Below are 109,737 nucleotides of genomic sequence, written 5' to 3'. Positions count from 1 at the left end.
TATAGTCCTTTCCAGTAGTGTTTTTACCCAACTATCTGATTATATTCTTACCACAACTCTGTGAGGTAGATAGTGAAGATATTATTTCCATTTTATAGTTGAAGAACCTCAGGCTTGAGAGACTAAGGGGTTTGCCCCCAAAGTCACCCAACTAAGAAACTGTGGAGTCAAGTGTCCAGGTTCCTTGACTCCAAATCCAGTGCTCTTCCCCCATAAAGGCTATAATTGTCAGGCAATTGAATGAATTGCCCATGATCATATACCTGCTAAGTGTTGGTGATGGGTGTAGGAGTCAGTCTCCAAATCTGTCCTATGGTGCCTTTCCACCATGCCAACTAGTAGAGCCAGTGAGCTCTGAATGGCTACCATGGAAGATGTCAGAGAAAAGTCTAGTCTCCTTCAACCTCCCCAAGTCAACAATGCATCACAAAACTGAGGTAGTCTCTGGTAAGCATACCGTCCCCACCAGAGAACTGCCTAGAGACAGGTCACAAATTTAAACCTTGGAACTTCTCCTCTATCCACCTACGGAATGCTCATTCAATCACTGCTGTTCCGGGAAGATGGGAAAGAGAGAAGCTGAGCTGGGCTGAGCTTACTTCTGCCTTAGAGTACAATAGCACCCCCCACCCCTGGCCTCTATGCTTTATGAACCCCCTCCCCCCAAAAAAATCCAGTCTGCTGTAAAGCTGGGAGCAAGAAAATAATGATTGCATCCTTGAGGCTCTGGTACATTACTCTTTCCAGCTTGCTAGTAGGAAGCCTGAAATTAATTTTTTCCTCTTCCCAGTGAGACTGAGTCTGAAGCTTCCAAGAATCCTCATACATTTCCTTTGCATGCATGCCAATCATTTAACTTTGAGGATGACTTAGTATACATAAGGACGACTTCACAAATGTGTGTGTCATCCTTGCTATGCTAATCTTGATACTGTTCCAATTTTAGCATCTATGCTGCCAAAGTGAGTGAGCACGTGGGAAGGATATTTGAAATAAAGAGCTACTATGGTAAACTGCTGCTATATTTCCCTCTCAGTTCTCTGCTCATTAATGGAAGAAGGGAAGAAGTTTCAGAATCACTTAAAACCCAACTCTAGTAATCATTCCACCGAGTCCAGGAGACATATCACAGAACCCGGCATCCCTATTTTACTCCTATCTCTGCCCATTTTTGCATATATATATATTATATAATATATCAGCAAAAGATGTATCTACTTTACAGAAAGTCTCCCTACTCTCTATCCCCGCCCAAGCCCAGAAACACATATCAAATTGTGTTAATCTATTCACAAAGGAAGGGACGACCTGCCAACTCTATTGTCCCTTTCTGAAGGCCTATCTTATATTTAAAGCCGCTGCTGCTGAAGGCCAATTTCAAATGTGATGACTGACATGTTCTCATGGCAGCTCTTCAAAGCACATGGGTTTCCCTGATGCTGGAGCCCTGCCAGGGGTCACAGTTCAATCTAGAAGAGACACAGCTGTTCTCTCAGTCTGGGGTACCAACTTCCCACAGGGAAATTGATTTGAGGAGTATAGGCATTGGAATGATTTTTTTCTGAGTCTTTAAATGTAGATGGTGGTTACTGTACAATGGAGCATGTGCTCTAAGATGGATGGATGCAGGTGCATCTCAACATCGTGCTGGTCTGAGGGCCCAGCAGTGCTGAGAGGGGTAAAGGAAGAGGATCTGGGAGACAGCATCTCCCTTCAATCAGTGGTCCAGATGTAGCCAAATACTTCCTTATAGTGTTTGGCAACTGTTATGTACAAAATATTTATGTACAATATATCTTACATAGATGGAAGTGTGGGAGGCTTGATGATGTCAATGGAGATGAAAGAGCGTCCACTTCTACACTTCAGGCATCTAGAGGGATCTGATGCTAAAACAATTGAAATGAGTTCCAGGTTTTGAGTATTTATTCCCTAAGAACCATCTCCTACACAGACTGTGACATTTGGAGGTTGGGGACCTATTCTGCAAATCTTTGGGAGTGCTTTCTCTTTAACCAAAGCCTGCAGCAACTCTTAAGAAAGACAAGGGAAATGGAGTTGGGGAGAAAGCATCTCCCTTCAATCAGTGATTCAGATGTAGCAAAACACACACACACACACACACACACACACACACACACACACAGTATTTCTTTACATTATACCCTAACAAGATGAAGGAGGTGGGGATTCAATCATGTGGTGAGGATAAAGCAACTTCCTTTATTTAATTCAGGCAGAGGGGAAGTTGTGATGCTGAACTAATCACATGATCTCTGGGCTTGCAAAATCTCCTAAAAGCCATTTTCCACACATGCCATGGTAGGTGGTAGGAATACGAGGCTGCAAGTCCTGGTGAAAGATTTTTACACTGAATGGGGGTGGAGTGTGGGTGTGTGCAAATCTGAAAGGGGAAAAGACTGGTGGTCTGGGGAGAGAACTTCTCCCTTCAGTCAGGTGTCCAGATGTTACCAAATATCTAGATGATATTTGGCAGAATGCATATGTATAAAAATGTTATATACACTATGTCCTACCATGATAGATGGTATGGGGTAGGCTGTACTTGTGACCAAGAAAAAACTTCTACATACATACTTTGGGCAAATGGGGGAGACAAAGTCCTAGGCTAGTTAAATGCTTTACAGACTCTCAAAAATGTATCTTTATTTCTTAATGGCTATTTTAAAAACGTGAGTAATGTAACTTTATTTCTCAATGGTTATTTTAAAAATGAGAATACTCATAGAAACGTCTTCTCTCAAGCTACTTTTAACATATATGTAATGGTAAAATACAGCCATTCATAATAAATTACTGATGAGACTCTTTACTATGTGTGCCCTAGTTTTTTACAAGAGAAAAAAAGCAGTGCTATGTTTTTATGTGATCTCACTATTTTGTCTTAATACTGTCAACAACTATAGCATAGTTATTATCAAATTCTGATTCCCCCCCCCCCCCCGGTATTCTGACATAGTATGTCAGGAACTGCTTTAGCCTCCAGTCCCCAACACCTTGAGTCAGCATGGAACACTCTGTGGGGTCCAAGATTTCTTTGGGGTGAAGTTAAGAGAAGGAATGGAAAATACAAGAAGAAAACCTTCCTTGGAGGGACCTGTCAAGGACTCAGTATTTGATATACATTATCTTTAATAGGGTGGGGGAGAAAGCATAATGGTTATGCAAAAAGTTCTCTTGCCTGAGGCTCCCAGGTCTCAGGTTTAAACCCCCCATATCATAATAAGTCTGAGATGAGCAGTGCTCTGGTAAAACAAGATAAAACACAACAGACAACACACAACACACACATACATACACACACACACACACACACACACACACACACACCTGTATCTGCAAGACATCTAAAGGGACGACATAAACACATCTAAGAGAAATTATTTTCCCTTTGACAACATGATAACCAAAACAGATGAACACAAGGAAAGACCTGTATTCATTTAACCCAGTGGTATGGTAAGGAATGTTTGCTTATCAGCAGCCTAGCGAGGGAAAGCCCTTCTCCATAGCACTTGCCAATTGCCATGGCATTAAGTACTTTTGCCATGGCCGATTTCAAACTACTAAGAAAGAGTGCTAAATTCTGAGTTGAGATGAGATGGACAATAAATAGCATACTGTATTTCTTCCCTACAAACACAAGTGATGGAAATAATCTTAGGAGAGCAGAAAAAAAAGTAAAATCTATTTTTGTACTTTTGCTTTTTAATATAACTTATTTAATTGTAAATGCCTGCCACTTAGTTAATAGTGCTGTGTTCAATAACCAGTTTGCAAATTTAATACTTTAGCCCAAGAGTTGGCTCAACCTATCACACCTGAGAGAAGAAAATGCAATTGATTTAGTAAAAAAAAAAAAAAAAAAAAGCTAATTAAATGGTTCTTAAAAAAATGGCAACATGTTCATTGTTCTCTCAAAAATGTAAAATATTCACAAGAAAATTAGATGTTTCAAACAATTTTAGTGATACAGGCTACCTATTGATACAGGTAGCTTGTCCACTTCTATAAAAGCTAGCCTAAATGGTCTCCATGTGCTTGAGAAACTAACTAGAACAGATGTAAGATTTAATTTTCTATCAGCTTGTTTAACTGCTAGCAGGAAACTCAGGTACAATCAATCACTAAGCAAATTCTAGATTGGGCACACCTTCTGCTTGAATTAGCAACTTCTGTAATTCCAGGTGTCACCAATGGAGATGTCACCTTTACCAGCGCTCAGAGTGACTGAGGAAAGAAAAAAGGGTGAGTTGGAAAGGGGAGGGAAGATGGAGGGAGAGCCGCCTAAGGCAATGTCAGAGTGCCACCAGTTATACTGTCTGGCACTGACCGTTATCAAAGACCTGTGCTTAGACTGAAGGTTACAGTCACAGGCTTAGTTGACAGCTAGATGAGAACATCAGTGCTTACTAGCAGGAAACCATCTCAGTGGCACATCTCACAGGCTTTCTCCTTGAGCTGAGAAACATCTGAAGTACTAATTTGCATTTTTCTGATGTTTGCAAATATATGAGTGAGTAATACTATGTAGACAAAATTTATATAGTAGAGTTAAATCTTCACACTTCACCCTGTGATTTTTTTTTTTATATTTTATTTATTCCCTTTTGTTGCCCTTGTTGTTTTATTGTTGTAGTCGTCATTGTTGAATAGGACAGAAAGAAATGGAGAGAGGAGGGGGAAGACAGGGGGAAAGATAGACACCTGCGGACCTGCTTCACCACTTGTGAAGCAACTCCCCTGCAGGTGGAGAGCCAGGGGCTCGAACCGGGATCCTTCCGCCGGTCCTTGCGATTTGCGCCACCTGCGCTTAACCTGCTGCCCTACAGCCCGACTCCCGATCTTCTTCTTTTTAAAATAATTTATTATTATTCTTGCTACCTTTATTTAGTGGATAGAGAGGATCAGAAATCAAGAGGGAAGGGGAGACAGAGAGGGAGAATGACAGAGAGACATTTGCAGACCTGCTTCACCACTCATGAAACTTTCCCTCTGCAGGTGGGGACTGGGGGCTTGAACCCGGGTCCTTGTGTACTGTAACATGTGTACTCAATCAGATGTACTGCCACCCAGCCCTTCACCCTTTAATCTTGATGATAAAACTTCAAAAATTTGTTAAAATAATGCCTTGTACCACACAACCTTGTTTTTAGGTACAATTATCCTTGCTTTATTTAGAAATGTGCTGTTTCAAAAGCCCCCCTCCCTCTAACTACAGTTAAAAAATTTCCCATCATGTTTGGAAATCTTAACAACACTGTAAAATTTTATCCTTATGGTGATGTTAAGGATTGAATTTATGTTAGATAATTAGGAAAGATCTGTACGTTAATTTGCTTTGCTACCTGTCAGTCTGGCTTGAAGCTATATTCATGGGATGAACCTCTTAGGTTTAGTGCTGTGTTAAAACATCACAAGGCTGTCTTGCTTTTAAGATGTTCAGACCACTGCTTCTCAATCAGTGGGGTGCGTGCATTTAGTGATATTTCTGGAATGCAGGAAGCCCCAGTGCTAAGTTGGTTAGGTTTTACCACCCAGCAGTTGGCAATACTAATTTCTTATGTGGTCAGTAGACACTTCTGGAATGCTGAGCCTAACTCAAAGCAGAGCATGTAAACAGAGATAGGTCTCTACTGTGATCACAACCCAAAACACACTTAGATATGAAATTCCTTTCAGTGGAAAAAAAAAAAAGCAAAACATGTTAGAAAGCAAGAGAACCCGCCATGAAAAGTGACTACATCATTTCCCATCACTGTTGCCCACTGAGCTCTGCACAAGCCCACCTGTGCAAATTGCTAGAGAAGCCCACAGTCAAATAAAATCATTCTATATATTTAAAAAAATCTCAAGTAAATAAGTAGTGCTAAAAAAAATAATAACGATTAAATGATTAGTTGTGTGGTTAACGGAAATCAGCAACCTTTGATAAAGTAGGTCCCAACCAGGCAGGAGAGTCTTTGTTTTGGAATGTCCTCCGCAGTGAGCTCTCTTCTTGTGAACATTTACCTTCTGTCTCCTTCAACTCGCTTTTTACGAACTAGGTGAGAAAGAAAGAGCAGTTTAAAAAGATAGATTGGAGGAGGGTTCCTTAACATGCAGGCAAACCACAGAAGAGCAGCCCCTGGCTTTGAGGATTTAGCTATTTTAAATTTCACTACTCCATGACCTGCAGCAATAAATGGAAATGATACAACAGCCTCATGTCTTGTGGGATTTCCATTTCCATGGAGCTGTGTGTCTGAGAGTTGGGAACTTGAATGCTGGAATTGTCTCATTTGTGTGGCTTCAACTCTACTGGTGACAAAGTGACCAATTATTAATCTGACTCTGGCTCAAAGACCAGGAGGAGTTGCAAACAAAAATTAAAGTTTCTAAACCTGTTTAAATAAAAACTTCCCTGTTGGGGCGGGGCAGTGGCACACCCAATTAAGTCCATATAGTACTAAGCACAAGGCCTGCACGAGGATCCAGGTTCGAGTCCCCACTCCCCACCTGCAGGGGGGAAGCTTCACAAGTGGCAAAGCAGGTCTGCAGCTTTCTATCTTTTATCTCCTCTATCTTCTCCTCCTCTCTCAATTTCTCTCTGTCCTACCCAATAAAATGGGGAAAAAATGGATTCATGCCAGCACCAAGCCCCAGTGATAATCCTGGAGGCAGAAAACAAAACAAAACAAGCAAACAACTTTTCTGTGTCAACTTCCAGAGAAGGCTGATTCAGATGGTGTGAATAAACTTAGGGACTGAGGTTCCCTTAAACAGGCACTTAAATATCAAAGAAATTGGCCAGATTGCCAGTTCCTATGTCTACAGCCTTCTTTTCAACACTTTACCTCCCCACCCAGACTCTTTGCTTGCTAGGGAGGGGCTACTCTAACTTTCTTGGGGTGGGGGGTAGGGGGGTACACTGGCTGTGGTCCTGCCTGTCTCAGTTCTTCATTTAAATCATTTAAATTCCAGCTTGGGGCCAGATGGTGGCTCACTTGTTAGAGCACGTGTTACCATGTACAAGGGGCTCAGGTACAAGTGCCCAGTTCTGACTTGCAGGGGGAAAGCTTCATGAGCCATGAATTAGTGCTGCAGGCGTCTCCCCGCCCCTGCCCTGTCTACTTCTGTAGACCCTTTATCAAAAAGAAGGAAAAAGATGCAAGGAGCTGGGTTCAAGGGGGGAAGCTCTGCAAGTAGTAAAGCAGTGCTGCAGGTCTCTCTCTTTCTCTCTCCCCATCTCCCCCTCAATTTCTCTGTCTCTATTTAATAAACAAGCAAACAAACAAACATTCATAAAAGAAACAGGAGAAAATGGCAGCTGAGGACAATAGAGATTTGTAGATACTGAGCCCCAGCAGTAACCGTCGCGGCAAAATAAATAAATAAATATGCCAGCTTGTTCCCATGGGTCACAGAAATTTTGATAAAAAGCTGTTGCCACAGCACTTGCTCTTGGGTTAACAGTCATCTCTCGTTTTGCCTCCTTTTCTCTGGCCTTCATATTCAGCTGCTCCCTTCCAGTTCTAAATTCTTCGTTTCCTTATTCTTCCTGAGTCTTCTGCAGAGGCAGCACCGTATACGGTGGAACACCTTGCCCAGCTCTGTCTAAGGTCTGACTTTCTGTCCCTGAACCTCAAACTGGAAGGTGAAGCCTGCTACTGGCCGACTGCTTGCTAGTGGACTGCGTACTTCTTCTTTTTTTTTTGTTAATATTTATTTTATTTATTTATTCCCTTTTGTTGCCCTTGTTGTTTTATTGTTGTAGTTATTATTATAGTTGTTGTCGTTGTTGGATAGGACAGATGGAGAGAGGAGGGGAAGACAGAGAGGAGGAGAGAAAGACAGACACCTGCAGACCTGCTTCACCGCCTGTGAAGCGACTCCCCTGCAGGTGGGGAGCCAGGGTTCGAACCGGGATCCTTATGCCGGTCCTTGTGCTTTGCCCCACCTGCGCTTAACCCGCTGCGCTACAGCCCGACTCCCGGACTGCATACTTCTAAAGTCCTTTTACCATGCTGATCCAGGTGGTTGGGCTGCCACCAGGCCAAGTTTGTTCCGTTTTTCCTGTGCTATAGTTGAACAGAACATACTCCAATTCATTTTCACAGAAGAAATGCTGTAGATCTGCAGAAGTGACTGGGGGGAGTTGGGGCGTAGCGCAGCGGGTTAAATGCACGTGGCGCAAAGTGCAAGGACCGGTTAGGATCCCAGTTCAAGCCCCTGGCTCCCCACCTCCAGGGGAGTCGCTTCACAGGTGGTATCTCTCTGTCTCTCTATCTCCCCCTTCTCTCTCAATTTCTCTCTGTCTCTATCGAATAACAAATAAATAAAAAAATAAAAAAATAAATAAAAAAGAGTGGGTAGTGGGAACAATTAAAGAGAAATTAATTGGACATATATATATATATATATATGTATGTATCTGCGTTCAATCACCCAACCGAAACTCCATTTGTTTACTTCCCATGTAAATCACCAAAGTCATCAGACTCACATATATGAGACCTAAGCACAAACACAGTCAGGCGTTAAACAGAAGCGATGTAGGCACTTCCTCAGCCTCTGATGCAGAGTGATGAGAAGTAAAAGAGATGCAAATAAACAAAGAAATCAGGCCAAAAACAAGCAAACAAACAACCTCACAAAGGCTGTCTACGAAACATGATTCTTCTTGAGAGAACACAATGAAACCTAAACACAGAAAAGGCAAGGGTTCCTATGACCAAGTGTTATGCTTTGTTTGTTTGTTTGCTTGTTTACCAGAGCACCACTCAGCTCTGGCTTGTTGTTGTACTGGGGATTGAACCTGGGACCCTGGAGCCTCAGGTATAAGAGTCTCTTTGCATAACCGTTAGGTTATCTACCCTCTTCCCTTCAGATGTTCTTTTAATGGAAGGCTGACAACAAGGCCCGTGGAATGAGGAATGTGAGCTGGCACATCTGGGGGAGGAATGGACAGTGAGCACACACGTGTGGAACTGCTAACAACAACAGGTTCTGGTGGCGTTACCCAGGTCATTGTTCTTTGTGATAGCTGCTGCCACCCTGGTCCGTGGTCCTTGCTTGGTAAACTGGTATCCAAACTTGAGGATCCTAGAATTTTCCTCGAGCATCTGGGCTATTTCCATCTCTACAGCTGTCCCCAACTGCTGCCTCTGGTGACAGATGTCCCCAGACACACCGGAAGACAAGAAAGGAAGAGGGAGGGGTTACTTGTATGGTAAAGATGTATGGTGACTTCTAGGACAAAAGGCAAAGAGGCCAGTCTCACACTGAAAAGAACAAAGCCACTTGATTTTATATATAATTTTTTTTTCATGTAGTTCTTTGAGAGCTGTTCTTTGTCCTGAATCAAAGCCCAACAGACAGGTGGCTGAATCTGTTGGCATGCCACACTGAAGACTAAAAGCAATTTTCCTGATTCATTCCATTTGTTTTATATCATGTGTTTTAATATTTAAATCTTCAATTTACCTATAATTTATATATATAACAAAATTTATATATATAATATATATATAACACACACAAAATATATATATATATAACAAAATTCTGGTGACTTGCCCCACTATCTCTTCTTTTATTCTTCCTTCACTGACTTCAAGAACCTCTCAGCTGTGATATCCTCAAGCACTCTTGACTGCCTTTCTGGGCTTGAGGGCTCCGCCAGTCTATTTCTGCACTAGTAGCATACAGCTCAGGTTGCTTTTCAATATATAAATTTAAGACCATATCTTTTCAGTTCAGAAAAACATATGTCTGGTTAGATAAAGGAGGAAAGTTGTGGAGAAACTTGTGTCCTAGGCAAGTTCCAAGACTGCTTCACTCTTTCCTTTTCTTTGTTTTCACCCAGCAACCTGTTAAACAAGTCTCTCCCCCAAGAAATCAGCAAAATGTGATCTTTCCAGTTCGACAATAACAATTCTGGTGGTGAGATTAGTGTTCAAAGCAATGTGGGCCCATGGGAGGGAAAAGGAGAGGGGGAAAAAATAAGGAGGCAAAGAAATACTAACCACCAAATGGTATGAGTAACTTTAGGACGTACTGGGGAACAGTGGACTGTATTAAGAATTGAGATTGAGCTCAGGTGGGGCTGCCATTGTTGTGGTGTATGTTCCCACTGTGGGTCACAGGTGCCGTCCAAGGGCAAGAGGAGCTCATGGTGGGTGTGGCTGGCTGAAGGAATGACATAAAAGTTCCCATGCCTCTCAGATGTCTCCAGCGTTCGAATCCAGTCCTGCACTGCGTAAGGGCTGTGTAAATGATCTGAGAGCTTGGGAGCCAGGTGGTGGTGCACCTGGTTAAGCACATACATTACAGTGTGTAAGGACCCAGGTTCAAGCCTCTGGTTTCCACCTGGGGGGGTGGGGGGGAAGCTTCACAAGTGGTTAAGCAGGTTTGCAGGTATCTATCTCTTTTCCTCTCTACCTCCTCCTCCCCCTCTTAATTTCTCTTTGCTATATCTAATAAATAACTAAGAACATCATAAAAAAGTTAAAGATAAAAAAGCATATAAAAGCTAAAGAAAGGATTTTGGGAGGAGGGCATGGGAAGGCAAGGGGAAGTAGTATCAAACAGATCATGAATTTAATTCTCTGCCCGAGTCTTTTGTGTTGTGTAAATCCAGGACACCATCAACTGGTGACTGACTAAAGAAATTATGGGATATATATTAGTTCATTCCATGTAATAGCTACTCTGCAATCAAAAAAGAAGATCTTGTGTCTCTTGGAACAAAATGAGTGGAACTGAGGGTGATTATGCTTATCAAAATAAGAGATGAAAGACAACTCCCAGATGGTTTCACTCATATGTGTGCATCTCAAGAACTGATACAAATGAATTTGCAAAACAAAACCAAAAAGCAGGAGCAAAGACTTTTCAAGCCTCTGTGAGGACTATGATGGTTATCTTTGGGAGATGGTAGGATGGGGACACAGAACTTTGATGGTGTGTACAGTGTGGAACTATACCCTGCAATCTTACAATCTTGGAACCCACTATTAATCACACACACACACACACACACACACACACACACACACACACACACACACACACACACACACAGTCCAAGGCTTCAAATAAGCACCAATCCTTCTCACAATTTGGATGTATTTCTCTTCGCTTTTTAAAGTTTTTAAAAATTATTTTCATTTATTTACTGAAGACAGCCAGAAATTGAGAGGGAAGGGGAAGAAGGAAAGTGAGAGAGACAGAGATACACACAGCATTGCTTCACCACTTACAAAACACATCCCCTGCAGGTGGGGACTGGGGGGCTGGGGGTTTGAAAATGGGTCCTTGCACATTGTAACATGTATTCTTGACCAGGTGTGCCACTACCCACCCCCTGTGTTTCTCTTTCCTATGTTGTCACTAAATTGAAAAATAAAACAACCAATTTTACACATTTGTTTCTTTAGATCATCTGCTTTTTTTTTCCTTTTGTAAAAAAAAGTTTTCTCTGTTTTCTCTTAGTGAATTTAGCAGTCACCCTGTTCCACTGACCGCTCTTCTCACAGGGGCACCAGATTAAACCAATACTGTGTGCCTGACGCCTGGCCACAAGGGCCTCTGCCCTTCTGCGGCTTCCCGCTGCAGTGCTGCTAACTCAGTCTCAGCTGCTGGTCCTTCCTGAGGACTCTCAGGATTTGTTTTTTCCTTTGGGTCACTAGAAGTTCACTGGGGCTTTATGCCTTCAAGATCCCACTGATCCTGGTGGACTTTTTTTTTTTTTTTCCTTTTCAGATACAGAAGGAGACGGAGACAGAAACAGAGGAGAAGAGCCACCACAACACTGCTACCCTGCTTCACTGCTCATGAACATGTGTGCTCAAGCAGGTACATCACCTGGGGTTCGAGTCCCTGCTCAGCACTTGCAGCGGGGATGCTTCACAAGATGTAAAGCAGGTCTGCAGGTGTCTCTTTTTCTCTCTCCCTCTCTATCTCTCCTGGGGTGGCCAGGGTCTTGAACCCAGAGCCTTGCGTGTGGTAAAGTGTGCACTCTACTGCGTGAACCATCTCCCGGCACCTCACAGAGATTTTTTTTTTTTTGCCTCCAGGGTTATTGCTGGGGCTCAGTGCCTGCACTACGGATCCACTGCTCCTGGAGGCAGCTATTTTTTTTCTCTTTTGTTGCCCTTGTTATCATTGTTATTATTATTGCTGTCATTGTTGTTGGATAGGGCAGAGAGAAATGGAGAGAGGAGGGGAAGACAGAGAGGAGGAGAGAAAGATAGACACCTGCAGACCTGCTTCACCACTTTTAAGGCGACCCCCCTGCATGTGGAGAGCTGAGGCCTTGAACTGGGATTTTTATGCCAGTCCTTGCGCTTTGCGCCATGTACACTTAATTCCTGTGCCACTGCCTGGCCCCTGAGTTTTTTTTTTTTTTTTTAAGATGAAGACGGAAGGGCAGGGAGAGGAAAGGGAGGGAAGGGTAGGGTGAAGGGAGGAGAAGGGGAGAGGGAGAGGGAGGAAAAGAGGGTAAAGGGAGGGAGAGGGACGGAGGGGAGAGATACCAGCACTGAAACAGCACTGAAGCTTCCTTAAATATGGTGGGGGCCAAGCCGAGCCTGGATCGTGCACATGGCAAAGCAGCACACTCTCCAAGTGAGCTGTTTTGATGGCCTGAGATTCTTTTTAATTCAAACTTTTTATTACACAGGTAAGGAGACTTAGGTCTACTTGTAGCAGTCTATCAAAATTTGGACAGGACATAAGTTTTGACTCTGCATTTCCTCATCCTAGGAATACGGCAAAGAAGTTTTCCAGCTGCTTTAGAAAATCTTTTTAGTGATCTTATTTTATTTGTTTACTTACTTGCCTCCAGGGTTATTGCTGGGGCTCGGTGCCTGCACTACTAATCCACTGCTCCTGGAGGCAGCTATTTTTCTTTTTGTTGCCCATCCTTACTGTTTATCGGTGTTGCTGTTACTATTATTGTTGTCATTGTTGTTGGACAGGACAGAGAGAAATGGAGAGAGGAGAGGAAGCTAGAGGGGGGAGAGCAAGATAGACACCTGCAGACCTGCTTCACCTCCTGTGAAGCGACTCCCCTGCAGGTGGGGAGAGGGGGGCTCAAACAGGGATCCTTATGCCGGTCCTTGTGCTTTGCACCACATGTGCTTAACCCCCTGCGCTACCGCCCAGCCCCATGATTTTACTTTTTTTTTTTTTTTCCTCTTCCAGGGTTATTGCTGGGCTCGGTGCCTGCACCATGAATCCACCGCTCCTGGAGGCCATTTTTTCCCCCCTTTTGTTGCCCTTGTTGTAGCTTCGTTGTGGTTATTATTATTGCCCTTGTTGACGCAATTCGTTGTTGGATAGGACAGAGAGAAATGGAGAGAGGAGGGGAAGACAGAGAAGGGGAGAGAAAGACAGACACCTGCAGACCTGCTTCACCGCCTGTGAAGCGACTCCCCTGCAGGTGGGGAGCCAGGGGTTTGAACCGGGATCCTTACGCCGGTCCCTGCGCTTTGCGCCACATGCGCTTAACCCACTGCGCCACCGCCTGACCCCCATGACTTTACTTTTTAATACACAGCTGGGAATTGAACTCACGGTCTTGTACAAATGTGATATCGCTGAGTCAGTCACCTCCCCAGTTCAACTTTTCATTTTATAGTTTGAGACAGACAACAAAGTACCACTGTACTATCTGTGGCGCCCCGCCCATTTTAGTCTATGGTAGGGGATTGGACCTCCTGCATGGAGGTCAGATGCTTTAACACGAAGCTACTTGTGGGGCCCCTTAGAAAGTCTTTATCATCTTTCTTGTCACAAGTAAATAGAAGTCACTTCAGAAGCACATGGGGAGACTAATGTTACATTATACAAATCCATTCTAAATGATTAAAGAGGGTTTTGAGAGTTCAGACTTTTATTTCAAACATTTCTTCACATGAATTTTAAACAATTTCTCTATTCTAAAAATTTCAGAGGCGAGGGGTTGGGCGGTGGCACAGCGGGTTAAGCACACATGGTGCGAAGTGCAGGGACCAACATAGGGATTCCAGTTCGAGCCCCTGGCTCCCTACCTGCAGTGGGGGTTGCTTCACAAGCGGTGAAGCAGGTCTACAAGTGTCTGTCTTTCTCTCCCCCTCTCTGTCTTCCCCTCCTCTCTCATCTTCTCTCTGTCCTATTAAAAAAAAAAAAAAGCCACGGGAGCAGTGGATCTGTAGTGCAGGCATGGAGCCCAGCAATAACTCTGGAGGCAAAAAAAAAAAAAAAAAAAATTCAGGGATCTAGTTCATTCGTTAGCTATAGAGTTGTCTGATCTAGCAAATAACACACTAGATAGTCAGTAATATAAATTTCAGTAAATGACCATTTTTAATATTAAGTATGTTCTAAATATTTCATAGGACATACTCATACTAAAAATCATCCATTGTTTATCTGAAACTCAAATTTAACTGTATTTGATCCAGTGACTGTAACTAGGTGAGAACATACAAAAAAAAAAACACAAAAAAACTAGGAATAGGAAATGGAATTTTACCATGGCTTAAACCAGCACACAAAGTTAAATCTGCTTTGGAATAAGGTACCTACTTCTGCTTTGGAATAAGGTACCTACTTCTGCTTTATATACCCTGGAGACAGATTTTCCTGAGCTGTCACTTCTTTTCATTCTCAGTCCTTTCTAGCTCATCTCCCTACTCTCCCACTCCCTGGTGTCTCTTAATTTACTCATAGCTGGGATACACAGCACTGAGTTTTCCTGGTTTCAGGGCACTCCCTGCTCCCCTGGGGTGGCCCTTCATATCTCTGCCTTTCAGAAACCTGTTTTGGCGATGTATCCTCTCTGGGAATGTGGGAAGAAGGAGTATCAAATCTTCTGTGGGGATTCCCTGACCTTCTGGCAATGAAGTTTGGGAGGAGTCCCAGGGCAGAAGGCCTGCATTAAAACAGTTGCCTGGATAGTTAAAAGTGGAGCTGGAGGTAGTTTATTCCACCTGTCTGGAATCTCCAGCCTGAGGCAAAAGTTCTGCAGTAGGACCCTGGAGTTTCATCAGAGGCTCTAGACCAGGGAATTCTGGAGGAATTCATGCAGGAGGTCCTGTTAACAGGCACTTTCCTTAATTTTTCTTCCATCCACAGCATAAGTCTCCATGCTCTCTCATCTTTCTGGTCCACCCCAGGGCCCACTTCCTTCCCATCCAAAACACTCAGATTCACCTCAAGCCATTGAATACATTCCCCTGTTGCCTCAGGAGAAGGGCACAGCACTGTGGGAGAAGGAGACTTGCTATCTGTGGCCAGGAAGGGGTGGGATGGGGTGGGAAGTTGGCTGGGGGGGGGGGGGGAGGGAGTCAGCAGAGCTCCTCTGAAGGCCGGGCAGGCTGACACTGGGGGAAACAGGCCTGGAACTCAGGAAGTGGTGGCTCCAGGGAGCTGTGGCTTTGTCTATTGATGGGCACACCATGCTGTGACAGAGCTGAGATTGTGATCACGTTTGCTTAGAGCAAAAGAATCTTTTGGAGCATCTTTGTGACATGCGTACTCAACCAGGTGTGTCACACCCAGCCCCCTGGAGCATCTTTGGATATTTGCTCTATGAAAAGTATCTTTTAGAACCCAGATTCTTTTTTTTAAAGTGATTTAATAGTGGTTTACCATATTCTAAGATTAGAGGATATAGTTCCATAGTTGCACATCCCCCATCACCAAAGTTCTGTGCCCCCACCCTCCACACAATAACCACCATATATAATTAACTGATTACTTTTTTACCCAAACATTGTTCAGCTCTGGCTTAACAGTGGTGCCAGGGATGCAACCTGGGACCTTCCAGTCTTTTTGCATAGCCATTATGCTATCTCCCTTGCCCAGAACTTTGCATAGATTCTGTGGACAGTGCCAAACTGCAGGAGCTGGTTCAGCTCTTAGGGCTCTAGTGGTCTTCTGACCAAAGCCAAGGAGTTTGTCTCTGAGGCCATCACCCTGCTCTCTCCTTGTAGGCTAGTACCTACGAGTGGCAATGAATAGCAAAGCAGGGATAGGACTGCTTCAAGAGGCAACAATGATGACAGCAAAACAAAGCAGCTATCAACACCATTGTTCCCACCTCTTCTGTCTGTCTGTCTCTCATTCTGGTGTCTCTGACTAGTCCAGGGCTGGGGACGGTGGCTCTATGTCTCCAGTAGTGTTTCACTACTCAGTGCTCTCTTACTTTCCTTTAATAGAAACTGTTAGAATTTATGGGGCAGGGGCCTAGGCAGTGGCGCACTGGTTGAGCACACACATTACCATGCTCAGGGACCCGGGTTCAAGCCCTTGGTCCCCACCAACAGAGGGGAAGCTTTGTGAGTAGTGAAGCAGTGCTTCAGATATATCTCTTTCTCTCCTTCTCTATCTCCCCCTTCCCTCAGGACTTTGTCCTTCACCTCCCTCTGTGTGGCATTCCCTTCCACAGGGGACCCTATGAAGTGGCCTCACCTGGTTGTCGATTTTGATCTCTGTCAAGGTATCATTTTCTCGGAGTGCCTCCACCAGGGCAAGGATCCCAGTGCCAGTGATAAAGTTGGATTCTATGTTTAGACTTTTCAAGGTTTTGTTTACTTTCAGCATATCTGCGAAAGCCTTTTTTAAGGAAAAAAAAAATTAGCATTTCCAAAGATGTACTTACTGAATTCTCTACTCTCACATTGAATAAACAAAATTTACAGCACGTAAGTAAAATCTTAGTTAAAGTATGTCTTCATATCACCAAAGATAGTAATTTAAAGATAAAATACAAATCATTTAGTTCAGCACCCGAGCCTAGTTATAAAATTCAGTACCTGCAAAACAGACATAGGATTACCAATTTCATTTCCATTAAGGATGTTTAAAAAAAAATTTAATACAGCAGTCAGGAAAACAGCTTGATTTGGAGACCTTTGAACTTGCATGCCTGAGGTTCCTGTTTTGATCTATAGTACTGCATGTGCTGAGATGACAGAGGTAATGCCCAATAGGTGCTGTCACTGAAGAGCTGTGTGAGAACAACAGATGCCCCAATGGGAGCAGACGGAGAGGTTACCCGCCCCTTCCCTCAGCAGCTTGGGGGTGGGGGGAAGAGCAGCTGCTGGGAAACTGGGAGAAATCTTCCAGGAAAGCCATGAGAGTCCCAAGAGAGAAGTTGCAGAAATAGTCACCACCAGACCTTCCACAGACACGCGTGGGAGGGAGTGGGGGAGACACTGCCAAAGCCAGGAACAAAATGCACTGAAATGCTCTCTGGGAGTGAGGGAACTCCTAGGTTGCCATAACAAACCCCCCCCCCCCCCCCCACACACACACATATACTTTGGAGCTGGCTGCCAATCATCCATCTGCTGCTCACAAAAGCGTTCATTCATTCATTCATTCACTCACTCATTGACAAAAAAGGACATTTATAAGATTTTTAAAAAATTTTATTTATTTATTTTCCCTTTTGTTGCCCTTGTCTTTTTATTGTTGTTGTAGTTATTATTGTTGTTGTTATTGATGTGGTTGTTATTGGATAGGACAGAGAGAAATGGAGAAAGGAGGGGAAGACAGAGAGGGAACAGAAAGATAGACACCTGCAGACCTGCTTCACCGCCTGTGAAGCGACTCCCCTTCAGGTGGGGAGCCGGGGGCTGCCGGTCCCTGCGCTTTGCGCCACTTGCGCTTAACCCACTGCGCTACCGCCCGACTCCCCATTTATAAGATTTCTACTATGTATTTGTAGTAAAAAAAAGTCCCCGTCATAGGGAGCTTGTATTTCAGAGAGCAGAATGAATAATAAATAACATATAATATGAACTTGAAAAAAGAAAAAATAGTCAACCCAAATCTCTGACTTTGGGAGAACTATGGTGCTTACTGTTAGAAGCACAAGGACCGGCCTAAGGATCCCAGTTCGAGTCCCCAGCTCCCCACCTGCAGGGGAGTAGCTTCACAAGCAGTGAAGCATCTCTGACTTCCCCTCCTTTCTCCATTTCTCTCTGTCCTATCTAACAATGACAACATCAATAACAATAACCATAATAACTACAACAATAAAACAACAAGGGCAACAAAAGTGAATAAATAAATTTTTTTTTTAAAAGAAATAGGTACATAACAGGTGAAACTTCAGAATTCCAAGGGGAAAAGAAAAGGAGTCCTAAAAGTCTTTAGGAATGTAAGAAATAAGTTATTTGCAAGGCAACAAGAGCCAGACCAGCTCCATTCACTAGATTTTAACATCCATGAGAACAGAGAGTTCTATATACTTATATATCCAGATGGTTGTAAATGTCGGCAATAAGTTTTAATAACTACAATCTAGAGGCAGAAGGAGAGACGGAAAGAAGAGTGAGTACAGAAACAGAAATGATCTTTTTTTTTTTTTTTTTTTTTAAACCAGAGCATTGATCAGCTCCAGCTTATAGTAGTGCTGGGAACTGAACCTGGATCTTCGGAGCCTCAGGCACAAGGGTCTCTTTGCATAACCATTATGCTATCTACCCTTGCCCCCTTGTCTTTTCTAGTGATTAAAAAATGCCTAAGAGGAATAGAAAATAAAAGTATATGTAAAGCAATGATTTTCTGCTACTGTCACCAGGTTGTCACTGGTCTGAGCTGACTTTTCATACAAGAAGAAAGAGACACAGTGAAAAGAGGGGCTGGGCAGTGGCACACCTAGCTGAGTAAAGAAGTTACCATACATAAGGATCTAGGTTCAGGCTCCTGGCCCCTTCTTGGAGGCAGGAAGTTTCAAGATCAGTGAAGCAGTGCTGTAGATATCTCTCTCACCCTTCCTCCCTATCCCCTCTTCCCCTCACAATTTCTGTCTTATCAAATTAAAAAATATATATATTTTTAAAGGAGAGAGAGACAGATTGAGACTGTAGTACTGAAGTTTCCCCTAGTGCAACAGCACTCCAAGTGGCGCGCCTGGGTCACATGCTTGGCAAAGAAGGCGCCCTCCCAGGCGAGCTGCTTTGCCATCCCCACCCCCACCCTCTGTAGTGTACCTTAGAATGACCTGGAAGCCTCAAAAAATATTAAACACTTGAACCCATGTCCAGATGAAATTTCTGGCTGTCATCTAGGCAGATGCGTTTTTAAAGTTCTCCAGGTGTTTCATGTCCTGTCGGGACTGGAAACCACCTTGATTAAAGACAACAGGAAAATTGAAAACAAAACAAAATTGAAAACAAGCTGCTCGTAGGGATTATTCTGCAGAATAGAACAAGGAACTTTTAAAATGTTTAAAGTGGTTTTAGGAAAGAAAAAAAATCAGGAAGAAGGAAAAGGAGAAAGCAAACAACTTGAGAATGGAATAGAATTTCTCAACTTTGGAATGATTGGCATTTGAGGCAGGAGATGTCTTTGCTGTGGGAGGGTATCCTGTGAGCTGTAGGCTATTCAGCACCATCTCTTTCTTTGGAGACTCACTAACTGCCAAAAGAACCCCTCCTAGTCATGCCAAATCCAGTTCCTGCCAAATACCTCCTGGAGGGAAAAATAATCCTTGCTTAAAAGCCTGAATTGGACTAGAAGAGTAATCTTGTGTTTGAGTTGGTTCTTTGAACTACAAAGAAAGTTTGAGGTTTTGGACTGGCATGAATGAGAGTCTATCATGGAAATTAAAGTGCACTTTCTCCATGACATTACGAGAATTAAATGTACACATTTTGACTAGAATACCAGAAAGGCAACCACCAGTTCTTTTACCTACAGAAGCTCCAAGCCTTGGGATTTACTTTCATTATGAGAACCACAAAATGTCAGCAATCAGTCTTTTTATTAAATTATTGTTGTTGTAGTTATTATTGTTATTGATGTCGTCGTTATTTCCAAGTGCTGAAGCAGTGTTGCAGGTGTCCCTCTGTCTCTCTCCCTATCACTCCCTTCCTTCTCAATTTCTGGCTGTCTTTCTCCAATAAATAAATAAAGATAATAAAAAAAAAATTTAAATTCCAGGGCCCTCTGGCAAGTAGCCAGAATCCTGCCAATTTTTTTTCCCCTCACATTTTTGTTGCCCTTGTTGTTTTATTGTTGTAGTTATTATTGTTGTTGTCGTTGTTGGATAGGACAGAGAGAAATCGAGAGAGGAGGGGAAAGACAGAGAGGGGGAGAGAAAGACACCTGTAGACCTGCTTCACTGCCTGTGAAGTGACGCCCCCTGCAGGTGGGGAGCCAGGGCTCGAACCGGGATCCTTATGCCGGTCCTTGCACTTTGCGTCATGTGTGCTTAACCCGCTGCACTTCTGCCCAACCCCCCCACACCCCAATTTCTTTTAAACTCCAGAAAACACTCTTCTCTTTTTAATTTTTTTGTATTTATTTATCTATTCCCTTTTGTTGCCCTTGTTTTATTGTTGTAGTTATTATTGTTGTTGTTACTGATGTTGTTGTTGTTGGATAGGACAGAGAGAAATGGAGAGAGGAGGGGAAGACAGAGAAGGGGAGAGAAAGATAGATACCGGCAGACCTACTTCACCGCCGGTGAATTGACTCCCCTGAAGGTGGGGAGCCTGGGACTCGAACTGGGATTATTCCGCCGGTTGTTGCACTTTGCGCCACATGCGCTTAACCCGCTGCACTACTGCCAGACTCCCAACACTCTTCTTATACTGAACAAATCAGGAAAGGCCCAGCCAAACAACCCTGGGCTGTAGGACCAAGTTTTTTTTTTTTTTTTAAATTCAGCAAATATTTGATCACCTATTACATGTGCTTGGGATAACATTGATAAAATGAAGATTAGATTGCCGAACGGTTCTATAAATACAATAGAAGTTCATTTTTAAAGAAGGCTTTGCTTTCTGCACTTTACAGAATTGTATGGGAATGAAGTTTCCTACGCAGCCCAAAGATACTTAGTTCAGCCATGAGACACCCGTGATTATTAACCCCTTGAAAAATCGTGCTTCTGAAGTGAGACTTGCTGCCAATGTGAAACACACACTGATGTCAAATATGCCATATGGAAAAAAAAAAAAAAGAAAAGATGTAATATGGGAAAACACTGTGGGATTCCTTGGTTAGGTTTTATTTCTTTCCTTTTTCTCTTTTCTTTCTTTCTTTTTTGCCTCTGTGAAGCTCAGATTGCTCATTTGTTAGAGTGGGAGCTCATACAGTACATACCTCAGAGCATTATAATGTGGATTATCCTGCTAATACTGCTCTTACTAACTGCTCCAGAAATGTTAGTGATGAATAAGCGAAACAAAACTGGTGGTGTCAGCAGTCACCTTATTTGGTTCAAAGGGCTTCCTTACCAAAAAACCAGGGCTTGGAACTGGGTTGTTATTTGTTTTTGCTTACTGGTGTTGAGTATAAAAATCCAACCGAGCTAATTTTATTTACTTATTTAATTTATTCCTTCCCATTTTATGGGGGGTAAATGGTTTATAGTATCGTTGCTGACACATGGGAGTTTAATTTACTTTTGCCTCTAGAGTTACTGCTGGGACTGAGAGCACAGATAACAACTCAGTCTCTCCTGGTGGCTTTTTTTTTTTTTTTGATAGCGGGTGATACACAAACACGGGGGGGGGGGGGGTTGGAGGGGGGAGAGAGGGAGGGAGGGAGGGAAAGAGAGAGAGAGAGCGAGCAAGCCTGAAAGGAGAAACACCTACAACACTGCTCCAAACACTCACAAAGCTTCCTCCCTGCAGGTGGGGACTGGGGACTTGAACCCAGACCCTCATACACAGTAATGTGGGCACTCTACCAGGTGAATCAGTACTTAGTCCCAATTTATTTATTTGTTATTAATTAAATCATATGAGAGTTTCATATGAGGGAATGAGAGAGAAGTCAGAGAACCACGCTAGCATATGTGACCCAGGGCCTTGGACATGCAAGTCCAGCTTCTATCAGCTGAGCTACTCCCCCCACACACACACACCCCAGCCATCTCAGGGTTATTTTGAAAGATCTCATAGCCTTAACTGATTCATAAATCCAGCAGCAACCCGTTTGGCAAGCAGAAGACAGCTGCCCCCCAACTGCACAAAGTGAAAGATTTTATAGGCAGAATGAGGGCGAGTGAGATAAAGGAAGAAGGGATTGTTTCAGGTTTAGGTAATGTACCTGTGGGAAGCTAATCTGCATCAGATTAGCTCACCATCCGCTGAGAAACGGAAAATGTTCTTTCACTAATTCTGACCAGAGAACTCCATACTGACCAGCTTGGACAGCATTTCTGGAGACAGCTGTGACCTCTGTTAGTGTAGGTGCTGAGTCTCAGCGGGCAGCACAAGTATCTCCACTTGGGGACCACCATTCTTTTCTTTCTTTGTGTCCTACCCCCCTCCCCCTCACTCCGCTTCTCTAATTTTTGCCAACAGGGCTTCTTTGGGGCTCCATACCCGCACAATTCCATACTCTCAGTAGAATTCTACCATCCTCCTTTTTCCCCCAGATAGAGGGTGAGAGATAGAGAGAGACAAAGAGACAAAGAAAGACACCACAGCATCATTCCACCACTCATGAAGTGTCCCCTTTTCCTATTGCTCCCCTGTGGTGGTCAGAGGCTTGAACCTGGGTTCTGGCGCATGGCAAAGTGTTCACTCTACTGGGTGAGCTATCTTTAACTCTCATTTTCTTTTTTCTTTCTTTCTTTCTTTCTCTTTTTCCTTCTTTTTCTTTTTTCTTTTTTTTACCATAACACTGTTCAGTTCTGGCTTATGGTGGTACAGGGGATTGAACCTGGGACGTTGGAGTCTCAGGCATGAAAGTCTGTTTGCTATAACCATTATGCTATCTACTTTCCGCCCCCATGTTCTTTTGACATTGGTTAATAGTATCAATTTTTTTTTCAAAATTTGGTTGTTATAATATTTTGAAACATATTAAGCTATTTCAGAGATTAAAGAGTGCTGAAGAAATAGCTCCACAGAAAGATTATTGGACTTGTGTGCCTAAGGTTCCTGGTTTGATCCCTGGCACTCCATGAATTGAAGTGGTATTCTCTGCCTCTGGTGAAATTCTATCTAACATCTTTTTTCTTCTTCTTCTTTTTTTTTTTTTTGATTCTAGGGTTATCGCTGGGGCTTGGTGCCTGCACTATGAATCCACTGCTCCTGTGACCATTTTTTCAACTTTTTTGTATAGGACAGAGAGAAATTGAGAGGGGAGAGGAGATAAAGAAGGAGAGAGAAAGATGGAAATCAGCAGACCTGCTTCACTACTTGTCAAGTGACCCCCCCCCCCGCAGGTGGGGATCTGGGGGCTCAAACCAGGATCCTTGCACGGGTCCTTGCACTTGTACACTGTGTGCTTAACCCGCTGAGCCATTGCCTTGCTCCTCTACCTAATATCTTTTAAAAAAAGATAACATGATGTGAAATAGACTTTATTACATATTTAAATTTTTTCAAATTATACTTACTTATTGGTTAGAGTCAGCCATAAATCGAGAGAGAGATGGGTGATAGAGAGGGAGAAAGACAGAGAAACACCTGTAACACTGCTTCACCACATGCAAAGCTTTTCCCCTGCAGGTGGGACTAGGGGCTCGAACATGGTCTTTGTACATTGTAATGTGCATTCAACCAGGTGCACCACTACGGGCCCCAATTTTAATATTTTTATGTGCTAAGTTCATGGTTGGATTTGGAGACTGTGACAGAATGTTTCAGTAGATGCAGCTGTTCTCTAAAATTTACACATAAGCACAGAACAAAAATTAATTTTTTTTATTGCTACCAGTTTTTGTTGGGGCTCAGTTCCTGCACAGTGAATCCACTGCTCCTTTTCCCTTTGTTATTTCTTTCTTGTCTTTCTTCCTTCCTTCTTTCCTCCCTCCCTACCTCCCCCCCTTCTTTCTTTTTTATTGCCACCAGGGTTATTGTTGGGGCTTGGTGCCTTACTACAAATCCACTGTTCCTGGTGGTCATCCCCCACACCTTTTTTTCTTTCTATTTTACTTGATAGAACAGAGATAAAATGAGAGAGGAGGGGAGGGGGAAAGAAAGACACCTGCAGATCTGCTTTACTTCTCGTGAAGCTTCTCCCCTGCAGGTGGGGGCTGGAGCTCGAACCTGAGCCTGAACCTGTACATGGTAATATGTATGCTTAACTGAGCATGCTCCCTCCCTTTCTTTTATTTTCTAGGACAGATAGAAAGCAAAAGGAAAGGGAGTCGGGTGGTAGCACAGAGGGTTAAGCGCACGTGGCACAAAGCGTAACCGCCGGTGTAAAGATCCTGGTTCAAGCCCTCAGCTCCCCACCTCCGGGGTGATTGCTTCACAGGCAGTGAAGCAAGTCTGCAAGTATCTATCTTTCTCTCCTCCTCTCTGTCTTCCCTTCCTCTCTATTTCTCTCTGTCCTATGCAACAATGGCGACATCAATAACAACAACAATAATAACTACAACAACAATGAAAAGCAACAAGGGCAACAAAGGGGGAAAATAAATAAGTAAAAGAAAGAAAGGAAGAAAGAAAGAAAGAAAGAAAGAAAGAAAGAAAGAAAGAAAGAAAGAAAGAAAGAAAGAAAGGAAAGAGGAAAAGGCTGAGGTAGAGAGGTGGGTGGAGAGAGGGAAAAGTTTTCTCCCTGTAGGTGGGGACTAAAGTCTAAACATTTTTTGAAAAAACTGTCTCATATATATTCTTCCTTTTTTCTTCTAAACAAGTAATGCTAACAAAATTAGTTAACACAAAATGTCAGACAGTTTGGTGCCATTTTGTTGTCTTTCTCCTGGTTTTATTAACTGTGGAGAAAATGAATTTGCCAGTGCCACAAATTGTGGATGGACAAAGCAAAAAGTTTCAAAATTCTAATGACTTCAATATGTATGCCATCTCTCTTTTTATCATTTTATTTGGAGGGGGGAGTTAGTGCTTTACAGTGCTGTCACTGACACATGAGTATACTTTTTTATCTCCCTGTGAAAGTTCTCTGCAGAACACTCACACTCATAACCTTTACATCACCAGGCACCAGGACTCCAAGATTTTCTTTGGCCCCTCCCTCCTCCTTCCCCAGAGTCATTTGCTTTGATGCAATACACCATCCCGTTATATTGTTAAGACTCTTACTCACAATCGCCACAGGGTCACTGCTGCGGGTGGCAGCCAGGCTGAACTTCTTGACATGAGTGTTGGTCTCCAGGGCCTTTGCAAATTCCTTCAGGGTTGGAATTGGAATGTTCTGAGATGGGAGAGACAGATAGGCCATGAGTCATACTGCAGCACCTCTACCCCAAGCTAATGCCCATGGATTTTATTTAAAGATTAAAAAAAACAAAACAATTTATTTATTTAGGGGGCAGCACAATTTGTAATAGCCAAAACCTGGAAGCAACCCAGGTGTCCAACAACAGATGAGTGGCTGAGCAAGTTGTGGTCTATATACACAAAGGAATACTACTCAGCTGTAAAAAATGGTGACTTCACCGTTTTCAGCCGATCTTGGATGGACCTTGAAAAAATCATGTTGAGTGAAATAAGTCAGAAACTGAAGGATGAATATGGGATGATCTCACTCTCAGGCCAAAGTTGAAAAACAAGATTAGAAAAGAAAACACAAGTCGAACCTGAAATGGAATTGGAGTATTACACCAAAGTAAAAGACTCTGGGGTGGGTGGGTGGGTGGGGAGAATACAGGTCCATGAAAGATGATGAATGACATAGTGGGGGTTGTATTGTTAAATGGGAATCTGGGGAATGTTATGCATGTACAAACTATTGTATTTACTATTGAATGTAAAGCATTAATTCCCCAATAAAGAAATAAATTATTTAAAAAAAAAAAGAAAAAATCATGTTGAGTGAAATAAGTCAGAAACAGAAGGATGAATATGGGATGATCTCACTCTCAGGCAGAAGTTGAAAAACAAGATCAGAAAAGAAAACACAAGTAGAACCTGAAATGGAATTGGCATATTGCACCAAAGTAAAAGACTCTGGGGTGGGTGGGTGGGGAGAATACAGGTCCATGAAGGATGATAAACGACATAGTGGGGGTTGTATTGTTAAATGGGAAACTGGGGAATGTTATGCATGTACAAACTATTGTATTTACTGTTGAATGCGAAACATTAAAAAAATAATAATAAAAAAATAAAAAAATAATTTGACTCAGATTGGAGTATTTCACCAAAGTAAAAAACTCTGGATGGGGGGAGAGGGTAGATTTTTAGCTTCACTATAGGGGGGTAGGGGTGGGGACACAGACCTTTGGTGGTGGGAATGGTGTTAATATACATTCCTACTAAATTATAATCTTTTTTAAAAATTAAATTTTTTCCCCTTTTGTTGCCCTTGCTGTTTATTGTTGTTGTTGTTGTTGTTATTTTGCTGTCATCATTGTTGGATAGGAAAGAAAGAAATGGAGAGAAGAGGGGAAGACAGATAGGGGGAGAGAAAGATAGACACCTGCAGACCTGCTTCACCACCTGTGAAGCGACTCCCCTGCAGGTGGGGAGCCGGGGGCTCGAACTGGGATCTTTATGCCAGTCTGTGCGCTTTCCACTATGTGCACTTAACCCACTGCACCACTGCCCGGCTCCCTAAATTATAATCTTATAAATCCCTATTCAATCAATATATGAGGGGACTGAAAAATACTAAAAAAAAAACATAATAAAAATCTGTTATTAGATGCCAGGAAGTGGTGCAACAAGAACTGGTAGTGTTGGGCCCAGTGGTGGCACACCTGGTTGAGCTCACATTACAGTGTTCATTGGATCGACCTTCCCGTGGTGCATCCCGTGAGTACCCATTCATTGGGGAAACTGACTGAATCCACATGGATCCCAGTCACTTTCAAAGCCGTTAACTGGCTATGGAAGAAGGGCAAACGCTAGAAGAAGACAGTGTTCAAGGACCCGGGTCCAAGCCCTCAGCTCCCACCTGCAGGGGGAAAGCTTCACGATTGATGCAGCAGGTCTGCAGGTGTCTCTCTGTCTCTCTTCTTCTATCTCCCTCTTCCCTCTAGATATCTGGCTGTCTCTAGCAAATAAATAAAGATAATAAAAATTTTAAAAGAATAAGTGGTGCTGGCAATGTTGTCTTTTCCTTGATTCCTTTTCTTCCTTCTTCTTGTGAGAGTGCATGCACGTGCCCTCTCTCTCTCTCTCTCTCTCTCTTTTTAAATTCATTTTACCAGAGCACTGCTCAGCTCTGCCTTTTTTTGGATAGGACAGAGGGAAATTGAGAAGGGACGGGAAGGTAGAGAGGAAGGAAGATAGACACTTGCAGACCTGCTTCACTGCTTGTCAAGTGACTCCCCATCCCCTGCCGCAGGTGGGGAGCCAGGGGCTCTAACCAGGATCCCTGCACTTTTTAATTTTATTTTCCCTTTTGTTGCTTTAAAAAAATTATTGTTGTAGTTAATATTGTTGTTATTGATGTCGTCATTGTTGGATTGGACAGAGAGAAATGGAGAGGAGGGGAAGACAGAGGGGGAGAGAGAAAGATAGACACCTACAGACCTGCTTCACTGCCTGTGAAGGGACTCCCCTATAGGTGGGGAGCCAGGGGCTCGAACCGGGATCCTTCCTCCAGTCCTTGCGCTTTGTGTCAAATGTGCTTAACCCGCTGCGCTACCGCCAAACTCCTGATCCCTGGCTTTGTACTGTGTGTACTTAACCTGGTGCGCCATCACCAGGCCCCCTCTCCACAAGTTTTCCATCTTGTAATAAATCAAGCAGTGGACAGCAACCATAACGAAATACCTTAATGTTGTTCAGGTTGACTTCCTGCAAGCTGGAATCATTGGCTCTCATCTGCTGCAGGCTGACTTCCACGTTTGTAGGGTTGGGAGGCTCCTCAAAGATTGGCTTGACTTTTTCACCTTTGACTACATCTAAGCAACAGATTTAATTTTAGAAAGACAAGATCCCCTGTCAATATTAGAGCTGATTTGCCCCCAAATAATCTTTATTTATTTATTTAGCCTCCAGGGTTATTTCTGGGGCTCAGAACCTGCTCTACAAATCGACTGCTCCTGGTGGCTATCTTTTTTTTTTTTCTTTGTTGCTTTAGGTATTGTTGTTGTTGGGTAGGACAGAAAAAATTGAGAAGGGAGGGGAAGACGGAAAGACAGACACCTGCAGACCTGCTTCACCATTTGTGAAGCAAACCTCCCCCCCCCCCCCCCCCCCCCCGCAGATGTGGAGCCCGGGATTCAAACCGGGATTCAAACCGGGATCCTTGAGCCAATCCCTGTGCTTTGCACTATGTGCACTTAACCTGGTGCATTACTGCCCGGCCCTCTCAAATAACCTTTCTTTCATAAGCCCTGGTTCTATTACCTCTCTAATGTCAATGAGAGCAGGCTTATTCTAAACACGTAAGCACAGAAATGGTAGGCCAAACCACAGTTCCAATGGCTGCATCTTCTCTATTGCAGTGAGAAGTCTTAGTGGCTGATACATGGAGCCTCCCCCACCCTTCTCCCCTTTCAGCAGCAGTTACTGTACGGACTTCTTTCAGACTAAACTAACCACGCCACAGATTCTGAGATGCAAACAAGAAATCCCGAATTTCTTCATTTCCCAAACCTCAACACTTCTCTGGCCTCATGACCATGTCCCACCCGCCTCTGATTTCCACTTTGGAGCTTTAGTTTCTAAGAAGGAATGGGGAAATAAAAAGGGGGCGGGGGGGAATTTTCAATAGAAGTCAACAGAAAATTGCAGTGCACATAATATACGAAGGGTTAATAGTCCAATGTAAACAGAGATCCTAAAAACAATGTTCATGCAATTAAAAATGAACAGATAATGTGACCAGAAGAATCTGCAGCTCAGCTGGGAGTATGGATTGACCTGTTAACGCCCTTGTTTAGCAGGGAAGCAATTACAAAAGCCAGACCTTCCACCTTCTGCATCCCATAATGACCCTGGGTCTATACTCCCAGAGGGATAGAGAATGGGAAAGCTATCAGGGGAGGGGATGGGATACGGAGTTCTGGTGGTGGGAACTGTGTGGTGTTGTACCCCACTTATCCTATGGTTTTGTCAATGTTTCTTTTTTTATAAATAAATAAATAAATAAATAAATAAATAAATAAATAAATAGAATCTGCAGCTCAACCAAAATATTAACAAAAATTCTGGGGGCCAGGTGGTAGCACATCTAGTTGAGCGCACATGTTACAATGCACAAAGACCCAGGTTTGAGCCCCTGGTCCCCATCTGCAGAGGGAAAGCTTTGTGAATGGTAAAGCAGTGCTGCAGGTATCTCTCTTTCTCTCTATCTCCCCTTTCCTTCTTGATTTCTGACTGTCTCTATCCAATAAATAAAGATTCAAAAATTCTGAAATAAAAGATGAGGTGTTATTTTGTCAGCAAGAGAAAAAGGTAAACAAATAACATTAAGAGTTTGCAACAATGTAGAGAAAGATGTCCTCATCTACTGCAGGTAGACATGTAAGTTAGTACAGACTTTTTAGGAAATATTCTTTGTACAGTCATTTGGCATTATCTATCAAAATATAAAATGTGGAACTCTATGACCAGAAATTCTAATTTAGTATTTAAATTTATTTTTATTTTATTTTATTGTTTACCAGAGCACTGCTCAGCTCTGGCTTATGGTTGTGTAGGATACTGAACCTGGGACTTTGGAGCCTCAGGCATGAGACACTCTTTGCATAACCATTATGCCATCGACCCCTGCCCACCAGCAATTCTTTATCTAGAAGTTTTTAAAAAAATTGCAATGAATACATACAAATTTTCATGGACACACTACAAAATGTCCATCAATGTGACAATGGTTAAATAAGTTGTAGCATAATCATATACTATGATGCTTTGTACCAAAGCCCAGACCATTCCTAACATAGTAGGCATTTAGTAGATGACCAATGAATGGGTGAGAGACTACTAATGAATTCTACATTCCTCTAGGAGATGCTGACATAGAAGACAGGTTGGAATGTTTTGTGCCAGCAAGTCCACAGCATGTATGTTTGTCTTGCTCTCTGGGGGAGGTGGGTGCTGACAATCAAGGGAGAAGCATTAGTTACTGAGACAGATGGACATTTCAACAGAGGGGCCAAGGAAGTGGTTCAGAGAGGACAGCATGTGCTTTCTATGTGGGAGGCCCTAGGTTCTTTTCTTGACAACACAAAACAAAAACAAAGCAAATACCCTTCCTCCCCCCAACCAAACACAGGAACACAAAATTCATTTGATACTACATGATGACTATGCAACCTTTTTATTTTTACTTTTTTATATTTATCCTTTAAAATATTTATTTATTTATTCATTCATTCACTGGATACAGACAGCTAGAAATTGAGAGGGAAGGGGTGATAGAAAAGGAAAGAGACGGGAGCTGGGTGGTAGCACAGCGGGTTAAGTGCACGTGGTGCAAAGTGCATAAGGATCCTGGTTTGAGCCCCTGGCTCCCCACCTGCAGAGGAGTCACTTCACAGGGGGTGAAGCAGGTCTGCAGGTGTCTATCTTTCTCTCCCTCTCTCTGTCTTCCTCTCCTCTCTCCATTTCTCTCTGTCCTATCCAACAATGATGACATCAATAACAACAATAACTACAACAATAAAACAAGGGAAACAAAAGGGAATAAACAAATAAATAAAAGGAAAGGGAAGGAAAGAGACAGACACCTGGAATACTGCTTCATCACTCATAAAGCTTTCCTCCTGCAGGGGACTGGGGACTCAAGCCCAGGTCCTTGTATGCTGGCCCCTTTAAAAAAATTTTTTTTATGTTTATTGTCACCAGGGTTATTACTGGGGCTTTGTGCCTGCACGGTGACTCCACTACTCCCGGAAGCCATTTTTACTTTTTTTTTTAAATATATATACACATATTCCCATGTTTATTGTAGCATGACTTACAATAGCCAAGAACTAGAAACACTTTTTCCTTTCTTATTAGATAGGACAGAAACAAATTGAGAGGGGAGGGAGGGGGGTGAGAGAGAGAAAGGAGAGAGAGACCTGCAGCCTTGTTTCATTCACTGCTTATGAAGCTTCCCTCTGCGGGTGAGGACCAGGGACTTGAGCTCAGGTCTTTGCACATTGTCCCTATGCTTAGCGATAGGTGTGCTTAACCCGTAGTGCCACTGCCTGGCCCACCCAGCATGGTGATGTGTGTGCTCAGCTGGGTGCACCACCACCCAGCCCCTGGAATTACTGTTTTACTAGTCCTTTCCTTTATCAGCTACTCTATTCTGGTGTAACTACTCTTAAGTCCACAGCTCCTTGGTGAAATGACAAAATCCACATCTCAAGCCTTCAGGACAGAACCTGAAGTTGCCAGGAATCCCAGTCAGCAGGTCTCATTCCTACCAGTAACACCTAGTGGCTCCAGAGTTTCATACAACCACAGATTCCACATCAACTTACTTCTTACAGTCCCTTTGCCACCTTTTGTGCTGGGTGTTTCTTCATCAAACTTTGGATTGTTGAGCAAGTTGTGTACTCCAAGGACAGCTAAATACAGAGATAACCAAAGGGTCAATATTAAAGCTTGTGAAGAAAGCATGTTAGTTTGTCCACATTGCTAGTTTCTTTTTCTAACTAAGATTTATTTATTTATGACAGAGAGGAGAGTATCACTCTGTCACATGCAATGCCCGGGATTGAACTCAGGATCTCATGCTTATAAGTCCACTACACTGGCGCCTGCCTGCTAATTTGTTTTTCAAAGAACAATTCTTCATATCATAAAGGCAAATATCTAGAGCTCCCCTTTCCTTGCATATTGCATGCTATACGTATCATGCTCAATAAACTTGTGTGCTTTTTAAAAAATCCTCCTTCCAAGACCATTGTCTATATTCATGTTTTTCTTCTTATTCATTTATTGTTATTGTTTTTTCTTACCAGAGCACTACTCAGCTCTGGTTTAAGGTGGTGCCAGTGATTGAGCCTGGGCCTTAAGAATCTCAGTTATCTAAAACCCCACTTCTTCAGAGTCCTACCCCATTAAGGAAAGACAGAAACAGGGTGGGGGTATGGATTGACCTGCCAATATCCATATTCAGCAAGAGAAGCAATTACAGAAGCCAGACCTTTCACCTTCTGTACCATCTTCCCAGAGGGATAAAGAATAGGGAAACTTCCAATGGAGGGGGGACACAGAGCTCTGGTGGTGGGAACTGTGTGGAGTTGTACCTGCTATCTTACAATTTTGTTAATCATTGCTAAATCACTAATAATAAATGATTAGAAAAAATGAATGTCAGGGGGCTGGGTGGTGGCACACCTGGCTCAGCACACGCATTGCAGTGTGCAAGGACCCAGGTTCAAGCCCCTGGTCCCCACCTGCAGGAGGAAAGCTTCATGAGTGGTGAAGCAGGGCTGTAGTTGTCTCTCTCTCTCTCGCCCTCTCTCCCCTTCCCCTCTTGATTTCTGGCTGTATCTATCCAATACATAAAGATAGCAAATTAAAAAAAAAAGAGAGAGAAGAAAAGAGAGTCGGGCTGTAGCGCAGCAGGTTCAGCGCAGGTGGCGTAAAGCTCAAGGACCGGCATAAGGCTCCCGGTTCAAGCCCCCAGTTCCCCACCTGCAGGGAAGTCGCTTCACAGGTGGTGAAGCAGGTCTGCAGGTGTCTTTCTCTCCCTATCTCTGTCTTCCCCTCCTCTCTCCATTTCTCTCTGTCCTATCCAACCACAACAATATCAATAATAACTACAACAATAAAAAACAAGGGCAACAAAAGGGAAAATAAATAAATAAATATTAAAAAAAAAGAAAAAAAGAATTTCAGGTATGAACATCTCTTGCATAACCACTATGTTACTTCTCTGCCCTATTCTTGTCTTCTTTCTACATTTATACAAGTGGACACATTTAGAATGAAAGGAATAAGGGTCTCATCATGTCCCGAGATTTTGAAAAGCTGTTTAGACTTCCTAGTTAAGTCACTGAATCCTTCATATGTAAAATGGGAGGGTGGAGCAGTCTAAGGACATTTATGGCATGCGTTTTTCCAGAGGCAGACAACCAGATTGTGGGTCTCTTTCAGTGACTATCTCCTCGCCTCTCCCTTCTCTTAGGACCAGATGAAGTCGTCTTCACCCACCTAGAGCATTCCAGGCTGGGAAATAACAGGAGAGTTGTCAGCCACAAAAGGCCAGTGATTTTTTTTTAAATTGATTTAATAATGATCGACAAAACTGTAGGCTAAGAGGGGTACAATTCCACACAACTCCCACTACCAGAGTTACGTATCTCATCCTCTCCACTGGAAGCTTTCCTATTCTTTTTTTTTTTTTTTTTGTCTCCAGGGTTATTGGTGGGGCTTGGTGCCTGCACTATGAATCCACTGCTCCTGGAGGCCATTTTTTTTCCTTTTTGTTGCTCTTGTTTATCATTGTTGTTATTATTATTGTTGTTGGATACGACAGAGAGAAATGGAGAGGAGGGGAAGACAGAGAGAAGGAGAGAGAGAGACACCTGCAGACCTGCTTCACCACCTGTGAAGCAACTCCCCTGTAGGTGGGGAGCCAGGGGCTCGAACAGGGATCCTCATGCCAGTCCTTGCACTTTTCGCCATGTGCGCTTAACCCGCTACGCTACCGCCAGACTCCCAGTTTTCTTATTTTTAATCCCTCAAAAGGCCAGTGATCTTGACTTGAGGTTTTGAGTTTCCTGCAATACATGGAACCTGCACCAGGAGGCAGCACAGTACGCCAGCAGCATGGCAGCATAGAAGAGGTGGCGACCTACAGGCTCTCCCTTCACTGATGCAAGGATGGGTCCCAGGAGCAGCCCAGGTAGATAATCTGTCAACCTGAACTCATCAGCTGTAATCTACAGAGGAAGAGGAGGCAGGCGGACAGACAGCACAGGAAAGGCAAAGGCTCAGAGCCAGCAAGTCTGCGTCTTGAGTGGCACTGGAGCAACCAGCCAGGGCTTGAAGCCTGACCCTGGCACAGATTACCTGTGCCACCTGGCAAGTTACTAAACAACACTGAGCCTCAAGTTTCCTCATCTATAAAACAGAAACCACGGTTACATTTTACTCATTACAATGCTGAAGTAACAGCTGTCATGGCGAGGCACTCTTAATTGCCTTACAAGTTCTTGTTCAGTAAATAAGAATCTGTGACTGTGTAGCCAGCACTGCCCACACAGAGGATGTCTGAATTGATAAACACTGGCCACAGAGACCACCCAACATAGGTGGCTTTAGTCACACACACACACTAAGCAACTCTTCATGAGAACTTGGTTCTCCCACCTTCATCGGGGAAGCAATTACAGAAGCCAGACCTTCCACCTTCTGCACCCCATAATGACCCTGGGTCCATGCTCCCAGAGGGATAAAGAATAGGAAAGCTATCAGGAGAGGGGATAGGATATGAAGTTCTGGTGGTGGGAATTATACCCCTCTTATCCTATGGTCTTGTCAGTGTTTCCATTTTATAAATTAATAAAAAAAAGAAAGAACTTAGTTTTGGGGGGCCGACCGGGCAGTGGTGCACCCACTTGAGAGCTCAAGGACCCAAGTTTGAGGCCCCTGTCTCCATCTGCAGAGGGGATGCCTTCATAAGTGGTGTAGCAGGTATGCAAGTGTCTCTCTTTCTCTCTCCCTTTCCATCTCCCCCTCTCCTCCCAATTTTTCTCTGTGTGAGTTCCTGTTAAAATATACAAACTTTAGGAAGTTGGGCAGTAGTGCAGCGGGTTAAGTGCATGTAGCACGAAGCGCAAAGACCAGAGTAAGGATCCCGATTTGAGCCCCCGGCTCCCCACCTGCAGGGGAGTCTCTTCACAAGTGGTGAAGCAGCTCTGCAGGTATCTTTCTCTCCCTCTCTGTCTTCCCCTCCTTCTCTCTGTCCTATCTAACAATGACAAAACCAATAACAACAACAATAACTACAACAATAAAAAACAAGGGCAACAAAAGGGAAAATAAATAAATATATAAAAAAAATTAAAAAATATATATACAAACTTTTGTTTGATTTTATTATGCCACATCTTTGCAGGGGCTTTGTGCCTACATGATTCTACCACTCCCAACAGATGTTTTTTTTTCCCCCCCTTAGATAGAGGAAGAGAGAAACAGAGAAAGGGGGCAGGGTGGTGATACAGCTGGTTGAGCAAAGATGTTACAGTGCACAAGGACTAGTGTTCAAGCCTCTAGTCCCCACCTACAGGGGGAAAGCTTTGCAAGTGGTGAAGCAGTGTTACAGGTGTCTCTCTGTCTCTGTATCTCTTTTTTGTTAACTGTTTATTTATTTATTTATTTGAAAGATAGGAGAAGAGAGAGAGGGAGAAAGAACCAGACATCACTCTGATACATGTGCTGCCAGGGATCGAACTCAGGACCTCATGCTTGAGAGTCCAATGCTTTATCCACTGCACCACCTCCCAGACCCCTCTCTCTCTGTTACCCCCTTCCCTCCCAATTTCTGGCTGTCTCTATCTAATAAATAAATAAAGATTAAAAGAGAGAGAGAGAGAGACAAAGAGGAAGGAGAGATAGCACAGCAAGGACTGCTTCACTACTTGTAGAGCTTCCCCTTTGAGCAGTGCTGTCAGTGATGGTCAGGGGCTTGAACCTGGGTCCTTGTGCCTGGTTAAGGTGTGCCCCTATAGGGTGAGCTATCTTCTGGGCCCCTACAGAGGTGGTTTTTTTTTTAGCTGATGCTAACTTGTGGTGACCAGATGACTGTAACAAACAAGTTTTCATCCCATTTGGAAAGACAGTTCCTCCTGTTTGTACACAAATGGACTGGTGTGTGCAAGGCAAATTCCCAGGATATACCTGGGACTATAAAATGGGAGAAGGTTTAGGGAAGGAGGGCAAGAGACTTCTTTTTCATTGCACACTCCTTGTACTCTGTGGGCTTTCTCTACATGCATATACAACCAGTTCAAATAATAACAACAAGGGGCTGGGTGGTAGTGTACCGGGTTAAGCACATATACTGCAAATAATAACAGTAATAAGTCTTTCTTTCTTTCTTTTTTTTTTTTTTTTTTTTTTTTTTTTGCTTCCAAGGCTATTTCTGGGGCTTGGTGCCTGCACTAATGATCCACTGTTCCCGGAGGCCATTTTTTCTCATCTTGTTGCCCTTGCTGTTGTTATTGGATAAGACAAAGAGAAATGAAGAGAGGAGGGGAAGACAGAGAGGGGGAGAGAAAGATAGACACCTGCAGACCTGCTTCACCACTTGTGAAACAACCTCCCTGCAGGTGGGGAGCCGGAGATTAGAACCGGGATCCTTAATGCTGGTCCTTGCGCTTCATGCCATATGCACTTAACCCCCTGCGCTACCACCTGGCCCCCAGCAATAATTCTTTTGTTTCTATTGCTAAGAAAACTAGGGGAAATGAGCAGACTGGACTGAATAAGGTTTTGCCTGATTAGGAGAATGTAAGTTAGTCCTGCCTAGTCGGTGGGCTGGTGGATCTGTTGGTGGAAAAGTACATGGAACAGCTAGAGGGTGCAGAAACTCAGTAATTTATGATGGTAAAATGACAAGTGTAAAAGGTACTCAGGAAGCATAAGAGGTTATATTTTATTACTTAAATTTTCAACATTCTGTTACATTTACTCTGAGTCTGACACAATTTCTGCATTTCACAGGATGAGTATTGATCAGGTATTAAAGTAATTTATTTGTGTGTATATGAGAGAGAGAGAGAGAGAGAGAGACCACAGCACCACTGCATCACATGGGGTTTCATGCATGCAAGTAATGTGCTGTATCCACTGGGTCCCTCCCAGGTCACTGGGTGGCTATGTTATGAGTGAGTTTTGTACTTTATAGCTGGGATACAGCAAAATAAAGCCTGCTCGGGGCTGGGTGGTAGTGTACCTGGTTAAGTGCATGTGCAAAGACCCAGGTTCAAGGCTGAGGTCCCCACCGGCTAAGAGAAAGCTTCACAAACTGTAAAGCAGTGCTGCAGGTATCTCTCTCTTCTCTCTCTCTCTCTGTCCATTTCGATTCCCCTTTCCTCTCAATTTCTCTCTGTCCTATCAAATAAGATAAAGTTTAAAAAAAAAAAAGTCTACTCAGGGAGGTTAAGTCCCCTGAATTAGCTCTCATGGCTATAAAGTGGCCCAAGTCACCAGGTACCATGATGATGAATCGTCAAAGGCTGCTGCCATGGGTGCCAGCTTGTGCCTGGAGGTTTGGGGGAAGGTTTCCACCGCGAGGACTAACCTGCGAGATCATAGAGCTCAGTGTCGGAGGCGCTGGCCAGCGCCTCTTCCAGTTCTGGGTCAAGGGTCACCTTTTCTTCCACGGGCTTTCTTTCTATGGGTTTCTCTTTGGGGATGAAGGCTCTCCCTTGAAATCAGAAAGATAAAAACATTATGGGTTGCTGCCTTATTGTGGGTGAAGCAGGCTGACCACAGAACGCAGCAGCTCTCAACATTGGCAGCTGCATCATTAAGTCATTGCATCTTTAGCTGGAATTCTTTTTTTTTTTTTTCCTTTTTTTTCTTCTTCTTCTTTTTTTTTAAACCAGAACTCTGCTCAGCTCTGGTTTATGGTGGTGCGGGAGGAACTGAACCTGGGACTTTGGAGTCTCAGGCATGAGAGTCTCTTTGCATACCATTATGCTATCTACCCCCACCCTTGGCTGGAATTCTTAATCACTGGGATGAAGCTACGATCTCAATAATCCATGTGTGGAGGGGAGGAAGGTCTGTAGGCCCTCATTGTGCACTATGAGAAGCTGAGAAGATAAAGTCCCTGAAAAGAGAGGGAAACTGATTTCTACACCTTTATAATGAGTAGTGGTTCCCTCAAAGGTTTCCTCAAAGGTTTCCTGTTTCCTTGCTGTGGTCTGTTCTCCCTCCCTGGCTCGCAGAGCCCTCCTGGGTGAAGCACAATGCTTTTCTCACCAGTCACACGCTGCTTGGGGTTGGGGGCTTATTCAGAGTGAGCCCAGAACCCGGTCCATAGCTCTGCAGAGAGAGGAGATGCAGGCTCACCTACACTAGCCTTCATGCTAGCAGCAGCTAAGGTTAGGACTCAGGGCCAGAGTCCCTTCACTAACATCCTGCAACAGAGTGGGCTGTCCATTAAAACTGACAATGTTCCATTAACACCACCGCTGCCCATAGACCAGAAGTGCCATGAGGGTTCACTCTTGTGGTGTGCTTTCTTTCTATGGGTCCGTACAAAAAGTGATACCCATTCACCAGATTGGGTTTCATTCCCAATCCAGTTCATGGGATCCCCCCCCCCCCCCAATCCAGGCCAGTACCCTGGCTTGGCTCTCTGAACACTCAGCAGTAGTAGTTGTGTCTGTGTGGTCCTTACCTTTCTTTTCTCCGGTGAAAGGCACAAAGTCTTCCCTGTCTTTCTGCTCCAAAGCTTCCTTCTCCAGGTACATGAGGAGGTGCTCGCGATCAAATGGGCCCGTGGCAGCTTTCTGGGTCTGGTCTTTTTGTCGTAATCCAGCCGGTAGTAGTGCACTCTGGCAAGACAGGAGTGTAAGCAGGAAGGGAGGTGTCTGCCTCCAAGTCTCCCTACCCCCACAACTCCCTTCTCCCTGGCTGTATGGGGGAGACAGAGAGCAAGGAGCAGGGTGTCTGTACTGAGATGTGTGTGTGTGTGTGTGTGGGGGGGGCTACTGGCTCTACTGTCCATGCAAAGGGAGTGTTCCCATGAGAGAAAGCAGAACACACAAGGCTGGACAAACCTGAGTCTGCCCCCACAGCCATCTTCTAGAACATGGTGGCAAAAGCCCAGCCATCCTCCCCGGCCTCCTTTCTCACTGATCACACTTAGGATTAGCCAGACCTGTGCCGAGGGTCTCTCAGGCCAACTTGTGGAGACTCCAACAAGCAGTCACTAGGATTATAGGCTCTTTTTTAAAAAAATATTTATTTATTTACCCTTCTGTTGCCTTTGTTTTTTAATTGTTGTTGTAGTTATTATTGTTCTTATTGATGTTGTCATTGTTAGGACAGAGAGAAATGGAGAGAGGAGGGGAAGACAACAGGCTCTTATTTTTAAACCTTCTCCTTGGAAGCATACAAGCAGTTAAGTGAATATATGGCAAATGTTAGAAGTTTCTTCCTAACATTAAGAAAATAAAAAGGTGGAGTCGGGCGGTAGTGCAGTGGATTAAGCGCAGTGGCGCAAAGCGCAAGGACTGCAAGGACCGGCGTAAGGATCCCGGTTCCAGCCCCCGGCTCCCCACCTGCAGGGGAGTCGCTTCATGGGCAGTGAAGCAGGTCTGCAGGTGTCTCTCTTTCTATCCCCCTCTCTGTCTTCCCCTCCTCTCTCCATTTCTCTCTGTCCTATCCAACAACGACGGCAACAATAATAACTACAACAATAAAACAACAAGGGCAGCAAAAGGGAATAAGTAAATAAGTAAATAAAAAAAAGAAAAGAAAAAGGGTACTTGTGTTTTTACAGGTAAGTACAGTATCCAAAAATATTTGGAATAACATAATTAATTCCTAGTGTCATTTTAATTTCCAGTCAAATAACTGTTTGGGTTATCTTTGAGTCTAAATTGACATTAAAAGCAGCAGGCCTGAAGAAACACTATAGTATGCCACATAGCTTTAAAAAATAGTTATTTATTTATGTATTATTTATTTATTTTAATAAGTCAGAGAGAAATTGAGAAGGTGACGTTTTCCCCCCTGCAGGTGAGTACTGGAGGCTTGAACCTGGGTCCTTGCACATGGTAATATGTGCATGCGACTGGTTGTTACATCATCGCCCATTCTAAACTGCATAGCTTTTTTTTTTTTTAATTATTAGTGACTCAATGATGATTAACAAGATAGTAAGATAACAAGGTCCACTCAATTCCCACCACCAGAGCTCTGTGTCCCCTCCCCTCCATTGAAAGTTTCCCTATTCTTTATCTCTCTGGGAGAATGGACTAAATAGATTTTTAAGAGCTTATAAATATCATCTCTCCCCCTCTCTGTCTTCCCCTCCTCTCTCCGTTTCTCTCTGTCCTATCCAACAACGATGACAACAACAATAATAACTACAACAATAAAACAACAAGGGCAACAAAAGGGAATAAATAAATAAAATAAAATATTAAATAAAAAAAAAAGAGCTTATAAATATCAGAAACTAGGGGTCTGGCAGTGGCGCACCCCGTTAAGCACACATAGTACTATGAGCCAGGACCTGCATAAGGACCTGGGTTTGGGGGGCCAGGTAGTGACGCACCTGGTTGAGTGCCCATGTTATAGTGCGCAAGGACCTGGGTTCGAGCCTCAGGTCCCCATCTACAAGGGGAAAGCTTCACAAGTGGTGAAGCAGTGTTGCAGTTGTGTCTCTGTCTCCTTTCTCTATCTCCCCCTTCCTCTCAATTTCTGGCTGTCTCTATCAAATAAATATTTTTAAAAAATTAAAAAATTAAAAAAAAAGGACCAGGGTTTGAGTCCCTGCTCCCCACCTGCAGGGTGGAAGCTTCACAAGTTGTGAAGCTGGGCTGCAGGTTTCTCTCTTTTTTCTCTCTTCCCCTCTATCCCCTCTACCTCCCCTCCTTTCTCAATTTCTCTCTGTTCTATCCAATAAAATGAAAAAAAAATGCTGCCAGGAGCCATGGATTTGTAGTGCCAGCACAGAGCCTCAGAGATAACCCTGGAGGCAAATAAATAAATAAATGAATAAATATCAGACACTCTAAGGTCAGATGGTGACTCACACAGCAGAGTGCACATGTATCATTTGCAAAGACCTGGCTTCAAGTCGCCTTCTCCACCTGCAGGAGGAAAGCTTCAGGAGTGGTGGAGTAATGCTGCAGGTGTTGTTCCTTCTGTTTCTCTTATTCTTTCATCTCACCCCCATTAAAAGAAGGAAAACAAAAGAAATAAAGAAAAGGATGAAAGAAAAAGAACAAAATGGGATAGGACATGGCGCTCAGGTGGAGGGAGTTGTATGGAACTGTACCCCTGTTATCCTACAGTCTTGTCAATCATTATTAAGTCACTAAAAAATTAAAAAGAAAAAAAAGTCACTGGTTTTTGTTGGGAGGGTGAGGGCACAATTTTGTGACATGTGCCCTCAATATTATTATATAATGTTGGAAGCCAGTATTAATCACTAATAAAATATGTATTTAATTTGTTTAAAATGTATTTATTTGGGAGACTAGAGCACTGCTTAGTTTTTGTTGTTGTTGTTTTGTTTTTGCTTCCAGGGTTATCACTGGGGCTCAGTGCCTGCACTACGAATCCACTGCTCCTGGAGACTGTTTTTTCTCTTTTGTTGCCCTTGTTGTTTGTCATTGTTATTATTATTGTTATTATTGCTGTTGTCGTTGTTGGATAGGACAGAGAGAAATGGAGAGAGGAGGGGAAGACAGAGAGAGGGAGAGAAAGACAGACACCTGCAGACCTGCTTCACCACCTGTGAAGTGCCCCCCCTGCAGGTGGGGAGCCATCTATCTTCTTTCTTTCTGTCAGTATCTCTCATTAAAAAATAAAATATTGGGGGTCGGGCGGTGGCGCAGTGGGTTAAGCGCATGCAGCGCAAAGCGCAGGGACCAGCGTAAGGATCCCGGTTCGAGCCCCCGGCTCCCCACCTGCAGGGGAGTCGCTTCACGGGAGGTGAAGCAGGTCTGCAGGTGTCTATCTTTCTCTCCCCTTCTCTGTCTTCCCCTCCTCTCTCCATTTCTCTCTGTCCTATCCAACAACGAATTACGTCAACAAGGGCAATAATAATAATAACCACAACGAAGCTACAACAAGGGCAACAAAAGGGGGGGGGGGAAAGGCCTCCAGGAGCGGTGGATTCATGGTGCAGGCACCGAGCCCAGCAATAACCCTGGAGGAGGAAAAGAAGAAAAAATAATAATAATAATAAATAAAATATTTAAAAAAGAAAAAAAAAAGCAGCCTGGAGTGATGAAATTGCACTTGTATGAATTCACAACTATGAAAAACAGAAAGAGGAATTAAAAAGATCTGAAACGGGGATAAAAATATTTATCTCAAGAATTTCTTTGCTTTACTGAGTATGTGACTCATAGAAATTTTTTCTTTTTACTTTAAAAAAATTTTATACCCCATCAGCTAGGACTCTATTCAGGGAGTCCTGAGATTCCCAAACAGACATGATGGGCCTAGACCTCAAATAAATCCCTCTCTCCATTGTTACTGGTCATTTCTATCAGGAACAACACAATAGACCCCTTTGTAGGCCCCCATAGGACCTTGCCCTCAACTTGGATCAACAATGGTAGAGAATGTTCCATCCTCTGAAGGGAGGCTGGACAATATACTCTATGCTACACCTGAGGAAGATGGGTCCTGATATTGGGGCATCTTGGAATGTTCCTACTTATGACAGGATGTGAGTTCAGATCTCAGGGATGCAGAGGTCACATAGGCTCCTAAGCTGAATATGGGCCCCAGATCACATCAAATCGATGGGGTTTACAGTCAACAGTATTTATACACCTTTCCCATATTTGGGAGCTACTCTCTTCCCTGATCCAGTTTTCTGGTCCTTTCCCCAGCCATGACATCATCTCCCCAGACAATAATTAGGATCCACCTGCATATCAGATTTCAGGCTTAGGCAAAAAACAAAAACAAAAGAAACTAGTATAGCCACAGGCCCTTTGGAATATAACTAAAATATGCCTATTAGCTATCTACAAAATGGAGGACCCCCACCCCAACCCCCAACTCTTCATCTGCACTATTCCAGACTTTAGGTCCATGATTGGTCAACAATTTGTTTGGCTTTGTATGTTAACTCTCTTTTCAACCACCAGGTTCCAGATGCTAGCAGGATGCGACCAGTCTTCCCTGGACAGATAACCCCACCAATGTGCCTTGGAGCTCCACCCAGAGCCCACCCCACTAGGAAAAGAGAGAGGCAGGCTGGGAGTATGGATCAACCTGTCAACGCTCATGTTCAGCGGGGAAGCAATTACAGAAGCCAGACCTTCCACCTTCTGCATCCCACAATGACCTTGGGTCCATACTCCCAGAGGGATAAAGAATAGGAAAGCTATCGGGAGGGAATAGGATACAGAGTTCTGGTGGTGGGAATTGTGTGAAGTTGTACCCATCTTATCCTATGGTTTAGTCAACGTTTCCTTTTTATAAATAAATTTTTTTTAATTTTATTTGTTTTAATGAGAGATATGCAGAGAAAGAGAGACCAGAGCATTGTTCAGCTTTGATTTATCAAAAAATCTTGGCAAGATTATAAAATATATATATATTTTTAAACAAGAGCTAAAGAGAGAGACAGAGAGAGACTAGAGCCCTGCTCAGTTCTGGTTTATGATGATGTGGGGGATTGAACCCGGGACTTTAGAGCCTCAGGAATAAAAGTGTTTTTACATAACCATTACACTATTTTTGCCATCTTTCTCTTTCCTTCTTTCCTCACTAAATTGAATGTCTCCTTCCTCAATCAATGGGAAAAAAAAGTTTTTTCCCCTCACCTAAACTAAAGTGATTTTTTGTTAATTTTTAAAGCTTTATTTATTTTATTTGGTAGGGCAGAGAGAAATCAAGAGGGGGTGGGAGATAGAGAGGGAGAGAGACAGAGACACCTGATGCATTGCTTCATCACTTGCAAAGCTTTCCCTTGCAGGTGGGGATGAGGGCTTGAACCCAGGTCAAGCACTTAACCAGATGTGCCACCACCTGGCTCCTGACTGAAATGATTTTTGCAAAGCACATTTGTCATATCTTTTTGTAGAGGTGGTGTATTCCATGAATTTAAAAAGCAAGTGATCTCAAAGCAGTTAGGAGAAGAAAGAACACAGGATCTGCACAGGGAACTAAGGGATGACTGCTCTCGCGTTTAAGGAAGTTGCTGTTCATTCCCACGTGTCAGGTTCTATCCTTAGCCGCTCAGCTGCAGCTCTGGGTCACTCACCTCAGGATCTAGGTCATCAAGAACATTTTCCAACTGTTTCAGTTCCTCTTCTGAGAGTTTGCCAAGAAGCTCATCTTCATCAATGTTCTTGTATTTCTCCAAGTCTTTTTGAAAGGGTAGTGCCATGGCTTCTCAGATACCTTGCTCATGGGCCGTGAGCATTCAAGCTGGCTAGCTTTCTTGAGACTTCAGAAAGCTATTAAGAAAGAAATACTGGGGAGTTGGGCGGTAGTTCAGCGGATTAAGTACACGTGATGCAAATCACAAGGACCAGAGTAAGGATCCGGGCTCCCCACCTGCAGGGGTGTTGCTTCACAGGCAGTGAAGCAGGTCTACAGGTGTCTATCTTTCTCTCCCCCTCTCTGTCTTCCCCTCCTCTCTCCATTTTTCTCTGTCCTATCCAACAATGACGACAATAATAAAAAAAAAAAAAAGGGCAACAAAAAGGGAATAAACAAATATTTAAAAGAAAGAAAGAAACACTGTTAGTTCCTTTCTGTTAGCAAAGCTTATTAACAGGAGACAGGGCTGCACCGTCTGCTTGTGGAGTATCTCTACTGGAAGAAAGACTCTGCAAGTAGGCAACTGTACCTTCATTTGGGAATTATCTTGCTGCTTGCAAAGCATCGCAGGGGGTGGTGGAGGGCAGGTGATGGTATACCCAGTAAATCATGCATGTTACAGTGCACAAGGACCTGGGTTCAAGCCCCTGGCTCTCACCTGTGTGTGTGTGGTGGGGAAAGCTTCATGAGCAGTGAAGCAATGCTACAGGTCTCTCTCTCTCTCTCTCTCTCTGTCCACCTTCTGTATCTCCCTGTTCCTTCTTAATTTCTGTCTCTAAAATAATAAACTTAAAAAACACAAGGTGTTTGTGTATATACAATTGCACTTACTTAGATTTTTACAATAATCTAGCAGAGAGCATTTTCCAGATGCTAATATCCCATTTGACAGATATTTGCAAGTGAAGGCCGCTGAGTGCCCTGCTTCAGGGCCATCGCTAGGACGTGACCAGCTTCCTGATTCCCGGCATAGTGAGTGACTTTCCACCACACTACTCTGCCTCCTCCAGTTTTCCACAGAATGGACAATGCACTGATTGTAAGGAGTTGTAAGAAGCACACTTGTGTCTTTTCAGAGAGAGAAAGAGAGTGATGTGAAGAATACAAAATGGGGTTCATTCAAGAAAGGGAGTTTGGAAAGTCTATATGAGAAAGCATTGTCCAGTAACTCCCCTGCAATTAAACCAAGCTTGAGTCCAATATATCCACTTTTCTCCTTTTTGTGCTTTTCTCTTCATTTCCATCCTTTTTCTCCTGTTATTTCTCTTTTGTTTCTTTAGCCACCTACCCTAATTCTTTATATAGGCTGTCCCTTCTTCTTCTAAGCCCTTCTTGTCATATAACTTTATTCCTAAACTGCCTTGTAAAAAGAAATTTTTACTCAACCATTCCTTTCTTACAGAGGATTTAAAATTGCTTTTATTGACATCAGGATAGTTGCTGTGGCTTGGTGCCTACATGATGAGTTCACTGCTCTCAGTGGCCATTTTTTCCTTTTTTTTTTTTTTTAATTTGATAGGATAGTAAGAAATTGAGAAGAGGGGGAGAGAGAGTGAAACAAAAAAACATTCCTGAAAACCTGATCACCACTTGTGAAGCTGCCTCACCCTGCAAGTGGGGACCATGGGCTTGGGGCTGGGTCCTTGCACACTGTAATGTGTGCATTCAACCAGGTGCACCACACAGTCACCGCTTGTGAAGCTTTCACCTTGCAAGTGGGGACCAGGGGCCTGAACCCAGGTCTTTGAGCACTGTAATGTGTGTGCTTAACCAGGTGAGTGACCGCCAACCCCATCTTTTTATTTTTTTAGTTTCATTTCATAGTTTTTGAGGGAAAGACAACAAAACAGGTTTCTGTCACACCTGGAATATCCACTAGCTACCATGGGAGCCTGCACAGCCTCTGAGTCCCTGTCAGACGGAGCTCACAGTTGGTGGTTACAGCTGAGAACACTCTAGGTTGCACTCATTTCAGGACCAGTCTTCCGAGTGGCAGTGTAGGCTTCTCCTCTCGTGCCTCCAGAAGGAATGTGTGTGCTGACCCAGACTCACACCCAATACAACCCACTTTGAAATTTTTTTTTTTTTTTTTGCCTCCAGGGTTATTGTGGCTTGGTGCCTGCACTACAAAATCCACTGTTCCTGGAGGCCATTTTTTCTTTTTTCTTTTTTTGGATAGGTCAGAGAGAAATTGAGAGAAAAGGAGGAGCTAGAGAGGGAGCTAGAGAAACACCTACAGACCTGCTTCACAACTTGTGAAGTGACCCCCCCCTGCAGGTGGGCAACCAGGGGCTCGAACTGGGATTCTTGCAAGGCTCCTTGCACTTTGTACTATGTGCTTAACCTGGTGCACTACTGCCCGGCTGCCCCTGCTTTTAGCTTCTAACCCCACAAACTGTAAGGCAATAAGTTTGTGTTGTTTTAGGCCATATAGTTTCATTTTCTTAGAGCACTGTTGTTTCCCCTTCCTTGGGAAGACAATCTATTTATACCACACCAGTGGGCTCCCCTGCTTCTGTTTGGCCCACACAAGACCATGACAGGACCCTGGAAGGCAGGGGAAGAGATGGGGCAAGGGGGGCTCCACAAGGCCACTCTGTCTTCTCTATACAGCTCTTCCTCTGGCTGACTCCAGGTAGTAGGAAAAGGACCATATTGTGGTTAGTGGTAGATTTCAGCCTTGCTGAATTTCTTCATCCTCTCTCCTACTTTGTGACAATTCTCTCTCTTTCTTTGCCACCAGGGTTATCAGTGCCTGCACTATGAATCCACTGCTCCCAATGGCCACTTTTTTTCCCTTTCTACCTTATTTGACAGGACAGAGAAATTGAGAGAGGAGTCGGCACCACTGTGTAATGGTTAGCACCCTGGACTCTGAGAAATTGAGAGGATGTATAGAGAGGAGAGAGAGATACACCTGCAGACTTGCTTCACCGTTCATCAAGTGTCCTCCCTGTGGGTGGGGTGTGGGGTTTGAACCTGGATCCTTGCACATGGTGATATGTGTGCTTAACTAAGTGCATCACCACCCATCCCCTTATGACAATCTTTTTTTTTTAAACATTTCTAAAAAGAATTTATTTATTTATTCATGAGAAAGATAGGAGAGAAAGAACCAGCCATCACTCTGGTACATGTGCTGCCAGGGATCGAACTCAGGACCTCATGCTTGACAGTCTAGTGCCTTAGCCACTGTGCCACCTCCTGGCCACATGACAATCTCTTTATTAAAATTCCTTCATATGTGGTCCAGGAGGTGGTGCAGTGGATATAGCACTGGACTCCCAAGCATGAGGTCCCGAGTTCAATTCCCAGCAGCACATGTATCAGATGATGTCTGTCTAGTTCTCTCTGTGCCTATCTTCTTTGTTAATAAATGACATAAAATCTGTTTTTAAAAAATCCCTTCACACTGTTGTTATATATTTTTGCCAACAAGGTTATTGCTGGGACTTGGTGCCTACAAACAACTCCATCACTCCCAACAACCATTTTGCTTATTTTTTTCTTTCTTTTATGATACAGACAGAGTTATAGAGAAGAAAAAGGGGAGAGAGAAGGGGAGAGAAAAGGGGAGAGAGAGAGAGAGAAAGAAACCTCTGCTTCACCACTCCTAAAGCTTCCCCTCTACAAGTGGGGACCAGGGCTTGAACCTGGGGCCTTGTACGTGATAATACATGTGCTCTATTTGGTCTGCCACACCCCCTCCCCTTCATTTACAGTTTGAATCTTCCCTGTTTTTTTCTTGGACTTTAACTGATAAAATAATATACTTAGGAAGCCTTTCTCTATTCTCATAACCTTTCCATGTGCTCTGCTTTTGAGACCTGGCTTGGATCCTAGTATGTCAGAGCTGAGTGAGGTCTTCAAAGTCCTCTAGTCTTTAGGAGGCCATGTAGAGCACACAAGTTACTATGCACAAGGATTCAGGGACCCGGGTTCAAGTCCTCAGTTCCCACCTGAGGGGTGGAGGGAGCTTCACAAGTGGTAAAGCAGTGCTATAGGAGTCTCTCTTTCTTTCTCCCTCTTTACCCACACCCTTAATTTCTCTCTGTATCTATCCAAAATAAGGTCATGCAGCCCAGAAACATAGGCGGCTTTTCTCCTGCTGCTTTGACTGCTCCTTCTTGGTCTCTGTTGGCAATTCTCCTTCCACCTTACACACCTGCATGTCTCAAGGTCCTGTCTCAGTTTTCCTTTTCTCCCACTATGATACTTCCTATTCCAAAGGCCTCCAAATCCGTTCCTTTGTCCTAGACATTGCTCCCAAGGACTAGATTGACATAGTTCCAATCACCCAGAATGCATTTCTGCTTGGCTGCATCAAGTGTCAGAAGTGCTCTTATGATCTTTCCTTCCAAATGGCCTCTTTTCGAGAATTCTACAAAGTTAATCAAGAAAACCAGTGAGTGGGGCCGGGTGGTGGTGCACCTGGCTGAATGCACATGCTATGATGCTCAAGAACCTGGGTTCAAGCCCCTGGTCCCCACCTGCAGGGGGAAAGCTTTGCGAGTGGTGAAGCAGTGCTACAGGTGTCTCTCTCTGTCTCCCTTTCTTCTTTTTTTTAAGTTTTTTCTTTTTTCTTTTTTTTTTTTTCCTCCTCCAGGGTTATTGCTGGGCTTGGTGCCTGCACCATGAATCCACCGCTTCTGGAGGCCATTTTCCCCCCCTTTTGTTGCCCTTGTTGTAGCTTCGTTGTGGTTATTATTATTGCCCTTGTTGACGCAATTCGTTGTTGGATAGGACAGAGAGAAATGGCGAGAGGAGGGGAAGACAGAGAGGGGAGAGAAAGATAGACACCTGCAGACCTGCTTCACCGCCTGTGAAGCGACTCCCTTGCAGGTGGGGAGCCGGGGGCTCGAACCGGGATCCTTACGCCGGTCCCTGCGCTTTGCGCCACATGCGCTTAACCCACTGTGCCACCGCCCGACCCCCTTTTTTAAGTTTTTTCTATTGTTTATTTATTCCCTTTTGTTGCCCTTGTTGTTTTATTGTTGTACTTATTGTTGTTGTTATTGATGTCATCGTTGTTGGATAGGACAGAGAGAAATGGAGAGAGGAGGGGAAGACAGAAAGGGGGAGAGAAAGAGAGACACCTGCAGATCTGCTTCACCACCTGTGAAGCGACTCCCCTGCAGGCGGGGAGCTGGGGGCTCGAATTGGGATCCTTATGCCGGTCTTTGCACTTTGTGCCATGTGCGTTTAACCTGCTGCACTACCGCCCGATTCCCTCTCTGTTTCCCTCTCTATCATCCCCTTCCCTCTCAATTTCTGGCTGTCTCTATCCAATAAATAAATAAAGATAATACAAAATTAAAAAAAAAAAACAACCAGTGAACTATCCTTGATACATTTTCTTCCTTTTCTCTTCTCTACCTATCAATTGCCAAATTCCTTCTGCACCTGTGTTGAGAGACCATCCACGCCACTTGCCCGCACTGCCCATAGCAAACAGTAATTACCCCATGTCCACCCAATCTTCATAAAACAGTCAAACAAGCAGGGCTGGGCAATCGCAAATTAAAATACACAAGGGTCCACATTCAAACTCCTAGTCCTCACCTGCAGGGGACAAACTTCGTGAGTAGTAAAGCAGTGCTTTACGTATCTCTCTTTCTATCTCCCCCTTCCCTCTCAATTTTTCTCTGTCTCTATCCAAAAATGAACAAACAAAACCATCCAAATAACCATGTTTTAGTGCCTTCACGTTCTTCCCACTGCCTTGAGGACTAGGTTCATTTTCACAGTCTGGCCTCTGACATCCTTGTCAGCCTCTCCCCCTTACTCCCCATCTCCCTTGGCTACAGCTTCCTGGAGCCCTTCCAATGCCTGGATCATGCCTTCTGTCATTTCTTCTGCTTAGAGCACTACTCCCCCTCCTGCTGTGGCTCAGTGCCATCCTACTCATATTCTGGCCTCAGTGGAAGCTTCATTCCTCAGGGAGGCCTGGCTTGAACCCCTAGACCAGGTCTGCAACACTCTCCAAACTCAGCACATCTCTTGATCACAGATCTCCTTGACTTCATAACAACTACTTGTTTTGCCTCTGTTTTCCTGGTTAACCTCGGTGAGGGTGGGAATTGTGCCAGTTTCCGGTTGTTGTTATAATCCCAGCTCCCACCACAGGTCCTGACCTACAGTCAACATCCAACAGATATTTATTCAGTGAATGTCAACTATAGGAAATGAAATCAGAGCAGTGAAGTGACTTTTCCATTCTGTCATGGAAATCTCTTAAGGCCACCTAAGCCACAGAAGTCACCTCTCTTCCTACACTCATGCTACCTGTGAGACCAGTCCCTTGGTACACACACATCCACATAACACACACACACACACACACACACACACACACACACACACACACAAACTGTACCGCAAACTCCCAGAATTGGGACAGTATCTTATTTCTTTATATTTCTGTGCTTCTCAAACTCAGGTTAGCGTATTTATTCAACAAATAAAGGTAGGCATTGCTGGGACCATAACAGTGAACAAAACAGCCTGTGCCCCACCTGAGCTTATAGCTTAGCAGCAAAAGTCAGGGATCAAGGAGCAGCAATTCTGTGCGGACACTGTAACAGTGCCTCTTAGAACAAACTGTCATATGTTGTCAGATGCACGGAGGTATCAAAACTGGGCAAGAACCAGAAAGACATGCCCATTAACCTGAAGATTTAAGGAAAGTTAGCTATTATTTTTCAGCAGCATAGAAGATGCAGCAGTCACATAGCTTTTAAAGTCCAATGAGATTTCTGGCTTAGAGTTGCCCAGCCTCTGCCAGGGTTCACCTGCATCCTCTCTGTTCCTATTACTGAGCAAGTCTGCAAGGCGCAGCTCAGCTGGGGCCGCGCACGCGCCTCTGGCAGTGTCGCTCCACTGGTGAACATTCAATGTGCAACAGGGTTCCCCCTACCCCCCACCCCATACATGCTGAAACGGAACCAGTGCCAAACTAGGCTTCTAGGAGTCCAGGTTGGCAAGGACACCACGCTGTTTAGGGAAATGGAAAAGAGCAGTAAAGCTTGAGCTGCAGGAAGGATTAACTGGGCCCACAACAGCTCTTCCTATAGTATTATTCAAAGGGATGAGCTCTGGTTAGAAAATATTATGTATCCGGCTTTCTTTGCTTCTCTTTCCATGACCTTCATGAGTAATTGTGGCATGGAAGGGAATATCAGAAACAGCACAGTGCCCAGTCTTTAGCCCTGCCTACACACAGAGACCTAGAACCAAAGCCCAATTTGTCCAAAGGACATGAAAATACTAAGAAGAAAGGGCACATTCACCCCTATGTTCATAACTGCATTATTAGCCCAAGAGTATAATCTTCATGGTATACTACTCCACAGTTTAAAAGAGTTTATATTGTTTTCTCCAGGACAAAATGGATGGAACTGGATGCGATTATTCTTTGCAAAATAAGAAATGAGAGACAACTACCAGGCAGTTTCACTATGGAGAACTGGTATACATACACTTGAAAAATAAATAAATAAAAGCAGAGGCCGGGTGGTGGTGCACCGGGTTAAGCGCACATAGCAGGAAGCACAAGGACCTGCACAAGGATCCCCATTAGAGCCCCAGACTCCCCACCTGCCGTGGTGGTTGCTTCACAAGGGGTGAAGCAACCACCACCTTCTCAATTTCTCTCTGTCCTGTGCAAAAAAAAAAAAAAAAAAAAGCAAACAGTCTCTTAAGATATTGTGAGAACTATATACCCCATCACTCAGGGTCCTAGTCAGGGAATCTTGGGATTCCCACACAGACATGATGGGCCTAGACCTCTAACAGATCCCTGTTTCCACTGTCACTGGTCATTTCCATCAGGAACAACATGGTGTATGCTTTTGTGGGCCCCTGTAGGACCTGGCCCCCTATAAGGATCAACAATGGTAGGGGCAGCCCACTCTCCAAATGGAGCTTGGGCCAACATACTCTACCACTTGAGGAAGATGGGTCCTGAAATTAGTGCAGCATAGAATGTTCCTAGCCATGACCACAGAATGTGAGATCAGACCTACAGGGATGAGAGGCTACTTACAAAGGCTCCTGTGATAAATATGGGCCCCAGATCAAATCGATGGGATTTACAGTTAGATATGTATATGTATATGTATATGTATTTCCCATATATAGGAGCTACTCTCTTCCATGATCCAGCTTTCTAGTTTTATTCTCAACTCTGACACCATCTCCCCGAATAATACCTTTGGTCCACCTGCATGTTAACTGTTGTGCTCAGGCAAAAATTAGTAAAGTCATGAGCCCCTTGGAATATACCTAAAATAGACCTACTTTTTCCAAAATGGAGACCCCAAATCTCATCTGCTATATTCTTGCCTTTAGATTCCTGATTATTTAACAATTCGTTCTACGTTATATCTTAATGCTTTTTCAGCCACCAAGTTGCAGATGCTACCATGACGCCAACCTGATTTCCCTGAGCAGATGACCTCACCAATGTATCCTGGAATCCCACCTCTCCAGAGCCCTACCCCACTAGGGAAAGAGACAGACAGACTGGGGGTATAGATCGACCTGTCAACGCCCATGTTCAGCAGAGCAGCAACTACAGAAGCCAGATCTTCCACCTTCTGCACCCCATAATGATCCTGGGTCCATACTCCCAGAAGGATAAGAATAGGGAAGTTTTCAAGGGAGGGCATGGGATATGAAGCTCTGATGGTGGGAATTGTGTGGAATTGTACCCCTCTTATCCTATAGTCTTGTCAATATTTCCATTTTATAAATAAAAAAAGAAATGACAAAAATAAAAAAAAATTTTAAAGAATTAAAAAAGACCAAGGCCGTTTCACATATTAAGTTTAATACAAACACTAATATTTTACAACAGTAAAAAAAAATGTAAATAGATACTGTTAAAGTCCTACCAAAAAGCTTCTTATTTTTATTAGTATTATTTTTAAAGATGTACTTATTCACTGGAGAGAGAGAGACCAAACTAGTGCATCACTCTGGCATATGTAATGCTAGGGACTGAATTTGGGACTTTACATATACAAGTTCTTATGCTTTACCATAAAGTCACACTTCTGGCCACTCAAAAGCTCTTTTTAAAATGGGTAGTACAGCAACATAAATTTCTTGAAAGTATATTTATGTCTAGGAAAACTATAAAACACTGTTTCTGGAGAGGATAGATATCATAGTGGGAGAGGAGAGGGCTTTGATTAGAGAATGGGGACTTGGACTTCAGCTTTATGGGGATGATTTATTCCCAAGTGGGGTAGCTGGAGGATTATTATTCTTATCAGTCTTTCATATTTCACAACAATTTAAAACAGTTGGCATATAAGCCAGGTCTACACTTTTTAAAGTTTTTTTTTATTATCTTTATTTATTGGATAGAGGCAGTCAGAAATTGACAGGTAGGAGGAGATAGAGAGGGAGAGAGAGAGAGAGAGACACCTGCAGCGCTGCTTCACCACTTGTAAAGCTTTCCCCCTGTTCAAACCCATCTTTGAGCATTGTAACATGTGCACTCAACCAGGTGCGCCACCACCTGGCCCCGGTCTACACTTTTTTAAAAATATATTTTTTAATATTTATTTACTTATTCCCTTTTGTTGCCCTTGTTTTATTGTTGTAGTTATTATTGTTGTTATTGATGACATCGTTGTTGGATAGGACAGAGAGAAATGGAGAGAGGAGGGGGAGACAGAGAGGGGGAGAAAAATATAGACACCTGCAGACCTGCTTCAACGCCTGTGAAATGACTCCCCGCAGGTGGGGAGGAGGGCTCGAACCAGATTCCTTACGCTGGTCCTTGCGCTATGCGCCATGTGCGCTTAACCTGCTGCCCGACTGCTCGACTTCCCCGGTCAACACCTTTTTAAGAGTGAGAAATGAACTTTATTTTCAATTCTAAATTTCTTTTTCATCTTCACCATCACTTTGTTGAGGAGAGGTTGACTTATAGGATTGTTGACGTCACCGGGGTAAATTTCCCCGAGACACGTGCCGGTACAGCTCACCCTCCAACAGGCAGTTATCCTCCACCACAGGGCACCAGGTGCCTAGCACCCTCCTGCCCTCGTCCACCCCAGCACCTCAGTCTCCCTCTGACAAATCTACATTTTCTAAAGCTGGTGAAGTGCAATACCATCAACATATCAATATATCCTCCTGCAAAAGAAAAACATCCTATACATTTCATTTCTGCTTAGCCTCAGGCAAACAGATGTAGCAGTCCTATGAGATCTTTTGGATCTAGCTTTTTGAAGACAATTCACAGTCACACCTGTTTCTTGCTTTTAAACAATCTGATGGCTCTGGCCACAATCTGGAAAATGCTTGCAGGAGGTGGGAGGTGAAGGATGAGGAGAAATTTCAGGCAGAAAATATGACAAGGCAACTGGAGAGAGCAAACTGGTAGGGGGAGAAGGAACATTTTTCTTTTTTCTTTTTTAAAATTTTTTTTCACCAGAGCACTGCTCAGCTTTGGCTTATGGTGGTGCAGGGGACTGAACCTGGGATTTTGGAATTTCAGGCACAAAGGACTTTTTCTTTTTATTTATTTATTTTTTATTTTTAAAAGATTTTTATTTATTTATTTATTCCCTTTTGTTGCCCTTGTTGTTTTATTGTTGTTGTTATTGTTGTTGTCATTGTTGGACAGGACAGAGAGAAATGGAGAGAGGAGGGGAAGACAGAGAGGGGAGAGAAAGATAGACACCTGCAGACCTGCTTCACCGCCTGTGAAGCGACTCCCCTGCAGGTGGGGAGCCGGGGGCTCGAACAGGGATCCTTATGCCGGTCCCTGCGCTTTGCGCCACGTGCGCTTAACCCACTGCGCCACCGCCCGACCCCCGACATTTTCCCCTTTCTATTATTATTATCAGGATCTGTTAAACATGGACAAGTAACATTCTATAAGAGCCCCAGTCGGGACTAGAGATAGAGCTCACCAAGTAGGGTGCCTGCATTGCCGTGCATATGACCCAAGCTGGAGCCTTGGCATCAGGGCTTCCTGGCTCTTTGATTCTTGCTTTGCATTCTCTCCTGGTTTATCTATTCTTTGACCCAGCTACATGTTTTTTTCTCTGTCATCTGTTTCCCAGATGGGTAGTGACAAGTGCTTTCCTCGGTTTAGCGACTTGTGCATACTGGGCACTACCCCATCAGAATACCTGGCACCTCTAAACCCTGGGTATGGCTGTCCTGCACACACTTGTGAAGAGCAGCCCAGCTCACTAGACTTAAGACTCCTCTAGCCACTCTGACAAGGCTTTTACTTAGGGCTGATGCCCCAATTTCATCTTTTCTTCTCATGCCAAGGCTTAGCACAGCTGACCTCATGCTATTTCATGAGCTGTTACCATAGTTTGAGAGCTGGCCTTTTCTCTCACATTCCACCAGTGTCTCTAGGGGACTCCAGAAATACTGATGGTAAAGAGGAAGCTTGATGCCAAAAGAGGAGAGCAAAGCATAACAGCAGGGCTGGGGAGACAGCATAATGGTTATGCAAAAAGACTTTCATGCCTCAAGTTCTGAGGTCTAAGGTTCAATCCTGTGGATCATCGTAAACCAGAGCTGAACAGCAGCAGCAGCAGTAATAGAAGAAATATATGTATTTCAGGTACACACACACAAAAAAATAATCCTTGTAACAAATGTTTCCACATAAAAGTAAGCGCTATGGGTTGATTCTGGAAACCTGGGAGGTGGTACAGTGACTAGAATGTTTGACTCCCAAGCACGAGCTCCTGAGTTTGATCCCTGGCATTGCATATGCCAGAAGAATGCTCTAGTGATCTCTCTCTCTCTCTCTCTCTCTCATTTATCTTACTTATTGGTTCCATGGCTGCCAGTTCTTAGCAACATCGCCCCGCCAGATATTCGTCGGGATGCGGCATCATCTAAGTTCATTTCCCACATCTACGCTCGACCGGACCTGCCAATATACGCGGATATCTTCGCCCACCCTGTCCAACGCTTGACATCTCGTCATCCAATCTGGTCCCCTACGCCTACACTGAACTTCTCTGTTGCAGACTCTTGGAAACAGAGTTGGCAGTCAGCTGAGGTAAAGAACAAACACCTCATCACAGACCCCTGCAAACGTCAACCCGGCTTTGACCTAGCACGTTATGATTGGGCCCTCCTCAATCGCTATCGAACAGGCCATGGCCGGTGCGCCGCTATGTTCCATCGCTGGGGAGCCAGAGATGACCCGAACTGCCCCTGCGGCTACAGACAGACTATGATCCACATAGTCAACGACTGCCACCTCTCCAGATTCAAAGGAGGTCTCGAAACTTTACATCAGGCTCAACCTGACGCTGTTGACTGGCTACGGAAGAAGGGCAAACGCTAGAAGAAGAAGAATTGGATAAAGATGGAAAGAAATTGAGAGGGGAGGGGAAACAGAACAGAGAGGTACTTGCGGCACTGTTTTTGGCTGGAGGAGCTTCCCCCTTGTAGGAGGGAACCAGGGGCTTGAACCCAGGTCCTTGAGCACTGTAACATGTGAACCCAATGGGGCGGTTAATTCTGTTTTGTTGCTCTGGGTAACAGGAAGTCTCTTCTGCATATGCCTGCTACGAACCCCTCTGGGCCACTTAACAGTCTACAGGGAAAATATCTGCTTGTGTATGATTTACATTGCAAGGGAATGAGAAGAACCTTTGTGATTTCTGTCAACAAGTTGAATTATTTTTTTATTATTATTATTATTTACTTACTGACTAGTGACAGCTAGAAATTGAGAGGGAAAGGGGTGATAGAGAGGGAGAGAGACAGAGAGACACCTGCAGGCCTGCTTCACCACTTGCAAAAAGCTTTCCCCTTGCAGGTGGGGGCCGGGGACTTGAACCTGGGTCCTTGTGCATTGTAACATGTGCATGCTAAACCAGGTGCACCACTACCCGGCCCCGTTAAATTATTTATTTCCCCAACATTTTTCTAAACTATAATAAGAAACCCCACCTGAACTTCCTTCTACACTGACACAGATCCAGGAGCACAGAGGAAAGGGCCAGCACTTACTTTCAGGATGGCTCTGAGGGAGGGCTAGGCTTCCCAAGTTAGGGGACAGGCTGTCTTTTCTTAAGCATAAATGGTGGACATCAGTAAGATGAACCAAAAAAAGAAAAGAAAAGAAAGGAAAAGAAAAGAAAAGAAAAAGAAACTTGAGCCTTGAGCCTGTGCAGACCACTAGTAGAATTTAAATCTGGGGAAGTTGAAGCTATACACAAATGCGGCTCCCTGTCACTAAGCACACAGGCTTGGCAATATTTGCCCTTTCATTTACATAACTATCTCTCCCAATTAATTTTGCTTAAAGCACTCAGATGTATAGAAAATAGCACTATAAATACCTGTGCCATTCTCTCTCATTTACTGCCACCACTCTGCTCTATCAATACATCCCAGAGTTTAACTCCCCACCCTCATATATATCTCCTCTGAACCAGCTTTTTGCCATGACCCTTTTTTCCATTTTCTTTCTTTCCTTTTTTCCTTGATAGAGCCAGAAAAGGCAAAAGGGGGGGGGGGGGCAAGTGGTGGTGCACCAGGTTAATCGCATACAGTACTAAGTGCAAGGACCCAGGTTTAAGCCCTGCTCCCCACCTGCAGGAGGGGAAGCTTCACAAGTGGTGAAGCAGGTCTATAGGTGTCTTTCTCTTTCCTTCTCTATTTCCCTCTCCTGTCTCAATTTCTCTTTGTCTTATCCAATTAAAATGAAAAAAAAAATAGCCGCCAGGAGCAGTGCTAGCGCTGAGCCCCAGTGGCAACCCTGGAGGGGGGGAGAAAAGATGAGAGAGAGAGAGAGAGAGAAAGAAAGAGGGAGAGGGAGAGGAAGAGGGAGAGGGAGAGGGAGAGGGAGAGGGAGAGGGAGAGGGAGAGGGAGAGGGAGAGAGAGAGAGAGAGAGAGAACACAGTACCAAAGATTCCTGCAATACAGTGGGGGCTGGGGATTGGGTTCAAATCTGGGTATGGAACATGAAAAAGCAGTGTATTATCCAAATGAGCTATTATGTCAGCCCCACGATCCTTCACTTTTTTTAATATTTATTTTTTATGATATATGTATTCATTAATAAGAGAGAAAAAAACAGCATCACTCTGGCACACAGGATACCAGTGACTGAACTCTGTACCCCATGTTTGAAAATCCAACATGTCATCCACTGCATCACTTCCAAGGTCTAGTTCTTTTTTATTTTTATTTATTTTATTTTGTTGGGAGGTTAATGGTTTACAGTACAGTTGTTGGCACGTGGGTACAATTTCTATTTGGTATTTCTTACCAAAATAGATGTCTGCAAAACACTTTCACCCCCCCACCAAGGTCCATCATTTTTGTACCAGGATCTGAAAGCCCCCTTCCCCACACCTGGCCCTTCACTTCTTTTCTTTTCTTTTATTTATTTACTGGATAGTGACAGAGAGAAATTGAGAGCAGAGGGCAGGACAGAGAGGGGGACAGAGACAGAAAGACACCTGCAGCCCTGCTTCACCAGTCGTGAAGCTTTCCCCCTGCAGGTGGGGTCCGGGGGCTTGAACCGGGTCCTTGCACATGGTAATGTGTGCGCTTAACCAGGTGTGCCACCGCCTGGCCCACTTTTTACTTCTAATACTTACAGCTTAAAAGACTAAGGACAGTGCCCTACAAAGCCGAAGAATCATTACTGTATCTGAAGGAGTTAACAGTAATTCTACAATGTTGGCAGACAGACCTTATTCAAATTCCCCCAATTATCTCCAAATCATTTAAAAAAATTTTTTAAATATTTATTTATTCCCTTTTGTTGCCCTTGTTATAGTTATTGTTGTTATTGGTGGTGTTGTTGTTGGATAGGACAGAGAGAAATGGAGCGAGGAAGTGAAGACGGGGGCGGGGAGGGGGAGAAAGACAGACACCTGCAGATCTGCTTCACTGCCTGTGAAGCAACTCCCCTGCAGGTGGGGAGCCAGGGGCTCGAACCAGGATCCTTACTCTGGTCCTTGCACTTTGCATCACGTGCGCTTAACCCGCTGCACTACCACCCAACTCCCCAAATCATCTTTTTTTTAAAGCTTTCTTCTCTTACTATTTTATTTTTTAATGAAAGGGATAGAGAGAGAGGGAGAGATGCTCAGCTCTGGCTTATGGTGGTGCAGGGGACAGAACCTAGAACCTCAGAGTCTCAGGCATAAAAAGCTTTTGCATAATCATTATATAACCTGCCCACTCCCGAATCATTTCTTATAGATTTTTTTCCCCTCATCCACAATCCAGTCAAGGTACACACATCTAAGTTGGTTGTTACATCCCATAAATATTTTAAACTATAACCACCCCCCACCCCATCCTGGGTAGGAACACCTCTAAGGGTGAACCAGGGCCTTATTTTGAATCCCAATAGACTAATAGTAGGTGCAGTCACTCTTGCTGGCTAGGTTAAGGCAATCCCTTCCTCATCCCTCGACTGTAAGGACACGTTTCCCCTAAATCATCACATCTTTTTCGAGTTCCCTGAAATGTCGTCAAAGTCTTGTTCACCAATGACCTTTCATTGCAGTGCGTATTGACCTTTCATTCCAGCGCTCTGCACCAGGGGTGGTGAGCTCCTGCCTGATTTGATTTCCGGTTTTGCATTTCTAGTTTCCTCATGCCTTCTGTTCTGGGTGTGTGTGTGTGTGTGTGTGTGTGTGTGTGTGTGTGTGTGTAAAATGTATTTGATTAAATTAAAGAAAGGCAGAGCTCAACAAATTGTTTGGCTTCATATGTTAACTCTCTTTTCAATCACCAGGTTCCAGATGCCACCAGGATGCTGGCCAGGCTTCCTTGGATTGAAGACCCCACCAATGTGTCCTGGAGCTCAGCTTCCCCAGAGGCACACCTTACTAGGGAAAGAGAGAGGCAGACTGGGAGTATGGACCGACCAGTCAACGCCCATGTTCAGCGGGGAAGCAATTACAGAAGCCAGACCTTCTACCTTCTGCAACCCTCAACGACCCTGGGTCCATGCTCCCAGAGGGCTAGAGAATGGGAAAGCTATCATGGGAGGGGGTGGGTTATGGGGATTGGGTGGTGGGAATTGTGTGGAGTTGTACCCCTCCTACCTTATGTTTTTGTTCATTAATCCTTTCTTAATAAAAAATTAAAAAAAAAAAAAAAGAAAGGCAGAAAAGATAACTACTCCAGTGTCAGAGTCTGGACTGGGCTCAGCTCAACGAAAGAGAAACACTGTAGGAGGATTAGAACATTAAGTTAGAGAGAGACAGGCTGGGAGTATGGATCGACCTGCCAATGCTCATGCTCAGTGGAGAAGCAATTACAAAAGCTAGAACTTCCACCTTCTGCACCCCACAATGATCCTGGGTCCATATTCCCAGAGGGATAAAGAATAGGGAAGTTATCAAGAGAGGGGATTAGATATGGAGCTCTGGGGGGGTGGGCACTGCGTGGAAATGTACCATCTTATCTAGTCTTGTCAATATTTCCATTTTATAGATAAAATTTAAAAAAAAAAAAGAACATTTAGTTAAGGGGATAGCATACCCTGCAGGGGAAAAGGAAGGGCTGGCAGGAACCAGGTAGGTTTATTGTTCAAACAATGATCCAGCAGGACCACCCACTGTTTCTTTAGCTTAGATGTTCACTGGTTAATTCCTGCTAGGATTTCTGCCTCACTTCCACCCATGCCAGGGGAGTCATTCCCTCCGCCAGTTCCCATCACTTCACCTTCAGCACATCCAGAGCAAACAACAAAAGACTGCAACCTGCTGGTACCGGCTAATCCACAGCAACTAACAAAAATGAAAACAGTTGCAATGCACATCAATGGAAAAGAGTGGATCGAGAAAATCACCTTCAAGTTTTAGAAAATTCACATTGACTTCTAGAAAAATCTGTCATTCTCACGAGGGGACAGCCACCTCCTCCATCATAATCAGGCTTTCCGTAAAAGTGCCTACCAGCAGCAGCACCCTGGTCTCTGTAGTTCTCTGATAACACAACCTTGGACGAGCAGAGGTGTAGAAACCATTTAGCCCAGACACCCCCTTTTTATATACGGAAAGGAGCTCAGAGTGGTGAAGGTCTCCTCAACTCTGCCTAATGGTAGAGCTGAGACAAAGCTTGATTTTAAAAACACCTCCTCTGAGGTTCTTCCCAAATGTCTGAGGATTCATTAATGATATTTAACGGACAAGATGAAGCCACAGCCTTGCGACCTTCTTTTCGGCTAATTTGCATTTTGACAGCAAGGAATACTTTCGTTGAAAAAAAAATCTCACCAAGGAGTCTTTTAATATGATTAATATTTTAAAATACTTTTGAAGGGGAAAATTTTCAAGACTCGGAAGAGCACATGCTAGCATTACTTTAACCTGAAGAAAATAAAGAAATAAATGCTAAGGGCGCGGAGGACCTGCAGCAGGCCGCTTTCTCGGAGGCTGCACCGCCCTGCGGGTGACAGACAGCTCCGGGGACCTGCGGGGAAGGCGCCATCCTGCGTCCATCCTTCCCTGTGGCGCGCCCCAGCCACGCAGCGAGCGCAGCAAGGCTCAGGGAGCTTGACCAAGAACCCCCAGCCCCCGCTGGAGAGGAGAAAGTGGGGGAACAAAGCCCAGCGTGGAAAAACCCAGCCCCGCAGCTCAGGGAGGACGCGGGACCGCGCCCTGGCTGCCGGGGCCCTGCGGGCTGCAGCGCTGCGGAGCCGCAGTGCGGGGTGTGGATGCACGTCTTCCCCTCCAGCCGCGCAGCGCTCCCCGCCGCCGCCGAGCATCCTCCGCGGGCAGGGAGGGCGCGGCCGCCCCCGCTCAGGAGCCCGGGATGCAGAGAGCCCCTCGCCCGCACCGGGCCCCGCTTTCTCACCGGTGTGTGCGCCCATCCCGGAGCCGGCGGTCGCGCGATCGGTCCGTCAGCCCCGAAGGAGCGCAGCCAGGCGGGCAGGGCGGCAGGGCTGGCAGGGCGGCGGCGTGGCCCGGGCTAGCGCAGCGATCAACTGGAGGCTCAGGGCCCGCAAAGGCGCTGGGCGCGCGGCGCAGCGGAGCAGGCTGGGAAGCGTAGTTCCCGGGGCCGCCAGCGCGCAGGGAGGTCCGGGGCCTCGGCCGCCGCCCACCCCTGCAGGGATCGCCTCCCGCAAGGTGCGCCCCGACATCTGCGGGCCGGGAGGAGCTCGGGCCGCGGGAAACAGCCGCGCAGGCCCCGGGAGGGGTCCGGCGCTGCAGAAGGGGAAGACAGCATCCTTACCTGGGGGCTGTCTCGGACCCTCGTCCTCTCTGCTTTCCGGCGCGCGAGAAGGAAGGCGAGCCTCGCTAGGTGGGACTCTGCTAGCGGGGCTAAGGTTTTGGGGTGTGGGGGCTCGAGAGACCGCGCGCGTACAGTGGCAGCTGCAGGTGTGAGAGCGGACAGCGCAGCCTCCCCATCCCCAGCGGTGACACTGGCTGAAGCCTGAAAACAGGAGGTACGGGTGTGGAAGCACCGCGCCCGGCAGGCACTCGGCACATGCTCAGTACAGGGCTACTAGGACAGGGCGTTCTGGGCACACTCCCTGCCCGGAACTCCCTCCATTCCAGCACTTGGGGGAAGAGGGCGGTGGAGGGCGGTGGCGCCCCTGGTTGAGTGCACATATTACCATGCTCAAGGGTCCCGGGTTCAAACCCCCACTCCTCACCTGCAGGGGCGAAGCTCCAGGAGTGGTGAAGCATGTCTTCAGATGGCTCTGTCTCACCCTGTCTCTTCTTCCTCCTCTACAGGTTACAGTGCACAAGGACTAGGTTCGAGGCCATGGTCCCTACCTGCAGGGGGAAAGCTTTGCTAGCGGCGAAGCAGCATGGCAGGTCTCTCTCTGTCTCTTTATCTCCCCCTTCCCTCTCAATTTCTGGTTGTCTCTATCCAATAAATAAATAAATAAATAACGATGACAAACAACAACAACAACAACAAAAACTCACCAGGTTTGCTCTTGGCAGTCATGAAAGAGAAAAGCTGGATCTCGCGTGGGCTGGGCAAATATCTTTTTTTATTATTTATTTAATTTTATTATTATTTTTTTCCCGTTTTTCTTTTTCTTCTTTTTTTAAATAATTTATTTCTTTATTGGGGAATTAATGTTTTACATTCAACAGTAAATACAATAGTTTGTACATGCATAACATTCCCCAGATTCCCATTTAACAATACAACCCCCACTATGTCATTCATCATCTTTCATGGACCTGTATTCTCCCCACCGACCCACCCACCCCAGAGTCTTTTACTTTGGCGCAATACGCCAATTCCATTTCAGGTTCGACTTGTGTTTTCTTTTCTAATCTTGTTTTTCAACTTCAGCCTGAGAGTGAGATCATCCCATATTCATCCTTCAGTTTCTGACTTATTTCACTCAACATGATTTTTTCAAGGTCCATCCAAGATCGGCTGAAAACGGTGAAGTCACCATTTTTTACAGCTGAGTAGTATTCCATTGTGTATATAGACCACAACTTGCTCAACCACTCATCTGTTGTTGAACACCTGGGTTGCTTCCAGGTTTTGGCTATTACAAATTGTGCTGCCAAGAACATATGTGTACACAGATCTTTTTGGATGGATGTGTTGGGTTCCTTAGGATATATCCCCAGGAGAGGAATTGCAGGGTCATAGGGTAGGTCCATTTCTAGCCTTCTGAGAGTTCTCCAGACTGTTCTCCACAGAGGTTGGACCAATTGACATTCCCACCAGCAGTGTAGGAGGGTTCCTTTGATCCCACACCCTCTCCAGCATTTGCTGCTGTTACCTTTTCTGATGTATGACATTCTCACAGGAGTGAAGTGATATCTCATTGTTGTCTTGATTTGCATTTCTCTGACAATCAGAGACTTGGAGCATTTTTTCATGTGTTTCTCAGCCTTTTGGATCTCTTCTGTGGTGAATATTCTGTCCAAGTCCTCCCCCCATTTTTGGATGGGGTTATTTGTTGTCTTGTTGTTGAGTCTGGCAAGCTCTTTATATATGTTGGTTATTAAACTCTTATCTGATGTATGGCATGTAAAGATCTTTTCCCATTCTGTGAGGGGTCTCTTGGTTTGGGTAGTGGTTTCTTTTGCTGTGAAGAAGCTTTTTAATTTGATGTAGTCCCATAGGTTTATACTTGCCTTAGTCTTCCTTGTAATTGGATTCGTTTCATTGAAAATGTCTTTAAAATTTATGTGGAAAAAAGTTCTGCCAATATTTTCCTCTAAGTATCTGATAGTTTCTGGTCTAACATCCAAGTCCTTGATCCACTTGGAATTTACTTTTGTACTTGATGAAATACAGTGATTCAGTTTCATTCTTCTGCATGTTTCAACCCATTGTTTCCAACACCATTTGTTGAAGAGACTCTGCTTTCCCCATGTAATAGTCTGGGCCCCTTTGTCAAAGATTAGATGTCCATACGTGTGGGGCCTCATTTCTGGGCTCTCAATTCTATTCCACTGGTCAGTGTGTCTGTTCATGTTCCAGTACCAAGCAGTTTTGATGACAATGGCCCTATAATACAGTTTGAGATCTGGCAGTGTGATGCCTCCGGTTCTGTTCTTTTTTCTCAAGATTGTTTTGGCAATTCTAGGTCTTTTCTGGTTCCAGATAAACATTTGTAGCATTTTTTTCTATTCTCCTAAAAAATGTGCTTGGGATCTTGATGGGGATAGCATTAAATTTGTAGATGGCTCTGGGTAATATATTCATTTTGATGATGTTAATTCTTCCAACCCATGAACATGGAATATCTTTCCACTTCTTTGTGTCTTTTTCAATTTCTTTGAGTAGTGACTCATAATTTTCAGTATACAAGTCTTTCACTTCTTTGGTTAGGTTTACTCCTAGATATTTTATTGTTTTTGTTGCTATAGAAAAAGGAACTGATTTCTGGATTTCCATTTTTTCTAACTTAGTGTTTGCATAGAGGAATGCCACTGACTTTTGAATGTTAATTTTATAGCCTGACACATTACTGTATTGCCTGATGATTTCCAAAAGCTTCTTGCTGGATTCCTTAGGTTTTTCCATGTATACTATCATGTCATCTGCAAATAAGGAGAGTTTGACTTCTTCTCTTCCAATCTGTATGCCTTTAATTCCTTGCTCCTGCCTGATTGCTATGGCAAGAACTTCCAACACTATGTTGAATAGTAATGGTGATAGTGGGCAGCCCTGTCTAGTACCTGATCTGAGGGGAAATGCTTCCAGTTTTTCACCATTGAGTATGATGTTGGCTGTAGGTTTGCTATGTATAGACTCCACTATCTTCAGGAATTTTCCATCTATTCCCATTTTTTGTGGTGTTTTGATCATAAAGGGATGTTGTATTTTGTCAAAGGCTTTCTCTGCATCTATTGATATGACCATGTGGTTTTTGGTCTTGCTTTTGTCGATGTGGTGGATCACATTGATTGATTTACGTATATTAAACCAACCTTGCATGCCTGGGATAAACCCCACTTGGTCATGATGAACAATCTTTTTGATATACTGCTGTATCCGGTTGGCTAGAATTTTGTTCAATATTTTCGCATCTATGTTCATCAGAGATATTGGCCTGTAGTTTTCTTTTTTGGTTGTGTCCCTGTCTGCTTTTGGTATCAGGGTGATGTTGGCTTCATAGAAGCTGGCAGGGAGTATTCCAGTGTCTTCAATCTTCTGGAAGACTTTTAAAAGTAGAGGTATTAGTTCTTCTTTGAAAGTTTTGTAGAATTCATTTGTAAAACCATCTGGTCCAGGACTTTTATTTTTGGGAAGATTTTTGATAACTGTTTCAATTTCATTAGCTGTGATGGGCCTGTTCATGTTATCCACTTCCTCTTTACTTAGTTTTGGAAGTTGGTAGGTATCTAGGAAATCATTCATTTCTTCCAGGTTCTCTAGCTTGGTGGCATATAGTTGTTTATAGAAGCCTCGCATGATATGTTGAATTTCTGCAGTGTCTGTTGTGATATCTCCTCTTTCATTTACTCTCTGATTTATTTGGGTCTTCTCCCTTTTTTGTTTTGTGAGTCTGGCTAAAGGTTTGTCGACTTTGTTTACTCTTTCAAAGAACCAACATTTACTTTCATTGATCTTTTGTATGGTTTTCCTATTCTCAATGTTATTTATTTCTGCCCTAACTTTAGTGATTTCTGTCCTTCTGGTTGCTTTAGGGTTCCTTTGTTGTTCTTCTTCTAGGTCTTTAAGATGTGCAATCAGGCTGTTTATTTGTGCCTTTTCTTGTTTCCTAATGTGTGCTTGTATAGCTATGAACTTCCCTCTTAGGACTGCTTTAGCTGTGTCCCAAATATTTTGATAGCTTGTGTCTTCATTTTCATTGAACTCTCAAAACATTTTGATTTCTTCCTTGATTTCCTCTTTGACCCAGAAGTTGTTAAGAAGTGTACTGTTGAGCTTCCACATTTTGGGACTGTTACTAATCTTTTGTTGGTTGTTAAGTGTTAGTTTAATTCCACTGTGGTCTGAGAAGATGCTTGGGATGATTTCAGTGCTTGAATTGGCTGATGCTGTCTTTGTGGCCTAACATATGGTCTATCCTTGAGAATGATCCATGTGGATTTGAGTAAAATGTGTATTCCAGTTTCTTGGGATGAATGACTCTGAAAATGTCCAATAGTTCTAGTTTATCTATCTCTTCATTTAGCTCCCTTATGTCTTTACTGATTTTCTTCCTGGATGATCTGTCAAGTTGAGATAGTGGGGTATTGAAGTCCCCTACTATGATTGTGTTACTGTTAATATATTGCTGTAGCTCTTTCAGTAGAAGTTTGATGTATTTAGATGGCTTCTCATTGGGTGCATAGATATTAATAATTGTTAAGTCCTCTTGATTGACTGATCCTCTGAGCATTAAGTAGTGTCCATTCCTATCTTTTTAAATCTTATCTATTTTAAAGTCTGTCATGTCAGATATGAGAATAGCTGTTCCTGCCCTTTTTTGTGGGCCATTGGCTTGTATGATAGTTTTCCATCCTTTCACTTTAAGTCTGTGTTTGTCTTGTTGAGTTAGCTGAGTTTCCTGTAGACAACGTATTGTTGGGTTGTGTTTTCTGATCCATCTTCCTACTCTGTGTCTTTTGATAGGTAAATTCAGCCCATTGACATTTATTGATATCAAAGATTGAAGATATTTTAACGCTATTCTTGTAGAGTTTTAGAGTGTTTTGATATATGTCCTATTTGTGGTGGTCTGGTTGTTTATAGGAGACCTTTCAGAACTTCTTTCAGGGCAGGCTTGGTGATGGTTGCTTCCTTCAACTGTTGCTTGTCTGAGAAGGTTTTGATGCTTCCATCTAGTCTGAATGACAGTCTAGTAGGATATAGTATTCTTGGCTGAAAGCCTTTCTCATTGAGCACTTGATAGATATCTTGCCATTCTCTTCTGGCCTGTAGTGTTTGTATGGAGAAGTCTGCTGCTAATCTTATGGGTTTTCCTTTGTAGGTGACTCTTTGTTTTTCTCTTGCAGCCTTCAGGATCCTTTCTTTATCCTTATTCCTTTCCATTCTAAGTATGATATGTCTTGGTGTCTTTAGGTCTGGGTTAATTCTGTTTGGGACCCTCTGGGCTTCTTGAATCTTTATGTCTTTGGTGTTGTCTAGACTAGAGAAATTTTCAGCTATTATGGCCTGGAGAATGCTTTCTTCCTCTCCTTCTCTTTCTTCCTCTGGTAAGCCAATAGTGCTTATATTGTTTCTTTTGAAGTCATCCCATAGGACTCTGTTGTTGTTTTCAGCATCTCTTAATCTCTTTTTGAGATCTCTTACTTCTTTTTTAGTTGTCTCTAATTCATCCTCAATCTTGCTAATTCTGTCTTCAGCCTCATAGATTCTATTCTCTCTGCCCTCTACTGCTTTCTGGAGTTCATCTATTTTGTTGCCCTGCTCTGATACTGTTTTAGCTTGTTCAGCTAGTTGCCTTCTTAGCTCAGCGATTTCAGCTTTCAGCTCTCTAATAACCATGAGATAATTAGAATTTTCTTCCATATTCTCATTTGTTGTTCCTGCATTTCTGATTACAATTTTTTCAAATTCTTTACTCACTCCTGTTATTATTTCCTTAGCTAATGTTTGGATGTTGAACTTGTTGTTTTGTGCTTCACCCTCTGGAGGACTTTTAGCTGGACTCTTGTCCTGGTTCGAGTCTCCAATATTTTTTCTTGTTGTTTTAACCATTTTATATATTATGTTATGAGTTCCCTTTATCAGTACTTTTCAAATTATTGATTACTACTGCCTGGATTGACTTGTGTCTAAGTAATTTAATTAAAGGGTTTACTGTGGTGGAAGTTAACAGTTTTTTCAATCCCTGATTTGGAGCTCAGTGGTGTAAAAGCCTCTTTTTTTTTTCTTCCCTGTAGGCTATGGGAGCCTGAGGGCTTTTAAACTATCAATAGGCTTCTTAGCTTAATCACTGACTCCTGACCAAGAGATAAAGCAGGGTGTGGCAGAGATAATCTAGTGGTTATGCAAAGAGACTTTCACAGCCCCTCAGCTATGCCAGGGAGGTATAGGTCTTCTCCTGAGTTTCCCGGTTAGATCTCTGTACCCTGGTGTCCCTCCCTGTTGCTGCTCCAGAATCTGAGGGTAGTAGCAATGGAGACTCAGAGTTGCACTTAGTGAGTCTCTGGGGAGTCCTTTCCTCCCTTCAGCTGTCCCCTTGTTGTGGAGCAGACTGGAGGTGGTGTCTCCACTGATAAACTGTTGAACTGTTAGCAGCCACTTAATCTCTCCTTAGGCCCCTCTCTCCTCTCTGTCACCAGCCACGCGTGTTTGTACTCATGAGTGATTTACTGGATTCCTGTGGTCATTCTAGTCCTGTCTTATTTCAGTCCGGTGGTCTCCTTTGGTATTCCTAGTTGATCTGGGAGAGGAGAGGAGAGCGTTATTATTGTTGTTATTGCTGTTGGATAGGACAGAGAGAAATCGAGAGAGGAGGAGACGACAGAAAGGGGAGAGAGAGACACCTGCAGACCTTCTTCACTGCTTGTGAAGCGACCCCCCTCCATGTGGTGAGCAGGGGCTCAAACCGGGATCCTTGTGCCAGTCCCTGCTTGGAGCCATGTGCCGGTTGGGCAAATATCTTAAAACTCACCAGGTTTGCGCTTAGTAGTCATGGAGCTAGTTGTCCCACATATGTACCCAGATATTGACTTGTCTCTTAAGCATGGAAGTGGTGACATTATGGAAAAAAAGCCTCTTCTGTTTAAATGTGACCTCTCCTTTTGGAACCCTAGCTGCAGACCTCCATTGTAACTGTTGTTTCTTTCTTTCTTTCTTTTTTGTGTTTATTTTTGGGGTTTTTTAATTTTCTTTCCTTTTTTTTTGAGAGATGACACCAGAGATGACTCCAGCAGATGTGGTGCCAGCATTCAACCCCAAGGCCTCAAGTATAACTGTTGTTTCTAACTCAGCTGTCCAATTAAGATGTGCTGAACTTTGTAAGTAGCGGCCCTGCTATATTGTAAACTCTAGTGAGGCCTGCATCTTAGAGATGGAGCTGGTAGATGGGATGTGAACTAAAGAGATGGAGGCTGTGGTGCTGGTTTCAAAGACCTGAAATCAGCAAAGGGTAAGTGGAGGTGAGACAGCATCATAGTCTACCACAACTGCGCAGTAGCCCTATGAGCAAACACGCACCAAAGTGCCTCAGAGGACATTTTCTTTGAATGTAATGCTGTGGGGTTGGAGGGGGGCCCCCAATATTGAGAGCAGCTGTTGGCCCAAGGCCAATTACTCCTTGTTTCGTGTGCATATTTCCACCTGTGCCCACCCTGCGATAACTATAAAAAGATGGGACGAGAAGTGATCGAGGTCTCAGACTCTCCCTTGCTTGGAAGGGTGTCGGCAGCCAAATGTAAAGCATACGACAATTCCCCCTTTTCTTTTTAACTAAATGACTATAGTATCAAGGGTGTGGGGTGAACAGAAACATATATAACAAAAACCAGCATGTTGCCAAAGGAAGGCCTGAGGGGGCCATATCTGAAAAAAAAACATTTCTTGCCTCTGGGGGGCTACTTGCCTCGACGGGCAATTGCATGGGGGCGGGGAATGGCCAAGAGTCCCACAGGCAGCTGGCTGCAACTTACTTACTATGAAACAAAACTTGTTATTAGCATATCTACTGCACGATCCAACGTTTTTAATAGAGAAGGAATTTGAGACTTTTACATATCAACAACGTCTTTTAACCTTTTGTTACACCCATTCAAGATGGAGACACACCCTAGGTGTGGGCCGGAGAGGAAACCTCAGGCATGAGAATAATTAGCATAGCCATTGTGCGATCTACCATTTCTAATAGAGAAGGTAGTGTTTTACATATCAACAAGTCTATTTCGTATGCTTTACATTGGTTTGTTCTAGCTCTCCCCGCCAAGAGAATTGGATCAGTCCAGTTAATTTCGCGGCCCGCTTGGCCCCGCCACAAGGGACCCTGGGAGAGGGTTCCTGAGTTCGAGAGTGCCAGAGTTTTTAGAGGGTTCCCCAGTACGAGAGTTCCAGAGTTCTAGAGTTGGAGAGTTCCTGAGTTCAAGAGTAAGAGAAAGTGTTTGTGCCGCCGCAAAGAGACAGCAGAGTTTTGTTTGGTGATTAGTTTGTCTTAGTTTATGAATCGTTGTTCTTGAATAAAGAAATACAGCTTCCCTGCCCAGCTGTTGTCTCCGCGTCTCTGTTACCCGCCGTGAAGCAAGCCAGCCCGGCAAGAGCCTCCAAAATTTTAACAACACTTAAGCTTCCCAATAAACGCTCTTGCTATTGCATGTGATTTTGGTCTTCTTCTTCTTCTTCTTTTTTTTTTCCTCCAGGGTTATTGCTGGGCTCGATGCCTGCACCCTGAATCCACCGCTCCTGGAGGCCATTTTCCCGCCCTTTTGTTGCCCTTGTTGTTGTAGCCTCGTTGTGATTATTATTATTGCCATTGTTGATGTTGTTCATTGTTGGATAGGACAGAGAGAAATGGAGAGAGGAGGGGAAGACAGAGAGGGGGAGAGAAAGACAGACACCTGCAGACCTGCTTCACCGCCTGTGAAGCGACTCCCCTGCAGGTGGGGAGCTGGGGGCTCGAACCGGGATCCTTAAGCCGGTCCCTGCGCTTTGCGTCATGTGCACTTAACCCACTGGGCCACCGCCATACCCCCGTGATTTTGGTCTTCTTTGTGTGAGATCGGGACTCAAACTTCTGGGCATAACAATGCCACTGTACATTTAGAATATTTCTTGATGGGGGTAGAGATAGAGGGTAGAGAACTAGAACGTATATGATGACAGGAATCAAACTTGGGATGTCGTACTTGAGGGTTCAGTGCTTTATCTATGCTGCCACCTTTAGTCTAGTCTCTGCCACTTGCATTGGCGAAAATACTTACCTATTCATGCTCTCATTGTATTTTTGCAGCATCCCTGAGCTATGGAGAATGAGGGATTTTTGCAGTTGGAGGTGTAAGAGATGTGGAGAGGGGGATGTGGCTTATTCAAAGGCACCCAGGTGATATGACATGTTCAAGACCATCATTCAATGTCGGCAAATCTTCCTTTTCTCCTACCTTCCTGTGTGTTCCCCAGAAAGGCAGTGTGGGTCTTCACACAGGACCATGCTTTTCCCCAGCAGGTGGACTGAATCAGAAAGTAAGTTTAATTCCCCCCAAGAGTCTGGAAGTAGCAGGATGAACAGCGGCATAAGGAAGCTGCTGACAGAAACCAGGGTGCTCACTGTTATCTGTGGCAATGGGCTGCACGTGACCGATCTGGTGCTGGAGTTCCAAGAAATGGAGATGAGACCAAACCAGCTTAGATCACATTCCCAAGTTCGACTCCACCTTTGGAATTCCAGATGTCCTGTGTAATGTAGCCCAGTTCTACTGTCAATGTTCACTGGCTTATTATTGGGCTGTTGGAAAAGTCATGACGTATTTTTCTCTGTTTTCCAATGCAAAAATATGTCATGACTTTTCCAACACCCCAATATATAATTTTTAAATCTTGTTTGTTCATCAGTTTTTATATCCGGCACTAGGGAATGAACCCAAGGCCTCCCACTTGCACTATAGCCTTTTCCCTTTTCTTTCTTTTCTTTCCTTTTTCTCCCTTTCTTTCTTTCTTTCTTTCTTTCTTTCTTTCTTCTTCTTCTCCTTCTTCTCCTTCTCCTCCTTCTCCTTCTTCTTCTTCTTCTTTTTTTTTTTTGATTTATAAAAAGGAAACATTGACAAAACCATAGGATAAGAAAGGTACAACTCCACACAATTCCCACCATCAGAACTCTGTATCCCATCCCCTCCCCTGATAGCTTTCCTATTCTTTATCCTTCTGGGAGTATGGACCCAGGGTCATTATGGAATGCAGAAGTGGAAGGTCTGGCTTCTGTAATTGCTTCCCCACTGAACATGGGCGATGACAGGCCGATCCATACTCCCAGCCTGTCTCTCTCTTTACCTAGTGGGGAGGGGTTCTGGGGAATCAAAGCTCCAGGACACATTGGTGGGGTTGTCTGTCCAGGGAAGTCTGTTTGGCATCATGCTATCATCTGGAACCTGGTGGCTCAAAAGAGAGTTAACATACAAAGCCAAGCAAATTGTTGATTAATCATGAACCTAGGGAGTCCGGCGGTAGCGCAGTGGGTTAAGCACACGTGGCACAAAGCACAAGGACCTGAAATGGAATTAAAAAATACTATGAAAAGAAAGGTCTCACCTGAGTAATGAGGCTGAAGGGTTGACATTCCACGACTGACATCTCTGGACACAGTCTGAAGTGAAGCATGCTGAGGTGATACTCATTGTGTTGACTAGGTTGGGATCAGTGGATGCAATATCATTTGGTATGGATTGAGAGAAGCATGCAGAAAAGTGAGCTCCACCCTAAAGGTTCCAAGACTGGGGGAAATATAGGCTCTATAGAGGAAGCAGGAGGTTCCTGCTATCTTAGGGTTTTAGAAGGCAATAGATAGTTATTGCTATAATCACATTATTTGGTAATTGTGTTAACTTTGAAATGTCCCTGCTGTATCATACACAACATCCCCATAATTTATGTCCTTTGACATTATTTGTATACAGCTCTGCCACCAGTTGCTTCTGTTCTCCCTGGTCTAAGCTTTTAAGAGAGTCAACATAACAATGACTTAGCCTATGGTCTGTGCATTAAAAAGTTTGAGACATTCAATCAATTTTTCCCCTCTCATATTAATTAAATAGTGATGTCTATGACTACAAATTAATAGGAATGTACACCATTCCCACCACCAAAGACTGTGTCCCATCCTATCCCCCCCAACCCCGGTGAAGCCGAATATCACCCCTCACCCTCATCCTCACCCCCAGGGTTTTTACTTTGGTGCCCTACTCCAAAATTCAGTCAAATCCTGCTTTGAGTTTTCCTTTCTGTTCTTCTTTTTCAACTTCTGTTTTTAGTATATGTGCTGCCGAAGTGAGCACAGCCTTTTTTCTTTTTAGCCTTTCTTTAGTAGCCTTCCCTGCCCAATTTTGTATTTTTTTAAAGTAAGAGAGATAAGAGAGACAACACACAGAGATATCATAGCACCACTCCACAACCCATGTACCCCTTCTGGTGCTCTTCATATGGCCCTTATGTGGTGCTGGGGCTTGAACTCAGGGCCAGGGCCTCACTTACAGGAGGGCACATGCTCTGCTGGGGGGGTCATCTTCTGACCTTCACTCACTGTCTTTTATATCCTTATACTGTGCACATAGGTGGAATTATTCAGTACTTGTCCTTTTCCTTTTCACTCATTTCTCTTCCATCGTTTCCCTTGAGTTCATTCCATTTTTCCAAGAATGGCAAAAGTTCATCATTTCCTTTCTTTTCTTTCTTTTTCTTTTTTTTTCTTTCTTTTTTGCCTCCAGGGTTATTGCTGGGGCTCAGTGCCTGCACCATGAATCCACTGCTCCTAGAGGCCATTTTTTCCCCTTTTGTTTCCCTTGTTGTTGTTCATCATTTCTAAATAGCTGCTAGATTTCATTATATAATGATACCACAGCTCCTTTAACCAGTCATCTGTTAAAACCATTTAGGTTGTTTTCAGCTTTCAGTGATTATGAGCAGTGCTGCAATCAACATGCTGTGTGTGTGTGTGTGTGTGTGTGTATAGACAGATAGCTTCTTGAATTGGTGTTTTTGTATTTTGGGGGTAAATACCTAAATGGAATAACTATATCACATGGAATTTATATTTTTAACTTAGAATGTTTATTTATGAGAGAGTCCAAAAGAAGAGGGAGGGTGTGGAAAATTAGAGCACTGCTCAACTCTGGCATAAAGTGGTGCTGGGATTGAACCCGTGACTTCTGGAACCTAAGGCATGCAAGTTGGTGCTCTAAGATGTGGAGCTATCTCCCCAGCCCTTTATTTGTAACTCTTTGAAGACTTGCCAACTGCCTTTCATAATGGTGGCTCCAATTCTTACCAGTAATGTACAAGGGTTCTCTTCTCTACACCACTTGTTTTCTTTTTGAAAAGACAGATTTATTGATTTTTATGACAGAGAGAGGGAGAGAGAACAGAGTAGTGCTTAGCTCTGGCATAGGTGGTGCCAGGGTTTGAATGCCAGGCCTTAAGCATGTAAATTCTCTGCTCAAACATTGACTTCCCCAATATCTCAATATTTCTCCAGTCCTCCAACCTGTGTTTCTTGTGCTTTAGATAGTAGCTATTCTCAAAAGTGTGAGGTAATATTTCTTTGCTGTTTTTATTTGCTTTTTCCCTAATAATAAGAGGTAATGAGTATCCCTCCATGTCCCTGTGGCCATCTGTATACCTATTTAGATCCTCAACTCATTCAAAAGTCAGATTGTTTGTGTTACTGAGTGTTTTTGTTGTTTGTTTGTTTTTGCCACCAGAGTCATGGCTGGGGCTGGATGCCTGCATGATTCCTCTGCTCCTGACAGACTTTTTGTTTTTATTTTTAGATAGAGAGGGGGAGAGAAAGAGAGAGAGAGTGAGAGAGAAGGAGGGAGATAGATAGATATGACAGACATCATAGCACTGTTTCATTGCTTGTGAAGCTTCCCCCATTTAGATGTTCCTGTGTGCTGTCCAGGGACTCAAAGCAGGGTTCTCACTTATGGCAAAGTGGACATTCTACCAGGTGAGCTATATCTCTGAGTCTCCTTCTTGAAGTTTAAGAGTTATTCATATATTTTCTATATTAATCCCTTGTTAGATGCATAATGTAAAAATTTCTTCTCCCATTTAGCAGGCTTTTTGTTTTGGTAATAGAAAGTGAAGAATTCTAGGTAGCAGTTATGATAATGAATTTTTGGTATTCACAGTGGGATATATTCTAATCACTGGGAACACATAGGAGAACCATTGTTTGTCTGCTTGACATCTGTTCCATCTTCTCTCTTCATTACTGAAGCCCATCCATGCCTTTACCTCTTACTCAAGGTGACCCTGTTAACTCTCAGAAGTGCACTCCTGGACCCACTATGGGCAAGGAGATTAAGTTCCTCCTGATTAGGTAGTGAGGGAGTAGGAAAGCCACTTGACCTGCTTCTGGCCAGTAAGACCTGGAGACAGGTCTGTGAAGGCTTTCTGGGAAAAGTGACCTTGCTGAAGTGAGCACAGCCTTTTTTCTTTTTAGCCTTTCTTTAGTAGCCTTCCCTGCCCAATTATATATTTTTTTAGAGTAAGAGAGATAAGAGAGACAACACACAGAGATATCATAGCACCACTCCACAACCCATGTACCCCTTCTGGTGTTCTTCATATGGCCCTTATGTGGTGCTGGGGCTTGAACTCAGGGCCTCACTTACAGGATGGCACATGCTCTACTGGGGGAGTTATCTTCTGACCTTGACTCATTGTCTTTTCTTAAACCAAAACCCCAGGGAAGCATGCCACCACCTCTCCCGGATGCTATTGCCTCTGGCTGTGTTACCTGAAACCGGAAGAGCCATTTTAGAAGCATCAGGAGACCAACCCAGCCTTCAGATCAAGCCAACACACTGATGATGGCAAAGGAGAGAGAGAGAGAGAGAGAGAGAGAGAGAGAGAGAGCCTGGGCATGAGATGTTGTTGCAGAGCCAGTAAACCAATCAGCCTGGTGCTGTCCTATTTCTGGGCTTCTCATGGCATGAGAGAATAAATATCCTTATTGTTGCATCCATTTGAGATGGCACTTTCTGTCATTTGAGGCCAAAGCCATCCTGAGTGTGACAGATGAAATTTAAGGTCTTAGGAAGGGCTGGAGGTACTTCTTAGCATTGATGAGAACAGAGTCACCACAGCCCACAGTCACAGTATGGGAAAATTATTGTGTAGTATAAACTGTTTTTTTTTTTTTTTTTTTTTAACACCAGCTAGGCTTGGTTTGATTTAGATATTTATCAAACATGACCAACTTTCTGTAAGCAAAATCTTTTTTCTTTTCCATCTCCAAACTAGGGATAATAATACTTCCCTCAGGGGATTGTGATGGCAATTAAGCGAGCTATTGTGTATCAAATGTGCTACAAAGGATATGGTGCCAAATAAGTATGGAAGAAGTGATGATGCTGATGAATTAAGTTGCATTCGTATTCTAATAAGCAGCAATCATCTAGAAGCAAGTCACAATATACAGGCCTGAGCATGTTGAATGATGTCACAGTGATGCATTGAGCAAAATCCAAAACATGGGAAGTTCTGCAGGACGAACAATCAGTCAATAAAATTTGTCAATACAATGGCAAGAAACATGAGAGGGAGGGAAAGATTATAGATACACGGAAAAGCAAAGAGACAAGCAACCAAATGCTGGGTATGGATCTTTTGTTCTTGTTACTGGAGCTACCCGGACCAGCTTTTTTCAAATAGGAAGAGAGATGGACAGAAAGATCAATAGATAGAAAGTAAAGCAAAAAAAAAAAAACTTTCCCCAGTGCAGTGTGTGCAGGGCTCCAACTCTTTGGGTTACATGGTAGGCCAGGCACCTTCCCAGGTGAACTAGACTGTTGCTCCCAGATCCTGACTTGCCCAGAGTCCACTGGAAAACCGCACTGATGGGGGCTGTGAGGTGGTGTGAGATCTGCCGCTCTCTCTCTACCTCCCCTCCCCCCTTTTTCCCCTTCCTCTCCCCATATCTCTCTGTCCTATTGAATAAAATAGAAAGAAAAAACAAAACTGGAAAAAATTAGCCACGGGGAGTGGTATGTCCTCAGCAACAGATTTGTGGTGCCAGTACCAAGCCCTAGCAATAACCCTGGTGGCAATTAAAAAAGAAAAGAAAGAAAGAAGGAAAGAAAGGAAAGGAAAGGAAAAGAGAGAAAAGAAAAACCACATTTATGTGACAGCTGGGGAATATATGACCATAGGGTATTTGATTATATTGAAATATACTTTGAATATTTTTTTTTCTGAATGTGGTGCTTGGTATCACATACATAAGGGCCTTTATGTTTTGGAGACGTATTACTGAAAATACTTCCCCCCCCCATCACCTGCACAACAACTCCACCATTCCTAGAAGCCATTCCCTCTTCTTTCTTTTTTTAAAATTTTATTTACTTATTTTCCCTTTTGTTGCCCTTGTTGTCTTTTTATTGTTGTTGTAGTTATTATTGTTGTTATTGATGTCATCGTGGTTGGATAGGACAGAGAGAGAAATGGAGAAAGGAGGGGAAGACAGAGAAGATGAGAGAAAGATAGACACCTGCAGACCTGCTTCCTGTGGAGCGACCCCCCTGCAGGTGGGGAGCAGGGAGCTTGAACCGGGATCCTTACGCCAGTCCTTGAGCTTTGTGCCACGTGCGCTTAACCTGCAGCGCTACCGCCCTACTCCTCCCCCTTCTTTCTTTATGATAAAGGATGAGAGGTTAGAAGAGAGTAGAAGAGAGAGAGACGGAAAGAGAGATACCTGCAGCCCTGTTCCACCACTGGTGAAGCTTCTCTCCTGTAGGTGGAAAATGGAGGGCACACACTCTAACTCTCAAGTATGGAAATTATATATGCTCTAGGTAGGTGGATTACCAGCTAGCTCCTTGATAAGATACTATATATATATATATATATATATATATATATATATAGCTTTCTTAGAGAGCACACCAGAGCACCACTCTGCCACCTGTGATGCTGGGGATGGAACTCAGGATTTCATGTTTCTAAATCCAACACTCTATAGACACTGTGCCACCTCCCAGGTGGTAACATTAACATACATCACTGTATATGTTTTGGGAATTTCTTTTCACTTTTCTGCAAATCTAAGTTGCCTTATATGTGGAATATAGAGTGCTAAAGCAAATGAACTTGAAAAAAGAAGTAGCTAAATTGTCTCTTAGACTTTGTGAGAACTAGGGTAGTTATGAGAGGGTACACAGGGCTTTGGTGGTGGGGATGGTGTCTTATACACACATAAATGGGTGTCATAGTATATACATTTGGATTTTATAACTTTGTAATCCACTATTAAATCACTAATATCTTTTTAAAAATTTATTTATTGTGGAATTAATGTTTTACATTCAACAGTAAATATAATAGTTGGTACATGCATAACATTTCCCAGTTTTCCATATAACAATACAACCCCCACTAGGTCCTCTGTCGCTATCTTTTTTTCTAAATCTTTATTTTATTTATTTATTCCCTTTTGTTGCCCTTGTTGTTTTATTGTTGTAGTTATTATTGTTGTTGTCGTTGTTGGATAGGACAGAGAGAAACGGAGAGAGGAGGGGAAGACAAAGAGGAGGAGAGAAAGATAGACACCTGCAGACCTGCTTCACCGCCTGTGAAGCGACTCCCCTGTAGGTGGGGAGCCGGGGTTCGAACCGGGATCCTTATGCTGGTCCTTGTGCTTTGCGCCACCTGCGCTTAACCCGCTGCGCTACAGCCCGACTCCCTGTCGCTATCTTTTTTTAAAAATTGTCACACTGGGGATGGGTGTTACAATGTGCAGGGTCCCAGATTCAAGCCCCCGGTCCCCACCTGCAGAGGGAAAGCTTTGTGAGTGGTGAAGCAATGTTGCAGGTCTCTCTCTGTCTCTCTCCCTCCCTATCTCCCCCTTCCCTCTTGATTTCTGGCTGTCTCTATCCAATAAATAAAGATAATTTTTTAAAAATGTTACACCACATTTACCAGCCAAGTATGGAAATCCGTCACTTTCTATTGAACCCCCTTCTCCATCCTTTGAGCCCCCTAAAACCTGCCTCTCTGCCTACCTCAGTTCCATTGTCCAAATCAAGTGATTTGTTTTGTCTATTTCTTTGCTTAGTTTTTTTTTTTTTTTTTTTACTCCAGGGTTATTGCTGGGGCTCAGTGCCTGAACCATGAATCCACTGCTCCTGGCGGCCATCCCCTTCCCCTCATTGTTGCCCTTGTTATTGTAGCCTTGTTGTGGTTATCATTTTTGTTGTCGTTCGTTGTTGGACAGGACAGAGAGAAATGGAGAGAGGAGGGGAAGACAGAGAAGGCGAGAGAAAGATAGATACTTGCAGACCTGCTTCACCGTTTGTGAAGCGACTCCCCTGCTCCCCTGTGGAGAGCCGGGGGCTCCAACCGGAATCCTTACGCTGGTCCTTGCGCTTTGCTCCACGTGCGCTTAACCTGCTGCGCTACTGCCCCACCCCCACTTCGTTTCTGTATGTCCTACATAACAATGATATTATTCAGTATTTGTCTTCCCCTTACTGACTTACTCTGCTTATCACTACACTCTTCAATTCCAACTACATGGTCTCAAGGGGCCAGGTTTTCTCTTTCTTTGGAGCTGAATAATATTCCACTCTGTATGCAAATCACATCTTCATTCATCTGCCTTTGGACACTTGAGTTATTTCTTTATCTTGGATGGTGAGGTTGCACTGGAGTTAACAGAGGGGTGCATATATCCTTCCAAATGAGTCTTTTTGTAGTTTTTGGAGACTCAATTCTACCTCCCACCTAGGTTCTGAGGTAGGTACAACAGCGACCTCCCATGCCAGATCTAATCTTGCCAATTTATCTAATTCAGCTCTCAGGAACTTCTGACAACATCCAAATTTTTTTTTGATTTTTTAAATTAATTTATTTTCCCTTTTGTTGCCCTTGCTGTTTTTCCATTGTTGTAGTTTTTATTATTGTTGTTGTTACTGATGTCGTCGTTGCTAGATAGGACAGAGAGAAATGGAGAGAGGAGGAAAAGACAGAGGGGGAGAGAAAGACAGACACCTGTAGACCTGCTTCACCATCTGTGAAGCGACTCCCCTGCAGGTAGGGAGCCTGGGGCTGGAACCGGGATCCTTATGCCGGTCCTTGCACTTTGAGCCACCTGCGCTTAACCCGCTGTGCTACCTTCCGACTCCCAACATACCAAAAAATTTAAAATTATCTTTTAAAAATAATTTCTTTAAATTGCTTTAAAATTTATTAACACATAGAGACAGAGAGAAATTGAGAGGGGAGGGAGAAGTAGAGAGGGAAAGAGACAGAGACACCTGCAGCCCTGCTTCACCACTCGTGAAGCTTTATCCCTGCAGGTGGGGACTAGGGACTTGAAGTCGGGTCCTTGTGAACTATAGTGTATATGTTTAACCAGGTGTGCCATCACCTGGCTTTTATTTTTAAAAGGAAATGTGAAGTTTCTTAAAATTTTTTTAAATTATCTTTATTTATTGGATAGAGACAGCCAGAAATTGAGAGGAGGGAGCGATAGAAAGACAGAGAGACACCTGCAGCCCTGCTTCACCACTTGCAGTGCTTTTCCTTTGCAGGTGGGGACCAGGGTCTTGAACCCTGGTCCTTGCACACTGTAAGATGTGCACTTAACCTGGTGCGCCACCACCCGGCCCCGGCTTTTTTTTTTTTTTTTGCCAACAGGATTATTCCTGGGGCTTGGTGCTGGCACTACAAATCCACTGCTCCAGGTAGCCATTTTTTCCTCTCTCTCTCTCTCTCTCCCTGTAATTTATTTATATTTGACAGGAGAGAGATAAATTGAGAGGGAAGGGGGAGATAGAGAGGGAGGGAGAAAGACACTTGAGACCTGCTTCACTGCTCATGAAGCATCCTCCCTGCAGGTAGGGAGCAGAAGCTCAAACCTGGATGCTTGCACATGGTGATATGTGTGTTTAACTGAGTGTACCACCGCCTGACCACCTAATTATCTTGATTTCTGTATTGGATAGAGACAGTCAGAAATTGAGAGGGAAGGGGGAGAGAGGGAGAGAGACCAAGAGGTACCTGCAGCACTGCTTCACCACTCACAAAGCTTTCCCCCTGCAGGTGGGAACCAGGGGTTCAAACCTGGGTCCTTGGGTGTTGTAGCATGTATACTCAACCAGGTACGTCACCATCTGGCCCTCAACTCTATTTCATTTATATTTGATCTCACTATTGGTTTTTAAAAATAGATCAAAGGAGGTGGGCAGTGAGGCACCTGGTTAAGCACACATATCACCATGCACAGTGACACTCCCCACCTGCGGGAACTGCATCACGAGCAGTGAAGCAGGTCTGCAGGTGTCTGTCTTTCTCCTTCCCTCTCCATGTCCCCATCCCTCTCAATTTTTCTACCTGTCAATAAAAAACATGAAAGAAAAATAAAATGAAAAAATGGCTGCTGGGAGCCGTGGATTTGTAGTGCAGGCACCAAGGCCCCAGTGATAATGTTAGTGGTGGCAGGGGGATTAATACTTTTTTTAAAAGGTGGGTGGCAGGGAGTTCAGGATTTAGTTCTGGTTTTCATATGTGCAAAGCATGTACACTACCAACCGCAAATCAACTATCAATATTTGTGATGCTTTTATTCAAGGAATCAGACCAGGCACTCCTGGTTCAAAAAAGATGAGTAAGATCTAGTTATCTCTCCAATGAATATGTATATGGGAGCTAGAACAAACCATAACAGAAAACAGAAGCTGAATGCTTTGGGAGAATGTCCAGGAAAGATCTCAGCATGCCAGGCCTTTACTGGTCACAGGCTTGTATAACCCATGACCTAATCATTCTGCATGGCCAGCAAAGATCTGTAACTCCTCAAACACAGAGAGGTGTCAATGGAGCCAAAGCTCCAGGCATCAAAGTGCCTGGCCACTACCACTTGGTGTCTGATGTGAATGAGGGAGTGTACAATTTGCTGGCCACTGCAGCCATAAAATCTGCTGAGATCCCTTTAAGAATACTACTTAGATGATCCCACCAATGTGTCCTGGAACCCGCTTCCCCAGAGCCCTGCCCCACTAGGGAAAGAGAGAGACAGGCTGGGAGTATGGATCGCCCTGCCAATGCTCATGTTCAGCAGGGAAGCAATTACAGAAGCCAGCCCTTCCACCTCCTACATCCCATAACCTTGGGTCCATACCCCCAGAGGATGAAAGAATAGGAAAGCTATCAGGGGAGGGGATGGGATACGGAGTTCTGGTGGTGGGAAATGTGTGGAGTTGTACCCCTCTTATTCTGTGGTTTCTGTCAGTGTTTCCTTATTATAAATAAAAATTTAAAAAAGAATACTACTTAGAAGTAGTATTGAAAATCTAAGACTAGATCTTACTTAGAGGAGATTTTCCTTATCAGTGGCACCACCTTATGCAGATTTTACCCCCTACCAGTTGTCCTCCTTATCAAACTGTCCTTAAATTTTTTTGATGGAAATTGATAACTAATTAATGAAAGATAGGACATGGGGAGGGGAGATAACATATGCACAGATTCTCATGCTTGAGGCTTCAAAGTCCCAGGTTCGGGGAGTCGGGTGGTAGCAAAGTGGGTTAAGTGCACATAGTGCAAAGCACGAGGACCAGCGGAAGAATCCCGGTTCGAGCCCCCACCTCCCCACCTGCAGGCAGGTCGCTTCACAGGTGGTGAAGCAGGTCTACAGGTGTCTGTCTTTCTCTTCCTCTTTCTGTCTTCCCCTCCTCTCTCCATTTCTCTCTGTCCTATCTAGCAACTACGACATCAATAAACAACAATAATAACTACAACAATAAAAAAACAATAAGGGCACCAAAAGGGAAAATAAATAAATAGAAAAAAAAGATTAAAAAAAACAAAGTACCAGGTTCAACTCCCACCTCCCTTCACAAGCCAGAGCTGACTAGTGCTCTGGTAATAATAATAAATTAAAAAACTACTATAACAAAAAAACAAACAAATAAAACCTGGGACTGAATGGGTGGAGCCACACTACTTACAATCCTTTTTCAGGAGTGTGTGAGCCATGCCGGGCACCTGAAGACCAAGCTAGAGTCTTAAGTAAATTTTTTTTAAAGATTTCGTTTATTTATTTATGGGAAATGATAGGAGAGAGAAAGAAGCAGACATCACTCTGGTACATGTGCTGCCGGGGATTGAACTCAAGACCTCATGCTTGAGAGTCTAATGCCTTATCCATTGTACCACCTCCTAGACCACAGAGTCTTAAGTAATCTTTTATTGTTCCTACTTTGCACATTACAGGCCACCCACAGAATGCTTAGAGGGGTTCAGTGAAGAAACAATAACTACTGGACAGCTGGAAGAGGGAGATATCTGTGAAGAATCGGGGAAGGTCTTGTGAAGGATATATCATTTGGGGGGGGGCAGGGGGACTGGCAAGATAGCTTACCTAGGAGGACCCCTTCTTTGCCGTGTTAGGGAAACATATGCTCCCTCTGCGAGGACCTGGGGCTTGAACTAGGGTCCTTGCACATTGTAATATATGTACTCAACCAAGCCCCCTAAAAAAAAAAAAACTTAACATTAAACAAAATATAGAGAATACTGGACAAGTGTGTCATGTGGAGGGTATAGCATATAAGGCAGGAAGTATGAACCAGTAGTTCTGTTTGGAGGGATTATATTGAGTGATGGGGGAATTATAGCTTTGTAGATGGGTGTGTGCATTTTAAATTAATAAAGAGATAAATTAATAGAGAGATAAATTAAGAGGGAAGTAGGAAATAGGGAGAATGACACCTGCAGCATTGCTTCTCCTCTTGTGAAGTTTCTCCCTCTGCAGGTGGGGTCTGGGACCCTTGCACATGGTAGATAACAGTACCGACCAGCCCTCAGGCGTGTGCATTTTTAATGTCCACATTATTGTGGAAGTAATGACTCAAATGCCAGTGTCAGTGATGGCAATGCTTTTTGAGTGGGAGGGTGCTGCTCTCCCCACATCGTCTGGTCTGCTGAGCTCTGGTTCCTTTACCTCCTGTGCCTCTGTCCAGCATAGCCACACGTCAGACTGTCAGCTTCCTGGCTTGGCTCCCTCTGGAGAACTGTCTAAAGTCCAGCAGTAGCCTGGACCGCAGCCCCCAGTGAATGTACAACCAATCTGTGGATTACTGCAGCATTCTAGGTGCTGACAGGATGAATACACCACAGGTCACTGGTGAATTTCATGACAATACTTTAAGGAGTTGTTCTTTCAGGGTATCAAAGAGGAAGTTGATTAGAGAAAAAGCTGGGTGCAGAGGATGAAAGCAGTGAGCCAGGGAAATAGGCTGAAGCTAGTCAGATTTTCAAGGCAGGCCAGGACCACAGTTGCCACTAGTGTGTGGGGAAGCGTAAAACTCAAACAACCAGAGGGTGTAGAGCCAGGCCTTGGAAAAACCATCCCTCCTGGTGCGAAATGGGAAGACCTGGCCCTCCAGACCGCTGGGGAGGGGCTGGAGAAAGTGTTTGCTCAGTGGTCTTAATGCTTTCTGGGGCTTGACCTGGAGGTCTTGGGGTGGTCGGGTGCGAGGAAGGATGCACCCCCGGAGTTGGCAGAGCCTGGAGGTCTGGGCAGGCCGGCCTGGAGATGGCTGGCGGAGGCAGTGCCCAGGCTCCGTGCTCTGCTGTGGCCTGGGCTCTGCAGGTGGAGCGCAGGCTTCCGCCCGGGGCGGAGGTGGCCTTGGGGTGCACCCCCTCTCGTTGCCGGCTTCCTTGCACCGTGAGGTGGAGCCGCGGTGTAGGCCCGGTTCGGCGGGAACCCGTTTCGTTCTTCCTCTTTGCAGGTGCTCCTGGGGAGGAGACAGCCATTCGCCATGCCGGCCTCGCAGCTCCCGGCCCGGGCCTCCCGCACGCCGCCCCCGCGGCACGGCCCTGTGCTGCACCAGTGAGGCGGAAGAAGCGCGGCCTGGGCGGCGGCGGCGGCGGCGGCGAAGGCGAAGGCGCCGCCCCCTTGGCGAGCTCCGCGACCCGGCGGCCTCCGCAAGACCCATGGCGGATCCTACAGCCGGGCGGGCCCTGCGCGCAGGCGGCCCCCGCTCGGCCCGGCCCGCGGGCCCCTCGCCGCCGCCGTGCTCGCGCTCGCGCTCGGGTTCCGAGTCGGAGGAGGCCGAGCTGTCGCTGAGCCTGGCCCGCACCAAGACCCGCTCGTACGGCAGCACGGCCAGCGTGCGGGCGCCGCTGAGCGCCGGCGTCCTCGAGCGCCATGTGGAGCACCGGGTGCGCGCCGGCGACACGCTGCAGGGCATCGCGCTCAAGTACGGGGTCACGGTGAGCAGGTCTCCGGGGCGGGGGGCAGCCTGGTGGCTTCTGGGGGTGCTGCTGGGAGAGCTCGCCGGGCGCGCTCTGCGGGCCGCTGCCCTGGGCGCCCAGCTGGTCCCGCAGCCGGAGGGGCGGGCGGGCGGACCTCCCCAGCTGGGCGCCTCCAGCCCTGCGCCCTGCCGGGACTGGCCCGGAGCTGTGGTGGGAGGAAGGCAGGCCGGGGAGCCACCTTCACCCCATTTTCAGCCCTAGCCTGACCACTCGGTCTTATGAGATGTGTGCACCTGGGCCGAGGATTTTGTTTTCTGTGTATACCCGCATTGTGATGAGTCACAAGGAAGGGGACTAGTGGCTCCTGCTGGATGTTTCTGGCTCTTATCGATTATGCTTCTTTATTTAGAAGCGAAATAGCACTCCTGGGCTCTCTGGCAACTGTGAATGTGACACCTGTCGCTAAGCAGCAGCAGCCAAGGACTGTGGTCTAAGTGAGCTGGAGAGCAGTGTTTATTAGAAATTTATGAGTGTGTGCGTCCTGGGCTTATTGTATTACACTTCTGGGAAGAACATGGAAACCAGAGGGAACATACAATTTCATTAAAATTACTTATAGTGGGAGTCGGGCGGTAGCGCATTGGGTTAAGCGCAAGTGGCACAAAGCGCAAGGACCAGCGCGCAAGGACCGGCGTAAGGATCCTGGTTCCAGCTCCCAGCTCCCCACCTCCAGGGGGGTCGCTTCACAAGTGGTGAAGCAGGTCTGCAGGTGTCTATCTTCCTCTCTCCCTCTGTCTTCCCCTCCCTTCTCCTTTTCTCTCGGTCCTAACAACGATGACATAAATAACAACAACAACAATAAAAAAAAACAAAGGCAACAAAAAGGAAAATACATATAAAAAATTTTTTTTAATTACTTATAGTGACCTCGGAGCCATGTGATGGCATTTTTAAAAAAGCTTTTATTTATTCATGAAGATAGAAGGAAAGAGAGAGAGAACCAGATATCACTCTCGTGCAGGTGATGCCAGGGATTTAACTCAGGACTTCATGCTTGAGAATCCAATGCACCACCTCCCAGACCACCATTTTTTTTTTTTAATGCTTGAGTTCTGTTTCAGTTTTCAATGTTCTTTGCTGAAGCATCTTAACAGTGAAAAGAAAGATGAGTTTATTTACTTATTTAATCAGAGCACTACTTCGCTCTGGCTTTTGGTGGTGCTGGGGATTGAACCTGGGGTTTAGGAGCCTCAGGCATGAGAGTCTCTTTGCATAACCATTTTGCTACCCTTCCCCCACCTTTCTCTTAAAATGAACCTTTTTCTGGCCCTCCACCCAGTGGCAGAGACTGGATAATCCATTTTGCACATTTGAGCTGGTATATGTTTACCTAGCAGCTACGTCTGCCATTTAAACGTTTTGAGAGTAGGGAATCTTGCTTCATAGGGGTGTGCTGACATCTTCCTGCCATGCATAGTCCCACTCCATCCTCTTGGGAATCTCAAAAAATGGGAACACAGAACTGTAGTTGTTACGTGCAAGGATGAAGCCTGATTTGGTTCAGAGCTAGAGGAGATAAACAGGAAATACCAGTAATTACTCCAGTTGCATGTTGGCTGTGTGCTGTACGGTGCGTTTGTCCTGTTCTTTATTCAGTGATTTCCCTAATAGACCTTGGGGATAAGTATAATTCTTCTTTTTGCAAATGGGAAGATAGCTGTAAGGGTCTTTTCCAAGCATGCTTGTTCATGTAGATTAATTTGATTTAGCATAGTGATACAGCATTTGTTTTTTTCTGTTACTTCTGATTCCCACCCCCCCTTTTAAAAAATATTTATTTATTTATTTATTCCCTTTCGTTGCCCTTGTTGTTATATTGTTGTAGTTATTATTGTTGTTGTTATTGATGTCGTCGTTGGATAGGACAGAGAGAAATGGAGAGAGGAGGGAAAGACAGAGGGTTAGAGAAAGACACCTGCAGACCTGCTTCACCGCCTGTGAAGTGACTCCCTTGCACGTGGGGAACCGGAAGCTTGAACCGGGATCCTTATGCTGGTCCTTGTGCTTTGTGCCATATGTGCTTAACCCGCTGCACTACCACTCAACTCTCCTCCCACCCTGTTTTTATACTAGTTTTTACTAGTTTATACTAGTTTTTATACTAGTCTTATCAAGAGCTCTTTTAGCATCTTGGGTGAGAACCAATTGGATTTGAAGTACAAGGAGGATCCCAGGACAGAGACTCTGATAAGGGGTAAGAATGGAGATGTGGGTGCCAAGCCTGGGCTGCCTGGGGGAAAAAGCTGAAGTAATGCTCAGTGCCTCCCAGCAAGATGTGGGGAGGAAAAACGCCCTTTTAATTTAGCCAGATTGTGTGCATGTTCCCAAGGTGCTATGTGTTCTTGAGTCTCTCTCCGCACTTGGGGTGTCTACGCTTGCTGTTCATCTAGATGGAACACCCTAACCCCAAGAGCTGTGTTCAGGGCCCACTTATTACCTGGGGGTGTGTTTAGAAGAGCTCTACACTTTTAATAATTAATTAATTAATTAATTTTATGGAGACAGAGAGGAATTGAGAGGGAAGGGGAAGATAGAGAGGAAAGAGAAAGAGACACACCTGCAGCACTGCTTCACTTCTCCTGACGCTTCCCCCCTGCAGGTAAGGACCGGAGGCTTGAACTGAGGTCCTTACACATTGTACCATGTACATTCAGCCAGGTGCACCACTACCTAGTTTCCTCTGCACTTGTTTTTCACGCTCAGCTACTACTGCCTTTAATTTTTTAAAAAATGTATAATTTATCAACAAAGGCCCTCACGTTGACTTGGGTGACTTGCTCCCCCACTGCTTTCTAAGCTTTTGCTTAATTGTCTCTTCCTCATCACCTACAAGGGGAAGAAGCTTCGCAGGCGGTGGAAGAGTGCTGCAGGTGTCTCTCCTCTGTGTCTCTCTCCATCTGTTAAAAGAAAAAGGAAAAAAAAAAGTCACTGGGATAACCCCGGTGGCAATAAATAAGCAAATAAATATCTCTTCCATGAGGTCTTCCTGACCACTCTGCCAAGTTGCAGCCTTTCTTCTCCCTAACACCCCTCCCTGCTTTCCTTGCTTTGTTTACTCAGTAGTATTTAACATGCATCTGGTCTGCCCCACCCCCACATTTTCTTTTTCTTTTTTTTTTAAATTTATTTCTTTATTGGGGAATTAATGTTTTACATTCAACAGTAAATACAATAGTTTGTACATGCATAACATTCCCCAGTTTCCCATTTAACAATACAACCCCCACTATGTCATTTATCATCCTTCATCCCACCCCCACATTTTCTATCTTTCTGGTGATACATTAGTGAGTAAATAAAAACCTGTGATCTTAAAGGTTATGCAAAAAACAAAACAAAACAAACAAACAAACAAAAAAACAACTCATCTCTAAGGCTCCAAGAGAGGGAAGAGAGAAAGAATACTAGAACATCACTCTGGCACATGTGATAATGGGGATAGAAATTGGGACCTCATTCTTCTAAGCCCAGTGCCCTAGCCTCTACGCCTCTTCCCGGGCTGTGGAACATATATGTATATATATTCCCTTCTGTTGCCCTTGTTGTTTTATTGTTGTAGTCCTTATTGTTGTTGTTATTGATGTCGTTGTTGTTGGATAGGACAGAGAGAAATGGAGAGAGGAGGGAAAGACAGAAAGGGGGAGAGAAAGACAGACACCTGCAGACCTGCTTCCCGCCTGTGAAGCGACTCCCCTGCAGGTGGGGAGCTGGGGGCTTGAACTGGGATCCTCACGCCGGCCCTGGAACTTATCTTTTAAGTTAGTAAATAAAGAAAATATTTAAGTAATTAAGACACGCAAACACTTTTTTCCCCAATGAGCCTGTGCTAGATGCTGGGGTGACAAGATCATACTACCTGTCCTCTTTTCATTTATGGCCTGAATGCCAGAGAGTGCTTCCTGCAAGCCTCTAGCTACTGGAGAAGCCAGGGAGCTTGTCTGACTGTATTCCATGCTCACCTGGCCCAGGGTGGACCCTCCACACACGTGTCCTTAACCCCCTGGACAACCTGATGGGTATGGACTCAGGGTCTGGTGTTCTGACTGACACTGAGAAACAGGATCCTGAGCAGGGGCCAGGGGGAAGGGGGGAAGAGGTTGAGGGAGGGGCTACAAGCTGCGGGGCTGCAAAATCTCAGGTGTGGTCAGCTCTCTAACTCACAGAGAGGCAATCCTGCTGATAACCGTTCATTTCCTCCTGCTCGCCACTGGGCCTTTCCCTTGAAGGAAGCTCAGGTTTAGATGTGAGCATCTCTGCTGGCGTGAAAGGCATTTGAGGAAGTGGTTAAGTGGGTCTGGAAGAGCAGAATTGTGCTGGCCGAACTGAGAATGCAGGTCAGATCTCAGGCGCCAACTTTCTCGCAGCTGGGATTTCCCTGACTGCGAGATCTCCACCCAGACAATAAAGAAAATGAAAGTCAGAAGGGGCTGGGAGGGAACCTATAATTTGCATAAACTTAGTCATCTCTTTGTTTTCTTCTGGCAACTCACTTGCTTGTCCTTCAGAGACTACCTGTCCCCTGTGCCCTCTGTCACTTCTTTTTCAGCTTTGTCCCCAAGGTCTTCTCTCTCTTTCAAGAAGCTGTTAACCCTAGTTATTTCTTAACATTTCTTCTAACAACTCACCAGAGAAAAGGCAAAAATTTTTAAATCATTTTATGGGTAACAAGCATTCTGAGTTAGAAATGACAGAGTAGGGGGTTACAGCAGTAGCCCAGTGGGTTAAGCGCACATGGCATGAAGCACAAGGGTTGGCCTAAGGATCCCGGTTCGAGCCCCCAGCTCCCCACCTGCGAGGGGGGTCGCTTCACTGGCGGTGAAGCAGGTCTGCAGGTGTCTGTCTTTCTCTCCTCCTCTTTGTCTTCCCCTCCTCTCTTGATTTCTCTTTGTCCTATCCTACAACAACAGTAGTGACCACAGTAATAATGACAACAAGGGCAACAAAATAGGAAAAATGGCCTCTAGGAGGGAGTTGGGTGGTAGCGCAGCAGGTTAAGTGCAGGTAGCGCAAAGCATAAGGACCGGGGGCATAAGGATGCCGGTTCGAGCCCCAGGCTCTCCACATGCAGCGGGGTCGCTAAAGCAGGTCTGCAGGTGTCTGTCTTTCTTTTTTTTTTTTTTTTTTTTTTTAGTCTGGGCCCCTTTGTCAAAGATTAGATGTCCATACGTGTGGGGCCTCATTTCTGGGCTCTCAATTCTATTCCACTGGTCAGTGTGTCTGTTCATGTTCCAGTACCAAACAGTTTTGATGACAATGGCCCTATAGTATAGTTTGAGATCTGGCAGTGTGATGCCTCCGGTTCTGTTCTTTTTTCTCAAGATTGTTTTGGCAATTCTAGGTCTTTTCTGGTTCCAGATAAACATTTGTAGCATTTGTTCTATTCTCCTAAAAAATGTGCTTGGGATCTTGATGGGGATAGCATTAAATTTGTAGATGGCTCTGGGTAATATATTCATTTTGATGATGTTAATTCTTCCAACCCATGAGCATGGAATATCTTTCCACTTCTTTGTGTCTTTTTCAATTTCTTTGAGTAGTGACTCATAATTTTCAGTATACAAGTCTTTCACTTCTTTGGTTAGGTTTATTCCTAGATATTTTATTGTTTTTGTTGCTATAGAAAAAGGAACTGATTTCTGGATTTCAATTTCTTCTAACTTAGTGTTTGCATAGAGGAATGCCACTGACTTTTGAATGTTAATTTTATAGCCTGACACATTACTGTATTGCCTGATGATTTCCAAAAGCTTCTTGCTAGATTCCTTAGGTTTTTCCATGTATACTATCATGTCATCTGCAAATAAGGAGAGTTTGACTTCTTCTCTTCCAATCTGTATTCCTTTAATTCCTTGCTCCTGCCTGATTGCTATGGCAAGAACTTCCAACACTATGTTGAATAGTAATGGTGATAGTGGGCAGCCCTGTCTAGTACCTGATCTGAGGGGAAATGCTTCCAGTTTTTCACCATTGAGTATGATGTTGGCTGTAGGTTTGCTATATATAGACTCCACTATCTTCAGGAATTTTCCATCTATTCCTATTTTTTGTAGTGTTTTGATCATAAAGGGATGTTGTATTTTGTCAAAGGCTTTCTCTGCATCTATTGATATGACCATGTGGTTTTTGGTCTTGCTTTTGTTGATGTGGTGGATCACATTGATTGATTTACGTATATTAAACCAACCTTGCATGCCTGGGATAAACCCCACTTGGTCATGATGAACAATTTTTTTGATATACTGCTGTATCCGGTTGGCTAGAATTTTGTTCAATATTTTCGCATGTATGTTCATTAGAGATATTGGTCTGTAGTTTTCTTTTTTGGTTGTGTCCCTGTCTGCTTTTGGTATCAGGGTGATGTTGGCTTCATAGAAGCTGGCAGGGAGTATTCCAGTGTCTTCAATCTTCTGGAAGACTTTTAAAAGTAGAGGTATTAGTTCTTCTTTGAAGGTTTTGTAGAATTCATTTGTAAAACCATCTGGTCCAGGACTTTTATTTTTGGGAAGATTTTTGATAACTGTTTCAATTTCATTAGCTGTGATGGGCCTGTTCATGTTATCCACTTCCTCTTTACTTAGTTTTGGAAGTTGGTAGGTATCTAGGAAATCATTCATTTCTTCCAGGTTCTCTAGCTTGGTGGCATATAGTTGTTCATAGAAGCCTCGCATGATATGTTGAATTTCTGCAGTGTCTGTTGTGATTTCTCCTCTTTTATTTACTATCCGATTTATTTGGGTCTTCTCCTTTTTTTGTTTTGTGAGTCTGGCTAAAGGTTTGTCGATTTTGTTTACTCTTTCGAAGAACCAACATTTACTTTCATTGATCTTTTGTATGGTTTTCCTATTCTCAATGTTATTTATTTCTGCCCTAACTTTAGTAATTTCTGTCCTTCTGGTTGCTTTAGGATTCCTTTGTTGTTCTTCTTCTAGGTCTTTAAGATGTGCAATCAGGCTGTTTATTTGTGCCTTTTCTTGTTTCCTAATGTGTGCTTGTATAGCTATGAACTTCCCTCTTAGGACTGCTTTAGCTGTGTCCCAACTATTTTGATAGCTTGTGTCTTCATTTTCATTGAACTCTCGAAACATTTTGATTTCTTCCTTGATTTCCTCTTTGACCCAGAAGTTGTTAAGAAGTGTACTGTTGAGCTTCCACATTTTCGCACTGTTTCTAATCTTTTGTTGATTGTTAAGTGTTAGTTTAATTCCACTGTGGTCTGAGAAGATGCTTGGGATGATTTCAGTGCTCTTGAATAGGCTGATGCTGTCTTTGTGGCCTAACATATGGTCTATCCTTGAGAATGATCCATGTGGATTTGAGTAAAATGTGTATTCCAGTTTCTTGGGATGAATGACTCTGAAAATGTCCAATAGTTCTAGTTTATCTATCTCTTCATTTAGCTCCCTTATGTCTTTATTGATTTTCTGCCTGGATGATCTGTCAAGTTGAGATAGAGGGGTGTTGAAGTCCCCTACTATGATTGTGTTACTGTTAATATATTGCTGTAGCTCTTTCAGTAGAAGTTTGATGTATTTAGATGGCTTCTCATTGGGTGCATAGATATTAATAATTGTTAAGTCCTCTTGATTGACTGATCCTCTGAGCAGTAAGTAGTGTCCATTCCTATCTTTTTTAATCTTATCTATTTTAAAGTCTATAATGTCAGATATGAGAATAGCTGTTCCTGCCCTTTTTTGTGGGCCATTGGCTTGAATGATAGTTTTCCATCCTTTCACTTTAAGTCTGTGTTTGTCTTGTTGCGTTAGGTGAGTTTCCTGTAGACAACATATTGTTGGGTTGTGTTTTCTGATCCATCTTCCTACTCTGTGTCTTTTAATAGGTGAATTCAGTCCATTGACATTTATTGATATCAAAGATTGAAGATATTTTAACGCCATTCTTGTAGAGTTTTAGAGTGTTTTGATATATGTTCTATTTGTGGTGGTCTGGTTGTTTATAGGAGACCTTTCAGAAATTCTTTCAAGGCAGGCTTGGTAGGTGTCTGTCTTTCTCTCCCCCTCTCTATCTTCTTCTTTCTCCATTTCTCTCTGTCCTATCTAACAATGACGACATCAACAACAACAACAATAACTACAACAACAAAAAGGGCAACAAAAGGGAAAATAAATAAAATAAAGAAAGAAATAAATGCCTCCAGGAGCAGTGGGTTCATAGTGCAGGCACTAAGCCCCAGCAATAACCTTAGAGGCCAAAAAAAAAAAAAAAAAAAAAAAAGGTGACAGTGTAGGGGACCAGCTGGTGTCTTACCCAGGAGCACACATGCATGATGACTAAGGTTTTTTTTTGTTTGTTTTTTGTGGGGCTTATCATCCTAGCCTCAGCACCTAGGCCTGTGTTGAGTTCACAATAGCTTCTCTGTGAGTGATTTTTTTTTTATTGTGTCTCATATTTTGAGCAGTGTTTTTTTAAAAATTTATTTCTTTATTGGGGAATTAATGTTTTACATTCAACAGTAAATACAATAGTTTGTACATGCATAACATTCCCCAGTTTCCCATTTAACAATACAACCCCCACTATGTCATTTATCATCCTTCATGGACCTGTATTCTCCCCACCCACCCACTCCCACCCCAGAGTCTTTTACTTGGGTGCGATATGCCAATAACATTTCAGGTTCTACTTGTGTTTTCGTTTCTGATCTTGTTTTTCAACTTCTGCCTGAGAGTATTTTTTAAATTATTTTTGTTTTTCTTAGGGGGGTTAGTGGTTTACAGTAAATACAGTTGTTGCTACATGTGTAAGATTTCTCAGTTTTCTGCAAAAGACTCTCCTCCCCAGCCTACGTCCTTCTCCACTGTCATGCATCAGAACCTGAAAGTCCCATTCCTACCCGAGTCTTTTGCTTTGGTGCAGAGTACCCCAAACCCAGTCCAAGTTCTACGTTGTGTTCACCTTTCTGTTCTTATTTATCAACATCTGTCCATGAGAGAGATCATTCCATTTTCATCCTTCTCCTTCTGGCTTATCTCACTTAACATGATTTGTTCAAGCTCCATCCAAGATGAGGAGAAGGTGAATTCATCATTCTTTATAGCTGAGTAGTATTCCATTGTGTATATAGACCACAACTTGCTCAGTCACTCATTTGTTGTTGGACACCTGGACTGCTGCCAGGTTTTGCCGGGCTAGCCTGAGGGTGTTTCTTCCCGGGGCACGTGCTCTCTGGGTTGGAGAGAACTCAGCTGGAGCCAACCTGGGCTGCTGCTTACTCAGCGACTCGGGAGAGAGACCAGGAACTCGTGGAGGAGCGGGCACGCAATGTTTCTTTATTGATCAGAGACAGTGCTTTTATATATTTAGATAAAGATAATTTATTTATTGGATAGAGACAGAGCAATTGAGAGGGGCAGGGAAGATAGAGAGGGAGAGAGAGAAAGAGACACCTGGAGCACTCATCTTACTGTCTGTGAAGCATCCTCCCTGCAGGTGTGGACCAGGGGCTTGAACCTGGGTCTTTGCATTCTCTCCCTCTCAATAAAAAGAGGAAAAAGTTGCCCTGGGAGGTCGGTGGGTGGTATTCCACATACATGAAGCCCTCAGTTCCTTTCCTGGTATCACATAACCTAAAGCCCAAGTTATTTACCTTGGTGTCCATGTGACCTGCTGCATACTTCTTCCTCCCTACACATCATCCACACCATTGTTATTATTATTGTTTTTGTTATTTTGTTTATATGTATGTGTTGTGTGCACGTGTGCATGCAAACACACTCTGGTGTTGGACCTGCACTTTTCCCTCCAAATTGTTGCATGGCTGGTTTCATTCTTGAACTTTCCTACAGGTAGCAAGGCTTGAAGCTTATGCAGTTGGTTCAGTAAGAATTTGAAAGAGGATGTGAGGGTGATCTGGCTGCGACATCTGTCACTCCATTGATCGCCAGGGTTGATTCGGCTGATCTGGCTGGCTAGGCAGGTGTCCCTGTCCTCCCTCACTGCTCCATGTGCGTCCCTCCCGAAGCTTCGCGCTCCATCGAAGAGGTCGACCTTCCCCGAATAGAGACGGACCCATCTTCGGTCAAGGGTATACGAGTAGCTGCGCTGCCCTGCTAGAACCTCCAAACAAGCTCTCACGAATGTAAAAGAATAGCATAGGTTGGGGCTTCAGTCATTAATAAGGGTTTCACAGAAAAGATTTTTTTTTTTCTTTCTCTTGTTTGTGTGATGTTAGAGTCTTGCACATACATAGTTTCACACCTCCAGGACTGCCTTTTTTTTTTTTTTTCATTACTAGGGTTTCACCATTCCTGGCTAACTTTTAAAGATAGATGGAGAAGGGCCACATCGTGGTGTACCTGGTTAAACGCACATACTACAGTGCAAAAGGACCCAAGTTCAAGCCCCTGGTCCCCACCTGCAGGGGAAAGATCCATGAGGGGTCAATTTGTCTCTGTCTCTATCCAATAATAAAATTAAAAAGATTTCAAAAAATAGGTAGACATAGGGAGAGTGGGAAAGCTAGCACGACACTAAAGTTTCCCCCACCTACCTACCCTCTAGCCCCTGCCATGTGGTGGAGCCAGGCTGGAACTTGGGTCACATTCATGGTATAACTGGCACCTTCTCAGGTGATCTTGGCCTCATGGCAGACTTACTTTCTTTTCTTATTTATTTATTGCTTCCAGGGTTATCGCTGGGGCTTGGTGACTGTACTACAAATCCACTGCTCTTGGTGGCCATCTTTTTTCCATTGTTGTTGCTGTTGCTATTGTTGTTGTTGTATAGGACAGAGAGAAATCGAGAGAGGAGGAGAAGACATAGAGGGGGAGAGAAAGACACCTGCAGACCTACCTCACCGCTTGTGAGGTGACCCGTCCCCTGCAGGTGGGATACCAGGGGCTTGAACCGGGATCATTGTGCCCATCCTTATGCTTCACGCTATGTGCACTTAACTCAGTGCGCTACTGCCTGCCCCCCTATTTATTTCTTTTTAAACCCACCCTAGTTATCACTGGGGCTTAGTGGCTGCATGATAGGAACACTTGACATGCAGCATCCCACTGCGTTCTCCCATGAGGAGTAAGTGTCTGAGGACTCACTTTCCAAAGAAAAGAATCAAAGTTCACAGGGACTGTATAGCATGGAATCATCATACAACTGGAGGATGAAGCGATGAGGACTTAAGAAAAGTTTCTCCAACCTTGAGTTTTCTTATAGCCTGTGAATGCTTCCTTCAAACCACAGAGCTGGGGACAGGAGGTGAGGGTGAAAGCAGGAGTGAACAGTAGCTCATTTCACCTTTGTAATGGTTCTGCAATCTATGTATTTCCCTCATTCATATTACCTCTCTCTCTCTTTCCCCAGAAAAAACAACAGAGACTCAAGAATGTTCAGTGGCACACATAAATCCATACTGCAGGGGAAACAGCTATACTCAATCAAGTTCAGTGTGGCTATTATAATGTATGGCCAATTCTCCCTCTTCTCTACCCCCCCTCCTTTTTCTTCTTCCTAATCTACCAATTTCTCTGCTGAGCTGGCCTGGAAACTCACACCATGCCACACATTTCACATGTACCATCTCACTTTCACCACAACACTTAAGTGTGAGGTATCTGACCGAGATAGTTTGTTATAGTGGTTAGGCACCTTGACTTGGGAATCTGAGGCCTGGTTTTAGATGCCGTCTCACCAGTGGGAACTGAATGAACATGAGCTTGTTATCTCATTGATAAGCTTTTTTTAGTATTTAATTTTTTATTTTTATTTATTGGATAGAGACAGAAATTAAGAGGGGAGGGGAGATAGAGTGGAAGAGAGAGACACCTGCAGCCCTGCTTTTCCACTCGCAAAGCTTTCCCCCTGCAGGTGGGGACGGGGCTTGAACCTGGGTCCCTGTGCATTATAACATGTGTGCTCAACCAGGTGCGCCACTGCCTGGCCTATCTCATTGAGGCTGTATCCTCACTGTGAAGTGGGTATTATCTGATCTTCACAGGGTTGTTGGGAAGCTTAAATGAGAATATATATATATTTGCAAAAGACCTGTATACATATATATCCTCTGAAATATGTGTGTATATATTTTTGAGTTCTATAAAATGTGTATTTCATATACGAGAGGCACACAGAATATTTGACAGAACACATGGCAGGAGATGGTACCTATTACTCTCCACTTCCCAGCGAAGAAACACAAGTGATGACTGATTTGACCGGCTGTACATACAGCTTTTGAAATGCATAAGCCAGAATTTCTTTCTAGTTTTAAAGTTGATAGAGAGCCAGGATTAAAGAGCATGACTAATGGGACCGAATTATGAGAGTCTTTTAGTGGCAAGTGGGTTATAAGTGAAACCAAAATAGATCTTTTCAAAGAGTTGGGGCAGGGTGGGGGGAGATCTAATAGATGGTCCCTTTTCCTCCTGCTGTCCTACTATAAATCAAATCCATAAAAGGAGGCACTTAAAGTTTTTTTTTTCTTTTTCTCTTTTGAACTATAGTCATGCTCTGTATGATGGCATTCCAGGCAACAGTGGTGGTCCCCAGGTGTGCAGCGTGCATCTGAGATTCATGTCCACACACTCAATGACTATGCACAATGAGGCTGAAATTGGGCTGTGGAGACAGCATAACAGTTCTGCAAAAGATGTCCATGCCTGGGGCTCTGAGCTCCTAGGTTCAATCTCTAGCACCTCCATAAACCAGAGCTGAGCAGTGCTCTGGGGGAAAACAAACCAACAAACCAACCAGTGCAGAGATTGCCTAGCACCTTTCTCAGAACATATCCCTGTTGTCAAGCAAAGCATGACTGGACTAAGTTAAAGTATCTTTTTATGTAGAGTGAGTGGTCTTTTGTGTTCTGGCTTTCAGTTAGAAAGAAGTCAAAGTCCTGCCAATGTCTAAGTCCAGCAGGGAAGCAATTTCAGAAACCAGAATTCCTACCTTCTATACCCCCCCCCCCAAACAATTTTGACCCATACTCCCAGTGGGGGAGAAGTGATAGGAGGAAAAGGCTAAGAGGGCTCTGAACGCCAGCTCCATCAGGACCTGCAGAGAGAGGAGAAAAAAAGGAGGAACATTTGGTTGTAGTAATAGAGTCATGAGTGGCTTGAAGGGGAAGAGAAGATGGGATCTGGAAGAAAAAGGGGGCAATTATGTACAAATCTAGACCAATAGTTGTAGAGACAGTAGTTAACCTATGTCTGCAACCTTGGGAGAACCACAGTGGTTTGTAATGGAGGGATGGGGGATTCAAAACTCCAGTGGTAGGAATGGCGTGGAATTATACTCCTGTTGACATGTCATGTTGTAAATCAATATTAAAGCAGTGACTAAACTAACAAAGATGTCAAGGTTGAATAAAAGAGAACACGAATAGGCAGATTCATCTTAGAGATCATTTGTGTTGCTGTGGCACCAGGGAGAGGATTGGGACTCACACATAGATAATATCATCACTTAGTGGCCTCCTTGGGCCAGTTATTGTCATATTTTATTTTCTTACTTATTTACCAGAACACTGCTCAGCTCTGGCTTATGGTGGAGCAGGGGATTGAACCTGGGACCTTGGAGCCTCAGGCATGAGAATCTCTTTGCATAATCATTATGCTACCTCCCCACCATCTCATTATTTTAGAAAGAGAAGGGGTGGAGCAATGGAGAGACAGTGAGAGGAGAAACACGTCAGCACTGCTTCACCATCCATGAAATACCCATTGTGCTGTCCATTCTGTGCCCATATGGAACTGGGGTTTGAACCCAGGGCCTCCTGTTTGGTAAGCACACTCTGCTGTCTCCCAGTCCATGAGGAAGAAATTCAAAATGTAAAATTCTTATGTCTCTTTGATCTAGTTTAGGTTTAGAGTGGAGAATTAACTAACTTGAGAGGCTGGTTGTGTAGCACATCCAGTGAATTGCACATATTACCATGTGCAAGGACCCAGGTTCAAGCCTGGGTCTCCACCTGTAGGAGGAAAAGCTTTCTGGTGCGGTGGTGTGTGCTGTTGTGGAATTGATTCACCGACAGAATCACTTCTGACTAACCAATGAGCTTCCTGAAGTCAGGGCTGTGCCATTTCCACGGCGGCCTCACCAACAATCTTTTAAGCAGGTTAGCCCTTGTGATCTAGGCTATAAGAGGACACATAGTAAACCTCAGAAAGAGAACCAGCCTAAGGCTGGGCAGATGTGAGGCTGAAAGTGAAAGCAGGTGAGTTTTATAGGTCACTAGGTAGAAATATGGGACCATACTTGATAGGTTCAAATGCTAACATTGCCATTTTCTAATTCTCTATATTTGCTTTCTGAGATAATAATAGGAATAGTAGTATATTCTTGTTTCTCCAGATCATATATAAATCTTTTGCCTTTTACTAATAATAGGAATAATAATACAATCATGCTCTACTTAAAGACAGGGATACATTCTGAGAAAAAACCTGTCCCTGAGTGACTCTGCCACTGTGCAAACATCACAGAGCCTAATGACACAAGCCAATATAGTACAGCCTACTCTGCTACGAGGCTAGAGAGGGCCACCATGCACAGACTCAAAGGTCATTTTGCAGTGTATGATGGCAGCACGTTCCTACAATATGATCGCTGTTAGGACTAAAGGGAATAATTCTTGTGAGGCATTCAGAACAATGCCTGTAAAGAGACTAGAAAGAAACAATAGTATTAGCAATTGATGCCACTAAACTTCCTTAAAAATGAGGAGAGCGTGGGGGTTGGGTGGTAGTGCAGCGGGCGCGAAGCACAAGGAAAGGCAAAAGGATCCCAGTTCGAGCTCCCGGCTCCCCACCTGCAGGGGAGTCGCTTCACAGGTGGTGAAGCAGATCTGCAGGTGTCTCTCTTTCTCTCCCCTCCCCTCTCCATTTCTCTCTGTCCTGTCCAAAGGACGACATCAGTAACAACAACAATAACTACAGAAACAATATGGACCGACCAGTCAACACCCATGTTCAGCGGGGAAGCAATTACAGAAGCCAGACCTTCTACCTTCTGCAACCCTCAACGACCCTGGGTCCATGCTCCCAGAGGGATAGAGAATGGGAAAGCTACCATGGGAGGGGGTGGGTTATGGGGATTGGGTGGTGGGAATTGTGTGGAGTTGTACCCCTCCTACCTTATGTTTTTGTTCACTAATCCTTTCTTAAATAAAAAATAAAAAAATAAAAAAAATAAAAAATAAATAAAAACAAGGGCAACAAAAGGGAAAATAACAATAATAATAAAAAAAAATAAGGAGAGCATCTCACTTTTTGAGAGCAAATCCTAATGTATTCAGCAAAGAAGAAGGAAGGAGGTACAGTGATTCTCCCAGTTTAAAAACAAAAACCAGGAGCGGGCGGTGGCGCAGCGGGTTAAGTGCATGTGGCACAAAGCGCAAGAACCGGCATAACGATCCCAGTTTGAGCCCCTGGCTTCCTGCAGGGGAGTCACTTCACAGGTGGTGAAGCAGGTCTGCAGGTGTCTGTCTTTCTCTCCCCCTCTCTGTTTTCCTCTCCCCTCTCCATTTCTCTCTGTCCTGTCCAACAGCAACGACAACAATAATAACCACAACAATAAAACAAGAGCAACAAATAAATAAATATTAAACAAACAAACAAAACCCCAAAACCATTCTCTTTCAGAGTTAAGACTACATAAAGAAAATTGTGGGGTGGGGGATATTCTGAGGGCTGGGAGGTTGGGCACCTGATTTAGCAAGCACATTACCATATGCAAGGATTTAGATTTAGGCCACTGCTTCCCACCTGCAGAGGGGAAGCTTCAGTGAAACAGTGTTTATTTTTCTTCTCCCCTCTCAATTTCTCTCTCTGTCCTATAAAAAAAAAAAAGTAAAATTGCAGTAGGGGTAAAGCTTCACAAGTGGTGAAGCAGGGCTGCAGCTGTTTGCCTCTGTCTTCCCCTCCTCTCAACTTCTGTTTCTATACAACAGTAAGTAGTATAAAAACATGTAACATATTTTTTTAAAAAAGGAAGAAGGAGAAAAAGGAAAGAGCTGAGTAGTGCTCTGGTCTTTCTCTGTACCTCTCTTTCATTAAGTAAACAAAATTAAAAAAAAAAAAAGAAAAAAGGAAAATTCCATATAAGTAAGCCCATATAAATGACATTAGGTGATGCCACTGCTCTGAGGTGTGAACATTAAGCTTTTTCTTTTCTTTTCTTTTTTCCAAATTCAATTGCTTTGGTCTTAACTTGTTCTCATTTCCATACTTTCTCCCATGCCCATTATACTTGTTTGTTTATTTGTCCTCCAGGGTTATTTCTGGGGCTCTGTGCCCGCAGGCACTACAAAGCCACTGCTCCTGGAGGCCTTTTTTTTTTTTTTTCCATTGTATTGGATAGGACAGAGAAATTTCAAGGGAGAGAGACCTGCTTTACTGCCTGTAAAACAACAACCCCCCCCCCCACCACAGGTGAGGAGCCGGGGGCTTGAACTGGGATCTGTGCGGATCCTTGCACTTAGTACTATGTGCACTTAATCAGGTATGCCACCTCCTGGACCCCTCCATTATATTTATCACATAATTCTAGAGACAAGGGATTCTATGAATAAAAGAATCATATAGCAAATTCTAATGAATCAGGTAACAAAAATGTTAAAATGAGAATGGGATTTATTACAAATCTACATTTTTTTTTTACTTAGTGTTTTCCTTTTCTGTTTTTTTTTTTTTTTTTTTTATTTATTAAAATGGAAACACTGACAAGACCATAGGATAAGAAGGGTACAACTCCACACAATTTCTACCACCAGAACTCTGTATCCCATCCCCTCCCCTGGTAGCTTTCCTATTCTTTAATCCTCTGGGAGTATGGACCCAGGGCCATTATGGGGTTGCAGAAGGTGGAAGGTCTAGCTTCTGTAATTGCTTCCCTGCTGAACATGAGACAAATCTACATTTTTTCAGGGTTTAAAACTGCTGATCTTGGTGAAAGCTGCCTTGTAGGAGAAGTGTATGTGTATGTGTTTAATTTATTTTTACCTTATTTTTTTATTTGGGAAACAGAATTTCCCAACATCTCTTTAAATAACTGGGGTAACCAGGGATGTGGATAAGCCAGGATCATGCATCTCACATAGAGAAAAGCATCACTCACATTTTGCTCGTGAATATTTTTAGTTACGTGTTGTATAAGAAGCCAGACTTCTAGATTTATTTATCCACAACTCTGTTTCCTTTTTGAATCTTCCAGATGGAGCAGATTAAAAGGGCAAATAAACTGTTTACCAATGACTGTATATTTCTGAAGAAAACATTGGACATCCCCATTATAACAGAGAAGCCTTTGTTGTTTAATGGACTCAACTCAGTTGATTCTCCAGAAAATGAAACTGTGGAGAGCAATTTTTCTCAAGCAGAGCATCTGGGAGTGGCCGAGGAAGAAGACATCTCTCCTGTCAGCCCTCCAGAATCCCAGGTTCAGCCTGTGCAGTCTGAGGAAGTATCTGCCAGAGATTTCCTGCAGAGACTAGACTTGCAGATTCAACTGTCAACACAGGCAGCCAAGAAGCTCAAAGAAGAGAGCAGGTACAAATATACTGGTGAAATGGTGGCATCAGGATAAATTATTCTCAAGATGGCCCTCTTGGGGGCTGGTAAGATAGTTTATCTGGACAGAATACTTGTTTTGCCATGTGCATGGCTCAGGTTCAAACCTGGTTCCCACTGCACTGATGGAAGGAAGCTTCAGTGCTGTGGTTCTCTCTCTTTCTCTCTCTCTTCTATCCTAAAAAGTCAACCCAGAATGGTGAAGCCCCGGCAACAACAAAGAGACTGTCCTCTTGGAGGCCGAGAGCTAGCTCACCTGGCAGACACACGCCTTATCATGTGTGAGCCCCCAGCACTACAGGGGTGTAGCTGCAGGGGGGAGGCTTCAGGAGCATTGGGACAATGCTCTGGTGTCTCTTTGTCTCTCTCTCATTCTTCTCTCTCTCTTTCTTACCTTCTACCTAAAAGAAAAGATAGACTAGCTTTTCTTGACTTTAAAAAGTATTTTAGGTGGGGCCAGGCAGTGGTGCACCTGGTTGAGTGCACACATTACCATGTGCAAGTATCCAGGTTCAAGCCTTCCTTCATTCCTGTTTTTTTTTTTTTTTTTTTTTTTTTGAGGGAAGCAGGAGAGGTTCCCAATCACTGCTTAGCTCTAATTTATGGTGGTGTAGGGGACTGAACCTGGAACTTGGAGCCTCGGGCGTGAGAGTCTGTTTGCATGACCATTATGCCATCTACCCCCCACCCGGTATCTCTCTTTCTCTCTCTGTACCCTCCCTTTCCTCTCAATTTCTTTCTGTCCTATCAAATAAAAGAGTAGGGTTGGGGGTGTGGTGGCCACTAGAACCAGTGATTTGTCATGTAGGAACCAAGCCCCAATGAGATAACCCTGGTGTCAACACACACACCAAAAAGAAAAAACAAAAACCTCTATTTCAAGTTCAGAAAGACATTTTTAATATGCAAAGAATAAAAAGTTCTACACTCTAAATAAGGTTTTAGCTGTTGCAGTGCTCTTGCCTGCTATTTACTATAGAAAGTGACCTTTTTTTTTTTTTTTTTTTTTGCTTTAATAGTGAAACTATCCAGCTAAATTTCCTGGGTAGCAGCCAAGTAGAGACAGCTAGTTGACACCATCAAAAGGAAGCATTGAAGACTTGCATAATACTGCTCCACGTAGACATTGGTCAAAGATTTCTCTTTTATTTGTTGCCAGCTGTTCCCTACATGGGAACCCAGGCAAGTTTCCATTGTTCTTTAATCTGGTTCCAGAGCAGACCTTTCTCCTATGGAAGTGGCTCCTTTCTTCTTTAGGTTTCTTAGACTGCTGCAACTTATCCTGCTACCTATCCTTGCCTTGGCTACCAGAAAGCTTATGTCTCAAGCTGATGCTCAGCTCAACTCCTGTAATACTTCTTTGGGTTAATATATTTGTATGTTTTCTCATATTACAGTTTTTAAAAAAAAACATTTATTTGCTTTATTTTAATAAAAGTGAAAGGAAGAAAAAGATTCAGAGGGAGAGACAGAAAGAAAGGGAGATATCAGAGGACTGCTCAGCTCTGGCTTATGGTGGTACGGGGGATTGAGCCCTAGGACTTTGGACCCTCAAGCATCAGTCTTTTTTTTTTTTTGCATAGCCATATGCTGTTTCCCCTAGCCCCTTAGTCCAATTTAACTTTTAAAATATTTTATTTTTAGCAACACCAGAGAAAGATGGGACATTTGGGATCAATCTTCAAACCTCGACACTATGGCCACTGTAGCCCCTGCCACACTTGGCCTTGTCTCAGCTTGGTTCCTTTTGAGTCTCCTTCTCTGTATTGCCGAGCACATCCTAGGAGCAGATGAAGGGCGCTTTCCTGGTAACAGATCTTACTAAAAAGCAAAACTCCAGCCACGGTCTCTGTCACCGTTTTCAGTATTGACACTGCTAGGAAACCTGCTGAATAAGTTAAAATTTCTTATACTCATTCTAACTAAAACTAGTGAAAATCTAAGAGAAAGGCATCAAAGCCCATGCTCTGAATTATAGGAAAGTTGAGTGGTAGCTACAGGTATTATGCTGACCTGTCCTGTCAGAGTCTCCAGGTTATTCTTACATGCAGTTGGGGGTCCCGTGGCTAAATTTCTAAACTTAAAAATATTTATTTATTCCCTTTTGTTGCCCTTGTTGTTTTATTGTTGTAGTTATTATTGTTGTTCTTGATGTCATCATTGTTGGAGAGGACAGAGAAAAATGGAGAGAGATGGGGAAGACAGAGAGGGGGAGAGAAAGATAGACACCTGCAGACCTGCTTCACCGCCTGTGAAGCGACCCTCCTGCAGGTCGGGAGCTGGGGGCTCGAACTGGGATCCTTAAGCCAGTCCTTGTGCTTTGCGCCACGTGCGCTTAACCTGCTGTGCTACCTCCCGACTCTCTAAATTTCTAATTTAATTCATTTTAGTATATGTATGTCTTATAGACACCCCAAATCCTTCTGAGTAAAAGGTAGAGTACATAAAACATTAACAACTACAGGGGCTGGACAGTGGCATACTTCATAGAGTGCACACATTATTATGTGCAAGGAGCCAGCTTCAAGCCCCTGGCATCATCCATTTGCAGGGTGTGGAGGGGAGCTCTACAAGTGGTGCTGCAGGCATCTATCTATCTATCATCTATCTATCTATCTATCTGTCTATCATCTATCTATCATCTATCTCACTTCCTTCTCAATTTATCTGTCAACATAAGGAAGGAAGGAAGGAAGGAAGGAAGGAAGGAAGGAAGGAAGGAAGGAGGAAGGAAGGAAGGAAGGAAAAAGAGAGAGAGAGAAATGGCTGCTAGGAGTGGTGGATCCATCTTGCTGTCAGCGAGAACCTGATGGCAATGAAAACAAGTTAGCAAATATAAATTATCATAATTGATTCATAGTCTAATATAGAATTAATATTCTTTTTAAAAAGTATGTAAATGTATAGCAGGTATAAGGAGCTGGGAATATAGCTCACTGGTAGATCACATGCCTTGCATATATGAGATCCCAGGTCTGCCTCTCTCTCTCTCTCTCTCACAGACACACACACACATACACACACCTCTCTCTTTCATACACACACACACAGACACACACACACCTCTCTCTCTCTCACACACACACACACACACACACACACACACACAATTATTTATTCCAGTAACCGACTCACTAGTAAACTGGAAACAATAAGGTACATCTTAATGAGTATTTACATATCATATAACTTTCAAAGCATGCAAGCTTCTATAAGTTGATGAGCTCTTGTCCTCCTTCCACAGGTGGATGGTAAGTTCTATAATAAGTATTATTATAGAACTTATAGTATTATAAGTATTAAAAACACTTGACTCCTGCTATATTCCTTTTTTGTCAGAGATGAAGACAGTCCCTATGCAGCTTCTCTCTATCACAGTTAAATGACGGGGGCAAAGGATCTACCTGGACTAGGAGATGACTGGATGATCACAAAGAACCTTACAGCTGAAGCCTCCCATTTGGATTTTCACAGCGTACATTTTTAAGACAAGAAGTTCTGTCTGTTGCAAGTGCACTGAAGCAATTCATCTCCTCTGACATTCTCTAAGTTTCAGTCCTTATAATGGCATGATAGAAAACTGTATCCTAAAGCTCACCGCTTTTCTTGGTGATGGTAGTTTCTGACTAGCATTAGTAAATACTAGTTGACACAAAGCATCAAAGGCTACCTACATATTTAAGCTAAAAGCAGTGCTGATCTCTTGAGATATATTAATTATGTGAAGAACACGGTTGCTGTTTGAGTGATGCTGACATTGCTGTGTGTTTATATCTTAAGTGCTCTCTATATTTCGATATGTATTACTTATATGATGAACCAAATTTTGTGTGCTATTTTGTAAGAAAAAAAGTAAACTGGAAAAAAAAAACCTGGATAAGAAAATAAACTATGTTTTCATATTTGGGATTTCAATTTTTTTTTTCAACCAATGAGAACATACAACTGAACAATGAATTGCACTTTCAAAATGGCAACAAATTGTCCTCTACTTTTATTACAGTGTAATTTTGAATATTTTTAATAATTTAAGAGCAAAGCAGTTACAGCTAATCAACCTTTTCAATTAAATTATGTTTGAATTGATGTGGGTCAGATAAGGTGAAACATGAAATGTGGTCACAAGGAAAAAGAGGGGGTGGGTGGTGGCTCACCTGGTTGAATGCACACATTACCATGTGCAGGGAGTCTCCTATTCCTACTTGCAGGTGGAAAGCTTCACAAGCTGTGAAGTAGTATTGCAGATGTCTCTTTCTTCCTCTCTATTTCCACCCCCCTTGATTTCTTTTTGTCTCTGTTCAATAAAATAAAAATAAAGGAACAATACTATGGTCTTATATGTGAATGAATTATAGTTTAGATTTGATAAATCACTTTATATATGTTTTATAGTTGTCGGGCTGAGCTTCATTGACGGGAGACAGACGACCCGGGACTCATGGCTGGGTTGTACGCAGTATCTCTTTATTCATGCAGGACGCAGCGCAATCTATACCAAGCTAAACTAACAACTAACTAAAATGAACAATGTTGTCTTTATATATACTTCCCAAGTAGGGTGTGAATAGGATGTGACGCAGAGAGGGTGGAGAGAAAAGTGACTGGTGAAAATCAGTCAAGGAGAGGATCAGGGTGTGACAAGGAGAGGGGGTGGAGCAGGTGAGAATTCTACCACTAAACCACCAATGCCCTGGAGGGAAGGTGGTGCTTTATGTAAATGTAAGAGAGATTTATGTAAATAGATGGCAGTGGTTATGTAAATAGAATACAGTGGTTATGTAAATAGAATGCAGTGTTAAGCAGGGGGGATTTAAACCAAATGAAACAGAAGGGGTTTTTAAAAGCAGAATTAGAAGATACCAACATATAGTCACTAATTTGAACTGAGGGTTAGGTTTTTATTCTCAGAACCTTGTTATATTTCCATTATATCTATAACATAATGGTAAACTTTAAGAAATATTTTACACTTAAAGTTTTAGGTCTTGATTTTTATCCAAGTACAGACTTAAATACATCTTTACGATTCCACAAAAATGCCTATTGTATCTTCAACCCCTAGTAGCCTCTAAAGACATCTACTTTCAGTGGGACAAAAGAGAGGCTTTCATTTCCCGTCTCTTGGTTTTTGTTTCTCTCCAGCTTGCTTCTGCTGGTCTTCCACTTAGCAGAGAGACACGTGTTGTCAGGTGTTGTGGAGCAGAACCAGAGTGCACAGCTGTAATGTGGGTGCCAACCACCACCTCATGGACAGCAAAGCAGCTGACTGCCCTTGTCTTGAATTTGTTCAGAACATTCATTTTGTTTTGGGTTTTTTACTTTCTTTCTTTCTTTTTCTTTGATTATGATACTAGCTCAGACTATTATTTCTCTCTCTCTTTCTTAGCATAATTGATGTGGAGGTGATCCTGAATTCAAGCTTTTCCATTTTCTTATATCATTTGATAACCTGATTTTTAAAATATATTTTATTAATATTTATTTATTTATTCCCTTTTGTTCTTGTTTTATTGTTGTAGTTATTATTGTTGTTGTTAGTGATGTCCTTGTTGTTGGATAGGACAGAGAGAAATGGAGAGAGGAGGGGAAGACAGCGGGAGAGAAAGACAGACACCTGCAGACCTGCTTCACCGCCTTTTAAGCGACTCCCCTGCAGGTGAAGAGCCAGGGGCTGGAACCGGCATCCTTATGCTGGTTCTTGCACTTGGCACCGCTTGCGCTTAACCCACTGGGCTACTGCCCAACTCCCTAGATAATTTGATTTTAGGAGCATTTATTGGAAGAGGAGACAAAAAAAAAAAAAAAAAGCAAAGGAGAGGAAATAGTTATATATGTAAGGAAAAGGCCATGACATCCTGTGAACTTCGAAAACATGTAGAGTCATGGCTGGAGGTAGTGTAGATGGTAGAGTACAAGACTTAGACATGTTTCCAAGGCTCCTGGTTTCATCCTCAGGGCTGCATGTGCCAGAGTGGTGTGTGGCCTCTTTTATCTCTCATGTAATACATGAGAAAAACTCTGCCTCATATAAAACAGATCTTTAACAAATGTAGAGTTATCATGCTGTTGAACAGAAGATTGTCAGAAATGTGAGAGTAAGTCAAAAAGACAAATCCAAAAACTATCCAAAAGATGACTTCAGCTCAAATTTGAGACTAAGATTATAGTCTTCAAGACATTTTTTATTGGAACTGAGCAGTGGCACATCCAGTTGAGCACGTGTTTTACCATAAGCAAGGACGCTGGTTCAAGGTCCTGGTCCCCACCTGTGGGGGGGTGGGAGGGGGAAAGCTTAGCGAACTGTGAAGCAGTGCTGCAGCATCTTTCTCCTCCCCCTCTCATTTTTTTCTCTGCCCAGTCAACCAGTTAATAAGTAAAATAAACAGTTTATCAGTATTTTACTGAAGGTGCAGCAACAATTTCTAGCCAAAACACCTCTCCTTTCACCTTTGGATTTTTTAAAAAATGTTTATTATTACCAGAGCACTGATTGACATAGTGATACCAGGGGTTGAAAAAAAAGACCTTTGGTGCCTCAAGCATGAGAGTTTTTTTTTTTCTTTTTTTCTTTTTTGCATAACCATTATGCTATCTCTCCAACCCCCTGTTTGGTTGGTTAATAACTTCAGTTTGCCATGGGCATAGCTGTGCTGAACTATGCTGGAGTGCTTTAGTTCCTCGTTTTTTTTTTTTTGTTTTTTTTTTAAGATTTTATTTGATTGATGAGAAAGATAGGAGGAGAGAGAGAAAGAACCAGACATCACTCTGGTACATGTGCTGCCGGGGCTTGGACTCAGGACCTCACGCTTGAGAGTCAGGTGCTTTATCCACTGCACCACCTCCCGGACCACTACCCCCTCCTTGTACACAGAACCGTGTAGGCAGAGAAGGAAAACTTCAGCTTTAGTCCCATTGGCTGCTTCTTGGTCATTGGCATATGATTTGGAGTATATCCTGTGCCTTGTGCTGGCATATGATTTGGAGTATATCCTGTGCCTTTTGCCTTCTGTAAACCAGATCCCTC

At 43.7% G+C, this 109,737-nt stretch overlaps 2 protein-coding genes and 1 pseudogene across 7 annotated transcripts; 1 reads left to right on the top strand and 2 right to left on the bottom strand.

The window, feature by feature from the left end:
- Positions 1 to 539: 539 nt before the first annotated feature.
- On the bottom strand, positions 540 to 62,154 carry TMOD2 (tropomodulin 2). Of its 6 annotated transcripts, none has more exons than XM_060174680.1 (10): positions 62,020 to 62,154; positions 43,750 to 43,945; positions 38,185 to 38,341; positions 37,078 to 37,203; positions 31,301 to 31,387; positions 27,654 to 27,784; positions 25,018 to 25,125; positions 16,462 to 16,605; positions 9,023 to 9,167; positions 540 to 6,064 (listed from the first exon to the last, which is right to left on the bottom strand). In XM_060174680.1, exons 2-10 carry the CDS (start codon positions 43,873 to 43,875, stop codon positions 6,030 to 6,032), a joined length of 1,059 nt encoding a protein of 352 aa, XP_060030663.1. In that variant the 5' UTR covers positions 43,876 to 43,945; positions 62,020 to 62,154; the 3' UTR covers positions 540 to 6,029. The 6 variants fall into 6 exon arrangements, with proteins under 6 accessions (XP_060030663.1, XP_007531945.1, XP_060030664.1 ...); XM_007531883.3 differs by lacking the exon at positions 62,020 to 62,154 and adding an exon at positions 61,642 to 61,763; XM_060174681.1 differs by lacking the exons at positions 9,023 to 9,167; positions 62,020 to 62,154 and adding an exon at positions 61,642 to 61,766.
- Positions 62,155 to 84,315: 22,161 nt separating this feature from the next.
- Positions 84,316 to 106,620, top strand: LYSMD2 (LysM domain containing 2). Its single transcript, XM_016192022.2, has 3 exons — positions 84,316 to 85,149; positions 102,358 to 102,692; positions 106,053 to 106,620. Exons 1-3 carry the CDS (start codon positions 84,418 to 84,420, stop codon positions 106,093 to 106,095), a joined length of 1,110 nt encoding a protein of 369 aa, XP_016047508.2. The 5' UTR covers positions 84,316 to 84,417; the 3' UTR covers positions 106,096 to 106,620.
- LOC132533641 (small nucleolar RNA SNORA44) lies at positions 104,684 to 104,807 on the bottom strand (annotated as a pseudogene).
- Positions 106,621 to 109,737: the final 3,117 nt, after the last annotated feature.

Source organism: Erinaceus europaeus, chromosome 16 (assembly GCF_950295315.1).
Source record: "Erinaceus europaeus chromosome 16, mEriEur2.1, whole genome shotgun sequence".
NCBI lineage: Eukaryota > Metazoa > Chordata > Mammalia > Eulipotyphla > Erinaceidae > Erinaceus > Erinaceus europaeus.
The sequence above is the reverse complement of the archived record's forward strand: the minus strand, read 5'-3'. Positions and strand labels throughout refer to the sequence as shown.

Excerpts from the sequence above, each read along its gene's own strand:
- TMOD2 (XM_060174680.1), bottom strand. The coding sequence starts at position 43,875 with ATGGCACTACCCTTTCAAAAAGACTTGGAGAAATACAAGAACATTGAT. Across the intron at positions 31,388-37,077 it reads TGAGCTCTATGATCTCGCAG|CTGTCCTTGGAGTACACAAC; the intron begins GTTAGTCCTCGC and ends CTCTGTATTTAG. Across the intron at positions 27,785-31,300 it reads TGGCAAAGGGACTGTAAGAA|ATGTAGTCAAAGGTGAAAAA; the intron begins GTAAGTTGATGT and ends TCTGTTGCTTAG.
- LYSMD2 (XM_016192022.2), top strand. The coding sequence starts at position 84,418 with ATGCACCCCCGGAGTTGGCAGAGCCTGGAGGTCTGGGCAGGCCGGCCT. Across the intron at positions 85,150-102,357 it reads CGCTCAAGTACGGGGTCACG|ATGGAGCAGATTAAAAGGGC; the intron begins GTGAGCAGGTCT and ends TGAATCTTCCAG. Across the intron at positions 102,693-106,052 it reads AAGCTCAAAGAAGAGAGCAG|AGATGAAGACAGTCCCTATG; the intron begins GTACAAATATAC and ends CTTTTTTGTCAG.